Source organism: Coturnix japonica, chromosome Z, assembly GCF_054131305.1.
Source record: "Coturnix japonica strain WE chromosome Z, WE-NBRP24, whole genome shotgun sequence".
NCBI classification, from domain to species: Eukaryota; Metazoa; Chordata; class Aves; order Galliformes; family Phasianidae; genus Coturnix; species Coturnix japonica.
In genome coordinates, this window is record NC_140702.1 from 60,800,100 (window position 1) to 60,921,995 (window position 121,896).

The 121,896-nt window shown below is 39.9% G+C and overlaps 2 protein-coding genes and 1 pseudogene across 14 annotated transcripts; 1 reads left to right on the forward strand and 2 right to left on the reverse strand.

Annotated features, from left to right (window-relative positions):
- Positions 1 to 23,525: 23,525 nt before the first annotated feature.
- Positions 23,526 to 67,895, reverse strand: CMYA5 (cardiomyopathy associated 5). The gene is made up of 13 exons (XM_015848627.3): positions 67,653 to 67,895; positions 50,361 to 61,650; positions 47,980 to 48,075; positions 47,105 to 47,338; positions 46,131 to 46,153; positions 44,571 to 44,692; positions 39,416 to 39,565; positions 38,334 to 38,480; positions 35,360 to 35,504; positions 27,449 to 27,582; positions 26,703 to 26,802; positions 25,545 to 25,721; positions 23,526 to 24,148 (listed from the first exon to the last, which is right to left on the reverse strand). The coding sequence occupies exons 1-13, from the start codon at positions 67,799 to 67,801 to the stop codon at positions 23,896 to 23,898; spliced, it is 13,020 nt and encodes a 4,339-aa protein (XP_015704113.2). The 5' UTR covers positions 67,802 to 67,895; the 3' UTR covers positions 23,526 to 23,895.
- A 1,827-nt stretch (positions 67,896 to 69,722) lies between these two features.
- Positions 69,723 to 108,198, reverse strand: TENT2 (terminal nucleotidyltransferase 2). Of its 12 annotated transcripts, none has more exons than XR_014939390.1 (17): positions 108,109 to 108,198; positions 107,841 to 107,925; positions 106,533 to 106,605; positions 104,996 to 105,184; positions 104,731 to 104,847; positions 102,391 to 102,622; positions 101,364 to 101,478; positions 101,146 to 101,237; positions 100,190 to 100,281; positions 92,540 to 92,609; positions 89,748 to 89,824; positions 86,223 to 86,351; positions 82,053 to 82,096; positions 78,806 to 78,942; positions 76,160 to 76,251; positions 71,710 to 71,789; positions 69,723 to 70,836 (listed from the first exon to the last, which is right to left on the reverse strand). XR_014939390.1 is itself a non-coding variant. In XM_015848611.3 (17 exons), the coding sequence occupies exons 4-17, from the start codon at positions 105,145 to 105,147 to the stop codon at positions 70,762 to 70,764; spliced, it is 1,479 nt and encodes a 492-aa protein (XP_015704097.2). In that variant the 5' UTR covers positions 105,148 to 105,184; positions 106,533 to 106,605; positions 107,841 to 107,925; positions 108,109 to 108,198; the 3' UTR covers positions 69,723 to 70,761. The 12 variants fall into 12 exon arrangements, 9 of the variants coding, with proteins under 9 accessions (XP_015704097.2, XP_015704094.2, XP_015704095.2 ...); XR_014939389.1 differs by having other exon boundaries at positions 104,731 to 104,856; XR_014939391.1 differs by having other exon boundaries at positions 106,507 to 106,605.
- A 4,923-nt stretch (positions 108,199 to 113,121) lies between these two features.
- On the forward strand, positions 113,122 to 117,288 carry LOC107305881 (uncharacterized; annotated as a pseudogene). Its single transcript, XR_001551912.2, has 2 exons — positions 113,122 to 113,255; positions 116,387 to 117,288. The product of XR_001551912.2 is annotated as an uncharacterized LOC107305881 (transcript).
- Positions 117,289 to 121,896: the final 4,608 nt, after the last annotated feature.

Sequence of the window (121,896 nt, forward strand, 5' to 3'; positions counted from 1 at the left end):
AAATGGGTAACGAATGGAAGATGCTGATCTGAACACTTCAAGGCATGTTGAGTTCTAATCCATGTTCTAGTTATAATGAGTCTGTGCTGGCGCCCTTTCTGTGGTATGAAGATTTGTAAGAACTTTTAGATTTCAGGTTGTGCTCAGAGCATGGCTTCCCAGTGAAACACTACTTGCTGGCCATGACACAGATCAGGTGCAGATCAGGTGAAGAGCTGCTCATCAGTTTGAACCTTTTGGCTTCTTTAGGATGGTAGCAGAAGCAGAAGGTGGTGCAGGTGGTCTGTCTGTTTGAAAGAAGAACTGAAGTTCTATTTTCCTCTTATAGGAAAAATTTCCAATCATGGACTGGGAAACTGAGGTAAAAGGCCAAAATCAACCCCTCAGATGAAGCAGATGTCTAGTATCTAAAAAAGCCATGACACTGCTTCCTGGTGATTCAGGAGAGAAAGTCAGCATGATCCATTTCCTCAGTTTTTGCTTTTGCTTGGCTTAGTTGGATGTGAAAGAAAATGATAATCCACAGCAGTATCCAAGGCACAAAGAGGTGTGCAGCAGAACAGCATCTTTCTTTGGACAAATCAGAGCCAAACTAACAGAAACAACCCCAGAACTCACAAAGAGGATGAGATGCATTTTTGCCAAATGAAGAGAGAGAAGTGAGGATGTTCCCCATGCTCCATGTATGCAGGGAGAGGTTCATACTCTGAGCAGCTCTTTTGTTTGCAAAGCTTTGTCAGCCTATGGGTGTAAAAAGATGGGGTTTAGCAAGGAGCTTGGAGCAGTCGTGTTCAAAGCAGCAGTATGAGGATTTAGGGAAAGCAGAGAACTTGCAACTAATCGCATTAACCTTCTTGCATGAAACACACTTACTATCATATTTCTACTTCTTCACCAGGCATCTTCTCCTTGCTCTCTCCCCATGGATCCTCTGATGTGTCCTCCTGGGTGGCCACCATCAGGAGCTGGTGGGGCTCAAGCACATTTGCTCCTCAGTCTTTACTGCCATTCTGGCTCCACCTATTCACTTTTTGGCTTGTGGTACAGAAGCTCTGGTACATTCAGACTGCTTTCTGAAAGTAAAAGCTGCCCACATATTGAGCTGTTGTGCACATGCAAATGATTATCCAGTCATATCAAGTATCATTTAGCTATCCAGATTATTTATGTCTAGACTTCAAAGTCTGCTCTGCTGGGCAGGGGCTATCCAGTGGTCTCCAGAACCAATTATTTAAGCACTTTCTTTTGAAGAATCTCATCTGGGTGCTACAATCCCATGAACTATAATGAGGTAGCTGTTAGAGGCTGCTACATTCCCATGCTGCTACAGAGGATCCAACTTCAGTTCCCAGCACGAATTCCTAGCTCTCAGCAACCTGTAACATACGTTATGAAGGTGAGTCACTTGGGAACACATGTGAAGTGGAAAGGCTTTGTAGATTTCTGCAAACCAAGGAGCATTACCAGACTACAGGAACTGGATTTCTCTGCTGATGTGCTGGCTTCCTAATTGATGGCTCATGGGAAGCTTCAGGTGTTACAAGGTGTGGCAAGTGATTGCTTTAAAGAAAAAATCAGTGCTCTTTTTTTTGTAATGGCTCCATAATGAACATCACAACAAACAAACAAACAAACTTGGTAAACATATTATTCTTGAGGAAACTGCTCTTACACAGTCCTGGGAAAAGAAATGATTTGTTCTAATTTTGATTCTGGAGTCTAAAGATAATCACTCTAACACAGATGCTTTCACCATTGTAATAAAATGGTTTCCTTTCCTAGAGCTTATTTTTCTCCTTTGTAGATATGATGTATTGTGCTCTCGGGGTTCTTTAAGGGCTCCTTTTCTCTCTCAGTGCTGTTTTCTAAAACCATTCATTTTTATCCTGTCCTCACTTTACTGCTTAAGCATTTGTAATGTTCTAGTGTTCCAACTATTTCTATTGACAGCTTAGCCAATCCAGTAAACGTTCTTTTCTCCCAATTTAGACTGATGATGTGGCAGGATTAGAACCTGATCCTGGCTATGTGGGGTAGCTGGTTCATCTCAGTGGGAGAGCTGGAACTGGATGTTAAATTGCTGCAAGAAGGAATTGTTCCAAAGCCACGCAGATTCTTCACAGAACTTCCTACGCCAAACATCCCACTGGAAAGAAAAACAGCACAAAAAGGTGGCAGTGCTCATAATCTGTGCAACTAGATTAGCAGGAAAGACACCTTGTGAGTGGCCCCAGGCTCCGCCAACTGGCATATGGTTCCTTCAGTGATAGCGAAGTTCTGAGGAAGCCCCATCTAATACATGAAGACTTCTCCCCTGCTCATCTGCAGCACAGTGGCCCAGCAGTCACAGACAGTGCTGAAAATACAAGCAAGAGCTGCCACTGGCGGCTTTTGTGCTTGTCTCAGAGTTGAGGCATGTTGGAGAGCTGAGCAGAGAGCAAGATCTTCCAGGACCAGCAGCACCAGCAAGGAATGAGAGACAAGCAAAAGCCTTGAGTGTTCCCCTTTGGGGCTGCCCATACACTTTGGTAGAAATAGCACCAACCTTGAGTATCTTCCCTTGAGAAATATCCAGCATGCTGATATACGGTAGAAGGAGGGTAATCTGTCTTTCTTTTCTCCAGTGAAGTTTCTGTATGACCAAATGTCTTGCACCTAGTGGATTCAGATTCCTAAAGGCAATAATTTGCCCTCCAGCGGCACGTGAAGCATTACTTCATGCCACAAGACAACCTCCCTCCATAATGGATTTCATCAGTGCAACAAAATTAAAACAAATTCCAAGCCAGAGGCACTTGGACTACACGTTTCAAATTGACCTTTTCTGGATGAAGGCACATAATAGACAACTTTTCTCAATGCATTCATTTTATGAACTTGATTAAGCCTTCATTTCCTGTTTCTCCCTTTATTTTATTTTTATTTTTATTTTTTATTTTTATTTTATTTTATTTCTTTTTCCAGTGGAGTTTCTCCTCCATCTCTCCTGCCTCTGAGTCTTAGTGGGATCTCCACTTGTCTTCACATTAAGGCGCAAGCTTCTCGAGTTACACATGGTATCTGCATTCCTGCCTTCTCTTGAGGCAGCCCATTTTGATCTGAAAATGAATGCTTTTAGCAGACAAAATCCTTTTGCCTTCTGGGCAGAATACATATATATAAAAATCTACTTATTATTCCTTCTTGATTATTTATTTATTTATTTATTTATTCAAATAAAAACTCAGTAAGATTCCAGGCCCACATCTGTCAAGCATATACACAGACTAAAACTATGTCACCAAACTGTGTGCTGCTGAAAATCATGCTTGTAAGGTTTTCCCAACACATCAAGGCATTAACTGCCAGGAAAAGATTTCCACCCAACCTGGACACAGTCAATTACAGCATCAGTAAAGGCAAACATAATTTCTGCAGTCAAACATAATAAGTTAAGGCAAGGCCACTCATTTCTGCGTAATAATTGCAAAATGTTTTGCAAATATACAGTTTTTGTCTTAAATCCTATCAGCGCAAATAGGCAGAAACCAATTAGCAGTTTGTTAGTTTGCTAAGGTTTTAGCGATTCTTTTTATATAATGAATCAGTGTTTCTGTATTAACCTTCAGCCACTGATTAAGCAACTTGCTGAAGCACAGACTAAACTCCAGTGGGAACAGTCCACTGAAGTCAGGCATATATTTGTGCATGTAAATTGTAAAATGTATGTCCTATTAAATTTAAGAGATGTAGAACCAAAGGCACTCTGAAGCAAAGAAAAAATCAAACCAACGTGCTTCTTTCCTTCATAGAATTTTCAAAAGCTGCACATACCTGTATTTCTTTTCCTGTACCGACTACAAAGCTGTATTTAACAGTAAGTGAGTGACAAGAAAAATCTCTTCAGGTCCTGGTACAAGGGTTAGACAGCAGAGGAAAGCATACATTGTGACTGTGAGAGAGGAGAGGTGCCCAGGCACCACTAGAGCCCCTGTACTGCCCTTGTGGTTCTGAGCCATCTGTGTAAGCTGAGCAAGGACCACACGGGGCTTGTAGAGCAGTGAGGAATGAAGAGGGTACTCTGCAAACAGTTGTCAACTCTATCTGAATTTAGAGACAAGCAGCAATCTGTGGCTCTTCTGTCTATTGCAGACACAGGCAGCATGATGGCCTGGAGGGCCACGCCAGCAGCCAGCAGTCCCAAGCCAAGGCAGTTCCACCTTTGCCTGTCTTTTTCTTTGGAAAACCGACTGAAGCAGGTGCCTGTTGCTTTCTTCCAAAGAAGAGGAGCTGAAATGTTTCATCTTTTCCTTGAAGTGATTGATTCTGGCAGCTCCCAACCTACGAGCAATAGCAGTCATATAAAAATAGATAACATTTGTTGTATTAGAGATTTTTATTGTCCATGTGTTTTTTTGGTGTTGTCCTTCATTGTACCAACCAGTGACCTACTAAATGGTACCAGATGAATGAAGTGCAGTGAACTCTCTGTTTTAAATGCCCTAATCTAGACAGAAGTACTCATGTGAGCACAATAAGACATTTTGAACCAAATAGCTCATTTTAAACATGCTTTTCTTATGCCATTGAAAGTTAGTATTTTTTAGAGGGAAAAATGAATGTTTTACCTCTCATTCTGTACTTTCCTGTGTCTTTTTTGTGTTAGCTCTATTTTTTCACCTTGATATTTGTGGGGTGGGAAAATTTGTCTCTACTGATGTATCCCCTAGAGAAATTTTGATCTAACTGGTGTTCTCACAAAGAGGTAAAAATAGGATGTCTAAAATCAAAAGCAATTTCCTTTGTGCTACTGCTGAAAGCACTCGTTATTGTCTCACTCATTTTTAGAAGAGGGAGGAGAGGAAGAAACCTCCTTGACCCCTTAAATCTGTGGACAGATTTTCCTACACTTACCCAGCAAAATACAAGCTCACCAAGTTCACCACGTGTTTCTATCAGGGCTACGGAAGCCTCTGAAGGCTTTGCCATGTGTGAGTTGTGGAGCTACTGATGGTAGCCCCATGTCTGCAAAATGATGACTTTCAGTTCTTTGCACCAATGCTCTTCCTCCAGAAATGTAATGGACAATGGCAGTATTTCAGTAGAAACAACTCTCCTCACCAATATCTGCAATGCATTATTTAAAATCTTTTGTTCCTTCAGCACCTTCTGTTTTTGCAGAACAACGTGGACCCCAAAAAATTCTCTTCAGAGGGTTATTTCATAGAATCATAGAATGGTCTGGGTTGAAAAGGACCTCAAGGATCTCAAGGATCAAATAGTTTCAATCCCCTGCAATATGCAGGGTCACCAACCACCCGACCACAACCAGGCTGGCCTTGAATGCCTCCAGGGATGGGACATCCACAACCCTTCTGGACAACCTGTTCCAGTGTGTCACTGGAAAGCTGCCAGGTGCAAGCAGCTTTCTCTCTATTCTCTCTTCAACAATCTGCTTCTGTCTTCTTGTTGACAGGCCTTCACTGTGGTCTCCTTAATCTAGCATAGATTAGGTATACACAAGCTATTTTGAAATGAGAAGCAGTAGGGAGAAGGAAATGTGAGGCTGTGTTACCGTGGCAGAGTGTATTAGAGAATCATAGAATCACAAGGTTGGAAAGGACCTACAAGATCACCTAGTCCAACCATCCTCCCATTACCATTGCTACCACAAGCACTAAACCATATCTCGTAGCTCCTCATCCAGATGCCTCTTGAACACTGCCAGGGATGGTGACTCCACCTCTTCCCTGGGCAGGCCATTCCAGTGCCTGTGGCAGTGTCCCACAATTTGATTTAGAGCATTCAAGTGAGGAGCTTTACACTCCCTGCTGAATTTTCAGGGAATACAAAGGGAGAAGCCTAATTTTAATCTGGGTGAATGTGCTTCTGGGATGTCTGTTTCTCATATGAGCTTTGACTGTTTTTTTATTTCTCATGCTTGCTGCTCTGAAAGGGTGGAAAGTCCTTGGCCATGCAGCCATACACCTGCTGTTTCCTCCTTGTGGACATGCATGCTATAACAGTTTTGTCTACGAGCTTTTGTGTGCACGCTTATGCGGAAAGGAAATTGGTGGCTAAACTGAGGACACCTAGAAGTTTTCCCTGTTTTGAGCCCATTTTCTGCCTACACTCCTTTTCCTTTTTGGTTCTCTCCTGATGATTTCACTCTGATACTATTTCTGTCTTTTCTCCTCTTCCATCCACTCCTTTCCTCCCATTCACCTCTGTTTCTTCTTTGAGCTCCATGAACACCTTTGTTTCTCACACTGGGGCGGCAGCACAGGGGTTGCTTTTCCATTTTTGTTTCCTTATTCTTTTTTTTCTTTCTTTTTTTTGCCCTCTCTGCAGTATATGGTTTTCTTCTTTTGGTACCCCTTCTGAATCATTTTGCTGTTTTGGTCTTTGCAGAGCCATTATCTTCTGAATCGTCTTTGCTCTTGACTATTCAACACCCTCTGGGCTGACTCAGCCCAGGCTGTGTGGGAACTGATTGGGAGTGAATCAGCAGCTCAGTGCTCAGAAGGGAATTAACAGTCTATTTACTCTCAGATGATTCCAGTCACTCCACCTCCAGCTCCAGTGACCATTTTCCAAATAAAACTATTTATATTCCTCAGATATGTGAACAGGCAGAGTGGTAGAGAGGGGCTGGAAAAGTTGCATTAAGGCAGTAGGTGGCTGAAACCATTAAAACTTTCAAGTGATGAAAGCTAAAATTAGTCCAAGTGGAGAGAAGTTTATTAGCTAGGAGACTTGAAGACCCTATGCAGCAGGTTGTCTTCTTCTAGAAATCAAAATATTCTAAAAAATAGCAAATTTCACGTCCAAGTGTTATTTTTATTTACAAAAATGGACATTCCTCATGAAGAAGTTATCACAAAGCAGGAGCAGCAGCAAGTAAGTGGGTTGGAAATGTTTACTGTATACAGAAACATTTTGTGATAAAGTTTTGAACTGCAGTTTCTGATCACTCTGTTTCCAGTGAAAAGGCCCTTTTCATATAGATAGCTGGAGTGGCTAAAGGGTAAAGATCACAGAAGGTACAGAAGCTATTCTTAAGCAAAGCCAAACTTATCTACTTTCAAAGAAATGCTCTTGCTGGTAGGATACTTCCTAACTAATTTCATAGGTTAATATTATTGTGTTGCCTGCTGTCTCTGCTACAGTGAATGCCTGAACGTGTGGGAATAGAGTGCTGTTGACACCAGCTTAGAACAGGAGCTAGTGTATTATCATCAAGGTCTTACTATGGCTTAAAGAAGACAGAAACAATTAGAGGACAGATTCTAAAGGAGAAGGAACAGTTTCTGAATAGCTGCTTCTCTAATGACTTCAGTCTGATTTTGACAGATGCACCTCTGGATGAAGCTGTGAGGTCTCTCTTTTGTTTGCCATGTGATTGAAATGAGCTTGTTCTCTTTTGTCCCCTCAAAATGACAGTGATCAGTCCACATGGCTCAGAAGCAGTGGAAAAAAAGCAGTGCCTTGTCATTTCTCTGAGTTCCAAGGCCAGAAACCAGGATGATCTTTCGCGAAAATGCTTCCTGAAGTTCAACAAGACCCTTGTGCTTGACTCTTTGTGCTCTGGCCCAGCTGAACACATGTTCATGGCTGGCCTGTAATTATAGTAATGCCAAGTGAAACAAATGGAAAGGAGAATATGAAACATAATACCAAAGCCAGAGTAGAAAACATTTTCTTTGAGGAGGCACCTTTTGTTTTGTGTGATGGAGGGGGCCAAACCTTTCTTTAGGAGGAAATGCCTCAAAATATTATCATTTTGGCATCTGATAAACATTAAGCTTTTAAGTCATACAACCTAAAATGGGTTTTATATGTTAGGTCTAGAAGTAACCCTTCTTGTAAGTACAGTGGCATAGGTTTGCCGCAGAAGGATGGAGAGAGATCAAAGATATCATAAATCGCTAATAACCTTATTACTTGAAATAAATTGTATCATGAAAACATGCTTGGCTTCCACTTTCAGAATGATTCACAGGTGATTAGAAAGCAGCTTCAGAGGACAGTTGTCATGGTTTTGTGATTTTTGCTATCGGTATTCCACATCAGATATATTTGTATATATATAAATACAGAAGAATAAGAGGACAAGGTGCTTTTGGCTGTTGACTAATTTTGAGGTGTCCATCAAGGCAGGAAGTATATTGACTTCACTAAAATTCAGAGATTTCATGCAATAACTGCATCAGTTATAATTTGTTCATTGTTAAGAGAGCAGGAGAAATACTTGCTGAGGAGATAGCTCTGGAGAAGAACAATTCAGCTGTTTAGAACCATATTGTGATGCTAAAAAAATGTCTGTAGGGATGGGAATATAATATATTTTAGGGTCAAGGTAATAAGAATTCTTACAGTTTGCCTTTTTCACTGCTTTGCTTGAGGAACAATCCTGTTACAGACTTCTTTAGAGAGAAATCGTCTAGCTCCTGCACAAACAGATTAATAATGAAGACACTCCCTAAGAAGTCAGCCTGAGGTTTTCTACTGGCTGGATTTCTTAGGAACATAAACAGCATCACTCCAAGAGGGCTGCTTCCTCCTTTTTCTGCCTTTTTCTTATCATTCCACATGACACCACGTGGTACAGGACATGTCTTTACCAGTTTAGGACAGCTGTCCTGTTTCTGTCCCCTCCCCACTCCTTGTGCACTCCTTCCTGGTGGGACAGCAGGAGAAACTGAAGCTCTGTTGGTTCTGTGCAGTACTGCTCAGCAACAACTGAAACATCAAGGTATTATCATCACTATTTCCTACATAAATCCAAAACACAGCACCATTCCAGCTACTATGAAGAAAATTATCTCAGCCAAAACCACACCAGAACTTAATTTCTGCCAGTGCAGCTTGTGCCCCCCACCCCAGCTACAATTTGATTTTCTGAGACCATTCAGTAAGGAGTGCAGTAAGAGAAAAGTCACATAGACAAAGTTTGAATTCCGCTGGTGGTGACTGCTGCTGTCTAGAAAGGAGGTGGAGCACGGCAGAAAAAGAGGTTGAGGTTGTACAGAGAGGAAAGGATGCTCTGTGGAGACCAAAGTATTATTTTACATTCTTGCATCACTGGGGCATAAAACTGACAGCTGCTGGATAGCCATGGGAATGTGTGCTATGGCCTACACTGGGGTACAAGTGACGTGGAAAGGCGATTGTAAATGCCATTCCTGTGTTTCATTTCCCCAGAGGAAATATCTGCAGATGACTCTGATGGTCTGGTGTTTGAATGACACTGGGAAGCTGGTCTCTGTAGCAGATAAAAACTTCTTGTCATCAGCATTGTGAAGTTATTTCTTACTACTGGCATGTGTGCAGAAACTTTACCAGTGCCACCAAAACACTTGAATAGTACAATCTCCTTGAAGTAGATTTTCATATGGCAGAAGATTGAGCTTACCAAAGGTTCTGAGAAATTTGCTCAATAGCTTCAACTCCTGGCTTCCATTTCACTGTCCTCAGCTCAGTGACCTGTTTGAAGACTGACTTACAGCTCACATCTGTCAGACAGTGCCTAATAGAAAAGATGGTAAGGCTGCAGAGACCTCTTCTGCATGAACTTTCCTTCTGTGCTGTGACATCACAGTATCTTTTCTTGCATAGGACCACACAAAAAACAACTTGCAAGCCATGGCCAGCACAGGCAGAAGCCCTAAGTGCTGTTGGCAGTGCAAAGCTACATCCCTCTTTGAGAACACAGAAGAGGTAACAGAAATAGGCTGTGCCCATAACATGATATCCAGACTAATACCATCTGCAGGGCATTGGAGGACCTGGCCATCAGGCTTCTTTACCTTGTGTGCAGGGTCAGCCTGGTTCAGGAATGGCGGTGTCTCATAGGATCTGTACAAAGTACTATTGTGAGAGTGCAAAGTTGCATATAGGCTGGTAAACTAATCTAGATTTCACCTTTAATACCACCAAGAGGATATTCTTCCTATAATCTCCTTCATTATGGAAATTATATAACTCTATCTGAACAGGATGTTTATACTGGTTCTTGATGCAGCTTGTTGGAAAGACAATATTTGTTGCCCTTTGTTTTGTTCAAAATGATATGTTTTGTTTTGTTCTTTTTTCATCTTCAAAACGTAAGCAAAAGCTAAACATTGAAGGGTCACATCTGTACAAAATGAAACAAGCTTCTCAGCAGCCATCAAAATAATGGTCGTTTTGACAACAGCAGTGCTGCAGGGCTGGGATCCTTCACCTTCCATCTCAGGTGAAGAGGAAGTGCTCCAGTAGGAAAAAATAGAATAGATGAAATTCGGGACCTGAAAACCCCTCTTGTGGTTCAGGAAATCAGTTCTTCTTGCCATATATTGCCCCCTTATGGACAACAGGTGACCAGAAATGGTAACAAAATTGATTCTCAAAAAAACCCTTAGGCCCTCTCTCTCTCTCTCTCTCCATATAAATTAAATATATATATATATACACACATATATATTTAATCCAAAAATAAGCCTTTCTCATCTAAAAAATATCTAGATGGAACATGAACTCCTGTAAGAAGCAGGACTTGGAGAGTCATTGTGAGTCCTGTGCTGTTCCAGACCAACTTCAATAGCATGGGTGCTGTAACAGGAGTTTACTCAAGAGCCCAATGGCTCTAGCTCAGGAATGACACAAAGGCAGAGTCCAAAGTAACCTTGACAACAGGAAGGGCATATAGCTCCTAAAGAACGAACGCACATACTCCAAATTTAAGCAAGAATAAAGTAAAATGTGTAGGATGCAAGCCATTGGATTTGCAGAAGTCTTTCAGGACTGGCTCCTTAGGTGTTACCCCATCATAAGCTGAGCAGCATTGTGCTATTGCAGAAAAGGCAAACACTGTGTAGGTGTACATAACATTTTATAGGAGTACATAAACAGAATCAAGACTTCTTTAGAGAAAAAGCTCCTCTTGACTCAGTGTTAGGCAATACCCATTTCCTGTATTATGTAATAGATGTCAGGGGGGAAAAAAAGAGAGAGAGAGAGGGAAGTCTAGTTGAAGAGCATGGAGTGCATCCAGAGATTGCGCAGGAGACTATTGGGATGTATGGAAAACATGACTTCTGAGAAAATAGGATAAAAATCAGACTTAGGCGAAGAAAAGACTGAACAGAAGCACAGTTATGTAAAAAAATATCTGCAAAGTAGAAGGAAACATCTTTCTGCATGTCATTTGTGAGAAAGGTCATTGGTTATATCATAGCAAGGAACATTTACATTTGGCACAAGTTAAAAATCTGGAGTCACAAGGAACATCAAGTACCAGATTGCTTGTCGGAGAGGTTGTAGAATATGAAATCTTATTGGACAGGAAAACCTCCTGGAGCAAAGTGATGATGAATTCTGCACACCAATCTTCAAGACTGCGGGCCTAAAAATAGCTCTGAAATGTTGCCACAGAGACCATATAAAATGCTGGTTAAGACTGCCTTAATATTTATAGAAGGCACTCCAGGGTAACTTCTTAAAATTTAGAGAAAGGACTTAAAGAAGTGTCTGGATGGTGTAAGTCACACATCAGAACGGATTTATTAAAAGATGGTGAAAATGATAGAAAAAAGGAGAGTGTGTGATGTTAAATACTATGCTATTAGGACTGAGTCAGCTTTTACACAAAGAACATTTGAAACACAGCTGAGAAGGACATTTTTTCCCCCCTTTTTCCTCTTCATATCCAGTGCCTTACTTTCTTCACAGGGAAAGACTTGGAAGGTTGTAATAAGAGGGAGAGAGAGAGAGCATGTGTTCTTTATGCTCCAGATGAGAAGCAAAGTATCAACTTGAGTCCAACTTCATGTACTTCTGGTAACCCAGGAGAAGCCACCTCTTTGCTGATGATCCTGCAACAGGAAGATGCTCTGAAGTGTCAGACACCAACTGATGTGCCCGTCACTAACTAGAAAATAGCCATTGCTCCTAGACTGGCTTAGCAATTGCTCCTTAATCTGATTCTCTTGCAAGACTCAAGAGCTCTGGATGGAAATTTGTGGATGCTGCACAGTAAGAGCAGTCTCACGTGTTAGCTTTGAGGGTGACATCGCACCAAGCAGGTGCTGAGCCTCATCTGGTCCCATTTCCACATGAGGTGCATGGGGAGCATCTCTCAAGATGGACTAAGACTTCCTGTATTGAGGAAATGAATGAAGCAGGATTCCTCTTGCAGACCTAAAAGCAGTAACATTCAGGAGGAAAGAAGTGGTGAGTTCTCTGTTCTCAGAGCACCAGGGGGCTCTGCACGACAGCAGTTGGCTCTGAGCTGCATTGGGTACAGAAAATAAGAGATTATATCTTGAGGAATAATGCCATTGGTGTTTTCTCAGAGATGAATGTGCTGACAGCCACTCATTTCACACAGTTGCATCTCTCCTCCTCCCTCCTGGACAGCCATCACAGCAACCGTCTCCCCAGCTGAAAAGACTTTGCTTTCTCCCGAAGAAGAATTTGGCTGCTAAGCAGTAACCGTGTGGGCATTAGACCTCCACAAAATCTTGTGTATCTGCTTCACCAGAATGTCATGGTGAAGCTCAAACATCCCACAGGGATGTGCTGGTTTTACTGCAACAGCTTGTAATAATGTTGTTTTACATAAGGGGTCAGGGAGGAGGGTTTTGTTGTGAGCTTGGGCAGATGGATCAATAGTGTGAAGTCAAGTCGGAACTCTGTAGCCAGCTGTGTAACCCAGGTGTCAGTACTGGATCCAATATTGTTCTTCATTAATGGTCCGGACAATGGGGTGGAATGCGCCCTCAGTAAATTCATGGATGACACAAAAATGGGGACAGTGACTCACCAGAGGACCATACAGTCATCCAGAGGGACCTTGGCAGGATCTCCATGTCCTGCTGATGTCCTGCTGCAGACATGTAGAATGAAAGACCCATCTCAGTTCCTTTGAGTTACTGAGTTACACAGAATTTTGCAGCTGATAAAACTGAACATGCCTTCTGCTCTGTCCTGGGAAGCTCCATGCAAACCAACTCTCCGAAATCAAAACACTCTTCCTCTCCCCTCAGTATCAGTTATAAAAACTGTTATGTTGGCATAAAACTTCTGAAGCTCCCACTGGGGGCAGCAGGGTCATTCCTGGAGTGAGATCAGAGAAAAGTGTTCTAGAAATGTGTCATTCCTCCTTGTGGAGCAGTACTTGCATGATGTACTCCCACACATGCACACTTTGTAGACTGAAGTAGGAGAAAGTGAGAGAGCATTTCACACTGCTGCAATCGTTGGATTAGACGCTTGCAAAAGCAGAGAGCAGTGCTGTCGCTACAGGCTGCAGGAGAAACAAGGGAAAATGTGCTACTTGCTGGAGCTGCTAGTTTGCTTACTCACAGATGCTGTTGTAGTTGTTGCTTCTGGTTGTAGCAAGAGCAGTGCATGCAGGACACTTACAGTTCGAAAGCATAAAGCAATTATATTGGTTAACACACAAAAGGTAGGTGGGGTTGAACAAGCTGTTAGACAAATATTATTGAGCTGGTCACCCTAATGAGCCCAAAAGAAAGTCTTTGCCGGTGTGATGATGTGCTTCCCCCTCCCCATCCTTTTTCCAGTCTCACCATTCCACCACCAACCTTTTTTGGGCAGGTGGTGACCACAGTATTGGTTGCTTCCTGGCCCTGGCTAGCTGGAAGAGAAGCTGACACCTTGCTCTGCAAGGATACCTTGCCATCTCAAATCTTAAATCACTTATCTGTGGTTAAACTTTGTTAAATCACTATCAGTACTAAAAAATATATTGCTGCTTCCCTCTTACAACTGTATAGTTTGTATCTACATCATGTAGGAAAGCAAACATCAGGAGAGCTGATATGCCTTAGCAGACCTGGCCTGTATTCCTGGTACAAGTGCATCTGCCCCATCAGAATGAATGAGGAAGGCCATTCAGAAGGGACAGCTGAGTGCCAGTTACAGTCAGCAAGCCAAGTTATGTTACAGTTCTTTATGTTACAGTTCCTTATGATACAGTTTTGCATTTAAAAAGCGCCCAACTTGTCAGAACTGAGCTGTGCAGATTTCTGAGACATGCAGAATAATAATCCCACTCTTCCAGAATTATAGCAAGAGACACACAGCTGTGGAATTTCTGCAAGACAAGGGCACATGGTGCTTAACTACAGTTGTTGATGGCAATATTCAGTGTTGGCCATTTCATACCAGAGGTGAAGTTTCCCAGGCATTAACAACAGAATGTCATCTGGACACAGCTGGCTGGAGAAGCACAGGGCTCAGGGAGCTGCTTGCTGCTTTGCAGCATGGAGACCAGGCCTCCAGGGAACAAACATGTGTCCTTATTTTAGAGGCACTATCAGGGAGCGGGTTTTAACTCATGGGGGATGCAAAGCAATGAACTGAATAGTAGCCTAATGGGGACTGATAGAAAACAAGATTCCCCATTTTCTATGTGGAAAAAAAAAGAGAGAAATTAAACGTTACCTTCTGCAACATTTTGCCAGAAAGGTGGTCCAGAGCAGATCCCTGAAGTAGAGCTGTCTCTTCTCTGTGTCCAGGACTCCAAAACAGGAAGAGGAGGAGGAGGCCTGGGGGACACAGGCACTGCTTAAGGACCAGTGTGGATGCAGGTGGGTTGGGGATGTGGAGTGCCACAGCCACAATATCTTTTCTCTTAGCCCATTACTTTGTGATCTTTACTGCATAATCTGTGCAGCCCCTGCAGTGCAGATTATGCAGTAGCCACACAGTTTCAAGTAGGCAGAGGTAAACCAGCTGCACCATCCTGAATACACAGATAGCCATCTGGAGAAGGCAGCTATTTTATCCTTGAGAAGCTAAAGCCAGTGTGTTTAACACAATACTATGTTAGCTAAGGAAAGAATTTCACTAACGTGAATGTCTTAGATTAATTCTATTCTCTTTTGCGAAACAGCTCTGTAAAAGTGATGGAAAAGCCTGTGCTTGGAAAATACTTGGGTTTTCTACACAGCCCCATGGAATTCAGTGGAGTATCTGGAGATGGGAACTTTATCCACCTCTGCTATATTAACTGTGACCTTCAAGAAGCAAAGTTAATATCCTCAGGCAGTAACTTAAAAACAAAAACAGAGACGTGCAATGCTGCCTGCTTTTGTTCTCAGATAGCTCAGGTAGAAGAGGCTCTTTGGGGTGATTGAATCCTGAAGCGTCAGGAATTTAATTACAGGGCTAGGTAGAAAAATCTCCATTAATTTTACTTCAAAGTGTGGTTCTATTCTTTGTGGTGAACGTGAAAATGAGAGCTGTGGGACTACATATGTGCCATGCTGTCTCATGACGTGGTGTAAGATAGAACTTACGGTCTCACAGGGCTCTCCTTTTGGCAGCTTCGGCACACTGGATTTTTGCTCTCAGCAGAAGCCACTTCCCTCCTGTGCCTTCTGCAGCCAGGAGTTGAGCTAGCTCTGCATCCCTCACTGCTAGGTGGCATGGTAACATTATGGCAGATGGAAATTCAGCTGGCCACTGCATTAATAGAGTATGATAAGCTGTGGCTACCTTCCTATCTGCTCGCAGCAGTGCTCCAGGTTTGACAAAAGTAATATAAAAATGCGCCGTCTCTCTGATACAGAGACAGACTTTTTCCACACTGTCATGGTTTTGTAATTTTGTAATTTTGCTATCAGTATTCCACATCATAACATCATGTCAAGTATGGATACTTCTGTTGAATGTGCAGTCCACAGAAGAAGACTACATATCCCAGAGAACAACAGGAGTAACAATAAGTCACGGGACCAGGACTCTATATAATCTCGTTCCCAGGCTGGAGTGCCCTCCTTCTTCTCTCGAACTTCTCGGAGAGTGGGAAGCGTTCCAGCCGTGTCGCCTAGAGTTCACAGTAGGCCTCTCGGTTTTCGGGGACTCTCTCTCTCTGTTTCGTTCGATTTGTTAGCCTTAATTATATTATATTGTGTTATCTTGTATTTCGATATCATATTTAGTAAAATAAGTTTTTCCTCCTTAGATTGTCGCTGTTTTATCCCACTCCCCTTTTCCCCCTCCTTTCCGGGCCCCGGGGGGGGGGCGTGGGGTGGCTTCCCCTGTCACGGGCATAGGTAAATCTAACTAACCCGTGACAGATTTTTTGGTGGAGAATGCGGGCATAGAGCTTTTTAGCTTTTAGAACAACTCTCTCTTTGCTCTTAAAGAGCTTCGTTACGGGAGTGTTGGGAGTGTTATCTTTCCGTAGCTGCTCACGGAGAACGTGACCTTGAAATACCAGACAAATTGTCAACATTAAGGGCTGCTGTACATTCTCAGCATTGCTATCTAACTTTTGTGTAGAAAACAAAGGGATTTCTTTCTCCCTTAGAGCAAAGCTAGCTAGCTCTGACTTTTACAGAGCCTGCCAGCTATGAATCCACTCTTCATCCCAGTTGCTCTGTTTAAGGGATTGAAAGCAATTATGATCTTCTTAAAGTATTGGTCAACTATTAACACTATAATTTGGTGTTGTGGAATTGTGCAGATATATAGCCTAGTAAGGTGGATACTGATGGAGACACCTGCCTGGTACTTTTACGAGATGTGGTATGGTCAGAATTTTGGCATCTACACCCCAGATGAAATTGTGAATCTTACAAACACTTGCATCCCAGATGGAACAGGCAATTTTACAAATACTTGCATCCCAGATGGAACAGGCAATTTTACAAACACCACCATGTTTAATTCATTGTACAGGCTAAATAAACCCTTTTTATTTAGGTTGTACTCTCAGATTTCCACACGCTTTTCAATAACTGAGATAGGGTTCATACTTGCATTCATGTTATCACTATCAATGCATGCATATATGTTCCTATGCATTCGTTCTATGCGGAAGTCTCCTCCAGAACCAGAGAATGATGACTGGCAGGGAATATGGAAAGGTTTAGGAAAAGTCTTAGAAGCATGGGGACCCGCAGTGTCATGGGATTTCACTCTTGAACACCTAAGGGACCCTAAGAAATTAAGTGAGTATTTGGGTCAGAAATCTAAGGAGGTAAACCTTATGTGGGGTTTGGCTTATGCATACCGTGCTTTGTATCATACTATTCTGGAGAGAGAGAGTTTCCGATCTGAGATTCAAGCCCAAGTTAATTCTGATCAGTCACAGGAGGCATCAGTAGCAATATCAGTTGCCCCTGTGGAAGGCAAGAAATGGAAACGGGTGTCCACGCGTCTAGAACGAAAAGAAGGAGAAGCACAGGGGGGGGCAGCAGAAGACCCAGGTGCCGGGCATGGAGCAGTACCAAGAAAAGCAAAGGCAAAAACCAAGAGGCATGAAGAAGAGACTGATGATGAGGAGGAAATCACCTACTGTCGACCTCTGAAGCTGACTGAAATCCAAGGCTCAAGAAAGGAGTTCACACGGCGTCAAGATGAAGGTATCCTTGCTTGGTTGCTTCGCTGCTGGGACAACGGGGCCAACAGCTTGTCTCTAGATGGTAATGAAGCTCGCCAACTAGGAAGCATTGCCCAAGATGCAGGTATCGACAGAGGGATTAGCAGATGTTCGGATGGAGCTGCCACTCTCTGGTTGCGGCTGTTAGAAGCCGTGAGAGAAAGGTACCCCTATAAGGATGCTTTGAAGCCTAAATTTGATAGTTGGAATACCGTCCAAAAAGGTATTCAGCGCCTGAGGGAATTGGCCATGGCGAAAATGTTGTACAGCCCTGATCCAAGCGAACTTGACCCTGAGAGAGTGAGGGCCGATCCTGACATGTGGCAGAAAATCACAAGTACAGCACCAGAGAGAATTGCACAGTCATTGGTATCAGGATCTAAAGGATTCGTGGACAGATGGCCCCGAGTTGTTGAGCTGATTATAATGCTTCAAACCACCGATCAGCAGCTCCCCCAACTGCATGCCGCAGTTTCTGCCATCTCACGGCTAGAAAACCGAGTAGATGAAATGTGCAAGAAATTGTTTCCATCAACTAATTGTAATGATCCCGTAATAGTATCAGAAACAACTGATGAAGGTCAATCCTCGTACGGGCCTCCAGGTCTAATGAAGGATCTGATCAAACTAGTCCAGTCCTACTCCCCACCTGCATCATCAAAAGTCTCAGCTGTTAAACGCACACGCTTCCCAGCTCGAGCAAAGAACAACAGTACGATTGCACCGCGTGTTTCCATGTGGCGCTACCTACGTGACCGTGGAGAAGACATGAGGAAGTGGCATGATCAGCCTACTTCTGCACTACGAGCACGGGTGAAAGAACTACTAGACATACCAACCACCAGTGGAGTTGCTCCAGTCATCACAGGTAACCAATAGAGGGGCCCTGCCCTCAGTCAGGGGAGGGAAAGGGATAATAGAGTTTATTGGACTGTGTGGATTCGATGGCCTGGCACATCAGAACCACAGGAATATAAGGCGCTGGTGGATACCGGTGCACAGTGCACCCTAATGCCCTCCAGTCATGAAGGGACAGAATCAATCCATATTTCTGGAGTGACTGGGGGCTCTCAAGAATTGACTGTGCTGGAGGCTGAAATAAGCCTCACTGGCAAAGACTGGCAAAAACATCCTATTGTGACTGGCCCAGGGGCTCCATGTATACTGGGTATTGATTACCTCAGAAGGGGGCATTTCAAGGATCCTAAGGGGTATCGATGGGCCTTTGGGATAGCTGCTGTAGACATGGACAACATTAAGCAGCTGTCTGTTTTGCCTGGCCTGTCAGAGGACCCGTCTGTTGTGGGGCTGCTACGAGTAAAAGAGCAGCAGGTACCGATTGCTACAAAGACAGTGCACAGACGGCAGTATCGCACCAACAGGGATTCCTTGCTCCCCATTCATGATTTGATTCGCCAGCTGGAGAATCAGGGAGTGATCAGTAAAACTCACTCACCTTTTAACAGTCCCATATGGCCAGTGCATAAAGCCAGTGGAGAATGGAGGCTGACAGTAGACTACCGTGGCCTGAATGAGGTCACACCCCCATTGAGCGCTGCTGTGCCGGACATGTTGGAACTCCAGTACGAGCTGGAGTCAAAAGCAGCCAAATGGTATGCCACCATTGACATTGCCAATGCCTTCTTTTCTATTCCTTTGGCCGCAGAATGCAAGCCACAGTTTGCCTTCACCTGGAGGGGCATTCAGTATACTTGGAACCGTTTGCCCCAGGGGTGGAAACACAGCCCAACCATTTGCCATGGGTTGGTCCAAACTGTACTGGAACAGGGTGGTGCTCCTGAACACCTGCAGTACATTGATGACATTGTTGTGTGGGGCGATACAGCAGAAGAAGTTTTCACAAAAGGAGAGCAGATAATCCGGATTCTTCTACAAGCTGGCTTTGCTATTAAGCGAAGCAAAGTAAAAGGACCTGCCCAGGAAATTCAGTTCTTAGGTATAAAGTGGCAGGATGGACGTCGTCACATCCCAGCAGATGTGATCGACAAAATCACTGCCATGTCTCCACCAACTAGCAAGAAAGAGACACAATCAACTTACGGTCTCACAGGGCTCTCCTTTTGGCAGCTTCGGCACACTGGATTTTTGCTCTCAGCAGAAGCCACTTCCCTCCTGTGCCTTCTGCAGTCAGGAGTTGAGCTAGCTCTGCATCCCTCACTGCTAGGTGGCATGGTAACATTATGGCAGATGGAAATTCAGCTGGCCACTGCATTAATAGAGTATGATAAGCTGTGGCTACCTTCCTATCTGCTCGCAGCAGTGCTCCAGGTTTGACAAAAGTAATATAAAAATGCGCCGTCTCTCTGATACAGAGACAGACTTTTTCCACACAGATATTTTCCAGAGTGGAACTGCACTCAAAACCATCCATATCTTAACCGCTGACAGAATCATGGCAGGGTGTGAGGAGCAGATCCACTCCACCTCCTTCCAGGTTGTGCTCATGAAGGAGCTGCCCTTCAGTGTGGTCCCTGGTCAGCAAATGATGCTTTCTAGATTGCCAAACTCTACACGAAGGTGAAGATACATTTGTAGTCCAATATCTGCTTCATGATGCGTGAACAGATGTGGCAGAGACACTCTCACTTCCTTCGTGGCTGTGCCATTATTTGTGAGCATTAGCTTCTTGAGAGCTGGCAAATCCTTCAGCAAAATGTCATTTTTCCAAATCCAATCTAAGCCTCCACACAGAAGAGGTCCTATTTATTGTTCTGAAATGAGAACAGCTCAAAAAGACCATAACTTTATACTTTTCTTAGACCTATTGCAGTGCACCTATTCAAGCCCTCGCTGATAGAGACTTATGTGCATATCGTAGACAAGAGCACAGTAAGGTGGATTTAGCAGCAGTTTCTTGGTCCTGAGCCTTGCTGGGTATGTGTCTCACAACAACCTTCATGAAGAAATGTATCCAGTCTCCGCAGCACTGGGAATGGGGGAAGTTCTGATTTCTAAAACAAGGCACCACTAGATCATTTTCAGCACAAACACACTTAAATTTTAGTGACGTACCCTGTTATAAAAAGGCCCAGCATGAGAGCAAAGCTGTCCCTTCAAGCCTGCTCACCGCACATTCAGTGATTTACAGTTATTGCTGAGCTCCTCTACCTGGTGTTGCAGGGAAGCATTACAACCCTTCTGGAGCAGAAGGACCTTAGCTTGATCTGTGGATCAATATTACTGATGCTAGCAATAGTCAGCACTGTTTTGACAGTAGACTTTAGTGTTTTACTCTTTCAGTCAGTCCCGTATTCTCATAGGTTTATGAGCCCAATCTAAACTCTGCTGAAATGTTTCCTTCCAATGCAGTGTGTTTCAGGTCAATCCAAATGTTTGTTATTAATACTTACGGTGTTAGACATCTGCTTTTGTACTTTCAAAATGAAAATGACCCCTAAAATAAGGGGGAGGAACTCTTCTATGTTTTTTTTGTCTGACCCTTAGGATGTATCCCCATGTAGCTCTAAGCATGGCATGATGATCAGACTGTGTGTAGACACTACATAAGTATGATGTACTTATGATAAGTATTCAGCAACTGCTTGAAGTCTTACTGCTAGCCCAATTAATATCCTTTTCTGAAACATATGCAACACTGTTTTCAATGTACTTTTTAGTATATTTCTTAATGCTAGATTCATTAAGCACTAGAAAAATGCAGTGGCAAGGAGTTTTTGCCCTTTCTTTTCTGCTATGTGGTTTTGAAGTACAACGTGCAGGGAAAAGTGGATGCAACAAATCTCACAGTCTCAGCTATTCTGAACATAAACTCAGACAGACTGCGCTGCTTATTCAAATGTTTGTGGATAGTTAACATCTGGAATATGAATTCCGGAACCTGGTGCAAGTTCATACCCATCAGTCAAATAAAAGATCACAGCTAATGTACATGCAGGTTTTCCAAGGGCAGGAGAGTTTGCATCGTGAAACCTCAGATTTTGATTTTGGCTTTCAGGATCAGCTTTCTCTTCTAGCATGAATGTTTTGCCTACTTCAAATCTCAAGTTTTGTATATTGATTGACCAGATTTAGAAAGTCAAGCCAGCACTGGAAGGACTGACTGAAAGTACATTTTTTACTCCAAATTGTTTGTCAAGCTTCCACAAAAAAAAAAAAAAAAAAAAAAAAAAAAATCAACTACATTTTTTGATATTACTCAATCCAAAGCTGAACCTTAAACAAATTGTTAGAAAACAGTCAGATAGTTTTTCAGAATTAAATAAATAATTCCGAGAAAGAAGTGCTTTTAAAGAAGTATCTCCAAGCTGAAATGTTCCTGTAGGTCCTGAGTAATAAAGCGTGACCAGGACTTAGATTTTCATTTTAAAACCAATATTTACTAATACACAGTTGCCTCCGAGAAGGCAATTGCTTCTCTCCTTGTTTTAAAATTTACCCAAATAATTTAATGTCATCGTTGTTCTCCTTCTTCCTTGCTATCCCCTTGGCAATACATTGTGGCCATATTTATGAAACAAACCCACAGGGGACAGCAGCAATCACAGAGAGGAGAACACAGGCAAAATCACCCCAGTGCCAGGATTTTTCAGGTTTAACTCAAAGATCCGTGTTAATCTCTTGAGATGGCCAAACCTCTGGTGAGCTCAGTTGCTGTGGGAGCCTGAGCAATACACACTGCTGACACTGCTGACCTGCCCTTTAGTTTGTCGCCATCTGCGCTGTGTGAATTTCCAGCCTGCCTTCTGCCTCCTCCTCCTCCTCCTCAGCCTTCACAATAAAATCACCTCCAACACCCTTGCTGTCTTTCCTTTCCAATTAATCCTGGGCCTTTTTCTCACCATCCTCCGCACCTCTTCAAAACACCCTTTTTAACCAGTAAGGCACTACCCTGCTTTTTCATTCTCTTCTCTCCCCAGCAGGGACTCAGAAATGGTGCTCTTTAATTGAAATGCCGAGAAGAGCTCTGGCTTAAGATAAATGGTCACAGGATCTTGTTTATCTTGCCTCAAACATCTCGCCCTAGCCTGCTGTGACAGCTAAAGAGTCTGGCTCCTCGGGGACACCAAGCATGACTTATTAAATGGGTTAAAACACATGTCTAGGTGGAGTTAAATCATAAATAAAACAGCAACAGCAGGAACCTTCTCCGAGCATGAAATGTGGAAGCCTCGTTGTAACCCACTGAAGTTCTCTCTTCAGAAGCAAACTCTCTCTATTAGACTCCTGAAATCTGCTTTACTACAGGGAGCACAGCTCTTCAGCTGAGCACAGAAGTGAGTCTGGCAAAGTAGTTCCCAATGGCAGAAATTGCCAGAGCACGCACAGCATGAAAAGCATCTCCCGGTTTCCTTAGAATTAATTTCTGCTCAGCATTCACTGGAGTTTAGCACCACTGGCAGTCGTGTGTTCCACCCTTGGGGCAGGCAGGCAGGAAGCAGTGATGCTGATTTGTGTAGTTCTTTGAAACATGATTTCAGCAAGCCAGGGGGTGAAACTGGTGTTCTCTCCCTCTGTTGGCATTAACCAGGCTTAGCCCTGCTTCGTTCATCAGCCCTGAAATAGTGTACCATCCTGACATGGCTCTGGCCCTAGCCTAGATACCTCAGCAGAGCAGGGAGACTCACAAAAATATCTTCAAACCTGAAATTAGGAGCATCATATATGTGAGTGCAAAGGTAAAAAGCAGTAATGAAAAAGAGGTTGTCCACAAGAAGGTCACTTCCATTTTGACTTTTCTCTAAGGTGATGGATGAAAACCTTAGGGGAAGGATTTCAGCTCTACTATCAAGTTTCCTCATCCACTTGAGGAACAAATATGTTTCTCATGGGTACATACTTAGCAGGTTCAGATACTTGCTGAGGCACAGTCAGGTATCTGTCTGTTAGTCTGGTATGAGCAGGGTGGGCAGGTGTTATGTACTCAGACTTCACATGGCTAATACGAAGTCTCATCTGGGACTCACTTGTTTTGCACAGACAGATTTCTCAGTTTCCAGGTTTTCTTGCATATTTAAGGAAAGAATATGGCAAACAAAAGCTTGATATATTGACCTGCAAAATATTGCACTTGTTGAAATTTTTGCATGTTTTCCAATTACATCCTGGATTCGGGCTCTGGCTGTCCTGTAAAATGATGAAAGATTTTTCTGACAAAAGAAGGCACGCATTGCAGTGAGAGATGCATTTATTTCATACACAGGCTCATCATCAAATTTAAAAAGACAGAAAACACTGTCATTATTTTCAAAGGGAAAGTACATTTCCCTCCCTCCCCTTAATGATCATATCTAAAAACCTTCTTATTTCCCTCAAAAATCCTGCTGTGTACATCACAAGGTGCATGTTCCATCTGAAGGTGCTGTTTTTTCTGCAGGCTCAGGGTGATTACAAGGCTGAGCGCTATCTGCAATTATGGATTCTGTGGGGGAGAGCTGTGTGCATAGTATTCATCATCGAAAATTGACATCTCCCTCTGACATCCCACCCTGCCCCTAACATTGGAACTGTTAGTTTTTCTAAGACTGTGAAGCAGGGGATTAGCTGTGCTTCACAAAGTCTGGCAGATCCATTCCTGTGCGCAGGGTAAGCACTCCAGCCTTCTCCAGGGCAAAGGCTGGATAAACAGAATCGGTAAATTTGTGTCTGATGGTGAACAGCACCAGTCCTCTCTCTGCATTAAAGAACAACAGTCTGCCACCATTGTAATCCAACAGGATGCCGATCCTGGCCAGTTGTTCTGTCACGTGTACATCACTCATCACATCCATGTGAAAAAACCTGTAGAGAAAGCTGCAGGAAAATGAAAATCAGAATACAATGAGTCTCCTCATTGTGATTTACCAGAAATAACATACCGCTTAATTTCACCTATTAAGAGTTTGCCATATACAGCAGCACATCACATGGCAACAGAATTTTGCTCAGTACATAGCCCACCTACCTGAAGTGGCATTGCTTCAAAGCCCTGCTCAGCACACCAAGGAGTACTTTTGTTCAGCATCTTTGAGTTCTTATGGTAAGAGCAGACTTGCCAAAATTGTGATCTTCTATATTTTTTATATTACACATCTTTGTGTGGGGATTTAAGCGTAAGCTGTGCTTTAGCAAAACCCTTTGCTTCTCAGATGTTTTGTTTAGCTGGTCACGTTCACGTATCTGCATAATTTTACTCTAAAAAATAAGTCTGTTTACTTCAAGAGCACCTTTACACCACGAGAAAGGTTATGATTTACTGAACTCCAAATAGTCTGATGCAGGCCCAGAGAAGACTAGCTGGCAGTTCTGCCACATAACAGGTGGATCCCTGTTTCTGTAAAGGGCAGGGCAGAAGAAGGCATTCCCTATGGAGGCTTGCATTCTCCGGAGCTAGAAAGATTCAATAAAGACTGTATTTGTGGACATTGGTGGGATTTTGTGAAACAGTTCAAGACATGAACCGTCTGTGCCTGGAAAGATACATTAAGGTACATTAAGGCACATGCAAGACAACGAGGTGATGTGAGACAGCCAGCATTGCTTTACCAAGGGCAGACCATGCCCAACCAGTCTGGTGGACTCCTATGATGGAGAACTGGTCATCAAAGAAAGGGCAATTGATGTGATGTATGTGGACTTGTACAAGACCTCTGACAGAGCCTCACACCACATCCTTATCTCTAAATTGAAGAGATGTGGGTTTGAAGGGTGGATAGAACTTGGTTGGATGGTTGAAGCCAGAGGATTGTGTTCGGCAGCTTGATGTCCAAGTGGAGGCTGGACACAAGTGGTGTTTTCCAGTGGTCTGTCTGGGGACTTTTGCTCTTCAACATCTTTATCAATGACATAGACAGTGGGACTGAGTGCACCCTCAGCAAGTTTGCTGATGATACCAATCTGCATGATGTGGTTGGCATAGTAGAAGGGATGCCACCCAGAGGGACCTTCACAGGTTTGAAAAATGGGCCTTTGTGAACCAGATGAGGGAGGCAGGTTGGTTGGAGATTTTTTAATATATTTATATATATATATATATATATATATATATTTTTTTAATGAAGGAGAAGAGGTTTAAAGTTCCTTTGCAGTTGTCCTTTGCTTGCAGAAAGAAAACAGACAGGTCCTTTCTGCACTTGAGAGTCTTAGAGCTGGCCACCTTTACTTATATGACACACCTAAGTAACTTCTCAGTTAGCTAGACTAGCTTTACCTGGTTTGTGTAGGACAGCAGTGCATGCACCAGGAAGTGTCACTCAGTCCCACATCACTGCTCTGTGGTGTTGTTTCATAGCAAATCCCAATCCTGTAGCTTCTGCAGGCAGTGACAACAGTTTCCCAGTAATGACATCCTCGAGCAGGCAGTGGTTCACCCAGGACTGATGGGAACCTATTTGTGGAAGAGGCAGAGAACAAAGTGAATGTGGTGGTAGGCCAGCCATACTGTGATATCTGTTGCAGCCACATCATGCAGCATCATCAAAAATTACTCAAGGATGATACTCTTTTCTTCTGACTGTGGGGTTCTACCTAAGATTTGAATGTTGTCCTTGTGAGTCATTCTGTTTTTGCACTAAGATGGGCCCATCTGGAGTACAGAAAACTCATAGCAAAAGGTGGAAAAGGGGACTTTGGAGGCAAACAAACAAACAAAATAACAACAACAAAAAATATAATGGCTATTTTAAGTAGACACAGTGACAAACACCACATGTGCAAGTGGTAACAGTTTAAAAAAGTGCTTAAATTTGTAATGCTCAATTACCTTATGGGAAGCCATGTGAGTATGGCACATCATACAAGTGGCTCTGTGCTTGTGGTGAAACTGACAACAGCAAGTCAAAAATAAATAAATAGATGGAACAAGTCTGGGTACAGTCACTCTAATACACACCAGGGGCACTTCCTGATTCTCTAAAGCCAAGGATGCTTTGACAAACCTTTCTAGTAATGCCCTCAGCAGAGGAACAAAGTGAAAGGACAGATTCCCTCTAGCCACAGTGTATTTAAGAACAAACTCAAACATTTGGTCTTCCCAGTACAGCAACAGATTCCTTTGAGACTATAGAGCTCTGATACATTAAGTTCTAACCACAGACTGAGATGAATTCAATTGTCCTAGTAAGCAATTCCTCTGCCTTTGACTTTCTATGGAAATTCCTCAACATCAAACACTGTCTGGCACCTACACCAATGCTGCAACCATTGCAGTGTTGCAGTGAAAGGAAGTCTGTCACACAGTGTCCAGGGCTGCCCACTGAAACAATTCAACTCTACAAAATATGTTAGTGAGGTGTGAAAGCTGCCTACGGAGAAAAGCAAGAGCGAGGCCCATCCTGAACGCTGGCTGCGCTCACAGCCTGCTACTCACCCAGTGAATGTAGCTTTCTCTGGAAGACAGATCACAGTTTCATCAGGGGAGATTTGCAAAGCGGGATGAGCTGTGTCACTCAGTATGTGAAATCGAGTTCCTGGTACAATTCAAAACAAAAAAAACACCAGTTCAGGGAGGCTATCAACATTAATACAAGATGAATCATAACATGTTAAATTACTGCTATTTTAGCTGGACAGAATTGTGTCTGCTGAAAGGTAGTAGTAGCAGAAAACTGGGCAACAATGCATAAACTCTTCTGACCTGTGTCTGTTCACTGCATCAGTATTCTGGAAACCAGGCCCAGAGATCAGGCTATGCTATTCAGTAAATTAGGTAGGTATAAAGCACTCCTATGTGTTAAAGACAGTTGAATCATTTTCAGTCATTTGCTTCTTCGAAATAGCAAATTTGAATTCAAAGGCTGGTTTGGAAGAATCACGTATGATTTAATTATGTCATATCTCTGACAGAATGTAACAGTTTTGCTTCTGATGTCACACCAGTTTTACACAGACATAAATATGACAACTTCAAATAAATTTGTCTCAGATTATTTTAAGCAGATAAAATACGGCCCCTTTTATCTCAATAGCTTTCTTTTTTCTCCTGTTAGCAAAAGTTCAGCTACAACTTCTGGAGAAAGATGATAAGAAAATTACTTCTTTGCACATCTATCCCATTCTTTTTCTTTTATTTATTTATTTATTTATTTTTTCTGACATCAAGAAATTGTGACCTACCTTTAGTTGAGATGAGAGCAGCTTCACTCTGTTCACTCGTCCCAAACGTATTGACAGCCCTCAAGTAGAAGAAATAGTTCACATTGGGCTCCAGGGATACCTTCAGTTCATGTCTCTTTATACCAGCAAAAGATCTGCAAATTTTGAAGATTTACATACATGAAAATATATGCAGATATGCAAACCAGGAAAGACAAATTTATGCAAACAGCAAACCCACCAAACCGCACTGCTGACTACTGCAACAACAGGCACCACAGAAGAACTCTAGAACAGAGGCAATCACTATTTTCACCAACAGCCAGCTTTTGTAGGGGCTTTGCTCTTTCACTCAATATGTCCTCCCTGAGTTGTCAGGCCTTTGCTCCTTACACCTTCTCATTCAGTATAGTCATTTCAGTGTAACACTGTATGTTCATTTTGCAGCATGATCACATAAAATGCAAGCAGAACAGCATAAAATTCTCATCTGCTTCCTGTAAAAATTCTGCATTACAAAATGAACAAGCTAATGAAGATGAAAGCTCGTGATTAATTAATCTGCTTGATAGTGAATGTGATTGCTGTGTTTGTACTGTTTGGATACAGGTTCCAGATAGAAAAGAATGAATACCCTCTTCTAAGAACACACATAAACCAGGATCTTTTTATTATTAACTCCTCACTCACAAACTGATTATCAACAAAGTCTTGGCTCTGTCTCCCTTGCTGTGCCATGTGCTCTAACAGGCTGGTTTTGCAAGAGGCAGCAGCAGGAGAACTGTCTTTGCACAGTGCCCTGCTCTAAGTCTCCTGTTTGAGTTGTCCAGAAAAACTCAAGCACTAACATTCACAGCTACTGATGTATTGCTACACTGCAGGCAAAAGTGAGTCAGCATCCAGTCAATCTGCTTCACAGGCACTTGGAGGCACCAGTAAAAGCACTTGGGATAGCTAGAAAGATGTCAATTTTATTCTATATATTGTTGGGAATATGAAAGATCAACTTAACAAATTAGCACAGAGTGGATCCTGAGTTTCCTCACTTTTACCTCATATAATAATGACAAAGCAATATAGTGTATACCCACTGAATTGTATGTGTGTTTGTGAAGATGATTGTTGTTCTTTCTTTTGTTTTGTTTGTTTGTTTGTTTCAATAGAATGGGCAATTCCCTTCAACTAATTAGTCCAGAAATCTTCAAGGCAAGCTTTCAGTTTTCAAGTGTCTACCTGACCTCTAGGCTGAAAGATGGTAACTTCAGTGGTAAGGAGATTAATTCAGAGGAGTCAATCTGCACTCCAGCAAATTCACAAACAGCAGGTTTGTTTCTAGTGAGTATGCAAGACGCCTTCCTTTCCAAACAGGGTTAGAGAGCCCAGGATGGTAGGTACCCTCCTGCAGATCGTGTCACTGTGGGGAGCTAGATTCAATAAATCACATTTTTCACCACTAATTACTGTAAATCTAGAGAAGGTAGGGTAGGCAAGCCAGCTGTCAGGTAATTTCTTTGCAATTCGCTTGTAGTGAATGTTTTTCCCCACATGTCCCAGCAGAGAGCAGTACAATCTGAAAAATAATAAGCGCTCATCCATTAGGATTTTTTACAAGCCTCTGCTGCATTTATTAGACTAAGATAAAATCCCACAGCCCTACAGACAGCATATTCCTGTTAAAACCACACAGACCTCTATGTCTAGGAGGATAGTGCCTGGGGGAAAGGCTGCTGCATCAACTTCATTAGTCCATAACAAGTATTTTGTACTGACAGGTGACATTAGAAATGATTAAAAACACAGAAAAAGCAGTGGGTGTTCCTGTGATCTTTTCAATTTGAAAGAATTTCAAACCATTCAAGGCTCTTGCATAGTCAGCACTGGGCCTTGCTGTCTTCACAGAATATACCACATTAATGCTAGAACTGCTGCAATGTAAACGAAAGAAGTAGGTTGCCCAAAGCAATTGTACTTTTGCTTCATTAACCAATGCCCTGACCATGAGAGCACTTCATCAAGGCACCAAGCTGAAGTTCTTGGAAACTTCCCTGGAAGTTTCAGGGAAGAGATGCAAGATTATGAGTGACCTTTAGACATGAAACAGGAAAAAAAAAGGTTTGTCTGAGCATAGGAGGCAAGAGAAAAAGGAAAGATGAGTTGAACAAAAGTGCAAGGTGGGAACTGAGTAAGAAGGGAAACAGAAAAGAAGCAATAGAAAGAAAAATGGGGCTGGAAGCAGAGGAATGGGACAAGAAGTTGGCAACCAAGTTTTGAACTAAAAATGTTCATGCTTCCTCTACAAGTCTGGTCCAATCGCCCTTTAAGATTACTATCCTGACATCCTGGGTGTGACTCTGAAGCAGAAACCACCAAGAAGCTTGAACAAGAAGTTACCAGGTGAGATGAAATAAGGATACACTAAGCTATCCACAAAGGCTTTTTGTGGCCACATGTTGATCAATAAGTCTGAATTCCAGCCACGTTCTTAGCTTAGTGCCTTCTTATGTCTTCTGGAAATTAGACGACATTTTCTTTTTACATATTAACTTTTATTAAACTGATGTTTTATAAAACACAAAAATTCTTCTACCTCTAAATGGGCAAGTAAATTTTAATGCAAAAGGTAAACTTGGAATATTCATGCTCTTAAGTCTAGATCCCAGAGCCTGGGTACTCAGAGAAGATTTTGGGTCCAGTTGATTGCAGAATAGAGTCAACTATCAAAATTCCTCTTTCAATCTGAAATTCTTCAAAGAAGATTTGCTTGCACATTTAAATCTGAAAGCTGTAACAGTGAGAAAGAAATACCTAGTCCTTATCTTTATGACCTGATCTTTATGTATATCTGGTTAGTAAACCAGCGATCAGATTTTTGAATAGCATTCTCTACTTGATAATCTTTTTTTAGCCAGCCTTAATCTGCCTAGGAATAAGAGCCCATCATGTTAGCTCCAATTACGGCTTAAGAAATAGTCCTGCTGCTGCCAGCTATGAAATACAATGTGCAAGGAAGAAAGACTTTCATCTTCAACAGTTAGCCAGCTCCAAGATGATGAGAGTCTCAGGGCAAAGATGAAATAGGTGTTATTCTACTTTCTCTGAACAGAGGATAAAAGGATAGGTTGTGGGAGGACAAGAGGTCTTCCCAGGTTCTGAGCAATCGTTGTTTGTCATGTTTCAGAACCACGCAGTCAGTTAAAAAAAAGAAAAGTAAAGATGAAGGTATGATTGCTGTCCAGCTTGTAGTGATAGAAAACAGGTGTGGGAGAAGGAAAATGCATTTCTAATATCCTGACTATGCTGGTGAAAAGCCATTTCAGTTCAGAGCTCTTGTAAGAAGCCATGCAGCTAGATATTCCTTGAGACTGCCAACAATATTGAAGCATGTAGTTTTGATCATGCAAGAGGAATGTAAAGGCAACTTTTTATTTTTTCCTATGTATTTCCCACATATGTACAACTGCCTACTTTAAGGGTGATTGGAAATGCAGTAGTTTTATTGTTAAGCATGATGTACTCTGTCCTTTACCAGAAATGTTTTAACATTTGTACTGTCCCCACAGTCTCCTGGCATCATGATACAAGCTTCAAAATCTAGAAATTCAATAAATATTTTAAGTTAAATATTTTATGTATCTCTTCTTAATCTCTCCCCTTATAAAAAAATTGTAAGTCTCAAAATTCAGGCTCCAGATATGTGGTATGGGCTATTCAACACAGAGCAGAAAGGACTAATGTGTCTCTCAAACTTCAAATTGCCAAGCGATATTATAGCAGAAACTAACTGTCTGCTAAATTTGTGATTCCCCGTTTCTAGTGAAATCTGATGCTGTGTTTTGATGCATGTTTCTCTGATCAGCATCTCATTTATTTCAAGAACATCACATCTAGGGAATGTTTTTTTTAATATTGCATGAACCCAGAAAATGATAAGCCTGGTAGTGATTCACAACGCCCTCTGTGTTGTAATTGTCATTCCCGCCCCCAGCATCCCACTGAAACAGCACCTCCAGACCTGTGCTGTGCTGGTACCTCTGATGCCAAGCTAGAGCTGAAAGCATGTGGGCTTCTGACAAAAAGCGCAGAAGCACAAAGAAGGGGTGCACCATGAATGCAAAACAAACAAACAAACACACAAACAAAAAAAAAGAGTCTTTGAAGCTAAATATAAAGAGAAAATTGTCCTGAATTCCATCCAGCTGTGCTGCATTCTTCATTTCCTTTCCTCCTTTCCTGCTCTAGCTGTTGCAGGGTTGGGTTAGATCACCAAAGCTTGCAATAGTCTTCATTGCTACCTTAGATGGCAAACTCAGAACAAGCATAGAGGAGGAAGATTCCCTATTTTCTACAGAACTGCTTCCCTCGCTGGCTGGACAATCTGATAGCAAAGCTATCAGAGGGAAGTATACTATCCTGTTTCCCGTGTTAGATCTGTTCTTCGAGCAGGCAGAAAATTTCAGTCACTAATGGTGTCAGTATCACATTAATGGAGAGGATAACACTCATTCACTTCAACTTTTATGAACTCACTGCATGCCATAATGATTTCTGCCTCCCCAAGTCTTACAGATTTCTCCTAACGTGATACATAGCTTTCCTCTGAACAGCCCACACACCTAGTCCCTGGACTACACTTCACAGTTTTCCATCTTCCACCCACAGCTCCATTGACTTCTCAACACAAAGAATCTGAATGGCAAGAAAATAGCAGAGCTCTGGAAACTGAAAGAAATATTTCAAAGCCAGTTAAGAATTCTGGAAAAGAGTATCAAACAGGAGCTTTGAAACCCCAGAAGTAGGCCACAGAGTGGTGGTTGTAGAAGATCTAAAAGCACTGTATATAATGTCATATTCCTCATGTGGTTAGTTGAAAAAGAAAACACACAGAGAGAAAACCTGGATTTTTTGATGTTATTTAGAAGAAAATATTTCATGAGGATTTCTAGAGGTTCCTGAAGTTCTCTTTTTGAGGAACTGGAACTGCTCAAGAACACGCTGAATGCTACAGAGGGCTTGCTCAGTCCAGGCTCATGTCGTACCAAGAGTATACTTTTGACTTTACTTGCCAGAGCCCTCCTACATAGGTTTTCATTGAACAGGTTGTCACAAAGCAACAAAATGTAATGGAATACTGGTGGGAAAGTTTCACCTCTACTGCCAAACAACCAACACCCACCTCCAATAATAAAATAGGAGGCAGTACTTTCAGAGAAGCCTTCATGCAATAACAGCACCAGCAAGATGCATGCCAGCCTGGCTATTTTCTTCACCCAAAGATGAGGTGCACTGTTCACCAAAGTTCTCTCCTGGAGGAAGAAGAGTAAGGCAGATTCCCACCCCATTCTCATTTTCATCCCCATGCCCATCCCATATCTGTTCTTCAGTTTTTCTTCCTTTCTCTTCCTCTCTATCTTCCCTCACATTCTAAATCCTATTTCTCTTTCCATCCCTGGTGTGACATTTAAGATGCTTTGAGTAGAGTCAAATGGTACAGTCATATATGTTTAACAAGTTCTTAGTGATTATACCATATTGGCAGATATGAACTTTAATATTAATTTCAAAGTTACTGAAGTAAACAGTCTCACTCTGAGCACTGTGGCCTTTGAGATTCTGTGCTGAATTGTTACCTGCTTATTCCTACAATCTTTAGCCCAAGTAGGACTGTACTGTAGCAAAACACTCCCTCCTTTGGCTGCTTTCTGGGCCTACCTTGCTTGCTTTCTTCCCCAAGGTTTACACAGGAGATAAGCAGCTACAAGCACTTCCAGTGCCTTATGTGCAGATCCCACTGGGACTCACACACACCTCCAGCTTTTTGTGGGGGCATTTCACCCTGCCTGTTCCACTCTTGGCAGTGTCCCTTGCTTTGCATAAGTTTCCAGAATGGCATGTGTGAATGCAGCCACTCAGGCTGGGACTGCAGATGGCAAACTCTGTGAGATGGCTGATTATTATTGCCCACACCTTCTCTAGGTGCCCTTCCCTCACCTCTGCTTTCCTACTGTGCACTTAAGAGGTGCTATATGAATTTTCGAGGGCTGCTGGGAAGTGAGTTTGAACACCCACATGGGCACTAGGGAATTACACAGCTAAGGGATTGATGAGAGACACAGGCTGTCTGTCAAAAGCCTTTGTGTTTGGCTGGTCCCCAAGATAAGCGTTGCTCAGGAAACCTGTGAAGGACATGCTCTGAGCTTTCAAGGAAGATAGTAAAAAGAAACGACAGTGTTTTCAGGCCCAAATGCTCCTATGTGGGCATTAAAGACAGAACTTTATTCCACCTAATACAGGTACATGGCAAAGTAACACAAATACCCTTACATGTACTTCCAGAAGGCAACTCAGACAATTTAAGATCTGATTCACCACCTGGAGCTATTTTTCTAACTCATCAGCTACATAAGGTATTATTTTCTAGTCCTGATTTACACCTCAGAGCATTAAATGGGAGCAATACAGGTAACATGCCCCATCTACCAGTGGGCTCCTTTCCCCCTGGATTTATACACATATACAAAAAAGTACAATTTTTTTAAAAGAAGGGAATTCTCCATCCTTGAAATGTGCTGCACTATTATAGAAGCTTCCTAGGTTAATCTCAGAGGGGCTGTTTTCAAAAAAAATAAAGAGAGTTATTGCTTTGGGGGAAAATATGTGGTTAAAAGGTGGTCTTTGGCTCTCTAAAAGGAAGGTCAAAGCACTTCTACAAATACAGATATTTCAACTGCAGCAATTCAGAGAAAAGTCTTGATTTTAACTTCTGTGAATTTTTCATGTGTCACAGCGAAAGGACAGCTTCTGCCCACATAAAGGCCAAAAAGTCAAATGTGACTCAGTATAATTATAAACATCTTTGATTTTGCATAGTTTATTTGAAAAGGGGAATGGGTCAGTTCTGGCAGCTTGTTGCCACAATTAACTCCACACTAACAAAATGCTTGGTGCTAACAACGCCTCGCTCACAGATGACAGAAATGGGCACACAAGCTGGTTCTTTTTGAGAAAAAGAGGCAATTCCAGTTAACAGCAATGAAACTTAAGGGCAGACGTATAGCCCAGGTTTCAGGAGCAGCTACATTACTCCTGACCAACAGAGACTTTGGCAGTTTGACAGTGTCCTGATGGCCTCATGAAATATGTATAAATCAGAACAGGTCATGGCTGCTTTCCCGAAGAGCAGGAAAGCTGGGTGAGTCCACTCCTCCTCCTGCTGCTAGCATTAACAGCATGCTGGTGCTGGGTAAAACAGGGTCTCTCAACCTTGCAGAAGTTTTTTTCTATCAGTTACTGGCCTGCTTTCATAAGCAACAAAGCACATGCAATTGCTCTGTCTTGCCTGCCTACAAGAAACCTGTGAACTCTTTAGTCCACTTAACTAAATTTGACTGCAAGGAACATAGTCAGGACAGCAGTGGGCTCAGCTATACTTTAGGAGGAATCTGCATGTGCGCAGATAGGTCATCAACTTTACTGGGGCACCAGTTTCTGTGTCCGCAGTTGGCTCCCATTTAGTTCCCCACACAGCAGAGAGCAAATTGAACTGAACCCCTTCATCCCACTCCTTCCTGCAGAGCTCAGCTGCTTTCCTGCCCCGCCTGGGGCCATCACAGCTGAGTGGGAGTGACTGTTTCCCCGGCCAGCACAGTCCTGCAACTTCTGGTTGATTGCAGGCAGTACAGTGTCTCCAGGGTTTTGGCCCCAAATGAGAGGGAGTGCTCGGTTAAGCAGAATGAAAAGGAAGTATTTTTATATCTTTCAGCCTAATCTCACAGATTTGTATCCAGCCTCTAAGATCCTCAGCATGCAGAAGCTTATTTCTTTCTTGCATAGTTGAAGAGAGAATAATCTCTTGTCTAAGACTGGTAGTCTGGGGAGCACTCATTAACATCTGCCTAATCCGATATACCTACATTTTGCAATTGTGGCACTGACCTGAGACCTTCTCCTTCTGGTGAATGCTGTCTGCAGTACTCCAGGGTGAAGGACTCTGCTGCTGCTGAGGCAACCTGCCAGCGGATGGTGGCTGTGTCCCAACACACTGTGCAGTCTTCAGCCTTGATGGTGGGGATGGCAGGTGCTGGGGACACAGGAACACATTAGCTGTACTACACCAGCAGCTGGTAGGGGATACTTACAAGGAAAGGAAGAGTCATCACCCCTCAAGAAGCACAAAATAGATGGCTTAGCCTGTCCTGCAATGATCTGCAGCTTATTCATGTTTCAACAGCAAAGAGTTACCTTATAAGGAGGAGCGCAGGGGGAATGTGCTGGCAGAGCCACTGTGAATATTTGCATTTCTGCACATCCTTAAAATGTCCAAGTAGATTTCTATGCCTTTTCTCAAACATACATTCCTCATTTCCACCTTTCTTTATGGAGCAGAGCACCAAGGCAGTACTGTGTATAGCTCTGTCCAGGCTACCTCCGTCCTGTTCTCAGCAGTTCCTGCATAAACTGCATCAGTAAAAAATACGCTGCTGTAGAACTGAGAGGAAAATGATGAGTTTCTGCTATTAACACCACTATTATGTGGTGTTATTTTTGCAACGCGGATACTAAAATTTAGTCCTGTAATTTCTCTTTTTTAGAGCCTCACTTTAAGAACTGCAGGCCCAACTGCAAAACACAAAACTGAATGTAAAGCAGTGCACTGAATGCAAGTAATCAAAAGCTATTCTGTGAAATAGCACATCCAGCATCACAGGCTTAAAATGGTTTTGTTGTATTCATCTACTCTATCTCTTTCCAGGGAAGAGCAACATAAATGAATATTGTGATCTACCGTTCACTTTCATAAACAGCCTTAACACCAATCATTAAAATAAAATTTATTTTTAAACATGGCATAAAAAGTTGTTAAGCTTTTAAAGAAAGCAAGCCTCAAATAGAAGGTCTAGGTAAAGAATAGGAAAAAGTCAATTTTATGACTAGATAATCTTATAGAGCTTCAACCAATATGCAGGATGCATTCTGTTTTGAAACAAAATTAATCTGTTATTATTAAAAAATGAAAGAAGAAAAAAACAGAAGCACATAGTGATTTCTTTTTCTAGTGAAAATCAGGTTTCAGGTTAAGATGTACTTGATACTTTACTACAGGAACAGCTAATCTAGGTATTAACCAGAGCAAAGAATATGTGGGATACATTTTTATCTGGTAACAAATCTGCTCAGTTCCCTTGGCAATAGTCCTTTAATTCTCTTCTGATATACTTGATTATTGTCTGTTTTTAAAGCTATCTGTTGCTAGAGAATGACAAATGAATAGATAAATCCACAAATACCCACATTCAGATATGGAAACACAGACCCACATTAATGGATGTACAAACAATACATCACAAGACTTAACTGTTGTGTTTTTTTGTTTGTTTTGTTTGTTTGAAATTATCAATCTAAAGAGCAGTTGGAGTCAGAAGGACAGGAAGAGTTGTTGCTGTGCTTCTACAGCTTTCTCACAAATTACCTGTAGTTACTGCACTAATTAGAACATATGTTCTAATATTAACATATGAAGCTGACTTCCTGGTAATATTCTCATACTTTCTTGAGAGATCTTCCAAGAGACAAACAGTAGAAATGAGTCAATGCTTATTCTGCTTCTCAGATACAGGAGAAATAGCAGGTAGGTTTTGAATGACAAAAGGAAGTGCATTGACTCTTTTTTCTTTAGGACTGCAGAAGATTCATCTGGATGTCACTTGGGGACAGACAGGTAGAAGGCAGATATTTACTGCCCTCTGCATCATTCTGTCACAGGAAATATGGCTAGGAAACTGTGTGTTCCCCAGGAGGACAAGAAAATTGAAATTTGGGGGAAACGTAGGAGGAGTTGATGCCAAAAGGGAAATACACTTCTTAATAAAAAATGACTTATTAGCTACTAATCATTTGTTATTATTCGATCATTTCACAGGAATTTGGCACAGTGATCACAATTACATCGTTAGAATTTGATTTTCTACATTAAATTCTTTGGAAAATCATCTTAACTAAAAATATGAAAGGCAAATTGAGTATCAAGAACTGTCAACAAATTTGATGTCTAATGGATTAAGCAGGTGGCTTGAAGTTAAGGTTGCTGCCAAGTTATTTCAACAGTACACTCAGGGTTGCACACTTGCATTATGAAATTGTTAGATACCCTTGCCTATATTTTGTAAATGCTACAACAGAATTTTTAGCCAGTAACATTAGAAAAATCATCTGGCATGAGCGTCTCAGGTAAGGTCCAGAACAAAAGATGCTATGTTTGGTTTGTAATTCAAGAAGTAATAGTTTTGTCAAAACAAAATATTTAGGAAATTGAAACTCAGAAAAAATTTATTAATCAAATAAAGCTCATAAACAATACTCAACTAATTACTCATCCTAATTTCCACTACTCAAACGACAGCAAAACCTCTCAGCCACACCTGAGATTTGTGTGCCACTGAGCTAGATGTGGCCTGTAAGATGTGTAAAGCATGCTTCCTTCTGAAAAGTTAATCATTTAATCGATGCAACATAGATGTATTTGTGAGGATGGTGGAGAGGAAAAAAAAAAAATGTAGCTATTACCTCAGTTTTTCACATGAGATGCAGTGGCAAAGCAGCAGGGTGGCTCTCCCAGAGCTGCCCTGGAGCACTGCAGTGCACTCAGAAGAGAAATCTGTAATGTGTTGCTCTGATGCCCCAGTCACAGGGCCTGCGATTAGGAACAGCTTCAGATCTCAATACTTTCAAATTTCCTCTCAGAAGCAATTATGTTGTCATCCTTTAGCAAAAAGGGAAATGATCGCGAGTTGCCTGCTGTCTGACAGATGGACTGAATGAAACAGCTTTCTCTGCTTTGGTAACAATACGGACTAAAATTTCTTTAAGAATCTGAAGCTTACAGTAATCACATACAAAATTATGTACATACCTGTTTTAAAAATGGATTTTTCACTAGGTAAGCTACATCCTGTACAGTTCACAGCCATGACCCATACACTATAGCAGCGATCTGGCTCCAGGTCCTCCAAGATGCAGTGGCTCTCCTTCACTGTCACTCTGTATTCTTCCACCAAAGCTAGGAGAAACACACACAGGCTGTTACACCTACATACATCTCTTGTAGGGCCTGCAATAACTCCTCTCATCTAACATGTAAGAAATAGTATATTAAAATGTTGATACTAGCAAATGTCAGTATTTTACTCTGTCTCAGTTCTAACAGAAAGTTTTTGACATACTCTTGGGTGCACTTTAATGTCATCAGTGGTAATGGGAACTTATGACTTTCAGTCTTACTGTGGAGTAGGCTACAGTTTGGGACATACATTGAACAATTTCCAGCTCTGGTTTGATTTCTTTAGAGAAAAGCTATTTCTTATAATTGAATTTATATCCCATGCATCCATTTGTGTGCACACATACAAAAACACGTGCATGTTCTAATTGACTCAGCCATCAGCCTGAGATTTTTGATGAATGAGCATTTGTATTCCCTTTTCTCAGATTCCATGCTTAATATACAAAATTGTTAATGTCATTTTGAAAAAAAAATGTCTGGAATATATGGAAGAACTGTGGAAATACTAATGACCCTTTCCTGTCATTTTTAAAAGTAGGATACACTTTGAGGCTCTACAAACCTAACCAGGCATATCATTTTGCAGGCTCTATCTGTTCTCTCCATTTGTATCAAAGGAATAGCAGGGACACATCCTATCTGAAACTCAGGCTGCTTTATAAAAGCATCTAAATAAGGATGTTGCTATGTTGCTGCTTCTCTACAAGCAGCTATCCTGCACTTCGCAAACCACAGAAATTACCTTGTATTTTGAAGGATGAATGAGAAAATAAGGAATGTCATCTACTTCCTGCTCTATTCTACTGTTACCTGTCCAGTGGAGGATTTCACCACTCTGTCCTGCACCCTCCCCTGTAGCTCAGCCTCCCTGTGCTGAGATGAGGTCATTGGAGAAAGGGCTGCTGCTGTCATGAAGGCAAGACCTTACCCACCTCCCTCATCTTTGCTGGCTTGAAGCTCCTCCATACAATACACCTGGAAGCAGTCAATGGCGTCCCCTTCATTCACAGTCCAGTAGACAGCAATGGAGGTGCTGGTAGCTGAATTTGGCTCCTGAGGTATTAAGGTTGGTGTCTGTGGGACTGAATGGAGAATCCTCAGTTGTTATTCACAATCTTGTATTTTCAGGTGAATTAACTAAATGGGACGAGCTAAACCCAGACTAAAGCATGCACAAACATCCTGCAGAGCTCTAAGTCCCTGCATACAGGACCATTGCACAGATTGTCAAACGTAAGGCTGCTCATTTCTAGCTTCCACAGGCCAAGGGGAGCAGCATGCTGCCTACCAGGCCTGGACAAGTAGAACTGTCACAAAGCCCCAGTGGTAGCAAGAATGCCTTTTCTTTCTCCAGGAGACCTGTTTGTTACACTCATGGTCCCTCCAGCTACAGTCCAGCTCTGCACTCTACTTCAAGACACAGGAGTCCAAGGGATACCCAGTAATTTGAGGTCATCTCCTCTGATAGACCAGAATGGGCCTGGACTTCAGTGCAGGCTCCCCTGGGCAAATACCTTTTCGAATATGTTTTATCATCAGAGGAATGAAAACCTTACAGGAAGAATGCATGTGAAACTGGAGACTGAAAGCACTTGTTTGTAGCAAACAGCACAGGATAGCTTGCTGATGGGAACAGGGAGCTTGCGGAAGATGGCAGCCTCCAGAGAGAGATGTGATTGATCACCAAAGTGTGTGTAGGTGAAAGGAGCTTCTACATCATGGAGGGATTTACGCATTGTCAGACTGGCAACAATGTGTATGGGCTTTTAGGAAAAGGAAGATTCAGACATCCTGCACTCAAAGCCTGAGAAGCTCCCTGAAACTAATCTGCCCAGAGGTAGATTCATATTGCAGGTACACAGCTGGGTTCTCCTGCCTGGTATGCTCATTTTACCTAGTCCCAGATCCTTGGTGAGCCAGTGAGCATGAGTTCTGCTTTAGCCATGTTCTTCAAACCTCATAAGACAGACAGGATTGCTGAGAGGGGATCTTGACAACCCTTATAAGCGTCTAAAGGGCAAATGTCAAGTGGGTCAGGCCAGGCTTGTTTTGGTGGTGCCTAGCAAGAGAACAAGGGGTACTAGCAGGAACAGGGCATGTTCCATATAAGCATGAGGAAAAATTTGGTTTTACTTCAAGGGTGACAGAGCACTGGAACAGGTCAGCCAGAGAGATTGTGGAATCTGCTTCTCTGGAGCTATTCAGAACTCACCTGGACACTTCCCTATATGACCCACTGACTAGATGATCTCCAGAGGTCCTTTCCCAAGCCCTACAATTCCATGATTCTATGATCCCTCACAGAGGGTTCCTCAAAGACTTCCAAATTTCCCCAGATTTCATATAAACTTTGTCTGCTGCTCATCTGCACAGATCCATCTCTGCTGAGATATTATTACTCTCTAAGATTATGGCTTAACGGGGAGGGATGGGAAAGAAGGAAGCAGCCTCCTTCCCCCACTCCCCCCCCCCCAGAACATGTTCATTGTGAAAGTAATTGCAGGGAACAAAAATACATTGATCTCTTTCTTCACCCAGTAAATTTCCATATTCTGCATGAATTCTGTTAGAATCTCAGCAAAAAAGCTTTTTCTTTTTCTCAGTTATCTTCACAGTAATGATGATGATCCCCTGTGGCATGAACAAGGCAAATGCAGATGCTGTTTGTTTCCTTATGATTTATGCAGAGAGCTAACAGTACAGTAGGATTACATCTGCTTCCCACTGAAAAAAAATAACCTTTTCATTGCTAAAACTGTCCCCATTTTGTCTTTTGACTGCATCTGGTTGGTCAGTTTAAAAATTGATCATCTTTAGGAAAGGACTGCCTTTCAGTGGACCCAGTGGGAAAAACAGCTTCTTTTCCTGTGAAGTTGCCTAGGAACTACTATGATCACAGAAACCCCACAATTGCAAAATTGGTTATTATGCCAAACCCAAGGAGAAGCTAGTTTATTGAATGAAACTTCTTGGAAAAAAAAAAAAAAAAGAAAGAAAAAAAAGAAAAAAAAAAAGAAAGAAAAAAGAAAGAAAAAAGAAAAAAAAGGAAAATGAAACAAGGAAAAAAAAAGGTTACATGTCAAAATTCAGTTCAGTAGCATTGAAAAACATTTGATTTCTAATTTACTTCTGCATAATAAGAGATAAACTTTTGAAAGGAAGTAATTTCAAAGCAAAAAGTTGGACTATTCTCTGTGGAAATAGAATATTTCTGCATTATCAAAATGCTGGTTCTTTTTAAAATGAATTTTGATCAAACAAAAGAGCTACACGCACCACAAGTGCGTGAATAAGTCGTATTTTTCAGCAGAAAAATGGGACATTTTCTGATCTGTTTAATTTCTTCTGAAGTACTGTGCTGTAAGCAAACTTCTTCATGCCACCTGATCTCCATGGATCGCAACACAGAAGACAATAATCCAAAATGCTTAATAGATATTCACACCTTTCCTGTTCAATGGGAAATAATTTTTTCCTTTGCTTTCTGATCTTGAAGAATGAGAGCAGTTACATTTCTATTTGATTTTAACAGATGATTGTTACCATAATCAAAGTTCCTCAACTTTTGGCAAAAATGGGCAGGACCTAGTAGGCTTTTGAAATCATTATATATATATTTTTAATTTTGAAATTATTTTAGCTCCTCTTGTGACAGAACTTGTGCTTCAGTGTGCATGAGGGCATGTTGCTGGGCCTTCTTTACAATTACACATTTATCAATGGGTGGCTTACATGAAAGGAGGAAGAATTTGAGGGAAGAGGACTTTTCACTAATGAATGTGGAATATTTGAAAACGGACGGTATTTTGAAGAAAGGATTTTTCTGTAGTGATGAAAATAAAGTTCTTTGTATTTGCTCAGTAAAAGACTATTATTTCTGAAGGAAAAAATATGTGGATTGAAGAAGCATGACAAATTCACATCTATTTCATCAAATGTATTAAATCAAAACAAATTCTGAATGTCTGACATTTGCCTCTGCTATTCGATAAATGATGTACTTAGAGTTTTCAATTCAAAATTTAGTTTCACGCAGGCACTTACTTCCATTTTCCTTCAGGAAAGGCATAAGCACAAAAAAAATATGCATTTAGTCCACTGCTCACCAAAAAAAACATCACAGTAGGAACAGAGATATTTGGTGGTTGAAGTGAAGGATGAAAAAAAGAAATTTTAGAAAGGAAAAAAAGAGTGTGAAGCATGTAAGATGAAGAGCTTTTAAAGTCACTTGCTGGTTGACAGTCTTTCATTTCCAGTCAGTAAAAGCAGACCTGGTCTGGAGCCATTTGGTGTTCAGTAAGCACAGTAGTGAATGAAGATAAAACTACTCAGCAATCTGGGAAAAACACATTGGGAGTGACTTGTGGGAGAAGGAAGTATAGCATGAAAAAACGAGTCCATTCTCCCATATGACCTTGACAGTAGGTAACAACCCAGGAAGCAAGTATGGTTGTATGCAGGGAATTGTGAAAGGGAGTTTAAGAACTTAATGTTGGTATATTGCACATTTATACTACTAAATCAACACTGGCCAAGAGTAGATTAAAAACCCATGCATTTTAATCTGATTTTGTAAATAAATGAGCCTAAGATAATATTGCATGAAGAAATGCCAGTCTAATCTCACCTGAGAAGTTTTGAATCCCTCAGACAAATTCACAAGTGTTGACAAGAAAGTTAAGGTCTGAGAGATATTCGATTTCTCTACTAAATAAAAGTGACTATGTGCGGGAGGAAGACAATCTAGCTACAGTGGCATTGCTGAGTGCAGTCATCTCCTACTGGATACAGGAGGGTCTGATCAAGACTGTGCTTCTCCAACATCCCATCTGACAATCCATCAAGGAAACAAAGCACCATATGGGCACTGGTGTTCTAGTTGCACTGCTCAGGGGCAAAACATAAGAAAAAGCCTTCATCTGAATAGCCATAAAGTGACTGTGACAGCAATAGTGCATGTGACAGTGAGAAGGAGGTCACAAAGCAGGACAGTGAGATATGATCTCCCAGAAGAACCCTTCTCTTCAGAAAGTCACTGTGGAGTTACTTAGACTCCAGTAAGAGAGTAAGATTGTCATTAGCAGTTCTCTTGATGTGGATAATTTCTATAAATGTATGTACAGGCAGAGAAAGCCAACTTGGGCAGGCTTTTTTACAGAATATGGAGTAAAGATAAATTTCTTTATCATGTGCAATTTTCACCACTGTCCTCAGAAGTAGAGGCTTATTCCAGCTAGAGTTATCACCCCCTTTTCATATCCACATATGAGGAAGTTTCATAGAATCATAGAACGGCCTGGGTTGAAAAGGACCATAATGATCATCTAGTTTCAATCTGCCTTCTATGTGCAGGGTCGCCAGCCACCAGACCAGGCTGCCCAGAGCCACACCCAGCCTGGCCTTGAATGCCTCCAGGGATGGGGCATACACAGTCTCTCTGGGCAACCTGTTCCAGTGCATCACCACACTTAGTGTGAAAAACTTCTTCCTAATATCTAACCTTAGCCTACCCTGTCTCAGTTTAAAATCATTCCCCCTTGTCCTATCGGTATCCACCCATGTAAACAGGTATTCCCCCTCCTGTTTGCAGCTAAACAAGCCTTAACCTTTCCTCATAGGAGTGGTGCTCCAGTGTGCTTTCAATGTGCTTTCATTCACATGACATAAACCCAGGGACCCTGGCCATCAGTTGTCCCCTGGCTTTCCTCCCTCCTGGGAGCTGAATCCTTCTTGAAGGATGCATGCTCAGGAGATCATTTGATCAACTTCCATCACTGCCTACAAGGGAACAGCAACTTCTTTTGCCTCAAGAGATTTACAGAGAGAGATATGCTGCTAGTCTGAGATACTAATCTTTTAAAAAAGGCAAAAATCCTCCATTATAGCTCTCTTCCCTCTGCTCATCTTAATGTCCTACTATAAGCCAAACATGCACAATTAGACTTCATTTTACATTCAACCCTGATTACTAATAATATGGTTTGCAAATTTATACTTCTGGAATGGATTCTGTTTTTAGCTTTCTAAAATTTCCAAAGTATTGCCAAAACATTATCTTTTGCAAAGTTGATATTCAGAGATTCTTACCAGCCACTTGTTTTAAAGAGTCCTGGTTGCTCTTTCCCGGGCTGTCCGCATAGTGCTCAAACAGTGAAAACGTACTGGGCACCTTTTCTAAAGAAAGAGTAGCATCCATTGCAGAACATAACCTATTTAGAATAAAAGATAGCCATGTAAACCCCTTGTGGTATCATGTAGCTTCCAAGGGCCAGGAGCAATGTCCATGCAACATACTTTTCTCTAAGTTTCCTATTAACTTGAGGACTGCATGCAAGGAGAAGCTGTTCTGAATTTGAACATTTAGAGCATACTGACAGTTCACATGAGAAACACCCTGAGAACAAACACAATCTGTATATACAGTATATCTGTATATAATCTCTGAGAATGAGAGGATTTGAAGCTCACAGTGAGACTTCCAGGATCATCAGGTTTTGGGCACAGTAGCACAAAGTTACAGTCAGCACTGAACTACAGTAGCTGGCCCATAGGTGTAAGGTTAAACATTTGCTTGTGGAAAACAAACAAACCAACAAAACAAAACAAAAATAAACAAGAAAGAAGATGGATTTTGCCTGATTAGCCTACATTTGCTGAGTTCATCACAAGAAAAAAAGTAATAATATTTTTAACTTTGAGACAGAAACAACTGAAGGAGATGAAAGATTATTTTTTCAAAGCAAGTGAAATTTACCTTCCTCCTTTTCATTTTTCACTGAGGTAGTGGAGAACCACTGTAGCACTTAACTATGTATAATTTTCACAAAGCAAAGCAAGCATTAAATATATTTTCTTTAGAAAAGCATGCATTATTATATAGGTTTTTCACAATATTTTCAGCAGCTCAGGTATTATTAATTAAAATAATAACCAAACTCATGCACAAAACAGAATTAACATCAAGTTAAGAGTGTAAGTTAACAAACTTTAAGTGTGCAGCAAGTCTTTGAAAAAAGCTGAATGCAGATATAAAACCAAAATAACATATTTTGTCATAAAACAGGAGAGTCCAAATTTATAGCCCTAATCCTACAAATATATGGAAATCCTTATCACACATTTTCCTGGGGGCTTTTTAAAGGGAATCTTGGAGACTGACTAAATAGTCAGTTCAACTTGAAAAATGTACTGGGGGAATGTGAACTAGATTGAACATTTGTCTGATGAAGGATGGAGGTCACCAAAATGCCTCCCACAAGGAATATGTCGTATTACCCATATCTACTGAAACACAGTAGTAAAATACCACATAGGATTGATGTTAAGAGATATAAACATGGTATATATATCAAAGTGATATATATATGTATAGCAGTAACTATAAGGAACATGTGCTCAATGCTTGAAATTTAAAATTGAGTAGACAATTTAAAATGGTACTCATTTAATTGATGTGTTATAGAACACATACAAAACACATCAGAACTACTTAGTAACAGCAACAGGTGTAAATCACCTTCTCTTAATTTCATTATTTACAAGGTTCATAAAATAACTACCAGCATTAGCAATGCAGCTAGTAAATTAAGCACCCAGCAGGCTAAGCCTAGTATTCACTACAGTGCACTTAACCCACACTTCAGGTACCTTTTGTTCAGTTCTTTAGACGACTAAGGAAAAAAAAAAAAAAAAAGGAAAAAAAAATAAATATATATTAACAGTTTCAAAACCCTGAGAATGTTGAAGAGCCCCCCATCCACCCCACAGTTCTGCTGCTCTCCACAGAGATAAAAACACAGGGTTTTATTGACTAGATGTTGTTTGGGATGCTGCTCATTCACACCCACAGAGAATTTGTTTCCTTAAGAGTGTTTCTCTTCAAAGCTTTCACTCAGCAGGCTACTAGAGTCTATATCTGGTTTAAAACTCCTGAGGAGTCAGTATTCAATACCTAGGTTTAAAGACCAGGGCACAATCAAATACTTTTCTAAATCAAAGCTTTTACAGATGAAAATAACTTTTGCATTAACAACACTTAAATACAAATTCTGTCTGAAATCTTCATAATTGCTGTTTACCAGTAGTCGGGTGAGATTTGTACCTGTGGAGTGAGAGTTTCTCCTGTACTCCACGAATCGTCACCTAACATTTCCCATCTCAGAAAGAAAAGTTCCTGTCCTATATCAGTAATTTCAAAAAGTAATTTTAATTTTTTGTTTTCTTGCATCGTATGATAACTTCCACAACTTCCAAACTATAGGCTAATTTTACAATGGGAGAAGATCCTTGCCACAGAAATCCCATCACCTTCTGATACAGTTCTAAAGAGGAGAAAGTACTACAGCTGACCTGTGAACAGTTCTTGCAACATGAGAACAATCTTGGAGGACACGGTCCATTAATGATTGGCTTCCAAGAGTCTCTGAAACCAATTGATGACTGACTGATAACTGTATCTGGCATTTCAAGGATGGAATAACTGAGCTTGCAGGATTTAGAGATCTTTAAAAAATGAAACATAAATATCTCCTTCTCACCTCAGTCACTGTGTAAGTTATAAGCTCTTTCCTGACTAGTATAATAAAAATGCTGTTTGTAGTATGAATGCTGTTTATACTTACATTTAGGATAACAAATCCATTGAGTTCTTCCATTTCCTTTACTGTAGTCTCCAAAGTTTCCTTTGCTGAATCAACAGTTTGCTGGAAGTTAGCCATCTGTTCATAAAGGTACTCCATTTTCATCCTCTTAACTTCTTCAAAGTTTTCTGATTTTTCATCATATTGTGCTACCATTTTCTTAAGCATCTCTTCATTCTGCTTTTCCAATAACTCTGCTTTTTCTTTACAGTTTTCCTGGAAAATGAAAACAGATGTCAATTGATCTGCAGACTGAAATTACAATAGTTAATGAATACACAGAAATTCTCAATGCCCAGACATGATTCATCCACCAGACTCCTGGCATCCTGACAATAAGAGAACTTTATTTCTGTAAGCAAGCTCATCTGAGACAAATAATTCTGGAGAAATACATTTAAAATAATGGCAGATACATTTTTTAATGTGAATGCTTAAAATTAAACTTCTATATTTAAGCATGGAGAGAAAGTCTGATTACAAAATAGATAAAAATTCATGCTTTCAGCTGAAGTTAATACAGTCCTTAAGGCTTATGAATGTATAGCCATTGGGCAATGAATTTAGATGCTTAATGCAGGTCTCTAAATTTAGATAGTGAAATTTTTATAAGCATAATTAAAATCAAGGGAGCTTTTTCCTCCTGTGCTTGCTAGTCACATATTATACTTCACAGTGATGTGCAAAAAAGCAATCTTTTATTCCCTTAACACAGCTCCTTCCAGCAGAAGTCATCTTGAGGACTAGAGAAATAGCCCATTGTAGCATAAAAAATGACACTATGAAAAAGTCAAATGTAATTTAGAAGCAGTATTGTAGAGGGAAAGAAAATCAATGTGAAAAAACACCGGACTTACCTCCACAGAGTTAAACAGAGATTCAATATCACCCACAAACCCTTCAATCTTCATTGACTTTTTTTCCAGCGCAATTAGCAATTCACCTAATTGATCCTGAAATTTAAAAAGTGTTGTTAACTCTGTTATTTTATAAAGTTTTCACACACAACATAACACACTGAAATGAATATTTTTTCTTTGCCATAAGCCACCATTGGAACAATTGCTAAATTAAGTTCAGGCATCTCCCTGGATGCAAAGACAAGTGCAGAAATAGCAACTGGAACATCTACAAAACTGTTTCCAATCCAAAAAAAGTTATCTCAGCTCAACAAGGTGCTGAGTGTCTCTACAAGTTGTCAAACACTACAAATTCCATTGTAGCTTTGTTAGGAACAGAGGACACTTAGAGCCTCATGAGTATCCTCGAGGGAATAAAAGCCCAGAAGAAGGAGATTATGACAGGAAATTGTGAGGCTGATAGATTATGCAGTACTATGATTTTGGTTTTTTCAATTAGAATTTTAAAGATATTTCCCTGCAAACCAGAATCCAGCAAAATCACTGTTTGAATTAGATGTGCAAACAAAATCAGTCCAAGGGACAACAGGCACCAGAAACAACTCAGAACTTTCTCTTAATGCTTCTTGACCATTCCTGAGAGAAACTATCTGTCTGCTCAAGTAAAATTTATAATTTATAAAAACGCTCAGTTGTAAATAGCTGGTATAAATCTAAAAGGAAGGTCAACAGGTCAAATCCCATGGTAACAGCTTTCTGTTATGGCAAACTCTACAGTCAAATCTGTTTGAAAACTTGCATATGAATTTCCATTAATTATATGTCACATTGGACTGTAATCTGAAAGCTGACTTCATAAATATTAAAGGCCAATCACCAGTATTCAGATGCAAAGTTCTGTTTGTCAAGATAACCTACAAAATGTAACAGGTGCCATCCACGGCTCATTTTTAAAAAACTGTGATGCCATATCCCTACAGTAAAGTTCAGGCAACAAGTATTTTGCTATCTCAGTATTTGTCAGTGATTATATGAAGGCAACAAGAAACATACAAATACCATCTCAAAGTAACTTGAGACCTGAGTGTGTCTCAATCATGTGAATCATGTGAAGCCAAGCCTGTGCTGCGGCCAGAGTTAATCCTGGCTTCATGTCAGTGTTCCACAGCCAGGGAGTGATATCATGGGGCATTTATTTGTGGCTTAATTTGACTTGCTGCAGTGCAAGTATATATGAGACATGGCTGAGGTCTGTGACTTTGCTAGTGACTTACTGGTGATTAATTATCACTTCTATGTCAAGCATGAATGGCCATATATTAAAACTAACTCTGCCACCATACATCTGCGCACCACTGAGATAGTCTGCAAATTTTGATGTTTGAATCTATTTATAAAAATATAAAATTATGTATCTATAAAAATAACATAATAACAGAAATGTGAATTCTTCTGGAATGTTAATGAAATTCTGCTGAATCTGTGTTACAGGCAAGTGATCATGAGCCAGAAAAAAGACTTCACATTTTGGAAGTGAGATAAAACAGCTGGTAAACAAGAACAGAATATCTTTATAATTATACATTAAAAATCTGATATGGGAAAGTGAAAAATCACATGCGTGTGGCTTTTCATGTAGAACTGTAATTAAGTGAAGAATGAGCTTCCACAGGAATGAAAGCATTTTCACTATTATTCAGATCAAAGGTGTACTCTACTGAAATAGGATACGTTTCTATCTGTTTTTTAAAGTAATACAGCTTGAAAATTGTGGAAAGAACTAAGACTTGTAAAACTCTGACCTGCAGCACAGCTAAAATACTATTAGGGTAGGCAAACATGAACAGAAAGAACAGAAAATAAGTATGAAGTTTCAAAAAAATTATGCATTATAAACTCTGTAAATAGTCTAATAACTCCAAGCAGCCAATACACATAACTGGACAGGGGAACATTTTGTGATGATAATGGCCCCTGCCTATAGAGGCTTCTGTATCTGGTCAAATGAAGTGAGATGCCCTTACCTAAATTCTCTTCCTTGAAACATCTTCCCAGTTCTTACTCTACACATACAGAACAGAAAAACTTGCACAGGTAAGAAGACTAGAAGATTAAAAGTCTGATAACAACTAAATATAAGCATGGCCATTCAAACTTCTGAATAAAAAAAGAATATCAGCTTAGCAAGCTTAGGACTCTACAGAACACCTTTATGATATTTTCCCTTCAAGATTTCTCTCATGTGTTTAGGAATAGCTTTTATTTTATAGATATTATGATAATCCTTCAACTGCTTTCTGAAGACTTTCCACTGACTACATAGGAATCATAGAGAAATTAGGATCAGTACTTCCTTCCCCATCCAAATTAATTCTTACCTTCATCTTGGTTGCAGCATCATCTAGGGTTGTGACTTCATGGTCTTTGTGTTCTCCAAAAAGCTTGTCAATAGCAGATATTGGACATTTGCAGTTATAACAGTATGTATCTGTCTGCGCTTTCTTCAGTTCTCTTTGTGGACTCTCAATTTCAGGAATGTTTGCTGCTGATTTTTCAGGATACATCACCACAAATCCTGAATCTTCAAGTTCAACAGGTGTTCTTTGCTCTGGCTCATTAAAAAATTCATAACTATCCCCAATATGCTCAAAAGAGTCTCTGTCTTCAAATAGTAGCTCCTCATGTGTGAGTTCAGACGATATTTCGTCTTGCAAAAGTTCTTCTTGTGTAATCACATCATAGTCCATTGACTCAGCTAAGTCTTCATAAACATGAGGGTGCTGTTCTTCTCTTTGAAAAGCTGGCTTCTCTCTTTGCTGAGTGGTAGGAACATGAGGAATTTCCTGGGTAAACTGATCATCTTCACTGTCTTCAACAGGAGTTCGAGTATATGGAACGTATTTTTCCACTCGAGGAACTGCTGTTATTTCATGGTGTTCTTCCTGCTTACTGGTAGATTCTTGTTGTGCAGCTCCTGGAGAAGCGACTATTTGACTATAATCTTGTTGACTTGTTTGCTCTGGTAACTCCTCAGTTGTTTCCACAGGAACGTTTTCTTCTCTTTGTTCAGTGACATCACTTCTTGCACCTGAAACAATTACTCTTCCTCCAAAAGGAATGGCGTGCGTTGGTTTGCAAATTGTTGCTTTAATGTCACTGTGGATTTTCTCCATAGTTTCTCTCTCTGGCAGAATCTCAGTACTAGCACTTAAAACATCAGCAGACCTCTGCTCGTATTTCTCCTCTGGACTCTGAACTGAAATTCCTCCAGTAAAAGACTCAACTTCTGGTATCTGATCCTTCTGAGGCTCTAAGTCTTTACCTGGAATTTCATCTTTAAGAATGTATTTTTCAAAATAAATTCCTGTTCCATCATCTGTATCTGAATTTCTGCTTGGAAAAGATGCATTAGAGTTACCACTTTCTTCATCAGAAGGAGTTTCCTCCTTTGTCTTTTCTCCGACTGCTTCTGCATAGAGATCCTTGTATAAAAATGATAGAGCAGGTGGCTCCTCTAGAAGCTCTGGATTAACAGCAGCAACAGTTGTAGGAAACAACAGAGATCGTTCTAGTACTCCTTCTTCTGAATCAAATAGTGGGGTCCCTGGTGACTTTCGTTCATCTTCTACACTTGTAGCTTTTTTACTGCTAATGTCAATTGATTTCTGCAGAGGAAAAGGTTCTGGAACAACCACATAGGACTGCATTTTGCTTTCTCCTTTCACAGTTCCATAAAATACTTCATCCAAATCCTCAAGTAAGGCAAATTCCTCTTCCAAAATATCTTCTTTAGCAGTTTCTTTGGAAGATGTGGCTTGTTCCACAGGTTCATTAAGATCTTCTTTCACAGGGAAAGATGAACTTGGTCTGTCAAAATGTGGCCTAATTGGGGATTTGTCATCAATCAAGGTATATTTTTCAAAATAATCAATTTCAGATATACCGTTGTCAGGATCCAAGAGTGCATAACTTTGGCTTTCTGACAACACTGGATTTTCTTCTTGTATTTCTTCAGTTTCCCCAACATCATCAGTTGTGACCAATTCTTTCTCTTCATGGCTTTCAGACGTTCCCAACCCTGAGATTCCAGAAATTTCTGTTGTTCCAGAAACTGAAGCTCCATGTCTCTCAGGAGCTAATTTTTTCTTAAATGAAGGATTTGTTTCCAAGTATTCTAGTTTATCTGGCATGTGTTTACTTTCTTCTTGATCAATGGAAGAAATATATGTAGGAGCATGAATATTTAGTATTTCATAACCTTCTGATATTATATTAAATAAATCTTTTTGTTCAATGGGTTCTGGAGTGTGCTGTCTGTCTTCTACAGTGCTCATGTGTTTCATTTCTTCTTCTCTTCTCAGGTAATGCTCAGGCACTGTGGACATTTCGTCTGCTTCCAGATGCTGTGTTGCTTTCCTTTTTGAAGGGTTTCCAAACCTACTTTCACTCTCCAGACCTTTGTCTGGACGTGGGTTGTCTGCTCCTGGAGATCGTAAATCATGTTTTCCTGTTCTGTGACCAGTTTCTGAGAACAGTCCATAGGAAATTTCAGTTTCAGAATCAGAAACTCTAAATGTATCGTGTTTATTGTCTGTAGTGCCATGAACTGTAACTTCTGTGAAATTTCCATCTGGGAATTGTTTTGATCCAAAATCTGAAGCTCTATTTGGAGAAAGCTTGTCTACTCCTTTAGCTTGTATAGGTTTAATTGAATGAGCTTTCACTTCTGCCACCCAGCTGGCTAGCCCAGGAGATGGGAAAGGTGGATTCTGCTTTTCGTTAGAACTGGGGAAAATGGACTTCGACTCCACTGAATGAAGTGTATCCTGTTCATAAGAATAATGCTGAGTTTTGTGTGCTACAGTGTCATAAACAAGATCTGAGGAAACAGATCTTGGTTGCTCTAAGGATGAATGTTTCCGCTCTGTGAAATATGGCTGCACTTCATGTCTATCCTCTTCTTTAGTGTAACTACCTTGGTTTTCAGGTATGCCTGCTATGTTAGGTAGAGATGTTAGAATATTTTGTTTTTCTTCATCATCAATTAAAGCCACAGATACTGTTTTTTCAGGCAGAGTATGAAAAGGTACATATGTATTTGATGACACTGGTTGCTGGTCTGCTACAGCAGTCATCTCTGACTTTGAGCTCACCAGCTGTGGCATCTTCTGTACATCTGGTTGTACTTCTTGTTTATCCTGCTTGGTGGATAATTTTGGGGAACTTAGCTGCTCTAATGACAAACATTCTGTGAGATCTTGTTCATCCCGTTCTCTTGTGGGCACTATCGTCTTATTCTCAAAATGTTCTGTCTCCAGGCTTGCTGGTTTAGGTGAAGATAACTTATTTTTTTGCAATTCTGCTTCATCGTGTGGTGGAATTACATATTTACACTCCGACTGTGCAGACTGGGGAATAACTAGCTTCATGCTTTGCTTTTCTTGTTCAGCATGGGAATACTTGGGAAACAAATTCTCAGAGGCAGGTTTTGAATAAGGTGGAATTTCTCGTTGTGTTTCATCAGCTGAATAAAATGTAGCTGAGGATTCAGTCTCCAGTTTTGAAGGAGCAGGTAAATACTCCTGACATTCTAGAGTTTCTGTTTTATCTATAAAAAATGATGTATTTAATTGCTCAGATTCTAATTGTGGAGTTGTGTGGAAGTAATATGGAGTGTGTTCTCTCTCTGTTTCAGGTAAAATTACATGTTCAGCCTCTGACTGTGAAGTCATGGGCAAATGTAGATGAGTTCTTGTATTCTCTGCTTCTTTTCTCGTAAAGAAGAAACCTGGCTGTGCTGTTTCTGACGGCTCTGTTTTACTCTGTCCATGAGGCAAATCTAAATGCTCAGAGGAAAGGCCTCCAGTTACAGATGAAGACTTTAGATTTCTTTCCATTTTTGTTGGTACAGACACTGATTTTCCAGGAAGAGACGAAAAGGGCTGAGTTTTTTGTCTCGTTGCTTCCTTAGTGGAAAAGGATAAATCTTTTTCAGTTTCCAACGGAGTAGTTAGAGATGAAGTAACCCCAGTGTTCCACTTCTCTGAATGTCCTGCTCTCAATACAGACATTTCATGCTTTTCTACCTTTTCAGTAGAATTTAGTAAATCTGATTGTTCAGACTTCAGTTCTGCAGTTTGGTGTTCCTCAGTCCTAGTAGAAGTATAAGACACAGAAAGTGTTTCTTGTTTCTCCGCTTCAACAGCAGAGGATGGCAAATTAAAACACTGCAGTTCGGGATGGGTCCCTTCCCTCCTCTCTGCTTTGCCTGCAAGGTATGATGTTTCTGGATGTTCTGGATGGGCAGTCTGTGTCTGCTCTGGTTTGCTATAAGAGGATAATAAACTCAGTGGTTTCACTCCAGAAGTTTCTGCTTCGTCAAAAGAATATGAAAAATCTGGATATTTTGATTTTGCTTGTTCTGTTTGCAATTGGTCTGCTTTTCCCACTGAATATGAGAAATCAGAAGATATAAACTCTTCTTGTGAAGTTTCCTGTTTTTCTGGTTTATCAAGTAAATGTGATAAGCATGGTTGCATTAAGTCTAACTGTGGAGATGGTTTCTGCTTTTCTCCACCAAGTGAGTCCAAAAAGGAAGGCTGTGCCAATTCCTTTTCCTCTTTGCCAAAAGACTTCAGAAACCCTGGCTTTTGCAGTACTATTTGGGCAGGTTGTGAGTGCTCTAATTTGTCAGTTGGATAGGATAAATCCATTTCTTCCATCTCTGGTTGTACAGTTTCGTGGTGCTCCTGATGGCAAGTAGAATACGACAAATCTTTATTGTCTGATTTCTGATGTGTGATTTTATCTTCTGTTACTCTTACAGAATAACATAGCTGAGGATGTTGCAACTCTGACACCACCATTTCTTGTTCTGTTTCATCAGAAGAATACATTAAAGCTGTATGTTCCTGTTCACTTTGCACAGTTTGCATTTCATCTGTTTCACCAGAGTCGTATGTAAAATCTTGTTGTCCTAAGTCCTGCACCAGATGTGCCATTCCTTGTTGCTCTGTTGTTTTAGTGTGACGAGGTGTTACAGCCTGCTCTGATTTCCATTGTGTAGACTGTGGCTGATCTACTTTGCCAATGGAATATGACAAGTCTGGATGTTCAACCGCTGGATGAACTGTTCCTTGCCACTGTGTTTTGCCAGGGAAATGTAGCATCTCCTGATGTTCTTTCACTTGAACGATTTGTGGCTGCTCTTTCTTTCCACAGTAAGGTGACAAATCTGATTGTCCTGATTCAGGTTGTGTGTTTTCTTGCTGCCGTGTTTTATCAATAGAATCTGACAAAACTGAATGTTTTAAATCTTGTCTTGACATTTCATGTTTCTCTTCCTTGTTTTTCCTTTTTTCACCAGAGTGATGCAAGTCCAGAAACTCTCCTTCCACTGACGTTCTTGGTTGCTCCACTATGCCATGAGCACTTGTCAGTGTTGGCTGTTCTAACTTCAGTTTTGCCGTTTCCTCTGTGCGTAATACACAGCTTTCTCTCTCCTGTTTAAAATCCACCTGTGCACTCCGTTTTTCTTCAGTGGTGGAAGAAAACAAGTCAGGGTCTGGTACCTTGTCTGCGGCACTTGAGACATTTAGATGATCAGGCTCTGGTGAATCCCACAATTGCTTTGTTTTGACAGAAGAATGCAACAAATCAAGTTCTTTCAACACTGGCTGTGTTGTTTCATGAGTTTCTGCTGTGGTGACAGAAGATGACAAGTCTGTACATTCTGATTCCACCTGCAAATCTTGCAGCCCTTCTGCTTTCATAACAGAGTGCTGAAACTCTGAGCGTTCTGCCTGCTTTCTCACATTTTCACTTTGCTCTTTTCTGAGAGATGATGAAAAATCACTTTCATCTTCCAGCTCTGGTTGAACCTCTTCTTGTTTCTGTAGTGCACCAGTGGAATGCGATAAATCTGGATATTCCAAATCCAGTTCATCTATTTGAGACTGCTGTGTTTCAGCAACTGAGCATGATAAATCCATTATTTCTGCCTCTGGTTGTATGAATTCGTGCTGTTCTAATCTGCCAGCAGATAAAGCTGAATGGATTGATTCCTCATGTGCTACCTCTTGTTCTGTTTCACGAACAGAATAAGATAACTGTGATTGTTCTTCCTCTTTGCTGAAAGAATGCAAGAAGCCTGACTGCTCCTTTTGAGCAGGCTGTACTTGTTCTGTTTTGCCAGGCTGAGTTGCTAGGTCTGGTGTTTTTAACTCCAGCTGTGTATTTTTTTGTGGCTGTGTTCCATGAATGGAATATGATAAGTCAGGCTGCTTCAGCACTGTTTTTGCTGTTTCTCTTTGCTCTTCTTTTCCACTACAAGACAATATATCCAGAACTTCTAGTTTCTCTTCTGTTGGTTGTGGATGCTCTGCTCTGCTGGCAGACTGGTTCTCATCAGGGCATTCCAAGGCTGTATGAACCAACCCTTGCTGTCTGACTTTGTCAGCAGGAGATGCCAAATCTTCATCGCCCAGCTTCACCTTAGCAAGTGGGCATTTCTCAGTTTTGTCAGGAGCATCCAACACATTCATTTGTGTTGTTTCCTGTACTTTGTTGAAGGAACAGGCTAGACCGGGGTGTTCAGGCTTCAGCTCTCCACTTTGCAGTTTTTCTACTCCGAGAACAGAATAAGGCAGGTCAGGATATCTCTGCCCTGGTTCTGCTATTTCTTCTAGTTCTGCTGAACCCACAGAATGGGCCAAATAAGATCTTCCCACTTCTGGCTGAGCCATTTTCTGTTCTGCTTTTTCAAAGGGGTAAGTTAAATCCATTTGCTCTGATTCTGGCTGTGCTTTTTGTTGCATTTCTGCTTTTTCCAGAGAATATATCACATCAGCATGTTCTGTCTCCCTCATAGCCACTTTCTCATCTGGCCTAACAGTGGAAAATGATAAATCTTGTTTCTCAAAGCCCTCTTCAGCATATTTTAACTGTTTTGTTTTGCCAGAAGCATATGAAAACTTTTCTTGCTCTACCTGCTCTTCTGTTGTTTGCTGCTGCTTTTCTCTGTCAACTGAAATTTTTCTGTGTTTCTGATCCAACAGTGTTGCTTCTTGTTTGTTTGTTTCACTGGAGGAATGTGACAAGTCAGAGTGTCTTGCTTCTGACTGTGCTATTTCTGTCTCCTCTGCTTTTCCAAAAGTATATGTCAAATCTGGATATTTTGAGTCTACTTGTGCTGTTCCTGGTAAAGCTCTTTTCCTGGCCACCCTAGGCAAATCTTTATGTTTTGAATCAAGCTCTTGAGTTGCTTGTTCTTGAAAATTACTGAAGGAAAACAATGTACCTGGATGTTTTGAAGCAAGTTCTGAAGTTTCTTGCTGGCTTTCTTGGCCATCAGAACATGATACATTTGTGTATTCAGATTCCAGCTCCACAGTTTCATCTTGTGCTCTGCCCAGGGTTTCTGGTGAATCTAAATACTCTGATTCTTGTTGCATTTCTTCCATGGAGTAAGACTTCTCTGGATATTCTGATTCCTGCTGTATGGTATCACCTGGCTTCAGTCCACCAGTGTTGCATGAAAAATCTGGATGTTCTATTACTAGTGGTGCAGTTTCTTGTTCCTTCGAACTGAATGGCAACGTTGGATGTCTAAACTTTTCCTGTTCAGGTCTGTGAGAGGGATATGACAAATCTGGATATTCTGAACCCATTTCCATCTCCAGTGGTGCTTCCTTGCCACTAGAAGAGGGCACAGATGTTTGCTCCGGCTCTGAATGCATTATTTCATCTTGCTCTGTTTTTCCAGTGAAACATGAAAGAAATTGTTGCTTTGTTTTCTGTTGAGTCACTTCCTCCTGCACATCTACACTTGAATAGAATGGCTGTCCTGGATACGTTTGTTCCATTTCATTTTCTTCTTGCATTACCTCACTGAAAGAATGTGGCAAAGGTGGATGCTCTAACTCTGGTTCAATTGTTTCTTCCTGTGCCAAATTCATTTGGTCCATGTCCTGTGTTTCTACCTTCCCCCAGTTTTCTGGCAAATCTGAACAATCTGGTTCCTTTTCTGTAACTTCTGGTTGGATTTCTACCAGCTCTTCCAGCCCTTTTTGTACTCTATTTTCTTGTTCTACTTTTCCAGTGGAATATGGTATATCTGGCTGAGGCAAATCCAGGGGTGTGATTTCCTCTTGCTGACAATCAGTAGTGGAATAAGCAGGAAGTAAATGTTCCTGCTCCAGCTGAATCATTTCCCTGTGTGTTGGTCTGTCAGTTGAATGTGAGGAGCACAAAGATCTTGATTTCATTTCTTCTTGCACTGTTTCTCCAGTGGCAAATGAGAGATCCCTATTTTCTGAAGCTGGTTGCATGATTTCACTTTGCTGTGCTTCACTAATGAAATATGAACACTGTGGACTTCCTGTGTCTGTTTGTACAGCTTCTTGTTCTGCTTCTCCATAGAAATATGGGAAATCTGCATGTTTTACCTTTGGTTGAAATATTTCCGGATCTGTTTTTCCAGTGGAATATAACTTATCTGACTCTTCTCTTTGTTGCTGCTCTTTTGCAGCAGAATATGGCAAAACTGGACATTCTGAATGCAGTTGACTAGTTTCTCCTTGCACTGACTTGCCAGTGGCGTTAAGCTTACCTCCAGGTTGCAACACCTTCTGTACAGGTTGTGGTTGCTCCCCTCTGTCATCAAAACTTGACAAAAGAGTTTTGTCAGTATCTACTTGTGCCAAATCTTGATGTTGTGTTTCATTCACTGGATATGGGAAAATTGAATGCCCTGTTTCCTTATGCCCCATTTGCTGCATACTATCTCTTCCAGTGAAATCTGGATGTACTAATTCAAGTTTTGCGGTGTTTTCTTTCTCTGCTTCTTCCATTGAACAGGATATGTCTGAAGGTTCCAGCTCAAACTGTACTGTTTTTTCTTGCTCTTCTTCTTCAGGGGAGTAAGACTTTGGCCGTTCCAGTTCAAAGGGAATAGATTTTTGCCCTTCTGTTTCTTCCCTGGAAAATGACAAGTCCTGATGTTCTGCCTCCATCTGTGCACTCTCCAATTCCTCTGTTTCTTCCCTGGAAAAGGAAAAATCTGTCTGTTCCAGCTGTGCATTCCCTGTTTCCACCATTTCTTCCCTGGAATAAGAGAAATCTGGATGCTCTGTCTCCATCTGTGTACTCTCTGATTCCTGCATATCATCCTTGGAAAAATCAAATTCTGGATGCTTGGTCTCCAGTTGTGTACTCTTCATTCCCTTTGTTTCTTCCCTGGGAAATGAAAAGTCTGACTGCTCCATCTTCATGTGTGCATTCTCTGATTCCATCATTTCTTCCCTAGAATAGGGGAAATCTGGATGCTCTATCTTAGGTTGTGCACTCCCTGAATCCTCTGTTTCTTCCCTAGAAAAAGAAAAGTCTGACTGCTCCATCTCTAACTGTGCATTCTCTGATTCCATCATTTCTTCCCTGGAATATGAGAAATCTGGATACTCTGTCTCCAAGTGCAGACTCTCTGATTTTTCTGTGTCTTTCTTGGAAGAAAGGAATTCTGGATGTACCGTCTCCAGCTCTGCACTCTCTGATTCCTGCATTTCTTCCCTGGGAAATGAGAAATCTGGCTGCTCTGTCTCCCCTTGTGAACTCTTTGATTTATCCGTTTCTTCTCTGGAATATGAAAAATGTGGACTGTCTGTCTTTAGCTGTGCGCTCTCAGATTCCGCTGCTACTTCCTTGGGAAAAGAGAAATCTGGATGCTCTGTCTCTGTCTGTGGTCTCTCTGATTTCCCACTTACTTCACTGGAGTATGAAAAATCTGGATATTCCATCTCCATTTGTGCTCTCGCTGCTTGATTGTTTTTATCAACAGAAAAAACAGGGCGATCCAAATCTGCTGCTTTATCTACAACTGATCTTTTCACAGTTTCTTGTGTTTCTGTGCAAACAGGATATGAAACGCCAAAATACTTAGAATCCATCTTTTCAGAAGTATGTGCATTTTGTTTGATTACTTGCTCCTCTGCTTCTTGAGCAAAGAATAAGTCTTGTTCTGACTCTCTTTGCTTCTCTAAGCAAATATTTTGCATTTCTGGTTGTGGGGTCCTTTGACTCTCTTTTTTTTTAACAGGATACAATAGACCAGAATGCTCTGTTTCTGACTGTGCAGTTGCTGACAAGTGACCATCAGTATCTTGCTTCTCTGATACATCTAGAGAATGTGGTAAAAGCACATGTTCAGACTCTGATTGTGCAGTTTCTGATGACTGATGAATAATATCATCCTGTCTTGTTTCAGAGGGAGTGGAATAACTGGATTTAGCTGACAGGGCAGTAGGTAAGTGAGACTGAACTGCTGACTTCTGTACTTCCTTCTCAAGATGTTCCAACGTAGATACTGTAGGTTTGGTACTTTGTCTATTTAATTTATTAACAGAATCTGCTGAAACAGATGGTAGTGTTGAACTGCGCTGAATCTCTTGCTCCTTTGGTTCATCTAGGTGATCTGATACTGTCAGCAGTGACTGATCTGGTTTCATATTTGCAGTTTCACTTGAAAGAAGTGACACTTGTTCCTCTGATTTATCATCAGACTCTAGTGCAGTAGTTGTTAACTGTTCTGTTATTGCCCTCTTAGCTGCAGGTGAATAAGGGTAACTTTGCTGCTTCCTTGCTTCTTTGGGAGGGCTGAACTTTTGTGACTGCCCTGATACCTGATTCTCCAGTTGAGATTGCCTGTCTTGTCTTTCTTCGTGCTGAAAAGTTGTTCCTTCCCCAGACTTTGAAAACTTGCTTGGTTTATCTTTTGTTTTAACAGGTCTAATATTTTGAAATGAGACATCTTTACCAGTAAGCTGTTTTTCAAGAGGTGATATTGAAGAATAGCCTTGATGTGAACGTGCTGTGGATTGCTGCCTTTGATTCCTTCTTCTTTCTGATGGTGTTTCAAGACTTCTGCTTGTTCTCTGGAAAGATTTTGTATGTGCCGTTTCTGAAATGAACTTATGCGATCTTTCTTTTACTGATGCTTCAAGGAAGTATTCTGATTCTCCTGAAATGGAGCTCTTTCTTTGGATTCCACTTTTTTCTAGTGTTTCAGGAGGTGGCCCAGTCCCTCCAAAAATTGAATTGAACAGCTGTATTCTAGACTTTACTGGTCCTCCAAGGATTGGCCCTACTTTCCTCAGTCTGCTTTCTCTAAATATTGATCTTATTGGAGCACGTTTTACTGGTTGTTCTGCAATATTCTCCAGATCTTCTTTGTCCTCCAACATTTCTTCATCTGTGTCTTGTTCTTCCATCTGTTCAACATTTAACACTGAGCCCTGCACGTCTCCTAGAACAGTTCTTGGTTCTTGTCTCTGCATTCCAGAAGAATCGCGTTTCTTATTGCCCTGACCTCCTCTCACGTGTGTGGGCAATGGCATTCTATTTGAAGGTTTACGCTTCCTTTTCCGAATAATTTTGCCTTCATCCATAATAAAGATAACTTTTCCTGGAGGAGAACCCACTGGTGAACTTTCCATACTGTAAAGATCAGAAGTTGTACTAGTTTCTGAAGTCCAGGGAGTAGAACATCTGCTTGAACTGGTTTCCCACGTTATCCCACTATCTTCACTTTGAACTGTTACCATAGAAAAGGAGGGATTAGTCATGATGCACTGCAGCTTGGGTCTCACATCTTCACTTTGGATAAGATCTTTCAGACTAAAAAAAAAAAAAAAAAGGAAAAAAAGAGCCATAAAATCATGTTACGTGAAATTATTGCAGTGAAGTCCAGTGCACTAAAGCGATGCTATTCAAACTTATGAAAATACTTCATTTGCATATATTTTGAAACACAAACAGAAGGAAAGTGATATTTCCTCCTAGAGATGTATTTTAGATAAATCTGTGTGAGGCTTTGTGTCGCAAGGTTAGTTCAACGAAAGGGAAGTGTTGGAATGCTCAGGAAAGACTGCATTTTCTCCGTCCTTGTTTGTGAGTGTGAGATCAAATGGATTTTGAACCAATGCCTGATTAACTCAAAGTACAACTTAAACACTGCACTAAACATGCATAAGATACTGTCAGTGTTTTAATAGCACCTCCATTTGCTTTGCCTAACTGTAAGTTGATTGTACAGTCTGCATGGTAGCAGAGAATAGCTTGTTGCTGTCTTCTCCTGTTTCATTGTCTAAGCAGTATACATATTTAGTAACACAATTTAGAATACATTCAACCATCTAAACCTTTCAGGCTATCCATGAATGAAATAGCAGTGTTTTATAATAATAACTTGAAATCTTATGATGTGCAATCAATATACTGTCACATGCTGCAATTAAATCTAGTCTCATAAAAAAAAATAGTGAAAGAAATAAAAATACACTGAAACACAGTACTATTAAAAGAAATCTAACTGGGGCTGCAATAGTTACTTCAAGGAAGCATGTGAATAGTGATTATTGCATTCAACCCCAGTACTCCTTGTGTAGACATTAGTTAATCAAGGAGAACTCTGTTAGTAGCTAATTGAAGGAAACGTAGAGTGCTTAGCTAGCAGAGGCTTCAGCAGAGATGATGAAGAGGAGAAGAGTGCAAATCTATAGCTACACAAAGTCCAGTTTTGATAAACAGAGGAGTTCCAATGTGATCTCAGTAAAGCAGAACCCAAATGACACCAGAAGCTGTGACCCAGCATTATAAGTGTGCCAAAGACCAAGGGAACACTGGTGAGGAGCGCTCAGCATTAGTCATATTCTCTCAATACAATATCATTAATACTAAATCAGTATCATTAATACTGAGGAAGAATTAATGTCCTGAGTTCACAAAAACAGAAGTCTAATCTTTTCACAGATTTTTCAACTTCTACATAGCCCTCATATACTTTTAAACTTATTCTTCTACATAACCTGATGTTATTAAATAAAGCACCACACAGAATAGGGAAGCACTCCCATTCTGACTGATATTAGACAATAAAAGTAGGCTCCTCTAGCCCCGTCTAGTCAAAAAGTTTCATTAGTTCATGTCCTTGTGTCTTTACCAAACCTGCAGTAGTCTACATTCCCTTACAGTGGAACATATACTATGTATTTTTCAGACCAGAGTGGAAGATGTAGAATTCAAGCATTATCATACAATACACTTCCAAATTCTCCCCTAGTTTTGTGTATAACTTGTATGCTGCACAATAGAAGCTTTCTAGTTAGAGGAATTGTCTGCCACTGCAAAAAGTATACTCCAATTATTTCAGGTTCATAAAAAATGATATGAAAGTGCTGGCATCTAGGGACAAAAGCCAGTGCTGCTTTATTTGAGACAGACATTTCACACCCCATTCTGTTGTCATGTTAATCTGATTTTGGACATTGGCTCAAACCTTCTACAGTTTTCAAAGACACTGATGATCTGTTTTGTTCCTACTCTCATAAAAGCCCAAACCCCAGATCCTTCTTCCCACTTCCTCCTCCTCACAGTTTTTTGCCTCTTAAAAGGCTGTGCCTGAAGGGATTTCAGGTTTCTAGTCCGGCACAGAAGACTGGGCATGTGTTCCCTTGTGTATCATGTTGGGAAGAGTTTTCACCTCCCCATCTGCCAGAGCAGAAGGGTTCATACACTGAAGTCTGCCCATCTGTGCTACACCACTGCCATTACAGAAAAACATTTAGAAGCACCAGCTCTCTAAAATCATCCAGAGCCTCTCTTCATCCTCTTCACATCAGACCTTGTCACTCCTGGTATGATTCAACTTTGTTGTTGTACTGCATGACACTTCACAAGCTGGAAACAACTTCACTGAAACAACTTAGATGTCAAGATGTGGCAATGACCTGTACCGATAAGATGTCTCATTTCTGGAAGGCTGCTACCAGAATCAGACATAGTGCAAGAAGAAAAAAAACTGCATGGACCAAACTGCCATCCCAGATGAAAGAAATACATCTTTTTTTGTGTGTGTGTGTGATTTTGTTCCGTACATCTGTGCATTTTCTGCTTTAGCATTCAGCCCCTTTTTCCCTACAGCAATCATAAGCTCAGCATCATCTCTTCCAACTGCTGCACACTTTCTAGGGCTAAAGCTTATGCATTTCCTTCTTCAGAGTAAGAGAATTAGGTTCTAGAGAAATGCAGTGTTTTAAACCCAGCCTTTCACTTGTTAATGTCCTGCTAACTTCAGATCTTCCAGTGGAATTACTATCTCATTAAAATAAATAAATAAATTAATTCAAGGATTCTATTACTTTCTCCTCATTTACTGTCTTTCTTATGTCACCACTAATGAAGTTACCGGAAAGTGTTTATAAACTGGCTGCAGAGCCCTTTTTGTATAAATCCTGGATATAGACACACCCTGAGACTTTCCTATTGCAAAAGTAAATTGGCTGGGGAAGTTATGAGAGGCAGAACTGTTCTGGAGCTATGCACACATCAGGGAAATGCAAGAGACTCAGGTATTCTAGAGGGTACATAAACCACTTGAGTAACAACATACATAAACCACATGGCTACTTACTAACATCATACTCAAATTTGCTGTTGCTTTAAGATACTCAGCACATGCTTTCAAAATACTTCTGCTGTTTAAATGATTAATTCTACACAGAACTAGAAACAAAAGACATCTGTCAAGAATTATCAGTCTCAGAGAGCAAAATGCCCAGAGGCAAGAAAATATTGCATGAACTCTCTGAGGATCAATGGGTTATTTGTTCTAGACGTGATGCCTTAGACCAGCTCCATAATAGGTTCTGATGCCATGTTTTGGTTTCATTACTTGCATAAAAAACTGTGTTAGGAAACAAAATTATTTAAAGATTACATTAAAAATCTTAATAAGGGCATCATAATTCTTAGGCAAGTCATAAACTCTGCTGCAGCTTTATGCATTTGCATTGGCTTTTTTTTTTTTTTTTAAGCACTCTAAAAATTAAGTGATGCATTTCCTAAAGCAAAGCATTTTCCATCAGAGAAATACTATTTTCTGTTTGTCCTCAACAGTGCTGTCAGTAATCCAAGGGGGTCTGGTAGCTGACTGGCATTTTATCTGTGTTACAGAAGGAAAACAACACCAACCTTTACCCTAGTGTACCGCCAGAGCCCCATCACAAAGGCATCCGCTTGTGTTCCAGCAGCTGGTGGGGAATAAAAAGATGCAGAGGCCAGGCATCTCTGCTGGAATGGGCATGCATGAAGAAAACTGCAGCAATAAATGTGCCAGACTCCATAACTGCTGAAAAAGGATAATTGTGGAAGTGGTGCGGATCAGCTGGAGCTTGGGGAGGGAGCAGGAGAACAACAGGACTAGTGCATTGCTCACAGAAGCACTTCCTGACCTTGGGCCATCATTGTGTTGCATAACTATTATACAGAATAGGAATGAGAACATTCATGCTTGAAAGATGGAAATAGAAGGAGCCCATGGGAAACTTCCCGCCGACTGCGGTGTTGCACAATCAGGTGCTATTCAACTGCATGTGAAACAGGAACACAAAAATGGCAGAGAGCTTGGGGCTGTTAAAAATAAACCCATGACGGCAGGGTGCAGGACAGGCTGTTTTCAGCCAACTTTGCATATTGGTTACATATCCTCTCAGCCACGTTTTCAAAATACAAAAAAAAAAATCCGTTCTGCAGATGGGGCTTTAAAACATGTTTGTTGACCAGTAATAATTGCACAGACTAAGTATATCTCAGGGGCTTGACTCTGCTGTTCTTGCTTAACCACTGTTTCCAAGCAGTTCTACCCCAGTAGCAAGAGTATCAGATGGCTTTAACATCCACAAGCACACTGATATTTGCAACAACAAAACTTATACAGTTAAAGAATCAGTTTTGTTTATCTCTTATAGCACTGTTTTGGAGCGCCCAGTGCAGTTACTGTATCTCCATGTCTGTGCTAAAACCAAAATTTTTCATCTCTGTTAGCTTAATTGATCAAACGGTGTTAAATTATAATTGGTTAGCGTTAAGTGCAGCTGTTAAAAAACCCCTCTGCTTGACTCTGATCCCTCTCACTAGTAAGACGGTTAAGGGTAGGTATGAGCTCTGCAGTCTGTAAAATAACTGACATCTGAAGGGAATGATTTCTGTGATTTAATTAAACATTGTGATGCAGTACCGAGTTTCTGTAGCAGAGGCTGTGAGCCAGAAGCAAGACGCGGCTGTGGGGAGCTGCTAACAGGCACTTCTCACTGTGGAGGCCGACCTCACAGCATGAGCATCGTAACTACTATACATACACACACACGACCCCTCCTTTAATGGAAAAGTTAGCCATTCCTAGTTCTGTTTTACAATTTGACTTTTGTTACCAGCTATTTAGTTGCAGATTGCGTTAAAAAACAATCCAGTCCGTAGTGGTTATGTTGTCTGTAGCAAGTAGCTCCAGCTTTAGCTGTTTTTATGTTGGTCTGCAAATATGCACATGTTTATAGTCAAGCAACCCTGCTTTGGCAGGGGGGTTGGACTCAATGATCTCTAGAGGTCCCTTCCAACCCCTACAATTCTGTGATTCTGATTAACCCTGCTCTCTGCCAGCATGGACCTGAGTTAACAACTCAGTTGGGATAAAAGCAGCATTACACACAGGCAGTACTCTTCACTTTGAAAAACCAGCCCTTCATTCTCACAACACAGAGCCTTGTTTTCCTGCTCTCTGAGGCTGATTCCCTGTTTGGGTTTAGTTCCCACAGAGTACTTGGGATGGTTCAGGCTGCACAGAGGCTGTCCCACCCTCCTCTGCGGCCATCTCTCATTCTTCTGTGAAGACCAGTGAAACAAGAAGGAGCCACACACGGTTTGTAAATGCAGGACAGCTCCACAGTGCTTATGTTTGAAGATCTGTATGACATAAATTGCTTACCAAACTGCTTTCTGAAAACATCTTAACACACCAACATTGATGCTTTCGGTTCTCCCTACGGTACCAACCCCAAACTGATAGGCTTTGCTATAAAAAAAGTCTCGCAACCTGATACAGTGGTTAACTCTCAGGCCTCTCTGTCTCTCTGTGGGCAGCAGAGCCCGCTGGAGTGGATTGAGTTGCAGACACCCTTGGACACCAGCGCGGGACCAGCCCCACACACCGCCAAGTTCCCTCTCCTCATTCTCCTCGTGGTAAAAGAGCAGCCTTAGGACAACAAACAGCTTCTGTGCAACAGTTACTCACAAAGAATAAAAAACAAAGAAATTGAAGTGGCACAGTATTCCTCATTTCACACCCAAAAATCAGCCCCGCAAATCCTGATTGTTGGTGAAGAGCGTAGTATGGAACAAGCTTTTCCTTTTTTTCCGAAACACAGGCTGGTGAGGGAGGGATGAGTAGGAAGAGAGCAAGGGTAGAAAAAAAGGGGAAAAAAAACAACCCAAAGCACTATTATAATATTTGATCATTTTCTCTTCAGCAGGCAAACCCCCAGTGTTTCTCAGACTGATATGTGACAGTCAGCCAGAAGGGGAGGAGCAGAGGGAGATGCCACTGGAGCTGGCAGGCCAGCAGCTCTTTAAATAGAAAAGCTTTCAGGGAACTTGGGGCTGGCACTCGCTGCACAAATCTCATTACAGCCATTTCCACCCAGAACAGCCTCCGCCTCAGAGCTGCGGTAATCAAAAAGCCCTGCAGGAATGGGAGGGGGCCAAGGGGGAAAAGAGGCGCTCAGCAGGCCTAGGCCCAAACTCTTGCTTCCCCAGGCTGCAAGGCCAGGCCCCATGGGAGGCAGTACCTGTGAGTCAGCTCCTCTGCTTCCTCTGGGTCCACGGCCTCTTCCTCCTCTTCTTCCTCCTCCTCCTCTTCTTCCTCCTCTTCTTCATCCTCTATGAAGGAGGAGGTCTCAGATGCCCGGTCACACTCTGCACCACGGTATCCCTCCATGTTCTTTCTTGCTCAGGCTCTTGTCTTTGATTTTTACCCCCGACCCTGTCCTCCCCAGGGTTGCCTGAAGCAACTGTCATCCCCAGCAGCACTCGCTTCTCCTGACTCAGGGCAGGCTTTAAATAGATGGCAGCAAAGTTGCAGCACTGTCGCTGCTGGTCCCACCCCAGGTCCTAGCACCAACCGGGTGCCAGGGCACACGGCACAGCCCCTGTATAGCCTATTCCAGTTCTGTTAGGATTACTGAATTGGAAGTTCTTGATTACATGCAGTTCTCCCATACAAATCTGAGCCTGTTAATCAGAAGTCCTGCTAGAAGACTAGAGTTCAAATCCTAGATAAGGTAATAACAGTTTCTGACATCACATAAGATACAACAAGTGAACCCAATGCCAAACAAGTACCCAAAACCGCCTCTAAAATACAAGAACTGAACTACAGCATCTTTTAGTTCAAGGAGATGTTATCACCTTGCATGCATTTTGAAACCTTGGTCAGCAATGGAAAGCAGACCTCCTGCTAAAAGACTCCCAGCAAAAGTATTCCTCACAGGGGGTGTAATGAAGGGTTTTGTTTTGAAACTGTGGAAAAACAATTCCAAGACAATTTACACTGTGGAACTTTATCTGAAGTTTTCTATCAAAAGTTGTGGACCAACGCACATCAAATTTCACGTTTACTTGATGTTATTCCACTTGTCTGGCACTTCCACAGAAAGAAGTGCTGCTCTTGTTTGCCTTGGCAGAGAATATGACAATATGACATCTAGTGACATTTGTTTCCTGAACATCTCTGTTTATTTTTTAATATATGAAAGTACTGACACTTTCTGTGCACTATGCCAGATATCCACTTTCCCAATTAGCTTCTCTCACTCTCAGGTAAACTAAGTCATACCGCACTGCACTTATTGATGGTGCCTGCAACTACTGCTGTAATTCAATTACCAGGGGAGTTTTGCGACAAACACGTTTGTCCCAGTATTTGGCAAAACTACCACTTGGTTTTTATAAGTTTGGTTATAAATACAGCTTATCAGAAGTAAATGAACTGAAGAAAAACACTGGATTACTTGTAAAAATAAAGGTCATCACAAGGTTGTGTAAGATGGGTCAGTTTTTATAAAGTTGCAGTTAAAAAGTTGTTTCAAATGTAAAGCAGTAATTTAAGGCTTTTTTTTTCCTTCTCTCTCTCTCTCTTTTTTTTTTTCATACGTATGTTTTGAATGTAAAACCTTAAGAGATGGCCATTTCTAGTTTGTTGCCTCACATATCCAGCTCACTTAAAATGTATTTTTGCTGAATTTGAACACAATGTCCCTTTTTAATTATACTATTTTGAGAGCTTACATTTTATATATAAAAAGAGATGCCCATAGGCTTTTAAAAAAGCCCCCCACCCAATCTATGAACAAGCTTTGATACTAGGCATCATTCTGTTCAAAAATATATTTGGGAGCACACAAAACAAGGCAAAATGAAACGCTTCACCCACTACATCACTTGATAAAAATGAGGGATGATGCAGGGAACATCCACATAGAGGGAGAACAAAGTCAGATTAAAACTGAAAGCCTGCTAAAAGGAAGCTGTTTCAAGAAGCAAGCCAAAGTATTAGATAGACTAGATCATGATTAAGTGTGAGCAGAAAGTAACCTTCCAGCAGGCAAACAGTTTACTGATTCTAGAGCTTCTAAATTGTAAGGCTTTAAATAAATTAGAACTGCAAGAAAAAATAATGTATGTTAAGTTGTAAGGATTCTCACAGTCTTGTTAGAAGTGGTAACAGAAACAGTATGAAATACCTGTAAGAAAATTTTTATTTCTAACAGCTGCCTTGACCTTTACATTCATTTCCTTTTCTACTTAATTATGGGAGCTCAAATGTCCAATAAAAAAGAACATAAAATACCAAAGAAAGCTGTATTCTCTATAAACTTTATTCCACGGGACGCTGTACAAAATATATTAAGAAAAAATAAAAAGAAGAAAAAAAGGAGAAGTACAGCTTTGACAATGAATTGGTCTTCAATAACAAACACAGGACAGGCACAAACTGTGCTACAGCAGGTCTTAAAAGGTTTCATTACCTTCTTGTTTGGAAAAGCTACTATTTTTAATATTACTTATTTGAAATCAATTTACAGCAGCTTACCAGTTAAACATTTACACAAAATCAAAACAAAATCTCAGCTTAGTGTAGCTATCGTAGGGCAGGGGGTGCTTCAAGCAGATACCGCTACTACTATGAATCTGTAAAACAAAGAACTAAAAATTATCTTGCCTACTACGTGAACATGAATCCACTTACATAATCTGAATTGTCCTTTTTCAGTTCAACTTTCTTGTAGTAGAACTGTTGATTGAAAATCTCAATTTAGATTACAGTTCTTGATAACCAGAACATTACCAACTGTAATCAAACTTAATTATTATAAACCTTTGCCTTTGCTCTATATAAAAAGAAAATAGAACTGGGAAGTGCCAAACTGAGGAAAAGTGCATACTGCATTAAACAGACAGAAAGCACAAGCTGTCTGCTCATCAAGGAGAGTTTGTGTGCAATGCCTTATGGATACAGACTCATACACTGTTTAGTTCTGATTTCAGTTATTTCACTGTTAAATTTGTCTGAGCTGATGATAATAACACCGATTACAGAAACAAGTCAGTACATTCCCATACTTTATTTACAACAGATTTATCCCCATGATATGCTGCTTTAGTCACAACATTCTCTTCCACAAATCAACACTATAAGTGCTCTCAGAAAACACATTTCTGAGTGAACAACTGCATTAATAAATGTCAATAATAAAATAAAAAGCGTTTCTTACGAAGATATCCTTAACAAAAGTATAACAAGAAAAGCGTGTCATAAAATAACAAAGGTGTAACCTGGGTTTTGATACTGTTCTTTATTTCAGCAGGATCCAATATGGAGAAAATTAAAGAAGTTTGTTATCTTCTCTGTATGGTGGCTTTTAAAGGTAATACAAAGCTTAGGTCCTTCTTGTCTTTCAGTATCTGCCAAGACTGAGGAAAAAAGTAGAAGGATTAGAAGGATAAATCATATTTCCCATCAGCATTTAAATACCCTTTTAGGCAGTAAAGCCTCACAGATCCACAAAAATAAACTTGCTAATTTTCTCCTCTTGAGAAGATATTTTTATTTATTTTTACTTTTTTATTTATTTACTTAGGGAAAAAGAATTCTAACGCTGTACACACAGTGCAGAGGACTATTGAGAAAGGTACATCCTTTCAAGAAGAGAATGAATTTGTGCTTTTGGAAACTGAGACAGGTGTTCACATTATTTAAATATTACACAGATACTCTAACTGCAAAATAATTGTCTTAAAAGTACACATACCAAAACTACTGATAAAGGAAGTTATACTCTGTCACCTACAGAATCTGTCTCTTTTAAAGTACATTGTTAACATTTTCTTCTGTATTCTCATGGATTCCAAGACACGTTTGCCACATCTTTTAGATCATGAACTTAGCAATAATTGCACTGACCCTCCTATCCTAATGCACAGTTCGTTTTACCCATAATGTGTAATAAAACCCACAGGAAAAGATATCACTCAATAGCAGTGATATTTAAATTATATAAGTTACAATAAATAAATAAGCCATATTTACATTACTTTATTTTCCTAAAAAAATTATTTTTTTTTAAATGCATATTTATATCTGTAGTCAATTTTGCAGTTTTACAAACATGAAGTACAGATATTTTTAATAGGTGCATCTATATTAAATGTACTTGTAAAGTACACACACTACATAATATAAAGACAATCATAAGCATCAGAGTCAGGCAGGTACAATAACTATCATTTGTTAGGCTATCTTGAAAACCAAAGTGACTGGAAAAATAAAATGGATGCTATTTTTACCTTCAAAAATTCCTCTTTGATAATATCAAACTTCTGTTTTTCATGAACAGCTCTAGCGGTGTTTGTCCTATCAAACGGCTCTGCAAGATCAAAGGCAAACATTAAAAGTGTTAAAAAAACAACAGAACACAACTACAGCTATTCTATCCTCACAGAGCTGGCTATGAGGAAGAAATAAAGAGTCAACATACCATTCCTTCCCAAAAGGTTTTTAAGCAGCAGATTCCAGCTTCTTACTCAAATCTATATTTCTGTATAATATTAATCCAAAGTAGTCTCAAACCCTAAGACCTCTAACAAGTAAACCATAATACTGTCAAATGGTTACTTCTTGCAAAGCACAACATGGTGGTTGTGCTGAACTATCTGTGACTTCTTATTAGCCTGTGATATCAGAATAAGAATAACATGGAAAAGTTTTTGAGACTTGCTACACGTTCGATTCATCCCATGCAACAGTTTCAGTGATACAGAAAGATATTAAAATCCTGATTTTTTACATAAGTATGAACTGCTGTAAAAATCTATTCTATAATATCTATTCAGAAGTTAACAGCTAACAGAGCTTAAAGTTTGCAGCTATCAGAATACAAGTTTATAAGGTTTTCATAACCTTATAGTCTTTGTTGCCTTACTAGAAAACTACTTAAATAACAGGTATATTTCAGACTGCTGGAAGGTATTAAAGTCCTAAAAAGCCAGCAAAGAAAAAAAATGCATGCTACATACAGGCAATTTTTTGTTTATTTGGTAAACTGGGTTTACATGTCAAGGTTTTGGGATCAGGAAAGCTGCAGTGATGATGGGAGAGAAGCAGCTGCAGTCAGTGTAGAAGGAGAAAATCTCCCTGCAGCCATGGAGGAGCCCACGGTGCAGTGGTGGCTGAGGCCTGCGGGACGCACAGCACACGGATACCCCCACAGGAGCAGCCCCAGGACGGAGCCATAGGGAGCAATAGGGCTGGGGCAGCTGCTGCCCGCAGGGACAGTGCTGGAGCAGCTCCTGAGGGTGGGCCCCATGGTATGGAGCCGTGTGGGGCAGTGCCAGGAGAGCTGCAGCAGGGGGGGAACCCACGCAGGATCAGATAGGGAATCCCGTGATAGGCATCCCGTGGGAGGGTCCACATGGAGCAGGGACAGAGGGCGGCCATGAAGAAGTATCAGAGACAAAGAGATTATGAACTGGCCACACCCTCTGTTGTCCTGTTGCTGCTCAGTGGGAGGAGGTAGGACAGAGTGGATAAAGGGAAGGCATCTGTAGTTTCCTTCAAGTTCTCACTGCTCTAATCTGTTATTAATTGGCAATAAATTACAATAATTTGCAGTCAAATAAATCATTTCAAGCAGTAAATGTTGTATTTGGGAAGCTTCTGTAAGTTTTTTCTCCAGACTAGCTATGTAAAGTTTTTAATGTATGTTTACAGGGCAGATTTATTTTTCTTTAGAACACATCAAACAATTTTCATTGAAACAGAAAACTGTCAATTAAATTAGTGAATTATTTAGTTCTCCAGTACCAGAGATGTCACTGGGTTGACTGGTCTACTGCTAAAAAGAATTCGATAACCCTTAGCACGTGAAGCAGTACAGCAATTCCTTTGTTTGTCTTACATATAATACTAACTGTTCCTCTAATGCCAGGATCTTTCATGTATTTATTTTGAGCCAAGTGAGATTTTTTGTGAGTTAACAAGACCACAGCTGTACATTCTTCCTTTACTCGCTGGGGGAAAAGGCACTCTTCCTAGCTGCAAAAAACTGACTCACATCTTCCCTTTATTCTTGTCTATTTACTAGCTGTCAACAGACAAATTAATTCCCTGGAGCACAGCACAAATACTTTTGCCATCAGCAACTATTTACACCACTTTACATTTTCTAACCACCTGTACAGTAAGACTCCATCATAAGTAACTCTGTTCACACACTGAGATGAAAATATTAAAAGAAAAAAAAATGCAATACAACTTGAATACCAATATTTGAGGTAAAGGCTAAAAAGGCATCATTCTTTCAAATGAAAATATAAATAATCATAAAACACCCAAACTGCTACAAAAATAACCCTGAAGAATTATTTCTATTATTATTTTTAACATCTGGTACAAGAACAAATAAGATACAGAGTAGAATGGCTTCCCATCCTGTCTCCCTAAGTGACTGCTAATTGATTGTCTCATAAAATTACCAAGTTTTGAGCATTTCCAAATATGCTGGAAATACATATTGCATTGTTTGATATAGACAAGCCTTAACCTCAAAACAGAAAAATTACCAGCAATTTAGAGATTCTCACAAGGAATATGTGCCAATAAAAGCACTGTTCTCTCTATCCCTATAATGGTAATTGCCTGCCAAATTTAAAACTGATTCAAAAGAGCATCTCTGCTATTTTGTTCTTCAAAAAGCAGAAATAAAGTGAGAATCAGTCTCAAGACAGATAAAACTTAAAACACATTTTTTTCTTTTGAGCAAGCCCAAATATATTGCTACGTGGAGAATTATAGCAACTTGTATACACAGAGTTCTATGATCTCCCAACAAATACATTTGAAATATATAAAAAAACACAAACAAACAAACAAACAAACAAAAAACCCAATACCAATCACAAAAATTTTAGTCCCAACAGACTTGGAAACCATAACATTTCGACATATTTAGCTAGCTTTCAAAATTTCTACTCAAATTACAAGGAAGTTTATCCAAATAGTTTCTGCTAAACCAGTGCAGCTCAACAGCTGCTGCAAGTATAAGGCCTACTTTGAGTAGAAATAAGAAATGCATTTTTTTCCTTCTGATTTATAAATAAAAACCTCAGACTATGATGATTAATCAGGCTTTTAATGGAAGCACACCGAAATGGGAAGGAATAGGAAATACCAACTATGGATCATTTTGCTGTTTTAATAGTTCAAATGCAAAGTGTAATCTTTAGAAAGTTATACTCAATCGAGAATATTTCATACACATTCTAAAATAGCTGTTTTATATGCTAATGTTCTATTTTCCAACTCAGCAGAAAGCAAATCTTCACCACACTGAAACACCATGAAAAAGCTGAAAGCCTGAAACATATAGGCAGCCGCCTTGTAACACAGAGCATCAGCATCATGTGACAGCAGCAGGCACAGCTGCTGAGCATTCCCACCTCCCACATTCAGCGCACAGCCTTGGCAATGCCTGCACTACGCTATCCCAGATCACTTCAGCTGCGCAGATACTCTTGAATTCTCACATTTCTTAACTCTGAGACAGAGAAGTCAAGTGTGAAGCCTTCTTCATAGGTTTCAGCATATTATACCCTACAACTGGTTGTTTTTATTTGTTTGGTTTTGTTTTCTTTCATTACTTCTTTTTTTTCCTTTTTTCCTTTCCCCCCAGGACCAAATAAAGGACAGGATTTTCATCCCGTGGCTTGACACAGCCATCTATATGATTTACAGCCAAGTTAGTGAGCTCTAGCCACAGAATAACTGATTTCACCAGTAGGCAATTTTCTCTGCACAGAGTAGCACAATCACATGAAATTATGTTCACACACACGTGATGCACATGCACCCTTCCATGTATCTTGAGGAAAGCCTGCATCTAAACCACAGGCCTTCTGCCTTACTGCCCCTATCCCCCCATCCCCGGATTTCTGCAGTCTGTCAACAAACGTGCCTTCACCTGCTGCTCTGACTCTCCCTTTTTTCTTTCATCTCTAACTCTTTCTAGTCTACATAATAACTCCCAGTCCCTTTCCTGCTTTTCTTTTCATACATCACAATCCTTCTATGTTATTTTCACTTTCCCTGGTCTGAGCTTCACCTTCTCCATCTAGATTACTGGTGGCAGTTGAAAGGCAACAAAAGAACAAGAAATAGGTTTTTCAATTGTGCTAATTCCCAGTTCAGTTTGAATTACAGGTGCCAAGAGACTCCAAAATGTAGCCTAGGTTTCACCTCTGGTTCTGGAGGGTATCATACATGCCCAATGGGAACTGCACATACAAAAGCCCATCAAAAATAGTAGCTGCAAGTGGATCAACATACGCATAATTTACTTACTGCTAAGACATGAAATGCCAGAGCATCACTAGAACATTCTTACAGAGGAATCTGAATATGGTCCATCCTGTTTTTTCAGTAGGTCAATCGTGGCAAAACTGAAGGCTATTTTTACAGAGCAGCCAAGCATACTACTGTCGATAAAGGCCATTCCTTGTCAAAGCCTTAATCACTGTGCCAAAAGTAACAGGGCAATGAGTCCTCCCGAAGAAAAGGTCAGGAGAACTATTTTTAAACACTACAGAACTTCAAGCTTCCTTCTCAAATGTTTTCAGTAAGACTGTTTCAAACACTGTTTACAATGATTAAACTTCATTTGCTGCATATATTTCACGTGCACATTATTAAGTCTTAGTAGTTAAAAAAGATAACATGGCTTATATAGCTTTAAATTTTTACCTTCTACGCATATGTATTTGTTTCTCCATTCAGCATCATCAGGTCTTGGAATAGCTTTAGCCTCACGAACTGAAATAATTTGATGGCTCCAGCTAGGGAAAAGAAATTGCAGACCTTTTAACTCTTAATTCTGAATGAAAAATATTTGCTTACATTAATAAATTTGTCATACTGCTCTGTCACAAGCCTGCATATTATAGTGCTCCATAGTAATGAGAAACTTAGTGTAAAATGCTATAGAAAGGTAAGGAAAACTAAAATGGGTGGAATGCTGGGTGGAAAACAAAAATTCCACAAGCACTTCAGTATATTTATGACAACATTTGCAAAACAGAACATCGTATATTTCCATGTAATCTTGAATATGGAGTCCTACATTTATTTCTCAATTCAAAATAAAATACAGTCTCATAAATCTTTCATAATTTCTTTGGGGAAAAAAGTTTAAGAGCAGAGAAAGACAAAATATTTCATTAACATGCATTCAGTGATCAAGAGAGAAAAAGAAAGCATGCTTACAGATGAGCTTTCCCAGTGCAAGAAGCTTATTAGAAAGTACTAATATTTTGTGTATGTGGTAATTTGTATATTCTGTAACTGTACAGAATTTAGGACAATTTAAAGCTGCCTTTGAATGTAAGCTACTGCATTTTGCAGTTTTACAACAACGGAACCATAAGAAACGATCACTTTGGAACAGCAGTGCAGTCTAGAGGCAATCTTTACGAGGCTTGGCACAATTATATGCCAAACATAATGGCAGCCAGAGCAACACTTACAGTTTTATGATCTCAACCAGTTCTACCCAGCCACTTTTCAGTTGTTCTTAACTAAACCAGACAAGTGCCGTATCACAGCAAAAAGCCTGAAATTCCAACAACAGATCATGATACACCCTGACTAGTTGGGATTAAATAGCTGGGAAGCATGTTGCTAGCTGAACTGGTGTTATGTACACCTGACTGGGTCTCCTGCTTGTATGGATCTCCTGACATAAAGCAAAGATACAGGCAATGTAAATCATTAGTTAAGTTTGGAAGAACCCTATGCCCCATACGTCATAGACCAGCTGTCACAACTCCAGTAAGTCAGTAGTGATAAGACAGTTTACATTAGCTAAAATTCTGTGCCTACAGATTCTACAAATTAGCTCAAGTACAACTCCTGATTAAAACCATTTTTGAGAAAAAATGGTAATTTCACAGAGCATATATATTGCTCTTCAACAATAAACAAACAACACCCACAAATAAGGAAAAAAGGAAGTGGATTATCACCGAAAAACTACAGCTCCAGAACACTGGTTGTGGCTGGAAGAAGCAGACAGTTCAACTATCCGGTGATAGGTGAACATAACAATTATGTTTCACCTAAGAAAATGCTTTTGCTCTTGACCTCCTTTTTTCTTTAGGTTATACTTGGCTTCATCCTCCATCAAGAAATAAAAACATTTATAACATACTGGTTTAGTAAGAAGCAACTATAAAATATGTTTCTATCTGTTTAAAAAGTTTTGTATATAAAAGTGAAAATAGCTAGTTCATCTCACTAAATCTTCCTTAACCCTACCTTGGTACCCAAACCAGCATGAATTAAAAATGAATTACCAATAGCAAATGATATGTGTATTAATTTTAACCACTTTGATTGCACACAACTCCACAATTGCCAATGCAAAGTGAATATTTTCTATCTTTGTATTTTAATCCATAGGTTAACAACAACCATTTGAACAGCTATCTCAGTCATCAGTTATTTCTGGTGTGGCTGCCCACATCATGTATGTGTACTACATGTAGAACACAAGAATTTGATAGAAAACCAACTGCAAGCCTGTGCATAAGTTAAAAGCTTGTATTTTCCAAAGTATTACTATCATCTATTTCTGTAAGTAGCTTTGGCTTACGATATGTGTGAGAACTGCAAACATTGAAGAATATGAACCCCTTATTACCTAATTCTGCCCTGAAGGGAGCTGTCAGCAATTGTGTTTTATACTTTATCAAGACAACGTAGCTCATTTTTTATCATGTCCACCAACTATAACTTAATCAAGGAATAATCTGAACTTGAAACAAGAAGTGCAAAAGCGGCACAGTCCCAGATGACAATCTTTACATTCCCTAACAGTATTTTCAGTGCAGCAAGGCCTTACTTCAAGGTCTTACTATGTAAAATGGCAGCCAAGAGGAAACCTGCTGCCTTCACTCACTGAGATAGAAGTGAAATCAGACACTCTTTCAGAGAGGGCCGGGTAAACAGGGACCAGTTTGCAAACACTTTCTTTCAAGAACATCTCCATACATTTTTATACTTTGTCACATTTCCTCCACATCAACATTCCATTATTTAAATATTTTACACTTCATGCTGGGAAACTGAGCCAAATATTCATGTGGGATTTTTTCTTGTTTTGCTTTGTTTTTATTTCTTATCTGACAAAATAAAGTACCTATGTTAGAAAAAGACATCAAATACTCTATCAGCATTCCTATTTTCTTTTTTCCCCCCCACTTCTTTCTTCTGTCAGTTACTACTCCTGCATTACTGTTCCACATTACTGTTGAAGTATTACAAAATGATTATGTACTGAAGAAATGAAAAATTTTAAATATTCTAACACACTTAGATGAGCTTACTACTTACTCAAATTCTGTGGCATAATATTTGAAGAAGCCTATTAGCAGTTCACCAAGACTTGACTCATTTTTGGAGAGATAAGGAGGAATGGTACACGGTGCCTGATGAACAAGATTCAGCTGCATAGTAGGATCAAAAGATTCCTGTCAAAATAAAGTCAGAGAGTATGTATATACAAACACACACACATCCTTAATCTAGGTGCACATATACATATTATATATATTTAACAAGACAAAAGCTGGCCTCTGTTTATTAGCAGTTCAAGAAAAACTCACAAGCAAAAGGTTCTATTATTCTTGTGCTCTTCTGTTAGATATTAATTACTCCAATGAGCTCAATTAGAATCATCTCATGTTAGAGTCTCTGACACCACCCCTTCCCTTCAGTTCATTGAAGAATTTTTACATGGGACAATCTCTGAACTACACTTGCATTTACAAGCTATTAGAACAACATGAGCAGAGGCTGAATAAGATGCCTACACCAAGCTGGGTACAGCTGAACTAACAGCGTAGGTGAATACAATTCAGTTATAATCAAGTTACCATAACTGCAATATAGAAACACTCAATCCAAAAGGAAGACTTGATTTCTTTTTCTCAAACATAAACTTGCATTTCAAACCAACTAGCTCTAAGATGAACCTGCATTCTGCCATATAATAATTTCAAAGATTGCGGTAGTATCTTCTCTACCCAAGCTATCTGAAAGAATAAAGAAGAGAATTAAAAAAACCAAAACTTCAATACAGAATGTGGCATTTAAGCTAAGTACATTTTTTCTTTCAGAAGCAGTAATGACCTAAGCTATTACAGGATTTCTAGAGATCATCTGTGAAAATCTAACACAGAATCAAGTTCTGTATAAGTTTCAGAACAGGCCGATATGGGCTACTCTCATCTATCCCATCTGGCTGGACAGACAGGAATCCCCAGAATCTAACTCCATGTACAAAATGCTTCAGCAGTCCTTCAGAAAGTCAGCTTGGTGCCAGCTGGACTACTTGCCACATGGCTACAGAATGCACAGGTGGGCAGGTCTGGTGGCACTCCAGGACTTCTCACCATTCACATCTGTGATAGCGACACACTGAGTCACAGAATTTGCCTTTTGCTTCTTGTTCAAGATAAGCATGTGTCTTTTACGTGGCACCTATGCTCTAAGGTTAGCAATTTCTTTCAAGGCACAGAAGTATTTTCAGGTTGCAGAAAGAACCGCAACTGTGATTTCTGAAGAAAAACAGTCTAAGTAGGGTGGCTTGTTTGAGAAGCAACTAAGTGGTATTTATTTGCAGTATTAGAACAGAGGCACAGTTGCAATCACAAGAAAAAACATATTTTTAAATCATTTTATATATATATTTATATATACTTATGTATTTAGGAAATTAGGATTTGCTTAAGCTCTGTAATTCTTACTACAACACACAAGACCAAAATCACTCTAGCGTATTTCTCATTTTCATTTTCTTTTCAGTGTCATTTTTAAGAAGTTGTAAATTTGCAGCACATATTAAATACTTCACTATATTCCTAATAGAGAGAGTAAATGGAAAATGTATTTGCAGATTTCCAGAATGCTTTTTTTTCCTTTTAACAACTCAATCCACAGTTTTGGTTTGGTTCTATGGCAATCATATATAGAATACTCTTTTAATATTATTACTAATTCTGTACTATTTAGTTGATTCTCCAAAAGCAAGATAACAAACAAAAATTTATGCTGAGACAGGATAAAAATGCTGTTCGTATAGCAGTGTTCTGGAAACACAGGAACCTGTAAATGATTTAACTCTTTCACAGGTGAAAGCCTGCATTTCTATAAATGCATCAGCATTTTCAGAGTTACCGTATTGTATATATTTGTGCTTCACTCTTTTAAATCATCAATATTTGTAACACTGAAGACATTTATACAGTTCAAACACTACAATCTGAACTATTATTACAAACAAGTAGATGCTACTGATTCTCACAGCTGTTTTCTTTTAATTATGAACTACACAGACTTAGAGCGTATAAAATTTAGGCAAATATAATTAGCAAATTTAGTACTTAAAAAAATTCAGGAGATAAAGCTAAACATGCAAGAACTAGGAAACAGTTTTAGATGATTTTCAGCACTGTTTGCAGCTTTGCAGAGATTAGAAGATACATGGTACTGTAAAAATCAGACAAAAATGCCATCAAAATTTATCAGAGGTGTATGTAAGGAAGGTTACAAAACAGGAATAAATAAACCTTCCATTTACTATTAGCTCAAAAGCTGCTTCTGCATCTCGATTATCCTAATTATCCAAGATGGCTGACACCACAGTATTTTCTCCCTGATACACAGCGCCATGAAATATTCCCTTTTCAACACTGTAAGGAGTTTATGCAAAAGAAAGAAAAGCTTTCTGACACTATCTCCACAAAATTATTAGCGACAGTAAAAAAAACCATAGCTCTACAGGGACATCAAGACATAGCAACAATGAATAAAGAAAGATTTTAAAAAGAGCAACTGAAATGACAAGTTAGGAGGAAGGCGTGAGGAATTTCTCTAGATAAACAATGACAAACACTGCACTGCTCAGCAATACTATCTCTGTCTTCAAACAAGCATTTAAGATCATTAAGATCAGCTATTATTTTTAGGTAAGGAATTAGATAAAAGCTCACTAATTACAGCAGTAATTCTACAGAGAATCCTCTACAGAGGATTAAAAGCATTCAGATTCACAGAGCCCTGTGGAAATCAATGAAGTATGATCTGGATACAGCCACAAAGGCTGTGCCAAAAGGGCATTTTCTTGTTACAGTTCTGTGAGGTTTCAAATGCCTCAAACATACACTCTCAGTCTCTGAGATCAAAAATATCAGGCAACTCAACAGATGTTGGAAGGTACAGAAAACTGAAATACCACAATTGGACAGAAACAACACTACTAAACTTATTAAGAAATAGCAATCAAATTTACAGAGGATACAGGGATATTTTCAGTTAACCACAGAGAGAATTAGGTCAGCAACTATCATTAGCACATGTTTCCGACTGAGTGAAATCTTCTCTGATAACGTAAGTTATTTTCACTATAGAAATGATCAAAAGAAGCAAACAGCCCTTTCTACACTCAGGTTTATTCTACAAATGACCGGGCTTACCAACTGTTTAATTTAACCCATTATAGACACTTAAGAATTCATGTATTTTAGATAAGTAGTTTCATATACATACATGATGTAATAAATACATAAGAAACACTTACAGGGTAATTTTTTTGGAGGGACGGAAGGATGGGTTCAGGTAGGGCTATAAAAAGAAAAAGTTCAAAATTGCTGTTATTCATGTAATTCATAGGAAACAATGTCACTGATTACCTTAAAGGACTGGACTGAAATTCTACCTTAGAAACATTTACTATGAACTTCACTTGCATGCAGTAAGTAAAAATTATTCCATAAATTATTTTGCATATAATAGCATAAGGAATTAATTCAACTAAGGGAAGACACTGTTACTAAGACACTGCTATTTGCAGAAGACATGAAAAATTCTACAGCAGCTGGGTATTACTTGACTTAGAAAATTTTATGTTAAATTATTGTAATAAGAAATTCATCCAGATTTTCAAAAGGCAAATCATAGCTTCACTCAATTTTCCCCCCTAAATTTAAGATGATTCTGCCAAAGCATGGGAAATCTCAATATACTGCATAAATATACACTTTTCAGCTGCTAAGTATTATATACTTAGTCATAAGCGTAACTTCAAGATAAAACACTCAATACTTAGAAACTGTTCCTATTCATATAAATAAAGTCAAATGCTGGTCTACTGAATGGCAAACAGGATATTAAGATCATACAGACAAAAACAATGCTAACACAACATAAACTGAACAATTATAACTTTTGTAAGCCATGAGTGGGGAAAACATAAACTGCACAATAAAATTAAGAGAGAAAAAAAATTGTCTCCCAGGTCTGATGGTGCTAAAGGTGGGCAGAAAAAAATCCTAAAGTATCAGCACCCTTCTAAAGAATTAGAGCGCTGACAGCAGTGTTAGCACAGTTCTTATACTGAACTTTTAACATTATCTCTTACTATGTCTTTTTACACAATTACCTACACAATTCACTAGCAAAAATGGTAATTAAATTCAGCCTACGGGACCTTGACTTGGGATCTGATTCAACCTTCGAACAAGGTCTCAAAGGGGAAGAGATGTTAAAGAATCTCTCTTCCACAGGGGTCAAAAATTAGAACAGCAGAATTCTCATAGCATGCTTGGGATACCTTCAAAGGATATAATATATAAACTAGCAGTTGCTTGACTAATTATTTTTGTGGGTGTTTACAAATATGAAAGAGTATCTTATTTCTATAAGGTTTGGAATATTTTCCTATCCTTTGCCATGATGAAAAAAATGGCAAAAAGATCTATGCAATGCGAGTAATTAAGATACTTCATCTGGGTCTGTATAATATACTGAGAGGATGGAGTCATGTGTGAAGATTACTTACCACTAGCATTTGCCACAAGTTTCTGTTTTCCTAGTTTATAATGACAATTGGACCTGCTACCTGGAGGAAGGTTCATTCATAAGACACTGATGTATTTAAGAAATAAATTCAAGCCAAGGTTCTAAGTTTCCTACACAAGTACGAGAACACTGAAATGCATTAAGAAGTAAAGGAAAGCAGCTTGCTGAAGATATGGACACTACCTCCTGCTAAAGAAATGTATTACATTTTTTTCTTCCCTAGCACCATCAACAAAAGCCACATTATAAAACTGTGTGACTGGGACATAAGCTGTTTTCAATATTATCATGTGCATGTAGAAGTAAAACAAAACAACAAAACACGTTGAAATTTGCAGGAACAAAAGATCAGGTGCCAGATGCACAACCAGATGACTGCCTTTTTTAGGCAGTAAAGATGACAAAGCACAGTTAAAAGGCTTCCTTTGGTCTGCAGATTTCTGTGACTCCTTAGGAAGCTGACTGGTCAAACAGATTTCCATGAAAAGAACTATTCAGACTTTCTTCTCACTCAGAATACTGTGGCAGCTGCCACAAATAACTACAGTGCTCTCAGGATTGCAAAGTTGTTAACATTACTTCAGGCCTACACATTTACACTCACTAGTAACTCCTACTATTTCTTTTGTACTTGGATGCATAACCCAGTAATGGGATGATCACGACCATACACAGCACCCAATAGAAGAAATTCCCCACTTGCCATAAGTGTCTGGAGTAACTGCAGCACTGAAAATAGGTTTGGGGAATAAACTGCCAACTGAAAAGGGCAGTTTCCACTAAAAGTGTAATATCAATCACCAAATGCTTATCAAGTCTCTGTTAAGATGTTCACTAATTGCTAGACTGTATAAAGATATTTTTCACCTTTCTGCTTATAGTTCATCTTTACATGACAATCTTCATTCCACAGTGTAGCTCCCAACATATCTAATCTTGCACCTAAAAATTACCTTGCCCTTTTGAAGCTGACTGTCATTTCACATCCTCCAAATAAACCATATACGTATATGGTCTATATGTTTGCATTTTATTAAGGATCAACAAAGAAATACTCAGTTGTCTAAAGTATGGGTGCATTACTGAGACAACAAACTTGGATGTTTTCACAGAAACAAATAAATCTATGGAATTCCACTGCAGCAGATGTAGAGAAAACAACACACAGGTCAGACATGCTTACATTCTGCTGTCTTTGAGATCTGTAACTTAATAGTATGCACATGGTGTGGGCATCAAATCTAACACAGCCAATTGGATCCCAAACACACAAGCATCCTCCTAGGTCCTCTATTACAGATATTGTTCACCTGAAAGAAAACTACCAGCTTGAGTCAACTACCACAAAAAATCCTTCCACCCTAGAACAGAGTGGGTGTAGCATGACCTTGAAACTAATAAACAGTTGGCTACTCACTCTGCAGCAAGCATTTTCATTTCAGAACAAATAAGCTGTCAGATGAACTAAAACTGATTAACAAAAAGAAAAACAAAAAACAAACAAACAAAAAAGTAAGAAAGAAAGGGAGGAAGGGAGGGAGGAAGAAAACGTTCAATAAAGCCAAGTGCAAGACTTTGCACTCTGAAGTAAACTCAGACATACATACAGTCTGGGAGAACTCCTTGCTGGCAGCCCTGTTGAGGACTAATGGGTCCTGGCTGATGAAAAACTTAACATGAGCCAGGGGCATGAGCTTACAGCCCAGAGGTCAATGGTATCCTGGGTTCCATCAGAAAAGGGCTGGCCAGCAAGGACAGGGAGGCGATTGTCCTCCTCTATCCTGCTTTCATTAGGACCCCGTTGGAGTACTACATCTAAGGCTCGAGCCCCAAACACAGGAAGAATGTGGAGCTGCTGGCAGGGGGTCCAGAAGAGGGCCATGAAGATGATCCAAGGGCTGGAGTACCTATGAGGACAGGCTGAAGGAACTGAGTTTGTTCAGCTTGGGAAAAAAGAAGGTGGTGGGAAGAACTCATGTGGCCTTCCAGTGATAGGACAGTGATAGGACAAGGGGGAATGGTTTTAAATGAAAGGAACTGACAGGAATTCAGAAAATAGTTCTACAGGTTTGTTACTCTATATGATGTGCCCTTCAGTGGTGTCTTGGCTTCCTTTGTGAAACTATCTTACAATAAGCAACTAATAAAATCATACTGCGTTAAATGATTTCTTATGTGATTCCTTAAGTCTTACGACCTTAAGGAGTCTTAAGCAAGAATCGCAAACTGCAGAATTACAAAATTGATCTTCTAGTGACAGGGCAAAGCTTATATCAATCTATTATTTGGGAACAGTTTTAGATTGCTGCAAACAGATGTTGAATGTTTCAACATATTGTAGACACAAGAAAAAGATGCTGCCCCTTGCAGTTAAATACCTGAACTTCTAATGGACTTCAATATCAGATGTTTAACAAAAGGAAAGTTCACATCAGAGCAAAATCTAACCACATGGTGCACCCCCTCCACATTCAGTCTTCTGCACATATGAACAAGGAAAAAACAATCCCTTAGTATCTGTCTCAAATTTGCTTGAAAGTTCCCAAAATTTAAAAAGAAATAGTTATTTTCAAGCTTAGCCCTTTTCAACACAGGCACATTTTTCAGGAACTAGAGCTTGAGTTTATTTTAAACAGTGTCCTGCAAATTCTGTTTGTTTTCTTTCTTCTTCTTCGTTTTTTTTTTTTTTTAAGCTGATAACCACCTCCAGGGAGCAGGTCCACTTTTTATACCAAATCACAGTACTTGTTAAATAAAGTAAAATCACCTCCTTTTCAGATTTCTCTGTGTTGAAGATGCTTTCTGCCAGTGTTTAACTTATCTTAAAGAGGAAAACTAAACAAATATAAACTTCAAAAATGACAGTTTTAACATACATAAACATACTTACTCTGTAAATAGTGCAAAACCATCAATACAAGACTATAGCTGCTTAAAGTACCGCGGCTGGCATCATTTATGTCATGAAAACTTGCCCACTTCTTGACAACCAGTACTAATGGACGAACACGTTTCTCAACTGTAAGTAAAACAAACACTTCTCAAAAAAAAGCACATTCAACTAGGCAACAATTAGTCAGTTTTTGCTCCTTATTGATATACATGATACCGTTCTTGCATTGTAAGGCTATCTTTTGCAAACTTTCAATAGAATGTACTTAATCATCCTACAACTTCTATCAATCTTACAAAAGTCACAAAAATATCTGCATTTGAAAAGCAGTCATTTGAGGAGTAACATCTAGAGATACTTAGCCAGAATAACTCTTGCAATGTAACTTCCAGCTAAGACAAAACTGGATGCACCATCATCAAAGCAGCTCTGCATTCTAAGTTCCCTCCAGATTATTAGATAAATTCCCAGAATTAACTTGCTGTCAGGACAGACCAAATGTCAACGTTTTACATTTATATGATATAGAGTTTGAGGGTAGGGGAAACAATTCTTATGATTAGAACAGAATAAGATTATGTTTAAGTTTTCTTTGGAGTCCATGAAAGCAGTAATCACGCACTCAAATCCTAATTTTGTAATTTGCCTTAGTTTAAGTAGGTTTCTTTTCTACACGAACACACACAGCATTAGGAACAAGAAAGAGGATTCAGAAGCCTTGGCTCAGTTCCAGAACTATGACACAATTGGCAAGAGTTGATGGAAAGAGCCCTGGGATATCTGTCAGAGCAGATATTCCTGGGCTTTTTAGGAGGGAGAGAAGGGAAAGGTGAGGTGGGGAGGTACTATGTGTAACAGAGAGGCTAAGCCATATGGTGCACACCATTGGCATTGACACAGTTGAGAGCCTCTTTTGCTGTGAGAGTCCACTACAGAGGTCACCCACACAGAAGGACAACACTAGTGTATTACTCTACAAAAAATAAAGAGGTATCTCTAGATCAGCTGCCCTTGTCCTTACAGGTGACTTCAACTTCCTAGTTGTTAACTAGAAATACCACACTTGCTACAAACAGGATCAGGAAATTCTGGAAGCACACTGATGATAACTTCTTGGTAGAGATACTATAGAGAGCCTACTAGGAAAGATGCCCTGATAGACTGGACTCTTGTAAAGAGAAGGCCTTACAGGTAAAGTATTAGTTGTTAGTCATTGTGGTGACAGTGGACATGAAATAGCTGAGTTCAAAATCTTTGGTGGTAGGAGCAAAAGGGACAGTAAAACTTCATGGCCATAAACTTGAAGTTTGAAGCTCAGCACCAACAACATGTGAAGGAACGTCTTAACAGTGAAGGTGATAGAGCACTGGAATAGGCTGCCCAGGGTGTGGTTGTGGAGTCTCCTTCTCTGGAGACTGGAACTGCCTGGGCGCCTACCTGTGCAGCCTGCTGTAGGGGCCTGCTTTGCACGGGGGGTTGGACTCGATGATCTCTGGAGGACCTTTCCAACCTTTGCAATTCTGTGATTCAATCACAGATATGGGGAGAGCAGATTAAATTAGTTTTGCTGGCCTTACAGAAGAGGGCACCTAGGCAGAACAAAAGAAAAGCTGTGACACTAGGATCCCTTCCTTGGCCTTTTAACATCTAGATTCTTATCTTCGCTATAGTGGGAAATTTGCAGCAGAAGCTAGAAACAACTACACGAACATTTTATGTAAGCCCTCACCCACAGCCATGAATTGGAAACATTTTCCTGTTTTTTTGAAACTCAGAATTAAATTCCTTCCTAGACAAAGATGTATGAAGAAACTGTACATAGTGTCTTATCCTGAGCAAGAGTTAGACTCTCACAATAAAATGAATATGGAAAACTGAAACGGCTCTCTTTGAAATCTTAATAAAATTAATCATTACTTCTACTGATAGCTTCCTACACCTACAACTCCCTTGCCATGAACATCTTGAGTACTGTGTCCAGTTCTGGGCTCAGCAGGTCAAGAAAGACAGGGAACTACTGGAGAGAGTCCATTAAAAGGCCAGAAAGATGACAAGGTCCTGGAAAGACCTGGGACTGCTTACGCTGGAGAAAAAAAGTCTGAGAGAGGATCTTATCGGTGCTTATAAAAATGTAAAGGGCAGGTGAATGAGGACAGGCTCTTTAGTGGTGCCCAGTGACAAAACAAAGGGCAATGGGCACAAACTGGAACACAGGAAGTTCCATATGAATGTGAGAGAAAAACTTATTTACTGTGAGGGTGACAGAGCACTGGAGCAAGCTGCCCAGAGAGGTTATGCAGCCTCTTTCTCTGGAGATACTCAAAACCCACAATGACACTTTCCTGTGTAACACTACTCTAGGGAACCTGCTTTAGCAACAGGTTGAAGTAGATGATCTCCAGAAATCCCTTCCACCCCCTATGATGCTGTGACTCTGTAATTAGCCTGAAGTCTGCTTCTTATGTATGGATCCACTAAAAAAAATACTGTAGTGTCAAGCATGAAAAGCTTAGCTTACTACATTCAAGTTACTTCTCATTAAGAAGTCTGTTTCACAATCCTCTGAAACACAAATGCCTGAGGAGAGACAATCCATATTATTTTGGGGTGAGTATAAGAACTGAAGCAGTATTTTGCATTTTTCTAAGACTCTATAAGAACATAAGGCTACAGCTAGCTATCAGCCACACACACTATTAATAACTGTCAAGAAACAAAATAAAGGGAATGGTATAATGTGTTTGATACTGTTTCCATTCCCTTTGCCCTCCCAACTTCAAATTCTGCAACAGATATGCAGGCCTTAGCATGAAGAATCTTTGTTACCTTCTGAATATTACTGTACAGCCTTCTCAACACTTCCATTATTTTGTGACTGATGGGAAGTCTGACAAAGGGGCACCTGACATGGACATGGAGCAACATGGAGCAAAGGTGTGGAATTGAATTCATCCACATAGAAAAAAAATCACCTGCTGAAATTGATGCTTGCTCAGCAGTTACGGATATCAAACAGTGGATGTGAGCACAGTGAGGCAGGCAGTAGGTGGTATGTTTCAGCAGTGGCAACAGAGGATGACTTCTGCTGGTGCAGATTTTTGAAGAACACAGTACACAGGCTCATTCATCACTGGTGAAAACATGTGGCTAATGGTGGCAGTTGTGTTAAAAAATGTGTTTTGTAGCTGAAAATTTGCTCTGTCAAATAGTGTAATTGTGCTCTTTGTAAGTGTTACAGTTTCCATGGAAATAAATAGGAGGCATCACTTTTAGAGTAATGTGTATGTGGCCCAAGACAACATCTATTCATTCAATGCAGCCAGGCAAGTCAGAAGATTGGACTCCCAGGGTTTAATCCATACATTTAAAGTGAGACAGAGACTTAGCTTAAATCTAACTAATGTAGCTAACTGGTAATCTTAAATAGTTCCTTTCTTAACTGAATTTTCATTGTCTATCAACACCAGAATACAAACTAAGTAAGCATGTTAAGTTTATAGAAAGAAGGAAATAAAAACTTACCATATGCATAGGTTCTCAGAAGGAATGTATTTCTTATTCCTACAATATTATTTACATTCAAGTCAAACTCCACACAGCTGTTAGAAAAAATAAAAAGAATCAATAATCACGGCACTAATTTCAAAATATTGATTACCAACCAACTGACAGAGATGGAGAAACGCACCCTCGAGATAACTATACTTTAGAAGCCTCCCAAGCAGTACAAGTTATGTGGTTTGATTCTTACTCCAGTTTTGCCTACAGTAGTTGTATTACTTACAGACTTCAACTGCATAATCAAATATGGCTGTCTTTATGGAAAATATGTGGATACAAATGTAGAACACAGAACAGTTTAACATATTATTGTTGGAATTTTAGGAAAACTTTCTCCCAAATAGAGTTCCAACATATGATTCACCACAGACACATTTGATGTTAGTAAGGATTCTCAAACATATTCATTCAGCATATCATGCCAGTAAACTAAAAAGGATATGCAACTAAAAGAAGCCAAAATGTAAGAATCTCTTTGTTGCAATGACAATTAGGGATAACCACCAAGCACTTTGAAATGGATATTCTTTACTAGTAAGTAGTGCCTGCTATTTGAAAAAATAGTGGGAAAAAAAGGTTCACAACCGTTTCAGAGCACAGAACTTTTAATAACAGTTTCATTTTTTGTTTTTAATGATATAATGAGCCAAATAAGCATTACCACCTTTATTTTTATCTGCTCAACAATAAAACTTGAACTTCATACTGTCTACACACATTAACTACCCACAGTACTCAAAAACCTTGCTCCTAACATAATGGCTCTTGTTTTATTATGCTTGCCTGTAGTATCAAAGGTTGTCAGTGGTAAGGCAGTAGAGGCTGAACCTTCCCACCAATATTCCTGCTGTATGTTGTTGCCATGTGGCAGATGGCAGCAGAGCAGCAGTCTGACAAAACAGCACCTGACATAATAACTCAAAAAGCAGAAGTTTGTCATAGTTCCTTAATGTAGGAAAAATGGCACCCACAGACAGTCACTGACACTTGCTGAACTTCTATGGTGATCAAACAGCGGATGAGAGCACAGTGAGGTGGTGAGAGGTGCATTTCAGCAGGTCACCTCCAGAGGAGCAGACTTTTTTTGGGAGGGGCATACAGACTCTTGTTCATCACTGGCAAAAAATGCATAACTAATGGTGGTGACTATGTTAAAAAATAGTATTTGTCAAGCATAACTTTCCTCTTTGTGAATGCACAGTCCCTACTGCTCATGATTTTCTTCCATTTCATATGCTTGGGAATGGCTTCAAGGATAACCTTTTTCATCATTGTCCAGGGACCGGGTTCTTCCTCTTGCCCTTCCTGAACATAGGAGTGGAATTTGCTTTCCTCTGTTTTTCAGGTACTTATGCCAGTTGCTACAATCACGCAAAAATTATAGAGTGGCCTCACAATCACATCTGCAAGCACCATCAGCATCTGTGAGTGCGTGCCAGAGCCCATGGATAGCACAAGGGGAATGGTTTTAAGTCAAGAGGAGAGATTTAGGCTATGCATTTTGGTAAATTGCTTATTCAGAATGTGCTGAGGCACTGAAAAAGGCTGCCCAAATAAGCTGTGGATGCCCTACCCCTGGAGGCATTCAAAGTCATGGTGGATGCAGCCCTGGGCAATCTGATCTACTGGGCAGCAACTCTGCCCACGCAAGGGGGAAATGGAACTTGATGATCTTTATAGTCCTTTCAAACCAAAGCTTCTCACTCCAGCCTATCAACTTGATGTTTGGAACCTGAGATTCTTCTAAGTTGGTCCTGCTAGTAAAGAAGACATTCAGTACCTCAGTTTTTTCACTGTTCTGTGAAACCACACCACCAGTCCCATTCAGCATTAGATCCACATTTTCCCTACTCTTTCCTTTGACACTGAGGTACTTGCAGAAGCCCTCCATGTTGCCTTTGACATATCCTGACTCAATTCCATTTGGGCTTTCAAATATACTAATTCCATCACTAGATGCTCAGACAGTGTCTCTGTTTTCCTTCCAGATTACCCACCCCTGCTTCCATGCTCTGTAGGTTTTCTTTCATGGTGTTAGATACTTAGTATACCTGATAAGAACTACACTGTTTCCTGTTCTAGTATATTCCTTTTGGTTACTTAATTTCATGTGTTCATAACAAATACACAGTCAATAGAAGAATACGTAACACATCCACTTCACTCCAATTACTTCCCCTTCATAAAAAAGGTCATGAAATTAATACATAACATTGTGAATCACACATCCAACACTACACTTTGTTTAAACACAGAATACCTCTCTAGAAGAGGGGGGAAGATTGTTTTCTTGATTTAAAATATTTTCTTCCTTTTAGAAGACTACGCCATTAAGATTGTTTTAGTATTGTTTGCATACTGTAAAAATCTGTGGATTGGTCCCTAAGAAGCTCAATAGTTTAGCAGTTTCCACAGAAAGAAAAGTTATTTTTTCACAACAATTTATCTCCTATGTTCTTTTTCCCCTGTTGAAATGCACCTGTCAACTGGAATACCCAGTACACAAACTGCCCATAGAAATACAGAATGTCTTGCTATGAGTTCACACCACAGAAATGAAATAGCAGCCCAATCAGAAGAGTTTTGGACCATCAAGGAAGTACTCTGCCACAGCACAGATTCACAATACAACTATAGCACAACATAAACAACAATAACAGAAGATTTCAATGGTCTAACTTATATAGAGGGCACACACAGAGACTATTTTCCCTTGTCAAAGTCCAAGAAATGAAGCTAAACAGAGTACTTGCCTGACTTTATCCCTGAACTTCACTATTGGCACTTTTGCTCGAATCAGCTGAGGTCGCTCAATGTATCTTGCTGAAAGAGAGAAAATATTTAGTTAAGTTTCATGCAAGATGCCTAAAAAAAAAGCTCTTGGAGTCAAACTGAGTGATCTACAGCAAACAGAAGCTTACTACATTTAACAAAACCATTCTCAGAAGGGTGGTGCTAAATTAGGTAACATTTAGCAACTGCTGTGAAAGTGCAATCTAGGAAAGAGTATAAAAATGCACTACACATTAGAAGAAAACAATAGTGCAAAAATTTTCAGCAGGAATGGCAGTCAAAAGTGCCTTCATCAAGAAATACTTACATTATTCAGGATTTCTATTACTATTACAGATTAAAAATAAGAGAGCAAGAACACACCTATATATACACCTATACACCACATACCCAGATAGCTAAGTCTAGCACTACGTTACAGCACGTGGGACATGATCAGCTGCATAGTTTTTAACTGACTCTAATTTTCTTATGGCAGAAGATGTGCATTTTACTGATCAAAAACACTAGTGTAACGGTATCCTCATTGTGCGCAGATAATGCTTAAACTCTCACTTAAAATCTGTTTCTTTGGTCAATAGATTAAGTACCAAGAAAGTCTTTTCCCAATGAATTAATCCTGGAAACAGGGAATATGATTTGCAGCTAAGACATCACTTTCAAACAAAGATGGAGTAAGTTCAATTTACCGTCACTTTAAAGGAGACAGGACATACATTAAGCACACATCACAGAACTGCACCTCAGATGATCACCCTCAAAGTATCAACACCCAAAACCAAACACATGAACCCCTGCCAGATGCATCCAGTGCCACCAAGTGCATCTCTGCACCCTGCTACCCAACACTACTCCATCAGTCATGTTACCATCTACCAGTTCTCCACAGTATCTTGGGCTACTCCTAATGTTCACCATAATCCTAACTTCAAAATGTCCACAAGACAATGGAAAATAAAGAAAAAAATGAGTCAGTTTAAAAGGCAAGTGCTTGCGCAGGAATCACAGTTTGAGTCATTTCTTGTGCTGCAAAATATATATTATTTAAATTTGACCATAGTTTAGACATTTTCTACTTGTTTCTGTAAGTTAACCTCAAATTAGCACTTCATAAATGTGAAAAAGTTAGGAGTAGTGCAGATTAAAGGTAACCTTAACTGAAAGCTGATGTTTACTTCTTGGGAAACAAACTTCTATCAGTCTGGACAGTTACTATGATTGGATACTGCCAGCTCTACTGTGCTCAGGTGGTATCTTCAAGTGAAACTCTTTGGGACCTTCTGGAAGTGTTTTATGGATCTGTTCAGACAGATTCTACAAAGTTGTATGCATTCTCTACTTAGATGTGAATGCATATATGACCCCAAGCAACCCACAGACAGACACACAGACACAAACACACACACAGACAGACCCCTCTACCTTCAATACACACCCAGAGAGAGAGAAAAAAAAAGTCTATCTTACTACCTTACTATAAAGGAAAAACCTCACAGCTGGTACTGTGGTCAATCTTCACTGGACATACAATGCAGTACAACATAAACTAATGTATCAATTTCTACCTGTACCTGCTGACATCCAAATCTCTCTCCACAACTCATCAGAACATTCTGAATTTAAAGCTATAGAATCTTGTCTTCCTTCTTAGCCTAATTTATGATAAAGACACCTGACATATGGTGTGCTGGAGGCAGCTGTTAGCATCTACATGCATGCCACAGCAATTTAACTTTCCCCACTTACAGTCCTTCTCAAAAGCCTGTCAGGTAATAAGGGGATTTGTTCTAGTGGAAACCCACTTCCAAACATATACTTGTCTACAAGTACCTTCCAACTCTAGACAGGAGTTGGCTACTCTATTTGGCTACAAAAAATAAAACAATCAAGTCCAATCTGTTTTCCAAGGGTAAGATAGAACAGATGATGTCAGAAGGCTAACACCCTTAGTGGCTCACAATGATGACACTGTTAGCAGAATCTCTGTTGTACATAAACAGTAGATCGTAGTAGATGGGGAATTCTGAAATTGAATAAGCATCTTAGCGTGCTATCTGATCTTGACGCTATGACCAAGAGGTATACACAAAAATCTTGTAAGGAATTCCACACAGCAACTTCAGTTTTGGGCATGTAAATGAAAACAAGTCACAGATGCCACTTCAGCTGTAGTGAAAAAAACATAATCAATCCAATGAAGACTAAGGACCGTCATCATAAATAAAATAAACTATTCATACAGAATTTCAGATTAAGCAATTTAATTCTATCTTTTCTTGTACAGAATAAATGATTAAGTGATTGTACAAAATATTAATTCCAAACATAGTACAAGCCAAAAGGATCTCTGGCAACCTGCACATACAGCCTGGTCTCATTAGTAGCTTTATACTAATGAAAGATAAATAGATATGCGGGCACAGAAATCTGAATGCAGAGTAATGAAGTACTTAGGCCAGTACCATCCAGCACAGGATTCTGGATTCATGTCCAGAATTCACTTGTCTTGTAAAGTGACATCTTTTTGCAAAACCATATTTTAACTGAGCAAATGTTTTCTGGCTCTTAAATAATATCTTACACACTGAATGAAAATTAGATAGAAGCCCTAGAAAATGACAATCCATTAACAAAACATTATAAATATATTGCCTACTGTCAATTTGTTGTAACTGGCATATGCTGATAACATCATATAATAAGTACAATAATCTCGTGTTGTATCTACTCTAAACTAAGTAAAAGATTTATGCTGTTCTAAACCCATTAAATTTCAACATCTCTATGATGGAATAAAACAAATAGGAGTGTAGTTAATAACATTTCATTTTATGGCAGAAAGTTTAGAGATCCTAAACAGTTGTGAAGAATTCATCACGGAGATATGGCAGCGCTTCCAGGTCACATTTATTACAGCCCTCTGTTTTATCTCATATACATAAACTATATATGAATGAGAAAGGAGGTAAGAGGAAAAGCTTGAAGATCTTAATGCTAATCAGGCAGAAGCAGACAAGAGAACGAAGGGTGCTTTTTCTTAAGATATAATGCTACATTTTCTACATCACGTTTGGAAAAATAAGAAATATTTATGTCCACACCATCACTAAGCACATCACATTCTCACCTTCTTGCAAAATCCTTCAAGGTCATTGATTTGAGCTCCAGTTCCCTACTAGACAGCTGCTAAGAAGATTATGTGCCATTCTATTCCTTATTGGATGTTGTGTTGAGGGACATGGGTAGTGGGAGCTATTGGTAACAGGTTGTAGCAGGCGTTCGCAGGGTTTTGGGTTGTGATGTGGCAGGACTCCCCGTCCCCCCCAACTCTGTCCCCTGCTGACACCAATAGGGGGATGCAGCTACTGGATGATCTTTTTGGTCTTTTCCAACCTTGGTGATTCTATGATTCTGTATTCTGAAATCCTATCCTGACCACTATTGCATTCCTTTGTACAACTAAGAGAAAAAGTCTAATTAATTTGGACAGTAAACATCACAAATGTGTAAGAGCTAAACAGCTGCTAAAATAAATCCTGCTTAGACTGGATTAATCTAAAGCGGGTAATAAAACTGAGGTTTAATTATTGGTGGTTTGCATTATATTCTTCTTCAATACACTGTAAGAGTTATCAGCCTGAATTCGCTTTTCATGTTTATAAAAGACATCAGTTTGATCACACAGTTCTTCACATGAGCCAGTACTGTAGAAATATACAAACGCAGGTATCTGAACAAATACATCTATAATAAATCCATATAGATCTTTGAAAGAAGATGTAAGGATTGCAGTAATATATATATCTACTCTAGCAGAAACACAATACCTGCTTTTGAGACCAACATGTCACATAAAGTACTGAATAAATATCAGAAGCCTCCTCCAGCTTGACTATGCAACTTGACAATTCAGAAAATAACACATCTTTATATCAGTCAGTGTTCTAAGTGCAGTGACAACACAGCCTTTAAACCTGATGACCTCGAGTTTCCTGCTCATATTTGTTAATTTTTGCAAGCCTAAAATGAAACAAGCTGGAGTTTACATGAATGCTGAATCCAAACTAGGGTACTCCTTGAGTTAAACATATCTTTATCTAAAAATCAGAGTTAATAACATAAAGAGGAAAGGAGGTGGCACAAAGTCCTGAAGACAGTTTACATAAAAGACAGATGAGAAGCTGAAAAAAGGATGGGTATAAGCTGTACACTGAAGTAGGAACAGTATCACATACTTATTTGAGCTTTCATTTTTAAGTGTACAAAAACATCACAGTCCAGGAAGAAAAGAGGATGAGAGGTCCAGGTAGAAAAAAACTCCCAAGTTTCTATTCTATGGAAATGTAGTAAAAGACCGAAAAAAGCTCAGAATACTACCCATTTCACAAATGATGCCTTACCAAAAAAAACCCAACAAAAACAAACAAACAAACAAAAAACAAACAAACAAACAAAAAACCACCAAAAAAACTTCTCTTCAGCCCTTTAACTTTTTCACAAAGTCAGACTAAGAACTTTGTTTTCAGAAGCACATTTCCTCCATTTCTATGCAAGTCAAGCCTGAATCCACAAACCTTTTGGAGTGCCTACAGAACACCACAGAAGCATACATCTAATATTGCTTTCCTAGAGGTGAAGAGAACACGTATGAATCTATTCACTTCTGAGGGCTAGCTTGGGGAAAGAAAACAAAATAACTATCCCTTTCCAAATCACACAAGATATTCTTAATTTGTGGATGAGAATTATATGTGTTTAAATAAGCTTTCATCAGAGTAACTGGAAAACCTCCTTCTACTGAACTTCAGCACAACTGAAAATAAGTTTGTAAATGAATTAAATACAAATGAAAAGACCTTATACCAAAAAGCATTTTAAGTCACATAAACACTTCTGAACATCCTTATTCTACCATCTCTGTCTACATGACACAAGGATAGATGGCTAGATGCTTGAATTTATGTCCACAATGGTGTAAAAATTACAAGACAACCTAAGAGGTCCACATACTAAAACTTACAGAATTAGACAGGAACAGTATTATCAGAGGCATTTTGTCTAGCCTCATCTTCCAAGGAGCAGCTGGATTAAATGAAGTTTACCAAAAGCATACGCAGTATAATACAGAATTAGGAAACAATTCAAAGAGGGTAATAGCAGAAGAAAATCCTTCAGGGACTGCAGTCCTATGACAGGAATGTCTTCCTGTTAGTAGTACACCCTGGAAAACAAACTTTTTCTTGTCTAAAACTCTATGAAATATCTCTTGAAGAAAAAAAAGGAAAAAAAGGAGACAGAGAGACAGTAATTATTTAAATGCTCCCTTTCTGGTCTCTGAAAACAAAATGATTTATCACTGTATTTCTCAGCAATGGAAATTACTTGCAAGTGTACCAGACTGAGCTCTGGACTACTTAAACAACTGTCAGTACAAAATAGCAATAGTAAGTCATTAAACATCAGATGCCTGTGCTAAGATAAATGCATCTGCTCTTCAAGTAAGCTTCAGAAGGACAGCTCGAAAGATCAGTCACTGAATGTCAGGGATTGGAATGGACCTCAAAAGATCACCTAGTTCAATCTCCCTGTTGGAGCAGGAACACCTAGATCAGGACACACAGGAATGCCTCCAGGTGGGCTTTGAGTGTCTCCAGAAAAGAGAACCCCACAACCTCTCTGGGCAGCCCATTCCTGTGTTCTGTCACCCTCACCATGAAGAAGTTTCTTCATATTTATGTGGAACCTCCTGCCTTCCAGCTTGCACCCACTGCCCCTTGTCCTATAGTTGGATATCATTGAGAAAAGCCTGGCTCCAGTCTCCTGACATTCACTCTTTACATATTTAAGAATATTAATGAGGTAATCTCTGTCTCCTCCAAGCCGAAGATACCCAGCTCCCTCAGCCTTTCTTTGTAAGGGAGATGCTCCACACCTCTATTCATCTTTGTGGCTCTGTGCTGAACTCTCTCAAGCAGTTCCCTGTCCTTCCTGAACTGAGGGACCCAGAATTGGACACAATACTCCAGATGTGCTCTCACCAGGGCAGAGTGGAGGGGGAGGAGAACCTCTCTCGACCTTTTAATACACGTCACTTCTAATACATCCCAGGATGCCACTGGCATTCTTGGCCACATATGCACATCTGCCTGTACAGAAGTTCTGAAGTCTGAATAGGAATTTATAGTTCCTGTTGCTGTTTGTAGGAGTAAGGATTTTCATCAGAAACTGTATCACAAGAGTGAGAACTGGGGGGACAGTCATTGATAATAGTAAATGACACCATTTTTAATAATTCAAGCAATGGTATAGAAGCCTAGTGTTATTGAATCATTAACTTTGGAAGAGACCTCTGAGATCATCTAGTCCAACCACCCACCTACCACCAACACTGCCCACTCAACTATATTCCTTAGTACAACATCTGCATGTTTCCTGAACACCTCCACAGGCGGTGACTCAAAGACCTCCCTGGGCAGCCTCTTCCAGCACCTGATAATTTTTTCAAGAAGTTTTTCCTAATACACAACCTGCACCTCTTCTGGCTCAACCTAAGGCCATCCCCTCTCCTGTCACTATGGGAGAAGAAGCTGATCCCCACCTCACCATAGCCTCCTTCCAGGAAGTAGTAGGGAGTGATAAGGTCCCCCCTGAGACTACTCCTTCAGTGGAAACAATTCCAGCTCCCTCAGCTGCACCCCATAAGGTTTATGCTCCAAACCCCCCACAGCTCTGTTGCTCTTCTCTGAATATGCTCCAGGGTCTCCATGTATTTCTTGTAATGAAGGACCCAAAACTGAACATAGCACTCAAGGTGTGGCCTCACCACAGCTGAATGAATTCAGGGGGAGGATCACCTCCCTGTACCTGCTGGCTGTATTATTTCTGAAACAAGACAGGATGCCACTGCCCTTACTGGTCACCTGGGCACACTGTTGGCTCACACTGAGCCAAGTGCTGACTAACACACCTAGGTCCTTTTCTTTTGCACAATCTTTCAGTCAATCTGCTCCATGCCTGTAGTGCTGCAAAACCTCTCTGAAGCAGGAGGCATTTACTTTTAGATCAAGAACTACCCCAAGTATTCTTAATCTGAAAGGAGCCTAAACAACTCTTAAGAACCACAAACTGACCTATTCCTCCTATATGTCTTGGTATTGTCAACACCTATTTTCCTCACTAGGCACCTCTGTTAACTATCTCACAGGTATCAAAGCTGAAAAGAAAAAAACAAAAAAACTTTTACACAGTCTTCTGTGAGTGACAGCTTACTCTACAAATTCTTGAAGGACCATCCACAGAGTATTAGACCACTAACAGAGGCTTCTTTAAAGGAAATCCACTTCTCTCACATCTCCCTTTCCACTGCTAGTTGTGCTTCATGATTCAAAAGTCATCTGAGATCCTGCCCATGCTTGAAGCCTACTAGTTTGGAGAGCACCATTTAGGCTTTTTTTCTATTTACTATCTATCAGTGCCATCTCACACTACAAGTACCATTATTAAGTATTTTTCACTCCAAATAATACTGTGATTAGAAGCCTGACAACAGAAAAGCAATTGAGATAGTCATAACCATGCATCAAAACTTCCAAAAATGCCAATAGTCTTACCACCTCACTGTAGTCTGGAACTTACAAAGTTTAGTACTGAAGAGTTTATGGACTAAGCTGAGTATATGCCTTGCTTCAGTCTTCTGGTTGACCTGAAATATAATACTAAAGTTACAGAAAAACAATGGTGTCCTTAATTTAAATTCCTTATCCTTATGCAATAAGCATGTTTTACTATTTAAATTAAGAAAAAATAAACACCACAGAAAACATCTTTCAATTCACACAATAAACACATATACTAATGCATTCATAATCACAAATTTAGTGCAGTAAAAGTCAGACAACACATACCCAATTCATATCCAATACGCTAAGTAACTATTACACACTCAAATATAGAACATGAAGGGGAACAAACCCTACCCATATAAAAATGTAATTTCTTTCCTTCCTTTTCATTTATGCTCCAGTTCCTTCAGCACAATGCCCTATTTGAGTTTTTCTATTCAATCAATTCACACAACTAAAATTTTATTTTTACAAAACTTCTTGATATTTCTCATATCAAAATCCTTCTCACACCTGCTCACTGATATAGGTGACTGAGAATCTAAATAATAAATGACAAAGTTGCACTTCTTAAAGTAGTTTCTGCATCTAAAATGAAAGACAACCTCTTTAATAATCTTAGGCAGCCTACTTCTGTTTTGCTGTGCTCTGTCCACTTATGAAATGAAGACAAGGCTCATTTTCAGAACACTTTGTCGGGTTAAAGAGTTTATAAGTAAACTTAGTATGTACAATGTTAAGATACCCAAGAATCATAGCTATAATCAGTTCAAAAAGATGCTGTCAAATCAAAACAGAACTGACATTTTTCTTTCATTTTAGAAGCCAGCCTCATAAAAGCACATACACTTTTTAAATGTTATTGAATAAAAGGTGTTTAAATTATTAGAGAGCACACCTAAGAAAAAGACTTTAGTTATACATATATGTATTTAATTACTTACTGGTTCTTCTGTAACCACCAGGCATAAATCCCCATCACTCGTACGAGTGCCAAATCCATTCAGAGAGGACCCAACCAAAAAGAGCCTGCTACCTGTAAAAAAAAAAAAAGAACCATAGAATAAAACCTGATGTGATACATCATAGCTCAAGAGTAAAGAAGAATTCTGAACCTCAGCAACGTTCAAACAAATATTAAGTAATCAAATTCAAAACATACATGGAAAAATTCGCTGAATTTCCCTCTGGAGTTCTGATCTGCAGAGCTCTTTTCTATTCAGATCACACGTCTGCTGTTGGCACGCTTCAAACAACTTCAAAACCTGCTGACTTAACTTGACACACATTCAGAAAGTAAAGATAAAGGGAGTGAACATTCTTTCTTCTTGCAATTATAAGAAAAACAGAAAACCGCGTTTAAAAAATACAAGTCAGTACTGTTTTACATCATCTGTTCCATCACCTCAGTTCACTTAAATTCATCCTGAACACCTGTCCTGACGAAACTGCTGTTATTTTTATTTATGTATTTTAATTGTTCAATCAGTACCTTCAGCCTCTCAAGGAAAAGCAGTAAAAGACAAAGAATATCTTCTGCTGACTTAAATATCAACTGTTTGTCTATAAGTAACTAGGACAAAAGGAAGTATTAAAGCTGACTTATGTTGGCATCATTATTTTGCCCAATGCAAACTATTAAAGAAGTTATCAGATCTCTAGTGAAAACAGAAACTAACTGATCCTCTACAATGACATCACTATTACATGCTATAATAAACAGACATAAATTTTAAAATAAATCTTTTGTCATGCTGGTGCAGATAAAACATTTACACTGACTAAATATAATTGTTTTATGGTTTTTTTTTCTTTTAATTAAAAAAGAAGAAATGAACTTCTCTGATGTTACTAGATGATTTTATCAGAATTCTCCCTGCTCCCATATCCTGTGACTAATGGACTCTACCTCCAACTTCTGCTACTACAGCTGACGTTTAGATTTCCTCAATCAACGTTAAGAGCAAACAGCCTAAGAAAACAACATGTGGATTCCTGAAAAACGTTCTAAATGCCAAGGACTGCAGTGGCAGCTACAGTTTTTGATACTCCTTCTAAGGACAGCTCAGCAGTAGACACTGTGACAATCTTAAAGAATCCTTCTGAAATTTTTTTTTGCCTACATCAGCAACCTTGTAACCTGCACATGCAGAAGGCAAATGTCAAACATGGTCACAGAAAGACAGTACCTTATCTTTGGCCACAGGAAGTGTTGTTTCTGTGACAGGTGGAAACAAAATATCTTGCAACCGAGGAACATGTATACCTAAATCTGGCACATAACGTGCATTACACCCTGAAAACAAACGTGCACTTTGTTCTGGTGAAGGCACTGCTTGGTTAACTGCATGTGTTTCACGGTGAGGTGAACGATATCGCTGCCTTTTGACACCAAATGGAACACTCTGTTCACTTAGTCTCCTAAAAAAAAAGAAGGAAAAAAAAATAATGAATTTGCAAGCTTTTTTGCAAGCTTCAAACTATGATTAAAGAGGAGTAGCTACAGCAAAGAACAAACACGACTGTTTCACTGCAGTGAAGTCTTTTACAGAGCAGACAGCATGTCCATCCTAAATATCAGATGAAACTAACGCGAAAGAAGACAGAACACAGAACTGCAGAAGTGCAGCTTCCATTTAAGGGAAATAACACTACCACTTAGCTAAAATACTTATATAAACCAGTTGAAAATAAATGTCAAGCTTAGTTAGGCAGGACAGCTAGGAAAGATGAATGCAGGTCATACTATTTTTGTGACCATATACTTTTAATTTTTTGTAAGAAACATTTAGAATAAATTAGCACTCAGTCTGCAGAACAGAAGTGCAATGAGGAAATGTTGTGCATCCTGAAAACTTAGAGATTAATAAAACCAGTAGTGGGAAGAAGAGGAAAAAACGCAACAAAACAGCCAACTAAAATGGAGCATATGTCAGTGCAGGCTTAAGATTACACAGACAGTAAAATTTGACATTCAGGATAAAAAAAAAAAAAAAAAAAGGACTGCTGGTTAGCCATACAGGTCATAAACCTAATGTTTCATTTTGAAACACAAACTCATAAATTTCCCCCATAATTTATCTGTCACTGGAATTGATCTATCTTCAAGAGCCACGGTGATCTTAACAGGAAGTCCATTTGCTCCTGAATTTTTATAAATTAAGTAAACTGTACTGAAAGTTGATTGAGATTTGAATGCTGCAATCTACCCACAGTAAAGTAAACACAAGGACATTCAAACTTTATCTACCCAGTAATGCATATAAGCTAACTAGCACAACAGTGTTCATATATTAAAGTAAAAGCCAATGTGAAATCAAGTGTGCTGATATGTGTCAATGAACTATGAATTAATGAACCTGGAATTATTTCTTGTTGTCAGAAAAGCTGGCAGCATTGCAGTCTAGGGACCAGGACAGATAGTATTATCAATGGAATACAAAATTCTACTGAAGAGACCTCAAAATACCACTTCAATTTTCAGGTGTGAGAAAAGTTCTGGTAACATTCTCTATCCTCAGTTTTAAGGGAACTCAAGGGGTAAAGTTAGACATGAGACTGAGTTTCAACAGAAATAGCTTAAGAAGAGTCAACTCAAGATCTAAGGATTAACTACTTGACTGCAAATCTTTTAATACAGCACAGCTTTTCAAGAGGAAAAAAGCATGCATGCAGCAGCATGAAACCAGGAACAACTTTAGTTCATGCAATGCCTATATGCTCAATTACAGTTAAACACCATGTGTGCATTCATAATTCCTTTCCATTAAAAACCTGGTTGAGAAACTGCATATAAGAAATAAATATGAAGAAAGATTACAAAGTTTGCTCTGTATAAGATGACTCACAAAATTACTAAAAAGTGTGTGAATATGAATCAACTACTATTTCAGAGCTCCTAAGAAAGATAAGTAATCTAAAATGCCAAGAGAAAACCATGCTTGCATCTGAAATTCCTTTTCTTGTTGAAGCTGAAGAAACAAAATTACCTATATTTGTTTTTTGGGAAGTAGACAAATTGTTTCCATACAAATTGTTTCCTCCTAAAAAACCCACAAAACTTAAATATGAAGCGCTACATTCAGGCATATGTAAAAAAAATTAATCACTGTATAATTAAGAAAAACAGCAGAAACATTTACTATTCCCACAAACACTGTGCAGTTTTAACTTGCAAATGTACAGAAGAGAACACTCACTGACACAACTCCTCCCATAGCCAAGCATACAAAGAATATGAGCTATTAAGGCATTAAAAGAAAAAGCACAAGTCACAGCTCCATAAAGCCACAACTGCTGGATAGAAAACTACATGTACCAAGCCACTTACAAGGACTAAAATTCTCAACAGCATATACAAGAATGTTTTAAAGATCCATGACATGTCCCATTTCATTAGTTTTGTTCACTATTCACAAATCTTCTAATGGAATTTGCACAACAAAAAAATTCATATTGGACAAACTTTGTCAAGTGTTCAATACGACCAGAATTAACTGCCTACCCACCCACTTGCCCAGCCAACTTACTTTTTTCCTCGGAACGTTGGGGAAGGAGAAGGTGTATTCACTGGACTGCCATTCCCATAAACCAATGGCTGCGGCATACCAGCCAGAGTAGTCACAAGGTTCCCACTCAACGAAGCCCTGGAAAGACTACAGTCCGTAACTGTCTAATGAAGTTTAATGTTAAAGACACTACAAAATATCCCCCCAAACAGAAATATTTCGTCTTAAAAAACAGTGAACCATACTCATCAATTCAATCTCCAGTAGCAAATTCTACTGTACTTACATTGCATTCTGAAAGTTAATCCGAGCATTAATAATTTGCTGGTGAGAGACAATAGGTTGTATATTTAAAGGAACCTTATTGAGGAAATTATTCCGATGTTGATATTTAGGAGGAAAGGGTGGACGGCCCAAGTTGGAGGAGTTTGGGAACATGCTCTTTTTTGCTTGAGGTGAACATGTATCCTTTCACCTTCAATAAAAGCAAATAAACAAATGAAAACAGGCAACAAATAAATAATAGTGACTTTTTAAACTTCTGGCTTTAAAAATTTGCATGATTTAAAATATTTTTCTATGTATAGCTTAAAAAAAATGTGATTGCAGGCTAGCTGCATCTCCCTTCAGAAGAAGATGGAAAATAAAATTATTCTATTTCCCAAGTTTCACAATTACTGTTTAGTTATTTATTTTTACAATTATATTTTTATTTGCTCCCCTCCACATTACATTGAATTTTAGAAAAAAATCCATGAAATAAATTTTACGATTTTTCATCTCAAGAAAAAATAATGTATTTGAATGGAAAGTGTTTTATAATCCAATTATTCATAAACAATGCTTATAATATACTCCACCATAAGAACATGAAGATGGTGCTGATCACCAACCATTAGCAAAATCAGTTTTTTCCCATGATATTCAAAAAACCTGCCAAATGATAACAGCAATTGGAAAGCAATCTACTAATACTTAAAAAAATATATGCGTGGCATTGTTCTATACATACGTTTATACATGGATTCCATGATAGCAAAGCTAAATTTTTCTTTTGAATTTAGAATTGATTCTGGCACAACTGACTGCTATTTGATCTTCTACAACTGTACAGGTTACGTGTTAGCAGAACTACTGAAAGGAAATATTTGTACTACATGTTAAACTGCTGATGATTTGCAAATCCTCTGCATTGCACTGTAAGTTCAATTTACATGAATGAAACAGAAATCCAGAATTTACAAGTGAAAACTACATTAAAGATTTTAAAATACCAGTTATGAATACTCTATACTTCTCTCAGCTACATTGAAAACCTGGTATAATTTTGATTTTTTTTCAATTATTGGTTGTTTTTTGTTTGTTTTTAATTGCTTAGAGCATATATAAGAACCTTGCAAACAATCAGGGTGTCTCACAAACCAACACAGTTGCTCATGATAAATCTTAACACTTTGCATAAAAATATTGACTTAGTTATTACAACACAGGGATTCAAACATAAGAGGGAGAAGTTTGTTAAACATTTAAACATTCAGAAATCAGAAGAGTAATTGCAGTGTTTCCCTAATTATCATATCAAAATCTTTTATCAAGCCAATGCCATAGTAGAGCAACTGGAAGAAGTGTTACACAGCAGTTCAAGTTTGGAATAAAATACCACTTCTAAGTTTTCTTAATTATCAAACTAATCACATACATATAACTGTATTAACATTTACATTAGTAGCTATTCTGTCACACTATGAAATAAAATCAGTTATTTCTAGCTGTACTGTACTAAGGTGTCACATTTACCAGTCTTGATCACATCTTTCACCTACCACCAAAATGCCTTTGTGTTCTGGCCTCCTCAGAGAGCTCTGGCAAATGGTGCAAGCAGCATTAGCACAGAACCTATGCAAAAGAATTGCAAGGAGTTTATCTGCACACATACCGCAACAAAAGCCCACTTGTCCTTCTCTACCTCTCCCAACTTCTCCTAGTTACCTGACATTTGGCTCTGGGCAACCTGATCTAGTAAAGGTGTATGTTTGGTGGCCCTGCTAGGCAGGGGGGTTGGAACTACATGATCCTTGAGGTCCCTTCCAACCCGGGTCATTCTGTGATTCTGTGATTTCTATGTAGTCCGAATGAGACTTGAGCACAGCCTCAAACCCATGGAACAGTTCAAACAAACACACATCAAACTTCCCTAAGAGAGTAGGCAGACTCAGTAAGGATTACAGTGAGAAATGTGTAATTTGTTATCGGAGGGGCTTAATCTTCACAGAAGCAAGTCCCTTAAACACTCCCATTTACAGAGATAGTAGCTACCTAAGTTAGCACCCCTCACCTCTCTCTGATCAACACAGGCGCCCCTAGGGCATTAATTGCAAAACACTCCCATTTACAGAGATAGTAGCTACCTAAGTTAGCACCCCTCACCTCTCTCTGATCAACACAGGCGCCCCTAGGGCATTAAGTGCACTGTACAGAAGGTGGTGATGGATATATTTCATCAGCAACATAGCAGAACTGCACATCAGAATGAAGGATTTAGCTGTTACAGCAACAGGTTTTCAAACCTTAACACTCCAAATATCAGAGGCAGAAACAACAGAAGGGGGCAGGGGGAACCACAGAGAGAGGGGGGAGGGGGAGACTGAGATGGGGAAAGGGGATATGACAGAAAGAGAGAAGTAGAGAGTGGGAATTTAGTGGGGAACAAGAGGGAGAGGGGAGGGGGCAACAAGAAGGAGGGATGGAGAAGGGAGCGGGTGTGCCCCGGTGGCGCAGTGGTTAAAGACGCCGCCTTGCAACGCTGGGGCCCGGAGTTCGAATCCCCCCTGTGGCGCAAGTGGTAGAAGTGCCGCTCTGCTACACAGAGGCTCGAATCCCGGGGGCTGGACTCGATGATCTCTAAGGTCCCTTCCAACCCGCACAAAACTATGAAGCTATGAAACGAGAGAGGGAGAGGGGAGCGGGGAACGAAAGAGAGGGAAGGATAGGGGAGGGGGGAGCGACAGAGACAGAGAAGGGAACGGGGCAAGCCGCGAATCAACTTCCCTAACTCGAATCCCGATACGACACAGTACCACCGCTGCCTCTCAGGAGCTGCGGTTGCACTTACGCGGCTGTCCGGACTGTACCTTGACTGAGATGGCGAGGCGCTCCAGCAGCACTGCAGCTGAGGCTCACTCCCTCAGAGGGGCTCTTCCTTCAGACAGGAGGCTTCTGCGGGAGGTAAACAAGGCACTGCTAACCCTGCTCCTCACAGCGCAAACCCGAAGGCCCGGCCGCGAAGCTCCCTCACCGCCCGCCCCGCTTCAGCGCCGCGCCACCCGGCCCACACGACACGAACCCTGCCGACACACTGACACCAGGCTCGGGCAGAGCCCGCCGTACCGCAGCACCCACCTACACCGCGCTTCACCGCCCGGCACAGTGCGGCACAGCCGGAAGCAGGCGGGCAGCCCCGCTGGCCGGGCGCAGGCCTCACCCGGATCCACACCGGGAGGCAGGAAGGGCCCTTTCCGCCGGGCCTCCCCGCCAGGCGCATGCGCCGCCGCCAGGACGGGCGGCCGGTAGCGGAGGCGGACGGGGTGTGTCTGTCCGGGAGCGGCGGCAGCTTGTTTGCCCGCCTGTATAGAAACGGAGCGAACGGCATCGTCACAGTGCGCGTTCTGTGCCCCCAGCTGTTGCTGTAGGCCACGCACGTCCGCTCCGCAGCACAGAACAGCTCGTGCTGCCTCGTCATCATGGCGGGCCAACACAGTACGGCTCTGTGCTTAACCCTGCCCGTTAGCAATGATTGCAGTTCGAAAAGGCAGAGATGCTGACGAATTGGATGTGTTTCGAGGAATGCTTCGTGAAGACAAAACAGCGGAACTGAAAAGTGCTCAAATGGATTCCGTTATAAAAGCTAGTTACATGGTAGCAAATCACAGAGTCACAGAATTACCCGGGTTGGAAGGGACCTCAAGGATCATGTAGTTCCAACCCCCCTGCCTGGCAGGGCCACCAGACATACACATTTACTAGATCAGGTTGCCCAGGGCCCCGTCCAACCTGGTCTTGAACACCTCCAAGGACAGGGCATCCACAACCTCCCTGGGCAGCCTGTTCCAGGACCTAACCACTCTCCTAGTGAAGAACTTCCCCCTAACATCCAACCTAAATCTTCCCTCCTTCAACTTAAAACCATTTCCCCATGTCCTGCTATTGTCAGCCCTTTCGAAGAGTTTACTCCCCTCCTGGGAGTAAGTTCCCTTCAGGTATTGAAAGGCTGCAATGAGGCCAAATGTGATTTGCAGATTTCCAATTCATTCAACTCAACATTCAACTCAAAGGAAACTCTGGTCATAGCTTCTTACAAGACTTTTCATAACCTCTCTCTTACTAGAGAGAAATATCTCCTCACAGTCACACCTTATTCATGTCATTGCTTTTTAGCAGTATGCATTTGAGAAAAATTATTGTCAAGGATGATGCACTGGAAGAGTAATATTTCATCCAAAACATCACAAACACCTTCAGAACTTAATGAAGAATCTTATCCACTGCCACTGGAACAGCTCGGTGCATTCTCACAAAAACAAGGCCAAACATTGCACTAGTCTTATGTTTTTGTTACTATTTTTTTTTTTAATAGAAAATAAAGTAAAAATAAGTTCTGTTATATATATAGGAGTCAGGATTTGGATGTACTAAGACAACTATGAATACAGGGCAAGAATGAGCTGAAATGCCTGCACCTCTGAGGAGAGATACAGCTGAGAAGAAATAGTATAACAGATGCTTTACCTTTGTTTTGTTTTGTTTTGTTTTGTTCGCTGTTCACTCTTTGGGATCTTTCCATGTCATATCTGTTTTTCAAAATAGCTATACTTTTCAGTGGAGGACTTGAAATAACCTAATGTTTCACAAATCAGCAACAGCCTTATGAGACAAGTCTCTGTGCTTTGACATGCTGAGAGCTATCCCGCTATTTTCATTGTGTGCATTCTGTCATCCTGACCCTGATTGCAATCTTGGAGCATTAACAGATAGCATAGATCCCCTTGTATAAGAAAAGAGCTTCAAACCTTACTTCTGGTTTTAGTTTTCTTGCGAAGAATCAGATTGCTTGTCAAGAGATGCTAAGGGCTGTGCAACAGGGAGTTTGAAACCTAGCACTATAGATTTCACCTGAACTCCAGAATAAGATAGGATTAGGACTCATCATGTACTTCTTGCCTCCAAAGATTATACTGTTTTCGAATAAACACTGTACAATTATTACAACAGTTTGTTAAGCAAATTTATTGGAACAGCAGCAAAGAAATTGAACAATGAAAGAAGTTTATGGTCCTTAATAGAAGCAGGTGGCTGAATTTTGCCTCTAAAATCTAAACAATATTTATTTATGCTGGATAGAGAAGAAAATTACTTTCAGAAGCTAATTCTGGACACAGCAATTTTTGTTACTGCTCCAGCACAGCAGTTAAAATCCCTGTCATGGAAAGGAAATCATTAAACAACATTAAAAGTTCCAGTTTGTTTTTGTTTGTGGTTTTCTTAAACTTCTTTAGAGTTGAAATGTTCCAAATATAGGTACTATTTGAAGGTAAGTAGTTCTGAAAGGCAATTCACAATTCAGCAGCTCAAATAAGGGAAGAAAAAACGGAATAAAATGAAATAAAATAAACAAACAAAACCAAAGATAGGAAAAAGTTATTCTTCTATGGAAACCTTAAGATTCCTAAAAAGCCTATGGCCTGTTTTCTCACTCTGTTAACAAAGGGCAAGATGTATGGGAACGCAGCCAGCTGCATGTTTAGAATATGCTTTACAACAGAAAGCAGCCATATAGTCTTCTTACTGGGAAACAAGTCAACTTCCTTGAAGCATTTTTCAGTGTCAAAACCATCCATAACATATCACTTTTTATGTTGCTAGTGCTAGGACCGCGTCTAAAATAATGAAACTTGCATTTCATTATAAATATGCCATTTTCATATTTTGTGCTGAGACCTAACATGGTAAGTCAATTAAAATAAGAAATGTAACTACAGTGCAATAGATGGAGCTACAAAGGGATTAATATAATGCAGAATCCACAGTGAAGACTGCGGTTTTTTCATCATGATATCCATATGATATACTTTGCAGTTTGTTTAACAACCAGGATATTCTGGGACTGATGCCAAACCAGAGACTTAGGTCTGAAGTAAATTTTATGTATGAGGCAGAAAGCAGCTTTCCTCAGAAAAACAATACAAGCTATTAATAATACTGCAAAGAACTTAGATCAGGTATGCACAAATCTGTTGCTGTAGGTTGGCAGGTGTCCATGTAAGTATCTACTGCATTAAAAACACAATCCAAAGGTTTATCAAATAAATACTGAAGGTGAAATGAATGTGTTGCTTTTTTCTTTTTAATTGTTATTTGTTTTTAATGAGACAAATGCATTATATTTTTCTCACTGTGCGACAGCCTAGTTCTGATGCTCAGTGTTGAACCAGGTTTAATAATTCTTGTTTTATGCCTTTCTCTGTTGCTTCTTATTTGAGAAATAAGGTGATATATTTCTTTATTATGATAAGGTTTTATGTACTTGTATACATAGCACAGTCTGCAGTGAGCTATACATGAAAAGCAGTAAGTTTACCATTGAAATTCATGGCAAAATATATAGTAACCATGCAAGCAAACATACACCTGTCGCTCCAAAAGTAATGCTTCTTATTCATTTCCATGGAAACTCCAACAGATACAAAGAGCACAATAATGCTGTTTAATAGAGGAAAACCTCAGCTACAAAACACTGCTTTTCAGCAGAGTCACCACCATGAGCTACACAATTTTGCCAGCAATGAACAAGAGCCATCATGCTGCTCTTGTAAAAATCTGCACCTGTGGAGGTGACACACTGTCTGCACTGTTGAAACACACCAGCCACTGCCTCACTCCCTCACTGTGCTCACATCCACTGTTTGGGCTCCATAAGTACTCAGCAAGTGTCAGTGGATGTCAAGGGGTGTCCTTTTTCAGATGGAGGGATTCAGTGACACACTTTTGCTCCATGTGCACTTCCATATGAGACTGCCCCTCTGCTGCCATCTGTCACACAAGAGCAAAATTTAACAGGATATTGGTAAGAGGGTTCAACCTCTACCACCATACCACCACCATCTGCCTCTGACACTGTGGGCCAACATAATAAATCCAAGGCTGTTGTGCTAAGTTGTTAATGCTGTTCACAAGTTAGTATAATATCCATATTTGCTAGCAATTACATGACTTAAGTGATTTGGTATTGTAAATTTTGTAATTGGATTCCTTTAAATACAACTTCTTTTAAATGGGAGTTTCTATGTTCTGGATTTTCCTTCATGTTGCTGTTTTCTCTGCTGTGCAAAAAAAAAAAGTCAAATTTTAAAAAATAAGCCCTAAATTTTGATTGAAGACACTGGATGATACTGCAAAACTGTGCTTTCACACTGTTTATTTGCTTTTTTTCCAGTCCACTGTAGTCCAGGGGAGATACTGATGTTTCCCAAGTCATGAAAAAATCAGTAAAGCATTGGATGGCTTTGCCTGATAAGCCGGTTCTTCAGGGTTAAATTTTTACTAAGAACACAAGATATTATGAAGTTCTAGTAGACATTTCTTTGTGACCTAGTAGGTCTTTTTATCAGTGGGTGTGAAATGACCATTTCAGGTTAACAGACCTGGAAACAGTGCTTAACCATTAGGTTAACTTCATGAAGATATTAACATAGCCAAATGGAGGGATGTAAATACATTTATTTATTTCTTCTTTCATAAAGGACTAAGCTTGATGTAGAGACATTGGGTACAGCGTCTGTGTTAGGCCTGACTGTACTGAATGTCTCAGGTAGGACACTGAGGCTTGAACAAGTTGAGAGTGGCCTGCTGTGGGCTAGCAAAGAAAATATTACTTGCTACCTGCTGTCTTCAGTTCCTAGCACTGCAGGATATTGAGTAGGTTGTGAGAGCTAACTGCTGTTGGTCACTCTACATTCTGTTGTGTTATGTATTTTTACTGTTTCCTTTCAATTTTTTATGTCTGGTTTTGACAGCTTACTTCTTTGTGGACTCTCAGCTCAACGTTCATTTTGTTTGGTTCAATTTTTTCCACATTTAAAAACTAATTTTGGTCGCTTGGGTATATGTAACGATGGTATTTTATGGAAAAACATTCTCTTGTGCCCTCAGTGATAAAAAGAGTGTGCTGATGTGTCTATAGCTGATGCGTGCTGATGCTGTGTTTTGGATTTAGGCTGAGAACAGTGTTGATAACAGACCGATGTTTCAGTTATTGCAGAGCAGGGCTGTGCAGAGCCAAGGACATTTCAGCTTCTGTTACCATCCTGCCAGTGGGGGGGTGGGGGGGTGGGGTGGGGGTGGGAAACGCAAGGAGCTGGGAGAGCTGGGAGAGCTGACCTAACTGGCCAAAGGGATGCTTGGTACCAGCTGCCATCGGGTGAAACTATAAAACCAATAGGTCAGGAGGAGATCTGCAGCGTTGGGCCTGTTTGGACATCATCTATCTGTTGGTGAGCAATTGTATAGCACATCACTTGCTTTGTACTTTAATTTTTTTTCTCTCTTTTTTCCTTGCAAGTTCTTGTACTTCCACCTTCTTCTGTTCTCTCCTCTATTCCACTGTGGAGGTAAGGAGTGAACAGCTGTTTGTTGCAGTTGCATGCCAGGTTAAACCACTAAATACTACTGTTCTGGTTATTATAGGCCTCTGTACACAAAAGCTGTTGCAAAGTTTGCCAGATTTTAAATACACTTGGCAGAAAAAAGTACATTTTTATGTACTGTAAAAACTTTGAGATAAAATGTTCTATTGCTTCAGATTTTTTTACTCAAGAATATCCTTGTAAAGTATAAAAAGTATCATAAACTTTATAGTGTGTGTATGTGTTTTCTTCAGGGCTTTCCTCTGCAGCCTTAACACAGAAGCAACTGAAAATGTGTTTTTTACTTAGCATTTAAGTAGAGCAGCCTCTAAAGAGCTGGATCTCTGACTTTGCAAACCCAAGCCAATCTTTCAAATTACTAACAAATAACTAGTAAGCTATAGAAGCGTAAGCAGTAAAGAAACGGGCAGATATCTGTGTGAATGGAGTGTCCATGCACACCCTCGCCAGAATTGATTAACAAAAGACCAATTGAAAGTCAGAGGTTCAAAACAAGCCATTCTGTGTACTGCAACAGGAATCTGAAGTGTTTCTTTACTCAAAACCATCATGGTTTAATTTATTTAATGAGCCATAATTCAAATAATCAAATGTTTCCCATTTTACATTTGCAGATATATTCCTTCCTGCCTTCAGTTTTAATCTGCTTTATTTTGGGGACAATTAGTTTTTCAGGGTTGAGGAGGAAATGAAGTGGGGCTCCAAAGAGAAGTTGCTAGCACTTTGCCTGTAGAGAGGCTACCACATACTCATTACACCAGCCTGAAGCAAAGTTCAGTCACTGTTGTGAGTTATGTATTAGTACAGTTTCTTCTGAATAATTTATAATGTTGCTGTGCAAACTGGGTTAGTATTAGGAGTCCTAGAAATGTCAGGTTTCAAAATAATCCTTCCATTGGTTAAAATGTTCAGTGCAAAATGCTATATTAAAGCAACACCAAAGCTGAGCTTTTAAAATACAAAAGGCAGGAAGTGCAGAGTTAAGGTTGCTATGGAAACCTTAACTGTACACCTTTAGGTAGGTAGTATGCTATTGGTTTTAATAACTTTCTCTTTGTACAACTCTATTATATGTGCCCTTTATTATTATATGAATTCTAATGATAATGAATGCTATTTATAATACATATTAATTGCACTGGCTACTCAGCAGACATGAGAAATAAGGTGTGACCTGTGCTGTCTCTGTGAAAATAACTTGCACATTGATATTAAGGTGACTGTATGATGTGTATCCAGAAAACATTACTATGACTATCTTACCAGCCAAAGAACTGAGTGCTTTTTTCTGAGAATGCTGCAATATGGCTATCACCTTATGGAGCACCATCAAAAGAGCAAAACTGTAGAAAACACTGACAAGAGGTAAAATGTAAGTGGTACCTGGTGGAAAGTTTAACTATGGCTATGGTATGCTTCTTCAACAAAGCATAAAAGTACAGCACTCACTCTTTACAAATTTGCATTATTTCCTCCAGAGCTCCATCTTGTACCTCACAAGAACATAACTCTAGCTCTTTTTTGCTTGATATTTTCTTTCCTGACTGATCATTGAACTGTATAAAATCTCTACAGAGTTTTGGTTGGGCTTTAAAACTGACGATTCCCCTGCCCAGTTCCAAATTCCATAATCTGCCTGACAAAGGGGCAATTTTTTATGAAGTTTTGTCAGCTTTTAATTAGCCACTGCCTCAGTTAATATGCAAGAAATGCACAGATGTTGAACATTAGGAACCTCAAGTCAAGAGACCTGGCAGCAAGTAGTTCAAATTCTTTAGTATGGTGTCTAGAAAAGTGTGCATTACTCAGATGAAGTCCTCTGTTCTTGATCACAATTCATATGGTGTCTAAAACAGTCTGTTTCAGGAGGGGGCACTTCTGTAACTAAAATTTCCAGTACATTTATAAAAGCTTGGAAGATTGTCATCAAAGTAGTATCAAAATATATAAGTATATATATAAAATGCAGCTCACTGATTTTTATTTCTTAACCTACTGGTAGCACTTTTGGCAGCACTATTTGGTTAACAGTAAATGTATTTTTAGGATGTATATGTACTGCAATAGGTGGCCATGATGACCAGCTGAAGTAAAATCTTTGTACCTACAATTGCCATTGAGAACTGCCCCCCAGAAAGTCACAAATCATGCTTTAACTATATTGATAAACCAATATAATTTTGGGGAGAGAAATATTAGATGTTATTTAACATTTAAAGAACAATCTGTTGTAAAGAAAAAAGAATTCAAAATTAGATCTTATTAAGGCAGAGGAGAACTTCAAATGAAAACTCTGAGATCTTAAAACTCATAGGCATTGATCCTAATACAGGACTCCATTAAATACCACTGCTGTATGTCAGTACAAACTTCCTGCAAAATCATAGCCTACAAAAAATCACTAATATGTTAGTCATTGATTTTATGAAATATTAGAATATGGCTACTGGAAATTAAAAGGAAAATTAAAAATATTTTATTTGTTTCAGCTTCTCTATCCTACAGGAATATACAGTACTCCCTTAACAAAAATACTGCAGGTGATATGGAACTGCAGGGTGAAAGGATCACTGTTGTGGATGTCAGGCTTCCTTTATAGCTTCTCCTTAATGCCATTTTGGAGACTGAAGTAGGGGTAGACAGGCTACTAATTGGTCTACAGTAGTATTTTTTTCTTCTATTAATCTAAACTAGCTAGTGGCTCTTTCAACAGAGATTGAAACAGGATGTCTGCTGGTACAATCTGATGATTTCATTCATTTCAGTTTCACTGATTCAGTTTATTTTTCAGTCATCTGTGTCCTTGCAAGCTTGACTTTGTGTCTACAGCCCAGATAAGCTGGATGGCTCACAGGGATACAATGGCAAGGACACCCTCTGTGGTGTCTATCCCTCCTGTCTTCCACTGCTTTATAAGCTTTCCTTTGCTTTTCTCTTCCCAATGCAAGAAAAGTCACTTAGAATGTATCTCTTGGCAGGGCATGGCATCGAACACCCGGGAGGATCTGCAGCAGGATGACTCTGTGGAAACGGGCAATGCAGGCCAGCTACAGCAGGAAGAGCTAAGTCAGGCAACAGACAAGAGTTGTCCCATCTGCCTGGACGCCATCTGCTATGCTGCCCGCATGCCAGCCTGCTTCCACTTCTTCTGCTTTAGCTGTATCTGGCAGTGGGCTGCCATCAATGCTGTGTGCCCAATCTGCAGGCAGCCTTTCGAATACATCTTGTGTGCGATGCAAGGAGACTGTGACTACCAGCAGTACAGGCCAGAGGCAATCAGAGAGGGAGAGGGGGCAGACCAGAACCCTGCAGAAGTGCTACAACATGCGCCTGCATCACGTCCATGATTGGTCCATGGCAGGGAGAACAGCTTGTACTACTGGTCTTCAGGGCTGCGCGGCCCTTCAGCAACTTTGGACCCAGCACCTTCAGCACCTTTGCACCCAACCTTCAGAGCAGCACCTTCAGAGCTGCCGAATGCAATGCAGCTCCCAGCAATCCCCGTGGACAAGCATCCCAGAAGCTATAGCATGCAGCTCCTGCATTTCCTTGACTTAGCACAGGCAGCCACCAGATCTGAAACCTTCGGATAAGAAACTGGATGAATCACCACAAAGGAAAAACACACTCAAAACAGATGGGACTATACACTGAGCATGTCCAAGAAGAAGTGAAAAACAAGAAAATATTTAAGGAATTAGTTAATGTAGAACAACCCATTGTCTGGAGCGAGTTAGCATTACTTACTTTGTGGAATTATGAGTGTGTGTATTGGGTTGTATAAATATAATTACTTCAGAGCTACTAGTTGTGCAGTTGGGGAGGTGCAAGCTGCCATTCACCTATGTATACACTTTAAATAAACTACTTTGCATCCTGACTCTCATGAGTCTGAGTGTTGTTCTGCAGGTTAATCATTCACACTACCCAGGCAGGATGGCAGGATGGCGGACAGAAGAGAAAAAGTGCAAGAAATCATGTTTTGAGAAAAAGCAGGTTACCAGGTAAAGCAAAAGCTGCGCATGAAAGCAAAACAAAACAAGGCATTTATTTGCTACTTCCTATCACGCAGGCAGATGTTCAGGTACTTCCAGGAAAGCAGGACTCAATATGGGTAAAAATTTCTTAGGAAGATGCCATCACTCAAAATGTTCCCCTTTCTCTTTTTCTCCAGCTCTTACTACTATGAGAAAAAAAATACAGTGTGCTATATGGCACAGAATATCCCTTTGGCTAGTTCAGGTTAGCTCTCCTGGCTGCATCCTCTCCCAGCAATTGGCGTACATGCAGTTTTTTGCTGATAGGATAGCGGGAGAAACTGAACAGTCCTTGACTCAATGTAAGCACTGCTCTGCAACAACTGAAAACACTGGTGTGTTATCAGCAGTTTTCTTCAAAAAAATAAAATAAAGCACAGCAACGTATCAGCCACTGTGAAGAAAATTAACTTTATCCCGGCCAAAACCATGACAGTGCTTCAATATTAGAAGGAAATAAAATATTAGAGAGCCTCCAAAAGAGATCTATGAAGATAGTTAAAGGTCTGGAGGGCAAGGTGTGTGAGGAGCAACTGAGGCCCCTGTGTGTGCTCAGCGCAGAGCAGAGGAGCTGAGGGGAGGCCTGATGGCGGCTGCAGCTCCTCACAGGGGAGAAGGGCAGCGCCGAGCTCTGCTCTGTGTGACAGCGACAGGGCCTGAGGGAACGGCATGGAGCTGTGACAGGGGAGGGGCAGATGGGGGCTGGGGACAGGGTCTGCACCAGAGAGAGTTGTCAGGCACTAAAACAGGCTTACCCAGTGCTTGCCATGACCTCCAGCTGCTGGAGTTCAAGAAACGTTTGGACACTGGTGTCAGACATAAGGCTTGAATGCTGGGTGGTCCTGTGTGGAGTCTGAAGCTGAGCTCAATGATGCTTGTAGGAGTTTCCTAGGATTGCCAGTGTTCTTGCCCACACTGCTTCCTCCCTTATGCAGCTGGGACTCGTCCATTCTCTCATCTTTGGATCTTCACCAAGACATCCCAGAGTGAGTATCTGAACAACATCCCCATATAATATTTATAGACCCCAAAATGCTTTTGCCCTGTATCTCACAAGGACTACTGCAGTCCTTCTGGCAGCTCCCTCTGACTGAGGACTGACAGAGATTGTTCTGAGGTGTTGGACTCTCCATAGTCATCTCCAGCTGCCTGGATATGGATCTGGACAACCTGCTCTAGGTGGTCCTGCTTGAGCAGGATAGGACTGAATCACATCCGGGGGTCTGTACCAGCCCCAACCACTCGCTGATTCTGTGAAACTGTTGACAAGGTTCAAGAGTATACTGCACTCATTTCTCTATAGTGACACTGTCCTCTGTACTAAAACTGTTTACTTATGCCAGAAAAAAGAACGCTAAAGGGTGAATCTTGTTATTGTACATTAATAGCTTATGGGAGGGAGTAAAGAAGACAGACTCTTCTCAGTGGTAAGCAGTGGACAGAGAAGAAGCAATGAACAGACACTGAAATATCAGAAATTTGATAAACCACTGCTTCCTATGGCATAAACTGCTGTCTGTTATTGAGAGGGAAAACCTGTCCATTCTGTGTATTTGCTTTAACAACTGAGGCAGTAAAATATTGATTGCTTACCCTCAAAAATAACAAAAAGCTCAATGCAGTACACAGGTAAACACATAGCTTGTTATCATATATACTGGAAAGTCCATGCATCTAACTATTTGCAGTCTGAGGGCATTATATGTCCAATAGCCTAAGTAAACGTGTTGCATTATGTAATTTTCATCACTTGATTTTTTTTTTCTTTTTATAAGGTCCACAGTAATAAAAAAAGTATCACACCAGTTCCTCTTGAAAAGACATGAAGATTGTTTTATACTCATAAATAATTTCATACGCCTCAAAATCTAGCTAGAGTGTAACTACTGAAGCTGGTAAAAGACAACCTTCAGAACATGCTTTATTTTCCCTATTATATAGAAGTAAATACTTCAAGATTTTGACTGCTTCCAAGACACCATTCTTGTACAGAGGGCAAGCAAATAAATAAAGGTGTCATGATTTTATGATTTTTGTTATTGATATTCCCTATCAATCATAACATCATGTAGTGCACTGGGAGTTGAAGAGTTAATGCTCCAGTTCTGTGGGTTGTTGATAGTTCCAGGTATACGTGCCTCAGGAGAGAAGAACTACATATCCCAGAGGACTTTTCATTTCCATTTTCCACTCAGAGGGAAGATAAAACTGCTCACAGGTCACCAGATGCCCCATTTCCTTTTCTGCTCACTTCTGCAGTTTGTGAGCTCCCTAGCCATCTCACCTTGAGCATTAGAGTAAGGCCTTTAGTTACTGGACACTCACTCTCCCATTGTATTTGATTTATTAGCTTCAATTCCAGTTGTGTTATATTGTATTCTATTATCTTGCATTCCAATATCATATTTAGTAAATTAGCTGTCCTCCTCAGATTGTTGCCGCTGTTTTGTTTTTAGGCCCATCTCCCTACCCTGTCCCCTTTTCCCCCTTTCCTGGGGTCCATGTGTCTCCCTGCCCCATTAGCCACAGAACTGGGCCAAATCAGGATGTAAACCTGGCTTAGCCTTATGCCCACTTATCTTCCAGAACACTAAATTTTCAGGCCATCATGATCACTTCTAGTGTAGTCAGTGAGAGGGTTGTTGGGGCAGCCTCTGTGAGGAGAGGCTATAGCTGCCTCAAGCTGGGCCCACATTCAAAAGGTTTACCCAGCCTGCAAGTATATGCACAAAACCATTCCAGGAGTGGAGCCAATTTATGGTGAACAAAGTTAAAAATGATTTATCTTGCAGAGTTTAAAGTCAGCCAGCAACGGCAGTGAAGGTTCAGTCTGTGAAGAGGTCTGACAGAAAAAGTTCATGTGATGAGAGGTCTGTGAGTGAGGCTCAATCCTGAGTAGAAAGCAAGTAATTTTTGTATCACAGAGGCATTAGAGGTCACCTGACACTACTACCTTGAACAGCCAGTAGCTGTTGCCAACTTCTATTTTTCACATAGGACAGCTAACAGATGATGTTTTCTATTCTCTCAGACCAATTTTCTCTTTCCCCAGACAGTTTTTCTGTTCTTCTAGCTGAAAGAGTCAATAGCTCTTGCTATTTCCTCCTTTCCCAGTCTGCTCCACCTTTTGACTGTGTTTTACATCTCTAGAAAACAAGTAGCTTCTTGGTTTAGTGCTTACTGAGGGCATCTCAGGATGTCTGAAGTTCCCAGGTGCCCAGCTGCACTTCAGAGATGCTAGCTGTGCCTTCCAAGGATGTTTCAGGTTCACAAGGCTGGTTCTCAGGGCAGGTTCCCAGGCTAGCAGTTCCTGAGCTGGCAGGCGTATTCTGTCAGTGTCTCAGCAGACATTTTCTGTCAGTATTTTTCCTGTTACCAGTAGATCATTCTTACAGCTGCTCCCATCAGACAGGGGGGAAGTCTGAGGAAGAACAAGCAACAGAGATGGACTGTTAGGAGCTGACCATGGCCCCTCATTTCCTATCTGCTTGTGCTCCTCTGGGTAAGAACTGGGAATGAAGCTGATCTTGAGAAAAAGGAGGGGAAGGATATGTTTTAGGGTTTTTTTTTTTGTTCTTTGTTTCTCTAGTCTATTTTTAATTGGCAGTAAACTAAATTAATTTACTCCAAGTCAAGTCACTTTTGGCCATGGTGGTAAATGATTCCTCTGTCTATTTTGATGCATGAGCTCTTTAATCTTAATTTCTTCACTGGTTGAGTGTGTATCTGCTAGAGAAGGTCAGTTCACAACATATATCTACAGGGACCAATTTTTAAAAAAGCTCATATATCCCTTTTCAACTGAAAAAAGAAAAACAAACTTCTTTTTTTTTTAATCAATCACAGAAGTTATTGTAGATTCATAACTACCATAAAGCATGTTTAATCTTGAGAAATTCAAGGTGATGGTGAAAAATCAACCATGCTACTGTATGGAAAGTCAAGAATAAAAAAACCAACCAACCAACCAAACAAACAACAAACAACTCTTTCACCTGTTATCTTAGAACTCTCTCAGACAGTTCAGAAGATCAGAATCATGAGTGTAAACTGACAAGGCACAGAAAATAAATGAAACATGGAAGAAAATGGGAGCAGAGATACAGGAGAGCAGTAACATCCCCCAATCTGAATTCTGTATTTCACAGATTTGTTGAAAGGAAAACCTCAGCACCTTCACATAAATCATAAACATAGAAAGAACTATGCCAAACGATGCCAACAGAGCTTAAATGTAAAGGCAATTATTTGTGGAAATGGCAAAAATGAGGTTACTTTTGTAATTTTAATTCACATTAGGTGTATACGGTGAAGCAACACATACTGTTCAAACAGAAATACTCTAACAATCCCAATTGTTAGTATTCCCAGAATCTTAAGTTTCCCAGGATGTGGATAGCAGTCATAGCAACTTTTAAAAAGCCCTTCAACTAGAATTACAAATGTAGCAC

What these genes read in the sequence shown, in the direction of transcription:
- CMYA5 (XM_015848627.3), bottom strand. Translation starts at nt 67,801, where the DNA reads ATGGAGGGATACCGTGGTGCAGAGTGTGACCGGGCATCTGAGACCTCC. An exon ending in TGCTCTCATCTCAACTAAAG is followed by an intron (nt 26,803 to 27,448) that starts GTAGGTCACAAT and finishes GAATTGTACCAG; the next exon opens with GAACTCGATTTCACATACTG. An exon ending in GAGAAAGCTACATTCACTGG is followed by an intron (nt 25,722 to 26,702) that starts GTGAGTAGCAGG and finishes TTCCACAAATAG; the next exon opens with GTTCCCATCAGTCCTGGGTG.
- TENT2 (XM_015848608.3), bottom strand. Translation starts at nt 105,147, where the DNA reads ATGTTCCCAAACTCCTCCAACTTGGGCCGTCCACCCTTTCCTCCTAAA. An exon ending in CCAACGTTCCGAGGAAAAAA is followed by an intron (nt 102,623 to 104,730) that starts GTAAGTTGGCTG and finishes CTTTTTTTTTAG; the next exon opens with GAGACTAAGTGAACAGAGTG. An exon ending in GGTTTTGCACTATTTACAGA is followed by an intron (nt 82,097 to 86,222) that starts GTAAGTATGTTT and finishes TTCTTTTTATAG; the next exon opens with CCCTACCTGAACCCATCCTT.